This window comes from Notechis scutatus, chromosome 9 (genome assembly GCF_049901735.1).
Source record: "Notechis scutatus isolate UNSWTSFEM ecotype Mainland chromosome 9, rNotScu1.2, whole genome shotgun sequence".
NCBI classification, from domain to species: domain Eukaryota; kingdom Metazoa; phylum Chordata; class Lepidosauria; order Squamata; family Elapidae; genus Notechis; species Notechis scutatus.
In genome coordinates, this window is record NC_142017.1 from 4,848,058 (window position 1) to 4,992,236 (window position 144,179).

At 40.2% G+C, this 144,179-nt stretch overlaps 3 protein-coding genes and 1 long non-coding RNA gene across 18 annotated transcripts in view; 1 reads left to right on the forward strand and 3 right to left on the reverse strand.

The window, feature by feature from the left end:
- Positions 1-2,583, forward strand: part of AKTIP (AKT interacting protein) — a 16,172-nt gene extending 13,589 nt beyond the window's left edge. For 3 of the 8 annotated variants that reach the window (XM_087971462.1, XM_087971464.1, XM_087971465.1), the window contains exons 9-10: positions 505-565; positions 1,455-2,583. In XM_087971462.1, the coding sequence (XP_087827588.1) occupies positions 505-565; positions 1,455-1,562 (169 nt within the window). In that variant the 3' untranslated portion in view covers positions 1,563-2,583. Of the gene's footprint in view, positions 1-504; positions 566-1,314 lie in introns of all 8 variants that reach the window. The other 5 variants (XM_087971460.1, XM_087971459.1, XM_087971461.1 and 2 more) reach the window with 2 other exon arrangements.
- A 2,650-nt stretch (positions 2,584-5,233) lies between these two features.
- On the reverse strand, positions 5,234-23,786 carry RBL2 (RB transcriptional corepressor like 2). 3 transcript variants are annotated; one of them, XM_087971458.1, is made up of 22 exons: positions 23,335-23,786; positions 20,624-20,754; positions 19,735-19,935; positions 19,021-19,085; positions 17,272-17,400; positions 16,701-16,861; positions 16,538-16,602; positions 16,171-16,357; positions 15,167-15,333; positions 14,663-14,772; positions 13,718-13,821; positions 12,662-12,799; positions 11,979-12,143; positions 11,720-11,831; positions 10,188-10,463; positions 9,575-9,834; positions 8,360-8,536; positions 8,186-8,257; positions 7,617-7,719; positions 6,873-7,078; positions 6,202-6,366; positions 5,234-5,434 (listed from the first exon to the last, which is right to left on the reverse strand). In XM_087971458.1, the coding sequence occupies exons 3-22, from the start codon at positions 19,911-19,913 to the stop codon at positions 5,267-5,269; spliced, it is 3,009 nt and encodes a 1,002-aa protein (XP_087827584.1). In that variant the 5' UTR covers positions 19,914-19,935; positions 20,624-20,754; positions 23,335-23,786; the 3' UTR covers positions 5,234-5,266. The 3 variants fall into 3 exon arrangements, with proteins under 3 accessions (XP_087827584.1, XP_087827583.1, XP_026539478.2); XM_087971457.1 differs by having other exon boundaries at positions 23,309-23,773; XM_026683693.2 differs by lacking the exons at positions 20,624-20,754; positions 23,335-23,786 and adding an exon at positions 20,786-20,985.
- Positions 23,787-28,386: 4,600 nt separating this feature from the next.
- CHD9 (chromodomain helicase DNA binding protein 9) lies at positions 28,387-76,673 on the reverse strand. Of its 6 annotated transcripts, XM_026683702.2 has the most exons (42): positions 76,510-76,673; positions 70,449-70,547; positions 68,779-68,867; positions 65,832-67,401; positions 58,054-58,388; positions 55,169-55,280; positions 54,884-55,030; positions 54,189-54,257; positions 54,034-54,089; positions 53,473-53,590; positions 52,870-52,956; positions 52,414-52,551; positions 51,823-51,944; positions 50,843-51,086; positions 50,268-50,444; positions 49,317-49,460; positions 47,930-48,185; positions 47,297-47,507; positions 46,803-46,998; positions 46,551-46,718; positions 44,596-44,775; positions 43,996-44,106; positions 43,432-43,628; positions 42,744-42,943; positions 42,440-42,599; positions 41,579-41,668; positions 41,266-41,369; positions 41,052-41,169; positions 40,610-40,667; positions 39,520-39,562; positions 39,174-39,393; positions 38,865-39,067; positions 37,580-38,488; positions 35,241-35,404; positions 34,246-34,518; positions 33,006-33,174; positions 31,678-31,817; positions 31,161-31,382; positions 30,696-30,824; positions 30,125-30,229; positions 29,243-29,476; positions 28,387-29,151 (listed from the first exon to the last, which is right to left on the reverse strand). In XM_026683702.2, exons 4-42 carry the CDS (start codon positions 67,242-67,244, stop codon positions 29,107-29,109), a joined length of 8,067 nt encoding a protein of 2,688 aa, XP_026539487.2. In that variant the 5' UTR covers positions 67,245-67,401; positions 68,779-68,867; positions 70,449-70,547; positions 76,510-76,673; the 3' UTR covers positions 28,387-29,106. The 6 variants fall into 6 exon arrangements, with proteins under 6 accessions (XP_026539487.2, XP_026539486.2, XP_026539483.2 ...); XM_026683701.2 differs by having other exon boundaries at positions 28,387-29,476; positions 34,294-34,518; XM_026683698.2 differs by having other exon boundaries at positions 28,387-29,476.
- Positions 76,674-79,048: 2,375 nt separating this feature from the next.
- Positions 79,049-89,617, reverse strand: LOC148129809 (uncharacterized). Its single transcript, XR_015750572.1, has 3 exons — positions 89,528-89,617; positions 86,970-87,268; positions 79,049-79,168 (listed from the first exon to the last, which is right to left on the reverse strand). It is a non-coding gene; the product is annotated as an uncharacterized LOC148129809 (long non-coding RNA).
- Between the last annotated feature and the right edge of the window lie 54,562 nt (positions 89,618-144,179).

The window sequence follows — 144,179 nt, forward strand, 5'->3', positions numbered from 1 at the left end:
TTAGCAATAGCCCCAAGTGACTGTTCAGCTATGATGGTGATGAAAAAAGCAATCTAGTGATCTATCTTTGCATTTACGTCCTCCACAGATCTGTAAAGCAATGGAAACTGAACTATGGTTGTAAGCACAGTTAAGGTTTCACATAGAGACATCTTCACTCCATGGCCAAGTCACTAGTTCCATTTTGCCGCTAAATGAGAACGACCTGTATTTCTTTGAATTATATGTAGATTTAGGCTCTCTCTAAAGTGTTTACAAGTCCATGCAAACTGGAGGCTTTTACAATCGACTACACTGATGTCCCACGTGGCCAAAAAAATTATAATTTTTCATTGCAAGTTTTTGACATCCTTAAAAGACATTGTAAACATCCAGTAGACGTGCGTAGGATAGTGGGTTATTAATTTTCATATTTTACTTCTGCTGGGCTACTGTAGTTCCATTAAGTAGACCTTCTGCCTTTAGCTTTGGAAACTTTGGTGACATTTTGCTTGCGCCTTGCAGCTTCTCTCCATGGAATCCAGCTATACACAACGAAGTGAGAGAGAAGATGTTGACCCAGAAGGTACGGAGGGAGCATCTATCTTATTTTATAGCAATTGTAAAAAAAATGAACGGGGAGAAATCAGCCTTATTGCATTGAAAGAAACTGAGGCAAGCTCCTTATGCCAGAAGGAATCAAGCAGAAAGTCCCTTATGTAACCTTGTTGTGAGATAAGAGAGATTATTCTGTGTGTGTGTGTGTGTGTGTGTGTGTGTGTGTTTACAGTGGCTAGAAGGAAACAGTGGTTAGAAAAGCACATGGTTGCACATCGCTTAAACCAGGGTTGTCCAATTTTGGGAACTTTTAAGGCTTGTAGACTTCCAACTCTCAGAATTCCAGAGCCAACTTTAAGATCTGTGGACTTCAATTCCCAGAACTGCATGCTGGCTGAGGGAATTCTGGGAAGTCCACGGATTGTAGCTTCAGTGTGAAAATATAGTTCAAACCAGAGGTGTCCAGTCCTGGCAACTTTTAAGATTTGGGGACTTCCAACTCACAGGGCTGGCTGAGGAATTTTGGAAATCGAAGTCCACAAGTCTTAAAAAAGGTGCCAAGGTCGGACACCCCTGGTTTGAACTACATTTTGACCACTGGAGCTGCAGAGAAGTTGTAGAGCAGAGGTCTCCAACCTTGGCAACTTTAAAACTTGTGGACTTCGACTCCCAGAATTCTCCAGCCAGCTGGCTGGAGAATTCTGGGAGTCAAAGTCCACAAGTTTTAAAGTTGCCAAGGTTGGAGACCTCTGTTGTAGAGTATTTAATTCCTTTTAGAACCCGCTGCATTGTGGATTACTCAGCTGAGTAAGGAGGGAGTACATTAAAAGAACAACGAAAGGCTTGCCGAAGACAACAAAATGGCTAAGTTTGCAACCAAAGATGCATTTTTCCCCGCCTTTGTTTCTTCCTAGAAGAAAGGAGATGACCAGCAATGCAAGAACACGCAAGTCTCGGGCCTGTCGTGGGTCAAACCGGGCTCCATTCAACCTTTCAGCAAAGAAGACAAGACCCTCCCCACCTAACTGCCGGGAAAGGACGATACATACTCCAGCCCTTTTGACCGGAAGGAGGAACGTAAACAGAGCCCAACAGCGACAACTGTGGTTTCTCCTCCTCGACTTTTGGATTAGTAAAGAGTAAAATGCTAGCAAACGACTTAAAAGCAATCCTGTTTTCACCGGGGTGGCTTGGACTCTTCCTTGATGTTTTCACGTTGAGTTTTTTAATTGCAGCTTGAAAGTAGGTCTGATGAAAAAAGGCCGGGCTTCTGTACGGAAGTCCGTCCTGTGGCGTCGGGTAAGGAATGGCTCAGGAGCCAAAGGTAGCTCGTGGTTCTCGGTTGGGTTCCTTTTTAAAGCTTTTCTTTTCCTTTTTTTTTTTTTTAAATGTAAAGAGCGGGCCGGAAAAAACTCATTCCAGAGGTAATCTGTGTTTGTGTAAACTAATATAGCAGAGTAAAATACTATATTTAAAAACTTTTAAATGCATTGGTTTCTATTGTAAATATATTAGGATATGGAATTTGTAAATACTTGGTTCCAATCCCTTTCAGCCCTTCTAGGGGCAGGAAGGCCGAGACTGATTTATGTATGACATGTACCTTTTTTTTTTTTCCTTCCCTTTTCTCCTTTACAGATGTTGCCACTACTGGCTGCTTCTAACATAACTTGCCCCATTAGTCTTTCAGGCTACAACCGAATTGCCTGCAAGGATCATATAGGAGGAAAGATTTTACTGCAGAAGGGAGCTTGGGTAGAGAACTCTTCCGTTGTGATAGTTGCATGCATCTTAACTCAAATAACCTTTAAGATGTGTTAAAGTAATATTAGAGGCAGCCTTAAATTGTACATTAGTCAGGAAAGGTTGTTGGGGGCGTTTTTTTTAAATGAAAAAAAAATCAAAATCCTTTAGAGGTCTTGGTTTTAATAAAATCTTAAAGAGAACCTAGGGTAGGTTGACTTAGGAATCATGCTTGAGATGGCTTGACCAATGTGTTACTAGTGACATCTTAAAAAAAAAAATAAAGACCAATCATGGCCGAAAGTCCACGTTGTGGTTGTTTTCTTGGGATAAAATATTTGCAAATTTAATATGAATATCATCTTGGAAGTCAATAAAGGTAAAAGTTCCCCTCGCATATATGTGCTAGTCGTTTCCGGCTCTAGGGGGCGGTGCTCATCTCCATTACAAAGCCGAAGAAGAGCCAGCGCTGTCCAAAGACGTCTCCGTGGTCATGTGGCCGCCAGGACTAAAATGCCGAAGGCGCACGGAATGCTATTACCTTCCCACCAAAGGGGTCCCTATTTTTCTACTTGCATTTTTACATGCTTTCGAACTGCTAGGTTGGCAGAAGCTGAGACAAGGAATGGGAGCTCACTCGGGTATACGGCGCTAGGGATTCGAACTGCCAAACTGCCAACCTTTCTGATCGACAAAGCTCAGCGTCTTAGCTACTGAGCCACTGCGTCCCCCGGAAGCCAATATGACATCTCTAATAAAATGGATCTTTGAGAAGATGAGAGTCTTGGGGGTCTTTTAATTTGGAGGTAGTTACTTGGAACGCTGACGAGAAGTCCTTAGTTATTCGGATTTTCCAAGTATAGTAAAACCTCAAGTTAACAGGACATTTAATGGAAAAGGGCTTCTATTATGCCCCAAAGTTTGTTAAATCAGGAAATACGCCGTTTGTATAATGGTATCATTAGGTAAATTTAAGTACATTTTCACCACTCTGGATGCAAGAGACCCATCTCAGAAGATGACTGGGTGGAAATTTTGAATCCAAAGTCTACTAAATGAGGGAAGGGTTTTACACTATTTAACTATGGCTTAATCCAGAGGCCTCCAAACTTGGCAACTTTAAGACTTGTGGACTTCAACTACATAACTGGCTGGGGAATTCTGGCGGTTGAAGTCTACAAGCCTTAAAATTGCCGAGTTTGGGGACCCCTGGCTTAATCTATGGGACACAAAATCCCCCCTCCCCCTTTGAGACGCTATGACGACAAAAAGCAGAGCCGCTGAGAGTGCCTGATGGAAGCCTGAATTAGCAGGTGTTTTTTTTTTAAATTATACCTTTTTGGTTTTGTTCCTTTATAAAACTTATTGATCACACAAACGGGCTAAACGTACATGCACCAAATCTTGTCCCATTTCGTGGCCACTTCCCTGCATTCGGTTTATGTCCAGTTGATCATTTCCTAAAGCTGAAATCCCTCCTCCAATGTCGACATTTAGATCCCCTTGGAGCAATTTTAAGAGCAGCACAGATCTTGTTGCAAATGCAATCCAGGGCAAAACATTGGCAATACTAAACGGGATCGTATTAGTCTTCCAAGTGACCAATCCAATTGCCCAAATACCATTTTTAACTTCTCTACAGACTCAATTTGTTCCCCTTCATGGGGGGAAAAGTTGAATTTTTCAGCATGTATTAGGAACCACATGAAAACCGCAGTCCAAATTATGCATAGAGTCCTAGGCTTAATTCATGGCAACCCCAAGAAAGCGAGGAAATGGTCTTATTGCATGCTAGTGAGCCATTGTGATCAAAAGTACACTAGATGGTGGGCCTGTTCTTCAGTAAGAGCAGATCTTTCTTCTACATCATTCTTCCTGACCTCCATTTTAAGCAGTTAAAGATTCCCATGGACCAAACAGCTGCAATGATAATCCAGGATAATCCAAAATGTTTTCCTCATTTTGAAAAAGACCAGTGGCAAGACAAAACCAACTGCTACGATAAAGCTAACAAACAGGGAAGGCTAAGAGTCCGACCTTAAAATATTAATATCTGGGAGTTCAGTACGACTTCTGTGCGCTTCCAGAATAAATAAATTCAAGCAGTTTAACACAGCTTTTCATCTTAGGGTTTGCTATTTAAAATATATATATATATATATATTTTTTCAAAAGTGCCATTGTCAAGGTTGCAAAACTAATTTGCATCTGAGAACTAGTGAAGTGCTACCTGCTGATAGGCGCTGACTTGAAACATTGCACAGCTAAAATACAATAAAAGTGTGGTATAAATACACAATATTCCCATATCACCCAAAGGGCAAAGAAGGAGAAGAGGAGGAGAGAAGAGAAAGAAGAGAAGAGAAGAAGGGAAGGTTTAAGTCCTCTAATCCCCTCCATTTCAATTTCTGGTCTGTCTCCAGTGTGCTTTAACTACTGCCTGACAAACATTCCAGAATCTTCACTCCTAATTTAAAAGAAAGGTTCACAGCAGTTCTGAACTGGGTCAGATAATTAGTCACAGAGCTGATTCCATCACTGCTGACTGCCACATTTCCAAATGCGATTAAAATACTGCAGATTCTAAACATGACACCGGATCAGATCGCTTAAAAAAAAAAGAAAAGAAAGGTTAATGGGCTAATGTAAAAATACTTCGTCTTCCAGTTCTGAGATTAAAACCAATCCCTTCTACCGAATAAATTATAAAAAAAAAAAAAAAGAGGAGGTAAACCAGATCCACCGGTGCTTTATGAGGGCGGAAGTGATGCTTCTGCTCAAACTTCCCGATTGCCTTTGAGCAGAAGGCAGTCCGTGGTTCCGTAAGTAGAGGACTCCTCTTTGGATGTCAGGAGTGCCCCCCCCCCAAGTGCCTTGGGAGATGTGGAAGTCGCAGGTTCTATTATTACTGGTCAAATGTTAAAAGACAGCCCAGATGGCAATTAAAAAAAAATAATAATAATCAATCCTCGGTTAGTCTTTGACGTCAGTGAGAGCCCCGGTCGTTGGCTACATCTTGCAACCTTCTTAGAAGGGCCGTGTGGTTTTCTGGACACATGCGCTTGGCTGGCGATTCGGCCCCCTCTTCTAAGACGATGCTTCTCTTTTTCGAGGTCTCCCCCGTTCTGATCATGCTGTTGATCTCTTCAAGTCTCTGAAACGTGCAATGAGCAAGAAAAACTGGTCATTTTTTTTTAATCCCCCTGAATATCCAGCTGCAAAGATTAATCTCTTCGCTGCTCATTTAAACGACTGACATCGTGTTGAACTTCTTGTAATCCCCTTAAGCAACATGGCTGAGGTTGCTTCAGTTCCCTCCTCTCTAAATTAATATTTCAAGATTACATCTCAAATCCTCACGGTTCAAATAATAGCTTTTTTTTTTTAAAAAAAATCATTGGTTTCATTTTTAAAGAGGCTCCAGTCAACATTCATCCTAACAAAAACCGCTTTGGAAAAACATTAAACTCTTGAATAATATGACTGAGAAACAAAGCTTTACATTTTATCTTCCAAGTATTTTTTTCCTCTCTCTCTCTCCCTCTGCCATATAAATAATGATATTCACTAACAGATCTAGTCAGCCACAAATATAAATATAAATATAAATAATAATTATATATATATATATATATATATATATATATATATATATATATGTATATGTGTATATGTATATGTATATGTATATGTATATGTATATGTATATGTATATGTATATGTATATGTATATCTATCTATCATATATGTATCTATCTATCTATCTATCTATCTATCTATCTATCTATCTATCTATCTATCTATCTGTCTATCTATCTAAAAGATACACAGCTTGCTAAATCATGTAGTTACCGATTTATTAAAATGACATATAAGATTTCAAAATACTTAATGGGTAGCAGCACCCCTGAGCAATCTTACCTTTGATGGACTGCTGCTGAAATAGTAGAATATTTTCTCACGCCGAGAGACTGCGCACTCATTTTTGTGGGGGGAAATGTAAATTGGGTGGTTTTGAGACAGTTGGATTCGGCGTGGAGAGCCACTTCTCACAAACGGAAATGGAGACAAGGGAGGAACATCAGTCTGATGCAGGAGAGGGATAAAATATAGGTACAGTTAACAAAGGAAGCACAAAAAAAGAAAGAAAGTGGAACACATTTGGCAACTTGAAGCACCACAACACATCCACTTAGTTGTTGTTTTTTACATTAATGGTCCTAAGCAATTTGTGGAAATTATGAGAATTGTGACAAGTTTTCAGAGTTATCAGCTTCTAAAATTTAGCCTACAGGACACAAGAATTCCTGGGGACAAATATAAGATGGTTCCATTTTGTTGTAAGGTAGAGATGACTTTATTCGTCTTAAGAGATTTAGGTTTAAAAGAGTTTTTCTTATTATTTCCAGTTTCTGCCCAAATTACAAGTCAATATCCACGCACGCCCCCAAAAATAGATTATTGTTTTTATTTTTAAAAAACCCAAATATTGTAATGGCAGGACAACCTGAGTAACTCCAGTTGATAACCAGACAGATAGTAGCTTAGCTATTCTGAAGAAGGAAGGGCAGGGGGGGAAAGGCGTTACTTACTCCTTTGGCCGAGGAGTACTTCAGGGCGAAGTCTTTAATCCGGTCTGTGTAGACATTATTATAAAACTGAATCAGGTCTCCATGCTCCTCTTCCTCAGTGTCGCTGCTGGCTCCCGTCAGCCGCGTTGGTGTCGGAGGAGCGCTACTAGGCTGCGGGACAGGCAGGGTGCTACTCGATCTCATGACTGGGCTGGAATCTCGGCTGGCTGCAAAGACAGGTTGTGATTCACTGGATCAGACAGTTTTATGAAACCACTGGCTAAGTCTAGTGGTCAGGGTTCCAAGTAATACACTCATAGCAAACAGAACTCTTGAAGCAGGTAGGTTCCTCAAAGAACAGCTTTGATTGGATATATCATATTGGCACAGGCTGGTGAAAACCGACTCTGAATGTTCCCGCGGTTTTCTCCTAATTTGTGAAAGTTTTCCCCCTTTCCCAAACAAACAGTCATATGGTCCAATCAAGGTTCTGTTCAGTTGCTTGGTAACATCACTCCTCCTCCTCTCTTCAGCCACCTGTTGGAATGTCCTTGGCTCCCAGGGGAAAGCATCTTGTTTGGGCTACAAACCCCCAGCTATCTCCAATTCCCCCTCCCTAACCCTCATCTCCGCTGTGGCAACACTGAAGCCTCAAAGATGGCCTCAGTCAGGCCGGCTTCAGAGTTGACCCTAGTAGTTAAGGCACCAGGCTAGAAAGCGGGAGACCTTTCCAGTTCTAGTCTTCGACTTACTACATTCACTTACTTTGGTCCTTATTTTTCTCCGCTGGGGAATTCTGCGGATTGTTTGTGTCGTTGGTGCCAGAATTCCTCCGTCTTCTGCCTTTAATCAATACACTGCGGTACACCTTAAAAAAAGGCAAAATTATTTCAGGAGAGAAAATGATAAATCGTTTTATACCAGGCCCTTTTTTTTAACTAGGTAGGACTGGACAGATATGACTTTCTTGAATAAAATTGGGTGCTAATCTTGAAGACTACATCACCATCTGGAATTTTCCCCTTAAGGATGAACTAAAACAGCTGAGTGAAGAAAACAAACTCAATTAAAAAAAACCACAATTGAATGTAGAGTGGGAGCTCTTGCCTCACAATCAGGAGGCTGTGAGTTCGATCCTTAGGTAGAGGCAGATATTTCTGTCTCTGGGCACATTGAGAATGTATCTGCTGAACAAAACTCCACACTGGGAACAGGAAGGGCATCCGGCCAGTAAGCGCTCAGCTCCATTCAGTTGCCCAGACTCCACCCTACAAGGGATTATGGGGTCATTAAAAGAAAATGATTGAATACAGGAACAAAGGAAATGTTCTCACGTGGCTTTTGGCCTGGGGCTGCATTCGATAGCAGCGCATGATGTTCTGAAACGAGGTGTCTTCTTTGGTAACCTGGAACAGAAGGCATCCGTCAGCTGACAAATATTAGTACTTTAATTAACGCTAGTTATTTTTTTTTATCTTCCAAGTTAAATGAAATTGGTGAAACTTTACCTTTGCAATTACATAAATAGCACACATTAACAGCTGGTCTAGATGTCGGTCCATCATGAGCTCCGAGCATTGTACCAGTGAAAATTCAAAACAGGTCCAGATTTTCTTCCTCAGCTCGTCAGAAATATCCAGCCTGATACAGAGATCCCGCAGACGAACGCTTGCTAAATAAAATACCTGTTGGAAGCCAGAGACCACCATCAGAGCTAGAAGAAATACGATACCATCACTCTGCTAAACAAATAATTCTCTCAACACTGTCCAACTATTTACAAAGTCTGCACTACTATTACTATTAATCTTCTCATCACTCCTTATCACCCATCTCCTCCCACTTGTGACTGTATGACTGTAACTTTGTCGCTTGTATACTTACGATTTATATTGACTGCTTCCTAGTATGATTTGATGGCTTATTGTACCCTATGACTATTATTAAGTGTTGCACCTTATGATTCTTGACTCTTGATGAATGTATCCTATCCTATCCTATCCTATCCTATCCTACTCTACTCTACTCTACTCTTAGAATGACATTTTTCGCATCCGGATGAAAAAGCAAATTATGAAAATGCTTCACAAGAGTGCAGCATTCGGGAAAAAACAGGGAAAGGAGTTTTCCTTGCAAAACATGTCACATTCTTTGATTTATTTCTATCACTAGAAGAGAATATTTTTGGCTCAGGATTCAGCTGTGGGATCCTGGGTGCTCTCTGAGCTTGACATTTTTCTTGCAGATGTTTCATTACCAAGCTAGGTAACACCATCAATGATAGTAAGGAATGAGGTTTGCTCCCATTTTAGGTGCTAGTGGCTTGCTCTGTCAATGTTGGTGGGAATGGACTTGATAGTTTCTTGATTGGGTTCATGATATTTATTTTAATTTATTACTTTACTACCTCACCTTTATTTATATATATAACTCAAGGAAGCAAACATACCTAATACTCTTTCCTCCTCCTCCTCCTCCTCCTTTCCCTACAACCACCACCCTGTGAGGTGGGTTGGAACGAGAGAGAATGACTAGGTCAATGTCATCCAGCTGGCTTTCATGCCTATGGCAGGACTACAACTCACAGTCTCCTGGTGATTGGACCAAACTCGCCTAGCTGGCTTGCCAGCCTAAGATGGAGTTAGAACCCCCCGTGTCTCCTGGTTTCTAAGCCGATAACTGAACCACGACAGCAAACTTTTTCTTTGCCAGGGTCAATGTACCTTTCTAAAGAAGAGACAGAGTGAGCCAGCTTTTTGGGATCTGTTGCCACCACTGCTGATCAGCTGCTGCTTCTGCCGCCGTTCTCCAGGATGGGCCACCGGCTGGAGCTGGCCTTGCAACTGAAGGGTTGGGCCAGTCATCGGCTGAGAACTCAGCGTGCCAGCCAGAGTCTGTGCACTGAGAGGTGGGATGGAATTAGCCTGTCCGCCAACAACCTGGACCGGAATGAATGTTATGCCCCCATTTTCATTGGCAATGCCTGTCAAAGGAAGTGGGAAAATATATATATTAGACCCGGGAAGGAGGGAAGGCTGAGTCAACCTTGAGCCTGGTGAGATTTGAACTGCCAAATTGCAGGCAGCCAGCAAGCAGCAGAAGTAGCCTGCAGTACTGCACTCTAATCACTGCGCCATGGTGGCTTTTATATCACTTTATTGTTTGTATGCACACTGAGAGCTTATGCACCGGAGACAAATTCCTTGCGTGCCCAATCACGCTTGGCCAACAAAGAACAGTCTGCCTTCTTGATGTTAACACGGTGCTTCCTTAGCCACTGGCCGTACCACCGTTTAAGGAAGCACTATTTCTCACCTGTGTGTTGATCCACCTTACCTTGCACAGGTATGGTAACTGTCTGTCCGTTATTGGCAGTCACGGTGGCGGTTGCCACGGTGACCAAAGTCTGCCCAGGCACCGGAGTGACAGGGATGGTATCGGAGGAGACGTTCTGTACAGGCACGGTGCTGATCATGGGCGGCTGGGCGACCCTCACAGGCGTCCGAGGGGCCTCCCCGGAGATGTCGCTATCAACGAACAGCCTTCTTCTGGTAGGGTTGCTGGTTGGAGAGCTGTATCGTTCGTAGAGGGTGGTCGGGGAGAATGAAATGCCTGCAGAGATCCAATAAAGACGGGGTCACAGAAGGGAGACAGTAAGTGGAAGTAGCTTCCTGAGACTTATGGCCACTTTCTAACTTAGCTCAGATGCCACAGCATCAAAAAGATGTGGGGTTTTTTTTTATATATATACAGGGAGACCTCACAGTAATAGCCATTCGTTTTACAGCTCTTCAAATGTACAATGACCACAGAATAGCTACTTTATGGCTCATAAAACACCCCCAGACGTTATAAATGTCTCTCTCCCCCCAACTCATCCCTCTGTGGTCCTATGGCTGCATGTCCAGCAGGTCAGTTTATAATCTACTGTGGCATTCTGCAGTCATATGACTGCAAATGTTTTTCTATTGGTTTCTGGCAAAAAAAAACATCCATTCAAATGAATGAGTTAGCTTAACAACCACCGTGAAAAAAGACAAAGAATTACTTCTGGTCATGTGGGTGTCTCAACTTACAACGGTAATGACTCACAAAAGTAATCCTGGGCTCAATTATGGTCATAAGTCAAGGACGACCTGCATTAATAATGCCTATTTTCTCAAAACTGAAGGAATTTTAAATATAAGCTTGTTATGTGTTTAAACACTGGAATGCAGCCTGTGATGACCCGAGGTGGGGCACAAAAACAAAAAAGTCACAAAAGTAGGTGAAATCCCTTTAATTCCTCCAGCTTGTCCCCCAATGTCCAGTTATCATCGGCTGGAGAAAAAACTCTCCCAAGAACAGTTTGTAAAGGGAAGAAATTCAGTCCAAACCCAAAGTACATATAAATTATAAATAAAAAACAACACAAACCACGCTGCAGCAATTAACGAGACAGGGCAGGATAAGGAATTGCAGACTTCAAAAGATAACGAAACACACACAGTTGGGAGGATGTCAGAACCCAGATAAGACGTGACAAACAAAGATAATGCACGCTTTGCTTCCAGCAAGGTTCTGTGCGCAAACACCCTTTATATCCTGTTTTCCCAGCTGCAGCTAATGAAGGGAATCAGGGCCCTTTTCTCCCCCGTAACCCACGTTGCTCCCTTATCCAAGTGGGTGGGCCTGGGTCTTCCTCTGAAAGCTCAGCTGGACTGTGCCCTTCCCCAGTTTCCTCCACAGCCACTGGAGCCACACTCCCCCTCCCTTGCAGCTGCTCGACCTCCCCCTTGGAATCAGATTCCAACAGGGGCATGACACAGCCTTCAGAATCTGCCATTTCTGCTCCACCACTCATCTTTTCTAGATTTGGAAAGGCTTACCCTTCCCCTGTGTTCCAGTTTCCGCACGGACTTCATTTAATCTCCTCGGAGTTAAAGGGGAACCAGCCACGCTGTTGCCATTTGATCTTTCAAAATATTGAGGTGGCATCACCTAAAAGCACAACATATTTCATCACAGTATGTAGGTGTTTAGGCTGCCTAAGAATCCCCATTGTTCCAAGCCTCTTGGACATTTCTAGTAAAAGTCTTTGTACAAGTCCCAAAGGAAAAAAAAAAAGGAAAGAACTTTGTCTTTTACCTCTTTGCAGGTAGGAACCTTATTTTCATTTTCTTTTATTTTATCCCAGAGGGGAGATTCCGTTTTCCATGCCAGGCTCTCTAAAATCTGCTCTTCAATGTGATTGAGATGCTTCACCACCTCCCTGCAGAGGCCATCCTCTGCTCTGATCAGGATCTCGATTACCTGCAATATATCAAATCAAATCTTTATTAGGTACAAGGATCAGCAATAAAGATGAGTGGTCCGGTGGCCTAGAGGTGGAGCTCTCGCCTCACAGTCAGGAGGCTGTGAGTTCAATCCTAGGTAGAGGCAGGTATTTCTCTCTCTGGGCACGATGAGGATGTATCTGCTGAATATAACTCGACATTGACAACAGGAAGGGCATCCGGCCAGTAAACACTCAGCTCCATTCAGTCGCTCAGTTGTTTGAGGGCGGGGTCAAACACATCATCATCTATGCCCCGTAAGAGCCCTAAGTCCAGCCTCCCTTGAAGACAGTTGACTCTTATCTGATGCCAATTTTCCTTGACTGTTAGTAGATCAGGTAGCATGGAATAAACTTGTAGTAGTTTTCAATGCCACCCTGGCTCCTGATTTCTCATGCCCGACACATGCCATCCTACGACTGTTTCCCCATTGTCTGTGCCTTTAACAGCAATCACGTTAATTTGTTGCAGCACTCCACGTGAAAAAGGGCTTACCTTATAAAAGTGGAAGGCAGGAACATCAAAAACATCCGTGATGAACGGGAAACCATCCGCTGTCTTGTAGGAGTAAATAATTATTTCAAGGCAGCAGGCCATGAGGGACCTATGAAAGACATCGTGCTCCACGATGGCCTAGATTAGATAATAGTTTTTAAAAAGAGTTCAGTACGAAAATCAGATTATTTGTTGCTTGCTAACATTAAAAGGTAAAGGTTCCCCTTGCACATACGTGCTAGTAGTTTCTGGCTCCAGGGGGTGGTGCTCATCTCCGCTACAAAGCTGAAGAGCCAGCGCTATCCGAAGACATATCTGTGGTCCTGTGGCCGGCATGGCTAAACGCCAAAGGTGCACGGAACGCTGTTCCCTTCCCACCAAAGGGGTCCCTATTTTTCTACTTGCATTTTTTCCCTGCTTTCGAACTGCTAGGTTGGAAGAAGCCGGGACAAGTAACGGGAGCTCACTCTGTTACGTGGCGCTAGGGATTCAAACCGCTGAACTGCGACGTTTCTGATCGACAAGCTCAAGCATCTTAGCCACTGCATCCCTTCTTGCTAACATTATCATGTGCCTAAATCGCCAAGCAGATAGGTTGTTTTAAAATGCACTTGCGGTGCTACCCGTCCGTTAAGAAACGTATACAAAGCGGACTTAAGTGGGTGGGGAAACACAGAAGAAGCTTAGCAAAACGCCCTGTTTACATATTGGGGCATCCTAAGCCTTGTGAGGATCAGGGTGTATCTTTTCTAAGTTTCTTTCTCTGCACGTTTTTCAGCTGTGGGCTCCTGGACTTTTATCTGATTGCTCACTAAGCAGAATCTCTCATTCTCATCTCCATCACGGTTAAATCACGGTGGCCCACTTGATATTATATCCCTTTGTCAAATTATCGTGTTAGTTGAAAGCTTTGAAGGCTGAATGTGTGGTTAGGTATCAGATTCTGATCAGTTTTGCGTCTTAACTCAGGGTTCCATGTTGCATTTTCCTGTAAATTCCATCAGTTTCTTTTTTTTTTAAAGAGAACATTTATGCCAATCACTGAACTATACTTACAGATAAGTCAGCGTCTTCCAGTCGTTTTTTTTCTTGCTTTAGGACAGATTCCAAAACTTTATAATACAGGACCTCAGCGAGACGGAAGTGTTTACCCACAAGATCTGAAATAATCGTGTAATATAAAATAAGCACTGTTTACTCATAATAAAATTAAAAAAACCCAAACAAAATGGAAACTTTCAGGGGTTATTAACTACCAGTAAAATAATCATTAAACACACCCACACCCACACATGGATCCCTTCTCCCTCAGAACTGGTTTCTTGATTTTAAATATGGATTTTAAGGTCCCTTGAAATGAACATTAGTTGATTTAGAATGAGCTTGTAAAAAACAGAATTCCTATTATTCATCATACCTCATATACACTAAGAAAGAAATAATATTGTAAGCTGCCCAGAGTTACCCTGTGCTAAGTTGTGCAGCCAATTCATTGAATAAATCATAATAGATGATCATTCTTACACTGCGCTTAGATGGAAGAATATACCAAGTAAAAATGTTGAATTAAATACTTAGTTTAATGTTAAAACTAGAGTCTTTTGGGAACACTAAACAGAGCAAATATGCTTTGTCAGAGAGTTTGCAGCGTGACTAGTATTGTGAGACAATCCAGGAGCAAAACACAGCACACAGAGGCTTTGTCTTTAACAGTGGTTTATATACAAGACTGCTATCTTCATACATGTACATGGTAGGCACATACCAGGCAAGCAATCAGTCTTCGTTACTCTGCATGGAGACAGAACACGAGGAGAGAGAGAGACGCCCTCTCATGGCCACCCTTATATAGACAGCTTCTTAAAGTGGCAATGCCCTGCTGACTCAACCTCAGTCTTAAAGCGGCAATACCCTGCTGACTCATTCTCACTGCATCAGCCCTTACAACAGCTGGTCAGCTATTAAATCTCCAATACCTTGACATGCTTTTAACACACTCACCTGTGGGAAAATTCCCAGATTCTCCAGAAGATGGTGCCTTTTGCGAATAAATTTCATACATTTCTTTCACTCTATTGGCAATAGACTGAGAAGGATCCCTGGAACACCCCCTGCCAATGAACAAGTGAATAATGTAGATTTGCCATTTTTGAAAGAAAACATCTTTGTGTGTATGTAGTTTTATACAGGAGGCTTTTAAAAAGAGTGCAATTGTTTTATCTAACCATTTATCACTAAAAAAATTGAAACCTGTGCTTAGTCTCAAAAGTTTAACTTCATATGATGGTGCAAGGTTCACAAATGGATTTATTGCACACTGAATATATCACTAAAGAACACAGTCCATTTTTGGGTTGCTGTTGTTTTAAAGCATATAAAATCACATGGAATTCTTAAAAAGAGTGCCACTTCACCAACTAAATCCTGTTTAAATTTCATCTGCCTGCCTAAATTTGACCATGTAGCCACCAATTTGAGAAGTGCAAGGAGCGGGATTGTACTGACCTCAGAATTTGCTCCAGATTCTCACTAGGGGCATTCTTCAGCCCTGCCAACATTGTGTGAAGCCGTGTCAAGCAGTGGGTTGCGATGGAAATGGGGCTCAAGTAAGGATCGCTATCCTTGATGTATTTCCGGCCAGTGAGAGGTGTAGATATTCTGAAAGATTTTGTCTAATCAAAAGATACAAAGATGAAAGACATTTCAAGAAAGTTCCTGTACTTTCAACTAAAATTTGGATTCAGAAAATCACCTTCATCAACTCCAACAAGGTTTATCCCTGGTTTATGCCTTCTCTGGACTGAACTCTGCCTCTTCTTCTAACCCATAGTCTCCCCATTAAGATATCTATACAGAACAATGCCCCTATAAAATGCATAAGAAAAAGAACAAGTGCAGGGTCAGAGATAAACTGTTGGCATTTTCTTATAATCTGGGGTGAAATGGGGCACTACAATTGCTTTAAAGGGACACAGCAATTAATCGACAGACCAGTAGCTCTTAATCAGGATGTGAGACTGAGAAGTGATATGTATGGTAAGTTAAGCTAATCAAACTTGGAGGGATCCTTGGTGCTATTTTCTAGCGGACATTCCTGGGTAATGGCAACAGGAAAATACCTAGTTTGGGTAATGAAACCTCTGTGAGAAAACAAGCAAGCTCAGAGAGCAACCAGGATGCCTCATATCAACCCTGAGCTACAGAGATTCTCATTTAGTAGCAAATAAATTTATTAGTAAACCACCAAGCTCAGAGAGCACCAAGGACTTCTCATTTCAACCCTGAGCTACCAAGGTTTCCCTTTATTGGTAATTAAACTTTAAATTTTAATAACCTATGTTAAATGAAATAATGGAACGTTTGTCCACAGGTAAACATCCTCCTTAGAATAAGAGAGGTTTTTTTTCATTCTGTCCCCTTGGATAGGACCTAGACTCTACATTTGATGGAACTTGAAATAAGGCTGAGCATCACGGAGCTAACTTCAGACCATTTCTCACCCGACTCACCCGTTCAAAGTGCTCCTGCAGATTGTATTTCATTTGTACCCTTTCGGCTGTTTCCATCTCTGAAGCTGTGCTTAAACATCTTCGCAGGGTTCCGATTTCCTCGTCCGCATCTTCCCCAAGAAAGATCCTCTCGTCTAGATTTCCAACTGACAATATGTATTCCTCGTAGGCCTTGTTGATGGCCTTACTGGAATGAAGCATGGAAGAGAGGCAAGGGCTGATCGAAGTATAAAGACTTGCAAACGATCGCTAAACATTTTTATAAGCTTTCGTAAAGTTATGAGGCCCAACTGAATGGCAGACTAGTGGATCCTTTAGTACCCAGTAAACCCTGAAATTACTAGTACCATTGTTTTAGGGTACTTACAAGCTTTCTGCAAAGTTTCCAGGGTCCAAAAAACCTGTCAGGTTCTCCTCTTTTCCTTTTAAAATCTACAGAAAAAAAAAAGGGAATTGAAGTTACAGTAACTGTCAATAATGGAGCAGTAGCAATTCTGAAGACCGGTTAGAATCGTTATCCAATGACATACCTTTTTCTCAAAGAGTTTTTTCACATAGGGTTTCCAAAAATGCTCTTTTATTCCCTTGGCTTCCAAAACCAAGCCATAGTGCAAGGAGCAGAGTTTCTCAATGATGCAAGGGGTTTCAGGCAAGAGCTTAAAGTCCTTACTGTAAAAATCTTCAGGCAGCCCTTTGTAACGGTTAAGTGGGAAGGGGGTGAGAGAAAGAGAAATAAAGAACATTTTTTCTACTTTCCTAAATGGACAGATGGGAAAGAAAAAAAACCCCAACCCTCACATAATCAATTTCCTGTTGTATGTAAGGTCTGTTATTCGTATAAAAGTATGAAACGATCTTCTTGCTCTTCAATTATCACCAAGTCAATTCCCCCCCTCCCCTCTTAGTTAGGTATGAATAGGAATAATTTTCCTTTATGGCATACTATGATTTTCTATGGTAAACTTTTAATAAATGACCAGATATCACAAGAAAGCAAATGGGGGAACTGTTTAACACAATATTTATACAGCATTTTGCTAGCCTTGTTTTAAGGTTTAAATTAATTAAAAATAAATAATAATAAAAACGTATTACATTTACCCTTAAAACTTGGATTCAGAATCTCCTTACGATTTGGGCACTGCAAAGAATTCCCATAAACTAGATCAAGGACACACAGTAACAGATGGTATGAATTTACCAAATCATCACTGATCATAGGGAAATTGCCTGTGAGAGTCAATATAGAAACAGATAATAGAATTCAGCAGAAATTTATTTATTTTTAACCTAAATTAATAAATTTATATACCACATTCTGTAACAAAAACCAGATGCAATCTTGAGAACATATGCCTACATATCAATTAAATCAATTCTTTAGTTTGTGGTTTGTTTCAGACTTGCTGTAAAAAATTATTAAAATGCTAGGATGATTATGATGAAATGCACAAATATTAAGTTATGCACGGGTTTTGATATATGTGGGAAGAGCATTAATACAATACATTTGAACAAAGCCATATTCTGTAAGAATTATTTTCTTTCAACAAAGGTTAAACATCAGAGAGTAATGTTTCAAAGCTTCAAATGAAGTCTTTAACTTCTTGTGAGTTTATTTCCATTTAAAATAAATAGGCAAATTAAAATATCGTATCTATTTAACAGTGGTTTCAAATAGCATGTGCTATACATTTAGACAAGCGGAAGATATTGTATTTTTTAAAAGGGGAAAACTAAGAATACAAAATGAATAGTCATTGTTGCTTAAAAACCAGTTTATGGGATGTTAGCCTTTGTCCTACCGTGTGCCTTCGTGGGGAAAGCAGCCTGAATTACAAGCAGGCAAGGCACCTGCAGATTTTCCACGCAGGAAAAAGAAACCTATGATGCCATTCTTTAAGCTAATAAAGCCGATCACTCAAACAAGCCCAAACTTGCCCTTTGAAATGTGGGTTGTTATGATAAAGAGAGCAGAAACCACTTCCTCCAGCAAAGAGAAACAGAAACAAGTTGTGCCTGTGTGCATTTTGAGTTCCTGGGCTTACAAGTAACATAAATCACTTCTCTCAATTTTTTTTTAATGAACTGCATATTTATAAGGTGGGGTTGTGTTGTATATTGTATTGTATTGTATGTTGTATTGTTGCATTGTATTGTAAACAGACAAAAAGTTAGTTCCATACTTCTCACTGACAGAAACCTCTATCATAATTTTTTTGCGTGGGTCAATGCTGACTTCTGGCAATTCTCTTAATATTGTTTAGCAGATGGAATTTCTTTCTTAACTGAAGGAAAGAATTTTTTCTAATTGTGCATTGAGATGTTGTGTTCAACACAATTGGAACATCGTATTTCACTTGTAGGAACTTTAACAAAACCTTATTGGACTGGTTTTTTTTTTTTTTGTTTCAAAGATATTTAAATAAAAGACTTGAAATGCTTAAAACTTCTAGGGAACTGCTTTGCAACATTATGTGATGTGTTTGTTTTCTAATACTTACCATTAAAAACTTGGAAAAAAGTCCACAGAATATTTACTCTGCATACACAAGGATATAAAGTGCAATTTTGTCAGCATAACAATTTGTAACTGGTGTAAGCATGTTCTATGAAATCATAGAAACATTTTAAACTGAAGAAACCTGTGCTCATAATAAAAATAAAATTGAGATGCTTATTTAACACTAAAAGGATCTTCTACTAATTTATCAAATCTATGTATCTATCCTATTCCAAAATATGCCCTGTCCCGATCTTTCTGAAAGCAAGACAGAAATATAATGGGCTGGTTGTTACCCAGCATCATTAGTCTTCTTAAATGAAAAAACAAACAAACCACATTCTTACCTTTTGCATAAACAAAGAGGACCCAGCAAAACTGGAAAACTTCAGAGACAGTGCAAGGTTGCCTCCTTTTTAGAAATGTAGCCATGAAAAAAGAAACAAATGCATTATGTTTCAATTATCTAATAAGATGTCACAAAATGTACACCCCAGAAGATGTTTATTTATATACATTTAGGCTGGACCACAGAAGTGGCATACATGCATATTTCCTCTTTAATTTGACAGCCCGGAATCTTTAGGCTAAGAAAAAAAATGAACTATTTCTGCAGATATTATGCATTTATTAAATAAAGCAACGATAATAGGCTCTTAGTGAGCATATGATACCTTATCAGTTACAAGCCTAGTAAGCAGAGTGACCAGTAGAAATACGAATTAGTATAGATGAACTCAGCAAAGACATTTCCTAAGAAAACAGTTGTAAAGGAGACACAGACTATGAATTGCTAACATAATATAAATATTCCAAATCAGAAAGAACCAGTTTGAAGCTGAAACAAAATCCTAAAACTGTAACTTTTGGAATATGTCAAGGAAACACGGGTGGTCCTCCATTTATGACCACGATTGAACTTGGGTTGCTGAATGAATGGTCATAAGTCAAGGACTACCTGCACTTTAATCAGCCTCAAATAGTTCATAAAGACTCACACTTGAAGAACAAGGCATGAACTCTCCTTGGGAGAATTCTGAGTTAACAACATGAATACCTACCTTTGTTTTCTCCCTCTGGGCTGTCGTGGTTGGTCATCTTGTGGGTACTTGAAAATATCCTGAAAAATGGGTTCATACTTCTTAAAAATTACAGCAGAAACTGTAAAGTTTCTTTCTAATCTTGTGGTACGTTCTCTGAACTGGGAGGGTAGGTCTGCCATATCTTCCCATTTCTTCATCTTGTCAAAAAACTCTATCAAACTGAAGACATTTGCGAGGGTCAGAAATTTAAATTTAAGCAACGTTTACATTCCAAAACATTTTGTTGAACACCGATTTTAATTTACGTAACTCCACACGTCTTATTACTTCTGGTGAACACGAATAAGGGTACAGGCAGCCCTCCTCGACTCCCAACAGTTCATTTAGTGACTGTTCAAAGTTACAACAGCACTGAAAAAAAAGTGAAGTTATGTCCATTTTTCACACTTACAACCATTGCAGCATCCTAAGGTCACGTGATCAAAAGTCACTCTTGGCAACTGACTCATTGCAGTGTCCTGGGACCATGTGATCCCGTTTTGTGACCTTCTGAGAAGACAAGTCAATGGGGAAGCCAGATTCACTTAACGACCGTATTACTAACTCAAGAACTGCAGGGATTCACTTAACTGTTGCAAGAAGGGTTGTAAAATGGGCCAAGATTCATTTAACAACTGTCTCACTCAGCAACAGGAATACTGGACTCAATTGCGGTTGTAAGTCGAGGACTACCTGCATGCGATCAAGGTGCTCTCTAACCACCAGGAAGTGTGTGTTAAGGTATGACAAGGTTTCACTACTTAACTATAGCAATTGATGCATTAAAATAAAAATATAATGATCTACAGCAGACTTTCTAAGCTTGACAATCTCAGCACACTTCATAACATTTTAGAAGAGAAGTTACCTTTGTCCCGAACAGCGCAGTATTCTGATTAAAGACACATAATTTCCTTCAACAGTCCCTCTGCTAACTGTTGGGACGGCTTTCCTGCAAGCCACATATAACGAACATGCTAACCAGTGCAGATCATTCCCCTGTTAATTGAAAACAGTAAAATAAATTCACCTGTCTCTGAAGTCATACAACGGCATGAAATTTGTTCTTGACTGAGAATTAGCTTCGTTAGTTAATTAACTATTAGCTTATTAGAAACATCTTTTAAAAGTTTGCTCAGTTCAAAATAAACGATTATCATATTCTATTGGAAGAGGAAAGCTGATCCAAGGAAATGTCTATGGAGACTCTAAGAAACGTCTTCAAAGAAAAACCAGAAAGTCCAGTTGCCTCTTGAAAAAGCACCTCTGATCCAGGGAAACAGAAAGTAACTACCGTATATACTCGAGTATAAGTCGACCCGAATATAAGCCGAGGCACCTAATTTTACACAAAAAAAACTGGGAAAACTTATTGACTCGAGTATAAGCCGAGGGTGGGAAATGCAGCAGCTACTGGTAAATTTCAAAAATAAAAATAATTAATTTGGGAAACGATCTCACTATCATGAAAGGTTTAATTGATTCACTAACCCAAAAGAAGAAGATGATGATGACAGCGGGAGGCAGGAGTCACTCTCTTCCCCTCCCTCGGAGGCCCCCTGAGTCAGGAGTCACTACCGCCGGCGCGGCCCCAGTCCCGCCGCCTCGGGAAGGGAAAGGCAAAGCGCTTTTTGCCTTTCCCTTCCCGGCTGGGGCTGTTGGGAGTCGCTGCCGCCGAGGCCGCGACTCCACACCATTTTTTTCAGAGGGAATCTGACTCAGTATAAGCCGAGGGGGATTTTTTCAGCACAAAAAATGGGCTGAAAAACTAGGCTTATACTCGAGTATATACAGTAACTCATTGGCTATATAGAAACCGTGGCAGCTCCAGTTTACACAATCAGAAAGGATTTACAAGGCTCACATTCACATATGTGTATATTACTTTTGCGATAAGCAATCTGGTTTAAATCTATTCCAGCAGAACTGATGTAATAGCCACTGAATGTCTCTAAATTCTACAATTATATTTCAAAGGAAGTAAATATTTGAAATTTATGGTTGCTTAAAGCATAGTTTTCTTTGTTTAATCTATGCTTTTCCACCCTGTGGTGTGTTATTACTCTCTTACTACTGAAAATTTACGTGCTATATCAAAGTAACTTCAGGTTCAGAATAAAAGTCTGGATTAATTAACATTGTTCTAAGCTAAAAACAGTATATGACCTCTGAGAGACAGGTGGAGATTTCAGGAAGGTTACAGAATGACAGGCCATGCCTTCAGGCAGCCATTCCTACTGGTAAATTGCAGTGGCAATGCAGCCAACTCAAAAAACAAAAACAAAATATTCATAGTGGTCTACCAAGAAATGTACTAGTTTTAGTTTCTTTACTCATCAAGCGGCCAAATATTGAGTGCCCTTTACCAAACAGTATTAATAATTTAATTCTGATATGTAGTCTGTCAACTTAACCCACCAAGCAGTGAGGAAACTCTTGCCTTTCATATAAATCCAGTGTTAAATTAGGCAAATAACAGGCAAACAGCTTATTTCTGACCAGGCGCCACCTTTTGAAAGATTGTATATAAAATTACAGCTTTCTGAATACATAACTGCAGACCATGTGCTTCCACAACTGGGTGCATGAACAGTGTATCACTGATTCGTACCTCCGTCAAAGTTATTATTTAAGCTTTAAACCAGGGGTGTCCAACCTTGGCAACTTTAAGACTTGTGGACTTCAACTCCCAGAATTCCTCAACCAGCAAAACCCAGTTGTGGAAGCACATGGTCTGCAGTTATGTATTCAGAAAGCTGTAATTTTATCAGAAATAAGCTGTTTGCCTGTTATTTGCCTAATTTAATACTGGATTTATATGAAAGGCAAGAGTTTCCTCACTGCTTGGTGGGTTAAGTTGACAGACTACATATCACAATTAAATTATTAATACTGTTTGGTAAAGGGCACTCAATATTTGGCCGCTTGATGAGTAAAGAAACTAAAACTAGTGCATTTCTTGGTAGACCACTATGAATATTTTGTTTTTGTTTTTTGAGTTGGCTGCATTGCCACTGCAATTTACCAGTAGGAATGGCTGCCTGAAGGCATGGCCTGTCATTCTGTAACCTTCCTGAAATCTCCACCTGTCTCTCAGAGGTCGTATACGGTTCTTAGCTTAGAACAAGCTTTCTGAATACATAACTGCAGACCATGTGCTTCCACAACTGGGTGCATGAACAGTGTATCACTGATTCGTACCTCCGTCAAAGTTATTATTTAAGCTTTAAAGCAGGGGGTGTCCAACCTTGGCAACTTTAAGACTTGTGGACTTCAACTCCCAGAATTCCTCAGCCAGCAAAGCTGGCTGAGGAATTCTGGGAGTTGAAGTCCACAAGTCTTAAAGTTGCCAAGGTTGGACACCCTGGTTTAAACCCACAGGCTAAAATCCATCCCTGCTCACTGATTTTACATGCTTCTTTATACGTCCTTCCTCTTTCCAACAACACAAGGGCGCTGCGAGGCTTTGGTGCCCCCTGGCGGTGGCCGCATGGACGGCCCGCTTGCCTTCTCCAGGCCCCGCCCCCTCCGCAGGCCCCGCCCCCAGCCCCACCTCCAGGGTGTAGTTCCTCCTCATACTCTGGTAGCTGAGCCAGGCCTCGGCTCGGGCTCGCTCGTCCATGTTCAGGCTGCTGCACAGCTCCTCGTAGCGCTGCCGGGTGGCTCGCTCCGCCTCGGCCGCTGCCGCCGCCGCCGCCTCTTCCTCTTCTTCTTCTTCCTCTTCCTCCTCGTCCTTTTTTCCCTCAGCGTCGCGGGCGGCCGAGGCCGGTGGCGCCTCGGCCTCAGCTGCGGGAGAGGCCGCGGAGACGGCGACGCCCCCTCCGGCCGCAGCCTGGCCGCTCTCCTCGCCGCCCAGCATCGCTTCTCTGAGGGGGAAGAAAAAAAAAAAAAAAGAGGAGGAGGCAGACGGGAGGATGAAGGGGAAGGGCTGGCGTCTCGCGCGCCTGCGCCGCGGCTTGTTTGTGTGCGTGCGGGGGAAGGGGGGGACAGCGCGGTTCCCGCCTCCTTCGTCGGTGCCGGCTCCGCCTCTCGCGGCCTCTCCCATTGGGTGGGAGGAGAGACGTTCCAGCCAATCAAAGGGGGTCCTGTTCAGTGGCGTTAGATGTTCAGAGGCGGGGCGTGGGAGGGCTTTGGTTCTCCCGGGGAATTCTGGGAGTTGAAGTCCACGCTTCCTTCAAAGGAGTCCTTCAAAGGTGCTTTGGAATGAACGCCTCGTTACAAAACTTAATCGTGATTGGATGTTAGCCTGCAAGGGTTGGCCCCTCCCACACCTGCATCAGAAGCTGCTGGCATCTCTCGGAAGCCAATGCAGAACAATCATCCAGGTGAGGCTAAATCCACTTCCCCACCAAAGGAGGCTATTACAGGTGATGCTTCATTTACAACAATTCATTTAGTGGCGTTCGAAGTTACGATGACACTAAAAAAAAAAGTGAGATGGCCACTTTTCGCACTTATGACCGTTGCAGCACCCCCAATGATTAACATTCCAATGCTTGACAACAGGTTCATATTTATGACCAAGTCCCGGGATCCTCTTTTGTGACCTGATAAAAGGCAATGGGAAAGCCAGATTCACTTAACAACGGTGTTACTAAGTTAAACAATTGCAATGATCTCCTTAACAAATGAGGCAAGAAAAGTTGTAAAAGGGGGCAAAACTCAACTAATGTCTCACTTAGCAACTTAAATTTTGAGCTCAATTGTGGTAATTGAGAGCTACCTGTATATTTAGACGCATTGAAAATACCTGCTAATGTCCTCTACCTGGTGTACCACAAAAGTGAGAACAAGGTGCTTTATTTAATACAGAGATGGGAATATTTTGCCCCTCTGGGATGCAGTTCTGTAACAGATGATGCAAATATCTACAGTAGGCTTACATATTACATCTGTCTCGCCCTTGTCCTGAAATTATGCTCCAGGGAAGAAAACTGTGAATGAAGGAATCCTTGAGCAGCATCATGATGTCCATTATAATCTAGTTTTAATACAAGAAGTAAAGCTGCTTTTCCTAACATACAATATTCAGTAAATGTTCAGTCTCCCAGATATCCCTAACTTGGGAATTTTTCAGCCCCAGCGGATGTGGCCAGTGCCCATCTGGTTTTCATGATTGCTTAATTCTTTTCAACTTATTTCTGGACATTTTTTTTAGGCAAGCGTTCCCTCTAGCTAAATCTCAAGCATGTAACTGGAAACTCACAGAACATACACCTTTTGAAGAGACCTGTCATGTATTTTGCAACCCTGGTTTGTCAAAAACTTCCTCCAATAATTCATGGGTTGAAGGGATTTAATTCCTTCAAAATGAATGCAGAATTAATTACCGCATTGTCAATTTTTGTTGGGTTGTGACAACTAAGGTGCATCACAAAAAGGTATTTTCTGTGATGATCCAAAGGGACGTGGCACAAAAACACAGTCAAATAATCAGTAGGAGTCCCTTTATTAGCTCCAACTTTGCCCCCAATGTCCTGGTTACCTTCTGGGTGGAGAAAAATTCTCCCAGGAACAGCCTTTGGCTGAAGAGAATCAAATCCAAAACGTGGTCAACAAAAACTAAGTCCAATCAAGGCAAAATGAGGTAATTAGTTCGGCAGGGCAGGAAAAATAATTCCAGATGTGAAGGCATGGTAATAACATGGTTGGGAAGATGCCAGGAACACAGATAAGCAAAGTCAACACAAAATAAACTCACATTTGCTCCCAGCAGCTGCCGCACTCAGCATGCATTTCTTTTAAACTCTTCCCAGGTGTGGCTAATGAAGGGAATCAGGGCCCTTTCCTCCCCCGTAAGCCATGCAACCCACCCACGTTGCTCTCTTCTCCATTCCTCCCTGTGTGCCCTAGGATGAAGAGGGGGTGGGCCTGGTTCTTCCTCTGAACTCCCTTGTTCTACTTCTTCCCTGCTCTGCCCAGCCGGACTTTGCCGTTCCCCAGTTTCCTCCACAGCCAACTGAGCCATACTCCCACTCCCTGTCAGCTGTTTGTCTTTCTCCTAGGATTCAGACTGCAACAGGGGCATGACATTTTCAATGTCGTGAGACCAACATCATGGGTTGTCAAAGAATATGTTTAATAAAAAATAATTAAACTTCCATTTGCTCTATAGAACATCATAGAAAGTAATTCAATAAATTACAAATAACTTTTAAGACGCTTGTTCAACTACAAGAAAGCAAATTCAGACTACACAGAACACAACTGGCAAATATTGCAAAATGTTCAAGGAAAAAAAAAACAGGACGAAGACGGATCATGAAGCCCAAAACAAAGAATAGGAATACAAGGCAATAACAACTAAAGTTATTTTAGTCACTACCAACATACACTTCTTCATCATCCTGGATATTTGTACTGAAATTTCAGTATTAATGTAATTCTAATGAAGATTCTTAACGATTCGTTATGCAGCCACACTTGCATATTGTTTTAGCTGACAAGAGTGCGTACTTCTCTTCTTGCCACTGATACTGATTTAAAAACAATCTTTACTTCGTATTCATACTGCTGAAACTTTAAAATTGCCTTATTGTAGACAAAGATCACTAGAATGGTAAGCAAATTCACCATAATTAGGAAAATACTTTATTTCATAAATTTATTAAAAATTATGCTTAGGGTTTTCTTTCATGGGCAGGTATGTTGAGGGGTGGGATGGTACAAAGTGGTATTGTTTAAATACTCATTGACTAAGTCAACAATTGTGTTTGGAAAACTTTGGCTATATTGTGGATAACATACAAGAAACAAAAGTGCTATATTACAAAGGGCGAAATATTAAATATGTAGTAATCATGATGAAAAATTGCTACCTCTTTCCTCGTGACATGTTTTGACTATTGCTAAGACACTGTATGAAGGACCAAACAAGTCATACTATTCTGAGAGGGAAATACAATAACCAGCACAATTCAAATGATACTTTTATAACTGTAAATTTACATGTAATACTGCCTTCTACCCAAGGGAGTTACGGTTTTGCATGTACAAATTTTGTTTTTATTGATAAAAGATTTGGTAAAAAAAATCCCAACACAGTCTTGTTTACTGTACAAGCAAGCAAACAGAACCATATCAAAATACAGCTTTTGTTAAATTATTCCCTTTTGAAGAGGTTTGTCATTGACTATACTGCCAGTATGTTTTATCCATTCCATCAACCTTTTTTTTTTTTTTTGCCTATTTTGGACCTCAAATGAGATTAACACAATCTCACACTTCATCTCAGTCAGTTCCACCATGTGGTGTGAATCTATGATTCTACCATGTCAGAGTAATAGCAGCTTCAGCAAAATAATAATAATAATAATAATAATAATAATAATAAATCCTACCACACTTCAAATGTTAAGATTAATTCTACATAGTAAGGTTCTAAGGATTTATCTTCAAACAGACGCTTTTAAGCACTGTTTATATCATGGTTTCATGGTATACTTTTCTCACATTATCATTAAAAGTGCTTTAAAAGTTACAGGGCAACTCAGCATTATTATAATTATCCAATATACCCTAAACCTTGATTTGGGGGAGGGGGAGAGATGTGTGTGTGTATACATATATATATATACATGAACACATACATATACATATATATACACATATACATTATATATGTATATGTGTGTGTATATATACACACACACACACATATATGTATACACACATATACATACACACACACGCATATGTGCATATACATATAGACATACATATATACGCACATATGCATGCACATATATTTCTCAAGCCTGTAAAAATGTGAGATTTTAAAATGTCTACATTTCCCCTTACCATTATGAACTGGTAACTACAAGAGGTTACACGACAAAGACGAAATAGAAACTTGGACAAACAAAGCGAACAGTATTAACTTGGCAAGGATCTGAGTAGATCCTTGAAGTATGCAGTGTTTAGAGTGGCACTTCTGAGTTATTTCCACATGTGGATATGGCGCCTCAACAACACGAAGGCTGCAGATGGAGCGAAACTTAAAATCAGTACCCATGGTGCTGAAGACAGGAAAGGGATAATTTAAATAAAAGCTTTCCCTTTGCTAGAAGTAAAAAGAGTGCAACTGGTAATAATAAACTTCCCGTGCCAAATTTTAACACACGCAGGAGGCTTTTGAAAAAGCGAAGCATATAGGAAAACAAGCAGAGAAACCAATGTAAACTTTCTAAACTAACTCAGCTGAGGTAACAAGTAGCCAATTTCATTGGCTGAATGGGAAACTTTTTTTTTTTTATTATTTCACACACAGTTGTACCTGAACTGGGAACATCAACAGTGCATTATAACACCAGATCATTTCCATAGAATTAAAGCAATGGATGGTGATGTAGATTCTACAGCTTTCATGACATTCATTAGCTGCCCAAATTATTGCTGAGTTTTGATCTGTAAATTATAAGTGTCAAGGAGGCTGTAAAACTATATTCAGATTAAATCAATAATGCGCATAAAGAACTGTGTTCACCGCAAATATATTAAATATACAGCTCTTACTTAGCTTTCTTTTAAAAAAATTACTCCTCCCACAACCCAAAATTATAATGCCTTTTTCCTGTAATTTTTCTTCTTCTTATTTTTACACCATTGTGTATATTTTGATAGTACACAGAATTTCAGGAACTAAAGGAACCTCGAGAAATATTACATGCAAAATGTTTTGTTTTTTTTTGAAAGCAGTTTGCACTTCTAAACAATACTGAAATGTTCCGGTCAGTAAATTACTGATGCACTCACGCAACACTGTGTTATTTACAACAAAATAATGAAAGAACAACTTGAAAACCAGTTTATAATTTAAGTGCAGAGCCTGGGGATGGTGTGGGGTGATGGGGGAGAATCAGTCTTCATCGCTGGAGTCTGAATCGTCCGAGGAGGAGGACGTACTGTCACAGCCAGAAGACGCGTCTGCCTTCTCCGAAGCTTCGTCTGTGCTGTTTCCGGTGCGAGAGCTCGGCTCGGTTTCCCCCTTGCCGCCTTCTTCATCTGGAACCCTGGAATTTTCTTCCCTCTCTCCCAGAGGCTTGGTGAAGCCTGTGCCATGATTTTCACTGTTCTGTACATCAAAAATATTCGACTGGGACAAAGCTGGGATATGGAGATTAAGGCCTGGCGTGAGAAGCATTCCTGGGTAAAGTATATTGGACAAGAGTAAAGGGTTAAGAGCCAAGGAGCTGGCCGTGGTGCTGGCTGCCGAGGAGGTCGAAGGAGAACCCGAGACGGAGTTTTCTCCACCATTATGTGCACGGGAGCTTTCTGTCCTCTCTTGCTTTCCGTCCAGCTCTCTAGAGTCCTGCCCTTTCTTCTCCTCGCAAGCAGGTTCAGTAGACTTGGTTAGGAGTCCTCGCATGCCGAGCAAATTTGGTAAACCAGCCATTCCTGAAAGTAACATGGGAAAGACGGCGGCCATGTTTTTTGCGTCGCCCGCCGTGTTCAGACCGGCAGATATTCCCATTAAACCCGTGGTCACCTGTAACGACTGAAAGTTTTGCAGGTTTTGCTGTAAGGCCTGCAAGGCTGAGAGATCCACCCCTGGGAGTAGCCCGTTGGTCAGCAAAGGGGTGACTGGAACATTGGCTGCTGACGTTGCCGAAGCCGTGGCCTTGGCAATCTCACTTTTAGGCCGTCTTCCTCTCCTGCTGACTTCTTCTCGAACGACAGGTCCTGTGAGAATGCGGTCGAACATGCTTTCTGGAAGAAACCCCTGGTGGGGAGTGGGAAAAAGAATTGAACAATTTTATTCCGTGCCATTGTCTGCTCTGCATCACGATTTGGTGCAACACCCTAATAAGTAAAATAAGCAACACTAAGCTAATACAAAGTTACATTCATTATCTCGGGAATCTTCAAGGAAAGTCAATGTCATTTCCAAGTCCGACAATTTAAGACCTAATCTTTGCCCGCCTTCCCCCAAACACCCCCCCACCCAAACCAAACCCCCCATCCCCTCCTCTCTTCCTTCCAATTTCCCCCTTTTTTTTTTTTTTTTTTTTTATGGCTGTTGGTTGCTTTTGTCAGCAGAGCAAGGCTCAAGATTTTTGGCTTTTCCCAACCAGCTTTAAAAAAAAGGCTTTAAAAAATATATATGTAAATATACCATGGAGAAGATTGATATGTAAGGATAAAAGATATTATCTATAGCAAGAGTAAGATGTAATGGTAAAGGAATAAGTAAATACATATACTGAAAAATGTGAGGAGATGCAAAAGATGTCTTGATGTTGATAACAATGTATAAAGTTTTATTTTATGTTTTAAAAATTTGAAAACTTAATAAAATTTATTTAAAAAAAGGCTTTTCAATGATTCAGTTAATTTAGCTGCGGGAACATCTATTCATTATTATACTCACCGACTGCTTAACAACATCTGCCCATTCAGGAGCTACACCATATTCGGAATTTTCCTTTAGGAATCTGCAGAGGTCTTTCAGAGGAGGAGCGAAGGCACCACCTACCTGTAACAGGAACAAGAAGGATATTTCTCAGTTCAGGTAGTCCTTGACTTAACAATAATTCATTTAGTGAGCGTTCGCGAAGTTACATCAGCCCCGGAAAAAAGCAACTTCTCTCTGCTTTTCACACTTATGATCACTGCAACATCCAGTGGATCACATGGTCAGAATTCAGACACTTGGCAACTGGCATGTACCTATGACAGTTGCAATGTCCCATGTGATCCCCTTTTGTGACCTTCTGACAAAGTCAATGGAAGAGACAGATTCACTGAACAATGAACAACTGCAGTGATTCGCTTAACCATGGCAAGAAAAGTTGTAAAACGGAGCAAAACTCACTTAACAAATGTCTCACTTAGCTAACAGAAATTTGGGGCTCAATTTTGATAGTAAGTCGAGGACTACCTGTATTGAAAGAGCCTAGCAACTATTTGTGCTGATATGATCACTGAAGCAAAGCAATTACCTTTCTAGCATTTCTTCTATTTATCAGCTGAACACGTTCTTCCCCAGTAAGGCTATTGATGTCCAGCTTATTAGGGTTGCGGCAACGGTGCCTTTTTTGTTTTGGTCTTCCTTCGTGAAGCTGCATTTTCTGTTATTCAAGAATTAAAAATAATAATAATGGGTCACTAAGTGCTCTCAAATCTGTTTCCAAGTATTACCAGGCGGCAGGATGGAACTAAATTCCATGGATTCCACCGAGACTTAAATGCAGAGTATTTATGCAGCATAACGCAGTTGATATTGAATTTCGTAAGTTAAATAGTTCCAAACAGGCAAAACCCAATTACGTCTATATTTGCTCACAATTAAAAATCTACATTGAAAGATGTGAATCACACAGAAGGCAGGATAAATTCAAAGACCGCACCAGACGTGCAAAAGAAAAAAAGACACTCCTTTCCATCACACCAATAAAACTACTTACGGGGATAAAGGCTCCTAAATCTTCGACATAGTCAGGATGTTCATTGAGCCATTTTTCCAAATCTTTTCTCTTAGGGGCATCGTCGCCCGCCAGCCTTGTGCCATCTTTTAAATTAATAACTGGAACAGGGCTTTCCACATCACACAGGCCTTGCGATGGTGCAAACGGAAGAGGGGGCATTATGCCTAGACCAACCTGAGGGGTATTAACACTGTGACAAACCTGAAAGAAAATAAATAGGTTATAAACACGAGGAAAGGCACTTTGCAATTACACGCTCGTTTTTTTTAGTTCTGCAAATGTAAAAATCTCCTTCACAAGCACACCCACACAAACAAGACAAATCCAAAGTTGAGGATGAGGCATGTTGTTTGTTTCTAAGGGCTAATGCCAAAATTAATATGACATGTTAGTTATGCGGCATATTCCCAAATTCCTTCTGGTCAGTCTTAGGATGCCAAAGCCCTCAAATTTAACATTTCCAATTGGCTTCAAATACCAGTCTGGATTTACTCACGTGGTTAGGTGTTTTGTTTCTATTTAAAAATAAGATATCAACTCCTTCCACATTTTTTCTTCTTCCTCTCCTCTTTTTCACGGCTGGCTGATCGCTGTTAATTACTCCATTTGCACAAGCGTTCGACTGCTTAGAGGTTCCTAATGAAATGGAACATACAATTATCAGCTGAAAGAAAAACAAAACTGATCAAACTTCCAGACAGAATCTATGATGGCAAGAAAAATCGGGCTGTGCAATTGATTTGGCAAGCAGTTGTCTAAAACATAGAAATGCAAGGGTAGCATTTTTTCCTGGAAATTATTGTTATCATCCCAGCCTTTTTCCAGAATTATGTGACTGCTGCAGGGTTACTAAGGAAGCAAGAATATAAATCTGAATTTAAAATTAACATTTTCAAAAATTACTTGCAGAATCAGCTTTCATTTTTCCAGTTACTTTCTGGGGTGCCAGGCTTGGCAGAACACACACACACACACACACACACACACACACACAATGAATAGCTGTTATGGGGTAGAGTGATTTGGTGCCTCTTATCACTGTTTTTTTTGTTGTTGCAAGGATTGGGGCGTGGAAGGAGGGGATACATGTCAACAGGTTTAGCCACACCAAGGATCTTTTCAACACTGACAATACTCTGGCTGTCTCGGTGATGTGGTTTCCACCTGTTTTTCTGTGTCAGTTATTTTACAAGTATGCTGACTCATATAGCGCTACGTACACTGGTAGTTACATAAAAAGAGAGAGAGAGAGAGAGAAAGTAACTTTGCTGTCACCCATTTTTTTTAAAAATCATAAGGAAGTACAAGGCAGGTTGGTGGCTGGCCACATGAAAGAAGCTGAGAAAGTTCAAAGGAAGATTAGCCTTGACACCAAAGTAGCACTGATAGCCACAGAGATAATAAATCTATTAGTTGGCTATTCGTAATAACACTGAAGTTCTATCACACCAGTCACCCCCATTTTGGTATTCTGTGTGTGTGTGTGTGTGTGCGTGTGAGAGAGAGACAGACAGACAGAAAGAGAGAGAGAAAGAGAGAGAGAGAGAAAGAGAGGGAAAGGAAGAAAGAGAGAGAAGGAAAGGAGAGAGAGAGAGGGAGGGAGGGAGAACATGCAGCACTTTATATTGCCTGAAACTTTCTATGAAAAACCAGTGAATCTTTGTGGGACTTTTCAAAATGCTACGAAGTACTTTAAAGCTACAAGAGCTTATGACTCAGCTGAGCTTTCCGAAGTTTCTCATATCCTATGAAACTACTGTAAAATACAGCAATAAAAAGTTACAACCACCATTTCATCACTTTCTTGATAGCTTTGGACCTTACCCGACTCTGGCAAAGACTTTGGGAAATTGGCAAGGCTGGTCTCCGAAGCATTCTGGAGCTCATGTAGCCTGGCGAGGTACTGTTGCTGCCCTAACAGGCCATCTTCGCTTTCAAATGGCCTTTTTTGGCAAAGGCCCTGCTTCTGAAAAATCAATTTCAAACCACCTTCCTGTTGAGGAAATATTAAAGAGTTAGCCGATTTCGTTGGGAAGAAGGAAGGATTTTTTTTTGCTCCTTAGGATTTACATGCAGAATTTTATATCCAGGCCCCCTCACCCCATTCCCACATGACAATACAGGTAGTCCTCGGCTTAAAACCATTAATTTAGTGACCGTTCAAAGTTACAATGGCATTGAAAAAAGTGACTTAGGACCTTTTTTCCACGCTAATGACCCTTGCAGCGTCCCATCACAGGATCAAAATTCAGGCGCTTGGCAACTGGCGTGTATTTACGATACTTCCAGTGTATCGGGAGTCACGTGGTCCCCCCTTCTGTGACCTCCTGAGAAGCGAAGCCAACAGGGAAGCCCAATTCACGTAACAACCGCGTTTGCTAACTTAACGCCTGCAGTGGTTGACTTAAGAACTCCCTCGCTTAGGAACAGAAATGTTGAGCTCAGCTTGTGGCTGTAAGTCAAGGACTGCCTGTCTGAACAATTGCATTGAGCCAAGTTTTTGATATCAAATGCATTAGATAACTTCTATGAACGTGCATCAAAAGTGGAAATCCATAGATATCACAGAGACCAAGCTGGAAAGAGGTTGAATTAATTCATCATGTGTGTTACCTGCTAACTCCAGTGTGTAGAAACCTAAGGAGCTATGGAAATGATTCTGATGGTTTGAGAATTCGAAATCGTAATTAATCAAAAACTCCCCCCCCCTGTTTTTTTAAATAAAAAAGATAATTCTAAGATAAAAAATGCCATACTTTGGAAAGTAATTACAGGCGCCAGAAAAAAAGCACTGAGAAAGGCCATTCAAGGAAGCAAGTCATCAGCAAAGACTGCAAAAGAGCAAGAAATGATGCCATGGGGTTGCCAGGTCTTTGAAAACGAGATTCTCAAAAGAGAGAGATAGAGGGGAAGGAAAAAAAAAATGCTTCAAAATTGCTGCTCCAAAATACCCGCAAGTATTTATGCCGAGGAAGTAAGATTGAGAGCAGGCAGCCACTTGTAGGTAAAGCATGCTGCACACCGCAATCGCAATCAGGTCCTAGGGCAATAAAAATAAACATACGTCATTGATTTTCACTGTAAACTCCTTTTCCTGCACATGCTTCTTCACCTTTGACATCTGTGCTGACTGGTCGCTTTCTTCTTTAACGTCTGCGCTCGGGGGAGTCGGGAGGCCGGGCTCGCTGTAATCTGCAGCGGCACCTGGGCTGTCCAGAAGCTTGGTGGTGTAGAAGGAAGCCACGGGATTGCTCTCGTAATTCCTCCTTGCCAAAGGCCATTTGCCTTTCAGGACCGTTTGGCAAATGCTATCCAGGCGGTTAATCATTACCCGATCCTAAAAACAAACAGGAGGCGGCTTAGAAATTTTAGAAATCCTCTCTCTCAGGATTAACGCGACTTGCAAACAATCGGTGTGTAACGGTCAAGAGAAAGAAGGGCTCTGATCAATTTAGGGGAATTTCTTTCCTGTTGTACCACAAAACTACCCTAAAGAGAGATTACAGAGTGTACCCAGTCAAAGGGACGAAAGCACACAAATGTTGCTAATAACCACTTGTCTGAAATGCGATAGGTTTTCCTGCTTGGACTAGATAGATTAGATACAGATTAACAGAATTGGAAGGGACCTTGTAGATCATCTAGTCCAACCCACTGCCCAATCAGGAGACCCTGCACCATTTCTGATAGATGGCACTCCAATCTCTTCTTGAAGGCTTCCAAGGATGAAGCTCCCACAACTTCTGTTCCATTGGTTTCATCTGAAAATTCCTCTTTATATCTAGATTGAATCTCTCCTTGATCAGTTTCCATCCATTGTTCCTTGTCTGGCCTTCAGGAGCTTTGGAAAATAGCTTGACCCCTTCCTCTTCTCTGTGGCAGCCCCTCAAATATTGGAGCACTGCTATCCTGTTCCCCCTGGTCTAGAAGACCTCCAAGGTCCTGTCCAACTCTCTTATTTTCTTTTTTCAAACTACAAAAAGTCACATGATTTTTAACTTGAAGTGAAAATGTTTTAATCTCCATTTCATGACAGTAAGCAGTTGGTTACAACTTTACCTTGGGCCAGTAGGAAGCAGCTAACATATATCCACCGTGTAAGATACAATTAGAATTTGGTGTTCCATTATTCATTTGGAAACTGTCCTGGGTTTCATCTTGCATGGTGCTTATAGAAGCCACACTTTCTTCATCGTATGCTTTCAAGTGAGGCGTTCCTTCCCCTGGAGGAAATGTTGGATAATCAGTAACAATACATGCCCTTCTGGCTATGCAGAGGCTTGACGGGCACATTTACACAACAAAGCTTCCTAGCACTTCCTGCCACCGAATTGTGAAGGACATACAAATAGTCCTCAATGTCTAGGGCAGCGGCGGCTAACCTTTTTGGGCTCCTGTGCTGAAAATTGCGCGTGCGCTTGTGGGCACGCGCTTGCATGCCAGCACCCAGAAGGCAGTGCGTGTGGCCCTCCCACACCCCCTGTGCATGCGCACGTGAGATGCCCCCCCGCCACCCCTTTACCTGCACTGCACATGCATGCGCCTCCCAGCTGATTTTTGGTCCGTTTGAGGCATTTTTCTGGAAATACCGGAAGTGATGAAACGGGCCTGTTTTTCGGCCTCCAAAGGCTGCAGAGGCTTCCCTCGAGCCTCTGGGAGGCCGAAAAAGGTCTCGTATTGGCTGAAAATCAGCTGGGAGGTGCATGCATGCGCAGTGCAGGTAAGTTTGGCTGGGGCTCGCGTGCCCGCACAAATGGCTCTGCTATAGGTTTGCCATTACGGGTCTATGGAGATTCGCTATCACCCAGGTCAGGGGTGGGATTCTACCGGTTCGCACCTATTTGCTAGAACCAGTTGTTAACATTCTAAGCAGTTCGGAGAACCGGTTGTTGGAAGAAATTACTGGCCTAATCCTGTAAGGAAGGCAGGAAGGAAACATTCTGGTGTTGCTTACAGAAATTGCCTCTCCGATAACCCTTATTACATTCTTGGCAGGACTAGACTTCCTGTCTCTGGAACGTCTCTGGAGTTTTTCCCCCCTACTTTGCTGGTACTTTGCTTGTGTGGAGTGACCATTCAAAGTTACAGTGGCACTGAAAAAGTGACTTATGACCCTTTTTAACACTTACGACTGTTGTAGCATCCCCAGAGTCATGAGAGGCCAGGCAAGGAGATGCGTGCCTCGATGTGAGTGATATTGAGTTGGTCACATCCAGCCAGTCACATGACCACCAAGCCATGCCCACCACCTAACACTGAATGAATGGCATTTCTCAGTGGTAGCACCAGGGCCAGGCCTTACAGGAGAGGCACCCCTCATGCTCCTTATCTGACACTCCATCTGCTTAACAACCTGTGAGATTGCTTAATAACCAGGACATGAAGCGAGGTGACAATGACCACCTTGCTCAGTGACTGAGCTTCTGGTGCCAATTGAGGTGATAAGTCAAGGACTATTTTGTAAATGAATATTGCATGACAGATGACGGAAATTAAGTTAGGAAGAATTGACTTGAGATGTAGGACAATAATAATAGTAGCACCATTTTTTAAAATCAAAGGACAAATGATGCCTGTCCTGCTATACACAAACAATATCACAATTATAAGAAAAATTTGAGAATTTGATCATCACATAAAAATGGGCATGGGAACATTCAAGAAAGGAGATTAAATTGCACTGATGAATGTTTCCTTCTAGCTACAAAACATTCTACCAATTTCTTTTGCAAGTCATCTAGGAAAGTAGAATGTGGCTTAACGGCTTAAGTTGCTGGTGATTATATCAGAAAATCTTAGCTCCATACTTAATTTTTTCTTACTGGATAGAACCATAAAAAATTATTAACTAGCTACTAATATATTGTCTTTGTAAATACATAATTACCTAATCTTTTTTGCTCTATAAAAGTTATTTTTAAAGAGTAAAAATCATTCTACTGGAAGAAAGATGACTTCATAAGAGGATTCTTTGTTTTGCAAAGAGATTATATACACCGTGAGCATAAGGATTTTGTTTGGACTGATCTGGAACTTATTTTCTCTTTCACAAACACTATGAAGTTAGAATGCAGATATTCTTCTGATTGTGAAGCTTTCTGGATCTCACGTTGCAATTTCTAAAGGTGCATTTCTATATCCATATATAGAAAATGTACAAATTTTCATGTGAATTAAAGGAACTACCTTATATCAAAAGAGAATTCTCATTCTGTTCTAGAAATAGGGTTACAGACTATGTCAAATGTTTTCCTTATTCTTAAGCAAGATTAATTCCACCACCCCCGCCGTTTGATTAGTCTTTGTTTTTCTAAAAGACACTATCTGAAAATCTGTGACAAGTAGTTTATGTCTTTCTCTGAATCAGCTTCCGAGTTTAAAAAAAAAAAGGCACTTACGTCTCTTTTGTGCCTCTTCTTCATCACTGTCACTCTCTTCCGACGAAGAGGAAGAAGAGGAAGAGGAAGACGAGGAAGAAGAGGAAGAGGAGGACGACGATGCTGAAGAACAAGATGAAGAAGATGAAGAGCTGGACCCTGATCTGGAACGAGAGCAAGAGGAAGAAGACGACGATGAAGATGAAGATGATCTGGAAGAACAGGACGATCTCTCTGAATCGGAGTCTGAATCAGAGCTAGAGTCTGATCCTCTCTTTTCAGATCTCGGCTTTTTGGAGGCAGCATTTAGCGTTAAGGGTTCGGTCCTCGCTGCCACCATGCGCCTGTCGTGCTCTGCCTTCGGAACAGGCTTGGGGTCTGCAGCATGTGAGGGTGAGCCACTCTTCGGGCTCGACGGCTCTGCCTTCACTCCCAACTGCACGTTTTCAGTAGACATGGGCTCTTCGTCTGAAGAATGAGGTTCCTTGTGGTTTTCGTCCTTAGGTTTTGTGTCCTCAAGCACGTTCCCCTTGGCGTCTGGCAGCCTGGCTTGAGGCATGAGAGGAGAGGCTGACAGAGCCATCTGGTACTGTTGCAAGAGAGGAGTAGAAGTCCTTGGAAGGGCCGCTTTGCTGTGACTGTAGTTCCTCTGAGCTGACATAAAGGAGAGTTCAGGATCGCGGAGGATGTGGTAATCTGTCCTGCTAACTCCGTGTTTCGCGGCACCAACCAACAAATCCCAATCATGGGTCCCACATTCCCACCAAACGGGCAAGTCTGGATTTGGCTGACAAAGTTTTAATCGCTCACAGAGCTGAGGATGACGGACAGCTTGCTCTCGTACCTTTCTGAGGAGCTCGATACGATATAAGGTTCGAGATGCACGCTCTTCTGTGATTGGCTGGATGAAAAGGTTTGAATCCACAAAGTCTGCACAGGAAACACACAAAAACAATTATGACTTGTCACCAGGTCTTCTAAGTTCAGTTGGAATCTGGGACATTAAATGTGCTTTATTTTTTAAGAAAGTGTTGTTTATCTATGCCCCCCCCCCCAAATCTCTTTTTCTTTCAGGGAAGACTTAATGCTATCTACTAAGGTACAACAAATCTAGGAGCTACCACTTTCCTTGGGGGAAGAATTTCTAAACATTACAATATATCAAAACATGTATTTCCTGATGTAGGATTTCTGTCCTCGGGCAACTTTTCAGGTAAGTGTTATACGGTTGTATTGCTCCTAAATCAGTTTTTCTTTCTTTTTGGGGGGGAGGCGGGGGAGAAGGAAAGTATTATAAGCAACCCACCATCTTTTGAAGGTAGGCGACAGACTCTCCTGCACATGGCCATGAACGCATACAGATATTTCTCTAAACTTTCGTCCGTTTTTTTATGCAGCCTCGCCATCGCTCGGAATTTTGTCCAGTCAAACTGGGCTCTGCCTGGATCAAATACTACGCCAAAAGTAGACACCACTCTGTAGAAATCAGCTTCTTCTCTTCTTGTCCACCTAGATGGAAGGGCAAAGGGGAACACTGATTGCAAACGAACCATTTTCCCAGAATACCATGGAGACATCAGAAGACTTTTTGAGATCTGCAATAATCGCAGCCTACCTTTGCTGCCTTTCAATTTTGGCAGCCACTTTTGGATTTAAAACAGTTTCTTCAAAGGCAGATGGCATCACGCAAGCCTGGACAGAAAATGGTGCTTGAATTGGCTGGCATTGCCTGCTCTTACTGGTACGCTGATATGCTGTTATGAGACGACGCAACCGTGTTGTTAAGGCAGACTGCGTTGGCCAGTAAAGCTTGTCTCCCTCAATCATCTGACCATCTATAATTGAGAAAGATGACTGTAATAATTGGTGTCGGTTTACCACATTAAGTATCAAACAAAATGGAAGGTTGCATTTCAGAAGCACAATTGTTGAAGTAGAAAGTTAAAACTGTGAGATTTTACCTCCATCTCCTATTACAAGATCCCCAGGCGATGAGGCATCATCCTAAGAAATAACATTCAGAATGCAAAATGAACAGAAGCACAATTCAGTTGCAATATATGCCATATTTTGAAGTTGACTCAACACACCAAAAGCAGCAGCAACTTAAAAGTTAACTATGGATGACTGATGAGTCTCATTTACACATAAACTTGTGATCTCTCTGTACAAAATTCATGATTTCTCTATACAAAAGAAAAATTGCATCACATGAAATGAATGCAATTGTAATTAATACAGTTCACCAAATATAACCAAATACAACAATGAATGTAATTGTAAATAATACAGTTAACCAAGACAAATATGTAGCCTAGAGTAAGCATGAGAACCCTATAAAATGTATTTACTGTACTCATTTACAGGGTTTATAGGCGACTCCAGTCAGAACTGAGAGGAACATTGGGGAAAATATTGTCCCAGAGGAGGGGAAAAATCAGCCCTTTTTATCTGATTCATTTGGCTGGCAAATGTTATTGGGAGAAGGCACTCCCCACAGATGTTCAGGCCTTGAACTATGAAGAACTTTAAATGTGCAACCAGCGTCTTGATTTGCACCTGAAAGACGGCAAGTAACCAGTGAGGCTTCCACACCATTGGTGTTGTATGGTAGTAATAAGAAGAGTCCATAGCTACTTGGACTGCTGTATTCTGGACCAATTGTAATTGTGCATACTCTTCAATGGCAGCACCAAGGGGATCACACTGAAGTAGTCCAACCGAGAGCGACTGTGAGCAAAGACTCCCGTTCTAGGACAGGTCACAACTGTCACATCAGATGAAGCAATGAAAAGGGCCTCCTAGCTGTAATAGCCACTCAGGTAGGAGTTGTGAATCCAGTAGGAGTTATAAGCCAGTTCAGTACTGGGGAGGGGGCATAACCCCATCCAGAATTAAATTTGGAGTCTTTTTGGAGTTGGACAGCTTGCAAACCCAGAGCCATTCTGTCTTGCTTGGATTAAGCTTTAACCTGCTCCTCCCCGTCCAGATTCAAACATATTTACCCAAACTGTAAAGAAACGAATGAATGATGAAGTGAAAATGTGTTACCTCCATATCATCTTTAAACAAGGCTGGGGCTGGTTTGTATTCTGGGTCTTCTACGTCCCTAAGAAACACATTCAACACACATGTGTAAATGATATGAAATTGAATAACTATCATTTAATTACTAAAAATAATGAGAATGATGAAATGAGCTTATTTGTAAGAAAAAGCAAGTACTACCAAAGAACTTGAGTCTAATCGTCCAATATCTCTGTTCTTGAAACTGTGTTCATTGAGAAAGACCACTTGCTGAAGTTACACTTAAATCTCGAATTATCATAACCTTGTGGGGAACAGATTATGGTCCTGAAACCTTCTGCTTTCCAAAGTATATCATAAATCAATGAGACAATATTCTCAATGAATCAAATTACTAACTGGGGTAGCATTTGCATGGGTGCTAAAAATGGCAACTGGCTTCCAAAAGAAGTTTATAAATTCATACCCGTCCATATAATCATTTGCTCTCTGCTCTGCAGCCACGGCCTTATCATCTGGTTTCCCCACTCTTTCCAAAAAGCAAAGGGCAGCATCAGCTCTAATTGTGTTGTATTTTTCATAACCTGGAAAGAAATGTATTCTGAATATAGCCTTCAAGACAAAGTTCACCAAAAAGCGAACAAGCAAGCAAGCAAGCAGATAATGTCCTTACGGCTTACCATGTTTAAAAACACCTATCAACAGAGATTTATCTGCTTCTGTATCCCACCATTCAGCTGGCACTTCAGAGTGGTCTGGTTCCGGGACCCAAATATCAATTTCACTGAAAGGTTTAGCCAGAAAGCAGGTGTTAAGTCTTCCCATCATGAGATATAAACTTTCATGCAACAAAGAAAGGTGTAATATATATAAGTAATTAAATTTTAAATTAAAAGCATCAAAAAGTCTGTTAAAACTCATCTTAATTCAAAAGCTACTAACGTTACTTAATTTTGACCAAGGAATAAAAGAAACAAACTTAATATCATTTACCTGGAATCAACTCCTTCAAAAACTTTCTGGAATTCATTACCAATGACTTCTTGCTTCAAGTAATATAGCATTCTAACTCGAAGTAAAACCCTGAATATGCACGTAAAGATAAATATAAAGCTGTTTGAAACATTCAGATAGTTTTTATTTGAAAGAGTTCTTAATTTAAAATATGTATGAAAATATGACCAAGCAATGACCATAAAATATGACCAACAACATCCTATGATGATTTATCCTCTAACACCACACAATTTTGGTTCATTTTTCCTGGCAAGATTCTAGATTGCCTTTTTTTAAAAAAAAAATCCTTAAAATATAATTTGATCTTTGTGTGTTTCATTTAAACTTAAACAGTTGAACATAAAGTCAAGATGTTTTGAGACATACCCCAAAAGCCTGAAGGGAGAAGTTAAACCAATTGTGCTTCACTAAATCCAGAAAATGAATGGACCACTTTTGAAAATATAAAAATGCAAGAGCTTCTGCCTATATAATGCTCTCTGCTAATGTTTTAAGACAATATATGGCAGTATGAAATTTTGTCAACTGCCTCCAAACTGGGAATTGAAAACAAGCCTTGAATGAGTAGAATATTTCTCCCAAAAGATACAGGTGTATCCTAAATCTCTCTCTCCTTCTCTTAGGCATTTAGCGCCATTTCAAGATATACTTGCACATGGAGAAGGCTGGTAATGGTAACAAAATCATTACCATTAACACTTACCTGTTTCATTAAAAAAAGTCAACATTAACTCATTAGGTTTAGCAAAATGATTTGTTTATATTTCTAGAAGATATATTTTAAATCTCATTCACAATTACTTTTTATAATATTCCAAGGTTTACAGTGCCACTTACTTATTACAGTGGTGTTTTATGTGCTTTTTATACCCATCATCTTGCAACAAATGTTCCGGATTGTACTTGCGAAGCCACTCGGCTTTATGTATATCAAATGTGCTTGTTTGGGTCTTAACTTTCTTTCCTTTTCTGCCCCTGGGGACGGGGGCTGACAAACCTAGGCCAAAGAAGAATAGAAGGCAGGAACTTACATTTTTAATTACAGTTTATTAGAATCACGTTTGAGTAATAAATTCTTGTTTTAAAAAGAGCTTTTTGTTTGCTTGCTTGCTAACAGTAATATCCTACAAAAGAGGCTTACCTAAGTGATTCTGTAATTCTCGAGTCTGCCCATTCTCAGTCGGTGTAATAAGATCCCAGATAAAACTTTTAATCTTTTCATCTCCTCTATAATGGACAAGGCAATAGGCTAGGAGGGCTCGGCAAATTATCTCCACATCTTGTTCGTTTAGCTGCCTCTTGAAGCGCCCATGCGATAAAATTTCTCTCCAACGACCCCACCTATTTTATTTTAATTTTGAACATTTGAAACAAAAGCGACATACTTCAGATGACTTTTTATGCGTTAACTCCCAGTTTTCTTAATTAAATGCATATTCTGGATTCCTTCATTACTATAAATAGATGACAGGATTGGCAATTCAGGTTGTCAATCACTCATCAGAATGCCATTAAGGATGCAAAGATCTGAATAACTGTTATATGGAACATTTTAAACTATTTTAATTCTATGCGTTCTACCTTACAATATGAACTGGATTTTTTTTTGGTCTATGACCAAGGACCATATAGCTTGATTTCAGTATTTGCTGAATGATAAAAGTTTTGTGATCAGTACAATCTACTCTTACAAAACACTATGTTATTTTGTTAAATTACATTATCGGAACCACAAACATCAGAAGAAATAGGGTAAAGTGAGACAATATTCTTTTTAAAAGGCACATTTTTCTTATACTATTCCAGAGCAAAAGAAAAAAAAATCTTACCCATAAACTAGCAGGTTTTTTTCAACCCTAAAGCATTCTGTTCTCCCATATCCACTGGAGCGATCACAAGGTCTTCTGAGTTTTGGTTTATCCTCTCCTTCACTTTCAATGTCAGACAACTCAGCGAGTTCATCTTTCGTAGCATTAAAAGGTCTTGTTTGCTTCCTAATTCTTGGGGTGTCAATAACCAAGCTATTCTGCATAATATAAATAAATGTGCATTTGAAAAATCTCTGCAGATTAAGGCAGACAGGTTCCTAAAGCTCAAATTTCCAAAGCTTGATGGTTATATAAAGAGTACTGCAAGAGCTTATATAAACCAGGATAATTAATCCATGCCTTTCCCTTAAACCTGTCTGGCTCTTCAAAAGATCCATAAAGTCCAGTGTCTTTCAGATGGTTTTATAAACAAAATATGCATATAATTGTAGTATTTCACCATATTCCACACAGAATACTATTATCCATAAAAAAATGCTCAAAGCTATTATAATTTATTTTATAAAAAGTTAGCCATGGTCACCCAGAAAATACACTCGTAAATTTAATTGAACATATACTTACTCTACCACTGATGGCATCTATGTCTATTTCAGCTTTTTTGGCCCATTTCTGCCAGAAGTTGGGGTCATCTAATGAAATATCTGTTCTGTTTCCAGATGCAACAAAACTAGCCTGAAATAATAAACAATAAAGCACTATAATATACTAATTCTTTTTAAGGTAGGGCGAATTAGGCAAGATTGTATCTTAATGCTAGGAATGAATTCCATTTGCAGGATCAGATACTTTATCAACTGTTACACATGATACAAATGTAAATAAGTATTCTTTAGTGGATTCAAATTAGCCACACAGAATTATTTAGAGGTAACATCTCTTTTTTTTTAAGCATAAAGTTTTTCCCATTCTGAGTGAAGCTCTAAGGGTTTAAAAACAAAACAGACAGTTCCAAACATTTGGGAAATTTTAAGCTCAACAGAGTGTTCTTGAGCTTAAATACTACCAAAATATTCAAAACAACCCATTCTGTGCTCAAAGCAATTCAAAACAAAACATTTTGTACATCTTTTAAGAACGTCAGGGCAGTTCTGAGCTCCCAGAATTTCCTTAGTGCCCTGTGAAAAAGGCACATTTTATACTTGCTGAACAGTTTGTAACTACCTTAGCGAAAGTAGAGCCTCTCCCTTCAGATTCAATTGTGATTGTTTTTGTGCGGCGTTGCAAGATTTGATCGATATCTTCTTCACAGAACTTAGAGCCTTCATCCTCTTCATCCATAATGGCGCCATACGCACCTCTTCGAAGCAAGTCTTCAATTTCCTTTTTGGAAAGTTGCTGGATCTGAAGAAATAGGATTTGGGTACATTTAAAAGAGCAAGAAAAATAATTTTGTTTACGCATGCATAACAAAAAATGCTTCTTCTTTAATCATACATGTCATTTAATAAAAACAATTTCTTTCTACCTTTATCGTAAATATTCCAAAACATTATGTTATTCTGGTATATTTTAATATAGATAGTCTTTGACATACGACCACAACTGAGCCCGAAATTTATGTTGCTAAGTGAGAAAGTTGTTAAGTGAATTTTGCACTGTTTTACAAGCTTTCTTGTAATGGTTGTTAAGTGAATCAATGCAGTTGTTACTAACAGGGTTGTTAAATGAATCTGGCTTGTCAAAAGGTTGCAAAAGGGGATCACATGATCTCAGATATTGAAACTGTCAATAAATATGAGTCAGTTTCCAACCGTCTCAATTTGGATCGCATGACCATGGGGATGCTGCAACAGTTGTAAGCATGAAAATGGTCATAAGTTACTTTTTTTCAGTGCCGTTGTAACTTTGATTGGTCACTAAATGAATGGTTGTAAGTCGAGGAATACCAATATAGGGCTTTTTAGCTGTGCCACTAGAAATAAAATCCACCCATGGTTTCTTATTTAAATAGATGCACAGTTTTAAGAAATTCCAGGCTGTACTTTGCAAGCTCTCCTTTAAGTCAGACATCTAAGGACGGAATGCAACATCGCCACAAAAATGTTCTCTCTTTAAGATAGTCAACTTTCTAACTCAAGTTTGTTGCAAAATGAATGAATGGTAATGAAAATAAAGAGAACAAAGAAATGGTGCAAAGTTTTATGAGAGGCTTCGTGATTAAAGATTTCCTCTGGAAATTGGTTGGGGGGGAAAAGCACTTTTTCTTCCTTTCCGTTTTTTAAAAATATTATTTTTTAATTATACATTTTCCTTTACATCATGTTTCCATTTCTGCAATGACAGTGTACTGTCTGTATCAAATCTCTTTTGAATACACCTAATATCATACACCAGTTATAGCCATTATTTCATAATATATACAATACAATCTTCACTTCTAGCTGCTCTATACAATTTAATCTGTAATCAAATGTACTCCTATGATAATATTACTTGTAGTGTTTGATCCCCTTACCTATATATATATATATATATATATATATATATATATATATATATATATACTGTATATATATATATGCGAATAACTTGTACATATATATATATAATATATATATATATATATATATATATATATATATATATATATATATATATATATATATATATATATATATATATATATATATATATATATATATATATATATATAATATATAATATAATTGTATTCTATTTTATTAATCATCCTTAATTATGAATTTACTAACTTTTGCTTCTGTTTTCTAACCATTTATAAAATAAGTCCCATGTTAAATAATACTGTTTCCTCTTTATCCTTAATTTTCATCGTTAACTTGTCTAGTTCAGCAGAGTCTAGTATTTTTTAATTACATTTTCATCTAAATACTTTTGATACTTTTATATCATGTATACTTTTGTTTTTCCAGTTTTGTGTGTACATAATTCTCGCTGCCGTTATTACATGTAACATTAAATATACAATTCTTTTGTTGCGTTTCCCCGGTAGTATGCCTAGTAAGAACTATTCTGGTTTTAAATCTGTTTGTTGTGCTATCATTTCTTCTAACCATCTTTTTATCTTTAACCAATACTTCTCCTTCCTTTCCGTTTTGTGCTTCTAGTTTTTGTAAGGGAACAAAAGGGGTACCTACACCGCCAACGCTGTTTTCTCGGCCGCTCATGCTCTGCAAGACAGCTTTATCTAAGCCGAGCTTTAGGCTGGCTCTGTCAAACATCTCTCTCTCGTAGGAGTTTCTTGTGATCAGTCTGTAGACTTTCACTGCCTTGTTTTGGCCAATCCTATGACAACGAGCTTGAGCCTAAGGAGACAGGACATCCAAATCCATCAAAAAGATCCAATTCAGTAAATTTCCTATAGCACCATTAAAACTGACATGTTATACCTGCAAATCATTCTGAGGATTCCAGTCTGAATCGAAAATTATACAAGTGTCAGCTGCTGTTAAATTTATGCCTAATCCGCCAGCTCTGGTACAGAGAAGGAAAACAAACCGGTCAGAATCCGGTTTGCTGAATCGATCGATGGCAGCCTGACGTAAGTTTCCTCTCACTCGCCCATCGATTCGCTCATACAGATACCTTTGAAGTGTAAAAAAAAAAAAAAAGGAAGCAATACAAAGAAAGCCCTGTTAGTATTAGAGTTAAGACTTCAACAGATCAAATATCTAAGATTTGATATCTAAGAATCAGTAGGTTTGTCAGCTCAAGCTACGGGTGCTGAAATCCATACACCTTCAAGCTGTCAAGGTTGAAAAACACTAACATTGAGAGGAAATCAACAGCTGAATATTCATGCACAGCTCAGCACATTAACCAAGTGCATGGAAAAGCACTTATGGTGAGCTCTACATGGGTGTTTGCAATGTGGAAAGCTCACCTTTTATGTATTAAGTAATCTTCCAGGATATCAAGGCAGCGGACCATCTGAGAAAAGATAAGCACCTTGTGGCCTCCCGCTTTCATTTTTGGAAGAAGTTTATCAATGAGGACTAGTTTCCCAGCAGACTGGATCATTGCTTGTAGGTGAAAATCAGGAGCACTCGGACTATAGGTTTCCCTAAATTCTCCTAAGATTTTTTCCTCAGCTCCTGTGTTCAGGAGAAGCAGAAAAAAACAATTTGCGTTCTTCTTTTGTTTCCAAGCACAGAAATATTATACGATTTTGGTCTGGATTGCATAAGAAGCACATATCATAAACAGAGCAATAAATCCTCCACGATTAGCACAAGGAAATATTTACTGCTGTTCACCATCCCCTGATGCTTTTATGAATGCTTTGCATGCACCTGCAAATTGTCAGGTGAATCGCTGCTGCTATGTTTTCAACTTAAAAACATATAATAATGTTATACAAAGCCTAAGTTTTAAGTGGGTTGGAAACAACTGGATACTCAGGGAGTCTTTCTTTAAGGAATTGATCCTAATTCTAAAGTCAACGGTGACAACCTCACTATGAACAAGGCCTAAAGTAAATTAAAAAAGAGTTTTGTTTGTTTCAAAATATACCTACCTTTGATAAGATATGGGTGATTGCAGCATTTCCTGAGTTCCATCATGGTATTAACTAAGTTGGGCACGTTAGCTTGCCCTGCCCCTTTGGACAAAAATGCAAAGTTTTTCTCTAAAATAGCTCGATAGTATTTCTTCTGGATATTTGTTAACTCCACTTCAATAATGGTTTCCTGCTTGGGAGCCAATTTCTTCTCTACATCTTCTTTCAGTCTTCTTAGCATCATCGGTTTCAGAATAGCTTGCAACTTTTGCACCTACATAAAACATAAACAACTAACTGAAAGCCAAAGAACTAGAATTAACAAACCGTTCAGTTACTACGCAAGGCTGCTTCGAGGTTCAAAGCTAAAAAGGCTGCTTGATGTAACTTTTTGGTAAGAATCACAGAATCATCTTTTATTATTATTATTTTTAAAAAACTATTAGATATAGAAAATAGGATTTTGAAGGGCAAGTTCCATTGACTGCCATCTATGGATAACACAGCACAGGAAAAAGAGAGCTAAACATTCGGGCAATTGGTTCCACATACAGGTAGTCCTCGACTTACAACAGTTCATTTAGTGATCATTCAAAGTTACAGCAGCCCTGAAAAAAGTGATTTTATGACCGATTTTCAGACTTACGACCATTGCAGCCTCCCCATGGTCATGTGATCAAAATTCAGATGCTTGGCAACTGGCTCATATTCATGATGGCTGCAGGGTCCCGGGATCATGTGATCCCCTTTTGTGACCTCTTGACAAGCAAAGTCCATGAGGAAGTCAGATTCACTTAACGACCGTGTCACCAGCTTAACAACTGCAGTGATTCGCTTATGAAATGTGTCAAGAAAGATCATAAAATGGGACAAAATTCATTTAACAAATATCTCACTTGGCAACAGACATTTTGGGCTCGATTGTAGTTACAGGTTGAGGATTACCTGTATTGCAAGAGCCTGCAAAATTCTTGGCAAATCATTTACTGAAACTGAAAGGAAATCTGGATATTGTCGGTTGCAAAATTTTGCTATTTAAAGGGACACAGTGAAAGCCAACTCTTCTACATTTGTTCTCCCTACAGGTGGGGCTGATGTAGCTTTTTGAACCCAAGGCAATATATTCATTTGCCACAAACTATGTAAGAAAGTAGGATTCTGCACATATAAAACTCACATTTTCTACCCATGATTTTTATATTTATACAACTGAAATTAAACAACCACCACAAGAAATTAAAAGTAGTAGCATTCCTGAATAACTGTGACATTCTATAAAGTGTGCTGGGGAGGCCATGAAATAAATTAATATACTGCCCTGTACTGGAATGGGTAACTGGTTATATTCTAGTTTCTGAATGTGCCTGAATGTGAATCTTAAAGGTGTAACACAAAAGATTCCTACCTGTTCCTCCGTTTTAAGGTCTCCAAATTCCTGCATGAATGTAGATTCAGCTGGGAATCGCAGAGGTTCAAGGAAGTGAAGAAGGCTGAATAATTCTTCTACAGTGTTTTGCAGTGGTGTGCCAGTCAATAGCACCTTATGCTCCTAAAAACGTATGCAAAGTACATTGACAGGAAGTTATAAATCGTATTTCAGTGTAACAGGAATGATAAGATAAAAATATAGAATAAGAGAATAACAGAGTTGGAATAACATTGCTTCTTGTCCTGCCTTCAGTTGCTTTGGAGCATAGCTTTACTCCCTCTTCTTTGTGGCAGCCCTCAAATATTGGAAGACTGCTATCATGTCTCCCCTAGTCCTTCTTTTCATTAAACTAGACATATCCGATTCCTGCAACCATTCTTCATGTTTTATCCTCACAAGCCAATTTATACATATATACACATATAGGTTTACACATATGCCAATTTATAAATAGTTATTTTAGTAACCTTTTGATTTTAAGTAATTTCATTTTACGCCAATGACCACAAAACACCTTTTGAGCAACAAAACAAATGGCATGTAATAGAAAACAAAGATGTTTTAATGAGTTTAAAGGTCAAGAGAATCTTGGATATATTGCAAACATAGAGATTCATGCACGGTATTATTATAGTTACATAGAGGCAACGTTATAAAATAAAGTTAAGCAGGTAGAAACACACATCCCTTCTTGATTTATAAGCTGCAAAATAACAATAAATATTTTGAGGATGTGTAAAAATTCAACTCATGAGCATTCCTGCTCCCAAAGGACCTGATGTGAGGAAGTGAGCAACAATAAAACAACCAACTCAAGCTAAGAATCCAATGTATCCCTTGATTTGGAGTTTAGCATTCTACTTTCTGTGTGTATTCATCTTTCTTGATATGAGTCATATCTCATTACATTGCAAAATAAATACTCACAAGATTCATGAGTTTGAGTCCCTCCAGAAGTTTGCAGTTTCTATTCTTCAATCGGTGTGCTTCATCAATGATAACACAACGCCATTCAATTGCATTGAGTTCGGGACAGCCCCCAAGAATCATTTCGAAAGTGGTGATAATGGCCTGAAACTTGTAGGTATCCCTAATGATGCGGCCCTGGGAGAATATAAATGAAAGCAAAACACAGTTTGCAACCTTATTGCAAACTTCTCATTTTTCACTGCATCTGCTAGTGAAGTTAATGGCTGGATGAGTGGGGAAGCTTTTTAAATGAGGTTGCCCTCTGATGAAGAACTGTATCAAAATTTACATGCCAAAACCGGTCTCTTTTGCAGCACATATGTGGATAATAAACTGATATGCAAGAGAAAGAAACCAGTTTGTAGACTGTAAGACTTGTGGGCTTCAGCTCCTAGAATTCCTCAGCCAGCCATGCTGGGAGTTGAAGTCTACAAATCTTAAAGGTTGCCAGGTTTGGAGACCCCACACTATGCAATACATACACACCCACCTGCCATGTTTATTACGACGTAGAATTCCGTGCAGAAAATTACCTGCGAATCCCTGAAATACATCTCATAGCGCTGTATCATTTGCCTACTAATCATGCTTCCGTGATAGACGACAACATTCAGATCGGCCCAGGTGCGGAACTCCCTCTCCCAGTTGGTGATGGTTGAAAGGGGAGCAATGATCAAGAAGGGTCCTCTTATACCATTCAGAAGGATTTCATAGAGGAATGTTATCGACTGGATGGTTTTGCCAAGGCCCATTTCATCTGCTAAAATGCAGTTTTGTCTGAAAACACAAGTGCACTTGTTGGTAGGGCCATCAAGTGGAATATATACAGAATACAGAATAACAGGTGGAAGGGAGCTTGGAGGTCCTTCTAATGCAACTCCCTGCTCAAGGAGGAAACTCTATACAATTCCAGATAAAAGGCTGACCAATCTCTTCTTAAAGACCTCCAGGGATGGAGCACCCACAAGTTCTTGAGCCAAGCACTCCAAGAGTTAATTGTTCTCATTATTAGCGCCAGGTTGGATCTCTCTTCAATGATGACACCCATGATTTCTTGCCCTTACCTTCTGCTGCTTTGGAGAACAGGTTGACCCCTCTTCTCTCTGACAGCCCTTCAAATATTGGAAGACTGCTGTCAGGTCACCCTTAATCCTTTTCTTCATTAGACTGGACTAGAGTAGATTTGTTAGAATAAAATATCTATGCTAGATTTTGAAGGGTACTTATTAACTGTAATTAAAAAGTAGGGATAAATTTGTGCTGCAAAAATGGCTGGAAAGACTTCAGAGATAGTAAGACCTGACTAAAAGAACATTTTTGTGGGCTTCCCTTGATTGCTTCCTATGCCTCACAATAAGATTCCCCTCAATCTGATCCTGTGTGTACTAATTTTAATCATATTCCATCTTATTATTTTTGGTGCATCTGACCGTATTACAAACCAGGAATACTTCAACTTACTTTAGAAGCAGCTATAAGATCAACATTACTTTGACTGGTATAGAGAACATACCTGTTGTACCAATTGAAAAGAAGCCAGTTGAGACCTTCTAATTGGTATTCCCTGAGTTGGTTGCCATTTTTATATTCCCTGGACTGTTCTATTTTCTTCCATGAATTAGGTGGAGGGCGATCCTTGGAAATAAAATATAAAATGAAACGTCTTTGAAATTATCCACTTAAATAAAAAAAAAGGAAAGAATGTATGGGGGAGGCGAACGGCTATGGAGAATATATCCCTGTAAATCTGGGACACTGTAGACTAGCTTCTGAAATACAGCTGCTGAAATATGCACATTTGTACGAAATAACTTGTAAGAAATTAGTCTGAGTTTTTGTTTTCATCATGGAGAGAGAGAGAGAGAGAGAGGGAGGGAGAGAGAGAGAGAGACTGACTGACTTCCAGGGTCTTACAATCCAATCTAATCCAATTCAAGCCAACCCATTCCTTGTCTTATCCTCAACATCAGAGACCAGACAAGAGCTTTTATGTTTTATTTATCTGAAGGAGCTGAGATGGCTTTTTGCAACTCAAAAGAACCTCACGATACTATTTCTAGTAGTATTTCTCAGTAGAAAGGTTAGTTATCTCTAGTTATCTTACCAATCGTCTTGAATCAAGTTTTAAAGCTTGCAGCTGTTCAAATTCTTCTATTTTTCCTTGGTCTACATCTTCTTTCAATTCCCAAGTGCTGTCTTCATATGGCAAGGAGCACCACTTTACTAAATAGTAAGTAACATGCTGCAGTGGGGAGGGAAATTACATGGGTTATAACCATCAGGGCTCTCACGTATAATTTCTGAGTATAAATCTTCATTTAGATGCATTGAGCTTCCTTTCCCCTTCCTTTTTTTCTTTTTTCTTTCCTACTGCTCAGTTCTTCATGTTCTGAATATTAAATTTGTTATTCACCTATTTATTCTGTCCTACATTTTATTTCTATAGCTCAGAGCTAATTATTTGAAAATAAATATATATGTGGGTCATGTACATATCAGTGTATATAAATGTTAGTTTCCCAGCCCTTGATTTATATGTTTTTTTTTATATAAATTATACCTCTCCAGTGTCTTTATCTTCACAAAAGGAGACTTCTAAAACCCGGTCTACTTCAATATAATCAGGATTAAAAGGTTCTTCCTCCATCTAAAAATTAAAATAGGGTTATAAATATGTATATTTTATTTACCTGAACAAAATAACACAGTGACAAACTTGAGACACAGACTGCTATGCACTGTGATGAATTCATATTACTGGCTGTACCCAAATTATTAGCAGCATGCCTTGAAAAAACTGTTCTCTTCCCTTTTTAAAAAGAAAAATTTATTTATAACATTTGACTACTGAAAATGAACAGTGCAAATATGTTCTTTGCTTAATCAACACCCAGACTATAACACAGGGGTCCACAACTCCCGGTCCGTGGAGGCCACAGCATGCCAAAAAACTGGTTGACACAAACAAATGAAGCCCCATCCGTGGGATGCAAAACCAAGCCCCCTCCAGTCCCCAGAAAAACCTCTTTCCACGAAACTGGTCCCCGGTGCCCAAAAGGTTGCACTGCTGTGACACGTCAAAGAGCAAATTGTATAAAGCCATAGCAGTCAATACATTGATTAGTTTAGCAAGATTTCTGGGTGGAATTTTATAGATACTCACATCTGCAAAAAAATGGGCTCTCTGTGCTTGCCTCAGCTTGAAACGCTTGATTTTCTGCTGGATTCTTTTGTCCTTTAAAAGCTGCTGCTCTGTGGCCCATTCACAGTGGAGGTAGGAGCTAGCATTACAAAAGGACATGGAACTGTATTACTGCCAGCACAGGTTTTTATGCAAGCTTTTACGACATTAAGACAACTTGTGCAACGAAAAGTGAAATTCTGTTTTTTTGCTAGAATTACATTTACATTTATATTTTAACATCAGATCTCTACTACAACATGCACAGGATAGGAAATTCCAAGCGATGGATCTGACTCATAAGCAGGAATAAAATGTTTTCCTTCGATATTGACAGAGTTCTACATAGCCAAAGGAATTTCAGAACCAAGGACAATTCTGTTCTATGGTTGCCTGACTTTAAAAAAAAAATTACAAACTCAAAGATATGCTATTAATTTGAATAAACACTCCAAAATGTAGAACTCCTTCATACAGCCTTATCATTTTAATTAGATGTGATGAAGTAGTCAACCAAAACAACAATTTAACTACAATACTTACTAGTTTTTGTATTTAACAAAAAATTCTTCTGCTTCTACTGACACGGTCCCAGGAATCTGAAAAGGTACATCATATACCCTGTTTAATATGCATTTACACATTTTATTTCAATTCTGAATTTAAAAACTCATGAATACCTCCATTATTTTACTCACTTCTTTTTTTCTAATTCTGGAGGATAAAATTTTATCTACAATTGCTGCATCTTCTTCACTTGGATTCTCCTGTTTAGATGAAAATATGAACAATATTTTAATTATACAAGAATTATTTCCATCGGGGATGCCGAAGAAGGAATTACTTAGCAACTAAAACGCTGTGAGTGTGTATTAGGACTGACTCACATTTTCCACCTGATTATTCAATAAGTGTGGCAAATAAAATCCTTGACACAAAGTTCTGTTTGTATTCTTCCTTCCCGTGAACTAGGCTCTATTTTGTTTTGACAATACAAGGATATTCTGACAACAGTGAACTCCCACAGCAGTGGAATAGCTAAGTGTATGCATTGTGTATCCAGCCCACAAGAGGTCCTTTGAGTAAAAGGATTTGGAGAGTACCCAGAGCACAACGCACCATGTATTGTTTTCATACACCTAGTGCTCACCAAAGTGGGATTATAGCTAACTCATTGTAACCAGCTGCTTCTCAGGGTTGTTCCTGAAATCATACTGGGGCTCCCTGGTGCAACGCAAGAGGTGTTGACTATAGTGTCCCACTACAAAGAATTTTTGACAAAATGTATCCGTAGCCGTTGTTGCCTAGATAGAGAAACCCCCAAACCTGTCCCTGAAACTTATGTATAAGGAGAACTGCAAAACGTAACCTGCCCAGTTAAGATTTTACTTACTACAAATAATTGTAAAGGTTGCTCAGCCGGCAAAGGAGTAGAATTTTTTTTTATTTTTACAGAAACTTTGGTTTCTTCCTCAGATTGCTTTCCTTCGCCTTCTTCGGCATATTTCTTCCTTTTAACTTGTCGATTCGATCTTCTCTTCTACAATAGGTAGAAGGACATGACCTTAACCCATCATTTGCAATCGTTTTCTTTCTCTCTCTCTCTCTTTTTTAGGGTATGGGGGTAAGATAGGTTGACCGAGTTAATTAAAAAAAAGACTGCTTTTTAAAAAAATACCTGTGAATTTTCATTTTTGAAGGGTTGCCGAGTTGTCTGTTTAGCATCTGACATTTCATCTGAGGAATCATTTTTTCTCTTCTGTTTTTTACCCAGTGTGATGATAAGCTTGCTGTTTTGAGACAAAAGACATGGTTACCAGTGCACAAAACTCAAGCCAGGATGGGAATATGAAACATCAAGTCACACACAAACTTTTCTTACTATTATTAAAAATGTTTTCCCTACTATTATTAAAATTAAGAGTGTTTGGTGAGTTTAATCTCTGAAAGTAGAAGTATTATTTTGTGGAGAACAAATTGAAGAAGGAAATCATTGTTTGATCCTAGAAGCACTAAATATTTTACATATAAAAGCCACTGAAATGAAAATAAATGTAATGGACGTACATGTTATGTGATTATTATTACCTCACAATCTAGAGTAAGCACAGCACAATATTTCAGGTTGACAGTTTGAATTTCAGATAACCAAGTAACATAGAAAGGATTTCATTACTAACAACCGACGACTTCATAAATGCAGGGGGAAATTATATTCTAATGCAACAGCATTAATTATATTTCTGCGTTTATACTCAAAAGGTTACAGAAAAGAGAGCAATATTAATCTCATCTCATCTCGTTTTTAATCAGGGCTGCAGAGACATATAATTTCCCATATTTAAAATCTGACAAGTGCTGCTTTTCATTGCATTTTTAAAATATTCACAATGTGATTACAATCCAACCCCAATTTAGATAAAGAGATGCCCTTAGATGCATACTTTACATATTGTGGATTGGATAATTACATACCACGTAGAACTGAAAACTGCTTTAGAACAGGCCTTTCTGTCGCTTCAAAGCCCTGATGCCCGCATAATTTGGCCTTATTTTATACACTGTAAATATATATTCATTTGTTGCAACTAATACTGCAGTTGCAGCAAATGAATATCATATATAATGTATGTTTACTTTATGTCTGTCTGTCTGTCTGCCTACCTATGTATCACATATAAACACGGCTAGCTACTGGAAGATAATTTTTAAAAAAATCATGACATGTAACTGGCTCAATTTCAGCTGCACTACATTAAAAGAAAGAAATGCTGTTTTAAATGACAACCTTGTATGTGTGAGTTAATGAAGTGCCAGGTAATATTAGAGTTAAGCCATAATTCATCAAGCTTACAAATTTTGCCACTTTTAACATTCAATTATTTCTAGACAGAGTACCTAAAACCAAACAAGCAAGCAAAGAAACAAAAGACACAACCCAATTCCACTTTCTAACTTTACAAGCATAAAAGATTAAGGGGCAGAATCTTATACAAAAGATCTTGAGCCTGGACTGCACTTTTGAGTTCTTTAAAAAGAGTCCCCAATGTGCATCTCCTATGGGAGGGAGTAAATCATGTGGCCCAAGAATCACGTATCTCTCCAACTTTTAATTTGCAATACAGAATGCTCTCATTATACCATAATTGGATGTTGAATCAAATAACATGCATGTGACATTTATGTAAGGTTACAAGGTTACATACTAATTTAAAATATATCAATAATCAGCATTTATAACATCAAAAATCAAGGTGATGTTTTTAAGCAAGTGAGACCCGTAAAGATTTTGAATGCTGTAGTGTCAAAGAACAAATTACTAAATAAGATTTAAACAGATTGCACAAATAATTGTCTGTTATTGCAGGGGATATGGCCCTTTTACAATCTATGAACTGAGGAATTCTGGGAGTTCACAGATCGTAAAAGGGCCATAGTTCCCCACCCCTGCCTGGATCAGTTTCAGCCTGCTTCAGCAGTGAGCATGAGATGGAGGTAACGGGGAACTGGGTTTTGTGCTACTTGTAAGCAGGCTGCGTGGATGTGCCCTTAAGTAGTTCACAAAATCCATTTACTGACAAAGCAAACAACCAGCAGACAAATCCATACCTGAAAACATGCTTTAAGCACATCCTTTGTCCTACCCTTTCTTATTTTAATAAAACAAGCGTCCCTTAATCATCAAACTACAGCTGCCGCAGTCAGACCATGCTGGCAAGCTTCCACATCACACATGATTCATCCTGCCAACTTCATGACTCATAATTCTGAAATCCACCTAAGATTACATAGATCAAATCCATGTCTGTGGGCCTCAAACAATCATGGACGTGCCTACCCAAAGCACAGTCTACCTTGGGCTACCTTGCAAAAATGGACTAAGGTTGGTTCAAATCCACTTTTAGCCATGGAGCTTCCTGGGTGTTTTTGCATCAATCATTTTTTTCTCAGCTCAATTTGCCTTTGTAACCTGATTGCATTGGGGATAAAATTGATGGTGCTTTGGGGATAAAATTGATGGTGCTTTGGGTGGCACCTCCCCGATGTAATGTAGGCTTTTAGCTCCAGAAATAACATGCAATATAAACCCATAAAAATAAAAAATAGCATAAGCTGGGTTTAAAAAAAAGTTTAATAATTAATCCCTAATTGACCAACTCTCTCTCTTATTAGATTGAGGAATAGACCAAACTAAATTTGAGTGGCAAATATGTCAGTTATATTAGTAGTTCCGACACATTCTGTGGTGATTTATTTGACCTTGGGAGACTAGGTAGATAGACAGATAGCATACAACACCAAAGAAAACATTTATTTATTACTAGATTTATATGCTCCTCCAATTTCCAGGCGCTAGATAGTTCAAAACTGGGCTACAGGCTTAGTCAACATAAAGTTTCTAGAATATATCTACTTATTAAACCGCTGATATAATTTTTCACTATTATTTCAAATTCTCAACATTGTTTCGGTTGTATCGTCACCCTCATCGCCTGAATTAAAGTCCTACTGAAAGCAAAAATCGATGGGTAGGGCATAAAGGAGAACGTGAGCCGACTTTACCTGATTTTTGCCCTCTCTTTAGTTTTGGAAGAGCCAGTTTTGGCCTTCCTGCTTTCTTTGTCTTTTGGTTTGGATTTAGCTTTTCTCCCTTTTTTTTCTTCTCTCCCCTCTGCCGAAACACTTGGGAAGTTTTCTGGACTCATGACTCTCGGGATGTTTCTCTCCCCTCTCTCTTTTGCTTTGGCTATCGCCTCGGATATGATGCGATTGGCTTTCTCCTGCTTGCTTTCGGATTCCACTTTTTTCTTCTGTTTCTTCTCGAGCATTGATTTCACCTGGGTATTCTGCAGCTTAGTGTGTACCCCGGAACCATCTGCTTTCTTGGCAGAGGGGGGCTGCAAGGGGAAAAAAATATATAGGTTACTCATCTTAGATGATGGATGTAGCCCAACTCTCAGGTCAACAAGAATTGCTCCCAAAGACAGGTAGACCACAATTGAGCCCAACATTTCTTCTGTTGTTAAGTGAGTTTTGTCCCATTTTACAACCTTTCCTGCCACGGCTGTTAACTGAATCACTGCAGTTGTTAAGTTAGTAACCCGGTTGTTGATTGAATCTGGCATCCCCCATGGACTCTGCCTGTCAAAAGGTTGCAAAAGGGACCTTGGGACCATTGCGTGACCTTGGGACACGGCAACGGTCATAAGTACGAGTCAGTTGCCAAGCGTCTGAATTTTGATCCCAGGAGAATAGGGATGCTACCAAGGGCGTAAGGGTGAAAAAGTCGCTTTTTTTCAGTGACATTGTAACTTTGAACGGTCACTAAATGGACTGTTGTAAGTTGAGGACTGCTGCAAGTGATTCCAGCACTGAATTAAAAATTCTAGGCACATTTACACAGAATAAATGTGTTCTAAAGGACTTGCTTGCTTGCTTCCAAGTTTAGAAGCGCAGTTCAACAACGCTATTTGTAGTGGGGGTGAGGCAAAGCAGTGGATTGTTTGACACCTCCAAAGCTTTCTATACCTGAATCAGCCAAGAAGGGCAGGGTGGTTAGCAATATCTCATCTCTTTTTTTTTTTGGCGGCTCTTTTTAAAACTTCCTCTCTCATTCACTGCATCAAGATAGCAGAAAGGCCTTTTAAAGGAAGGTAGGATTTTCAGCAGTGAAAGGATATTTTGTTCCCATCTTATTTTTCCTCCATGCAGTGGATCAGGAGGCCAGAACTGTTTCTAGATGGTAGACACCTCGAACTACATCCGATACTTACATGCTGATTCAATAAAAAGGAAGTGTTTGAATCATATCACAGATTTGCTAAAGTCATTTTTAATCGATCATTTAATTATGATCAAAAAAATCATAAAAACAGGATTGGTGGAAATCATATTTCTGAAGAGAAAAAAAAATCCAATACTCTGACTTCTCTGCAACATTTAGGAAAAAAAAAAAGATGCCTAACTTCAGTTGCAGGAAAATGACTTCATATGAGGCCCGATTTATTTTGTGCAATAAAAACAAAAACAAGCATCGACACTTTAAAAGGCAGATAACATTTGTAAACAGGCAGATAACCTTTTCCTCCATTGCAAATGGTAGTCAGACTTAAATATAAAAGGTAGCAGAGTTGCACATGGTTACATCAAAACAATGAAGCTGAAATATATTTTAGGTTTTACAATTTTTGACTTTGGAATCTGAAAATTCTGTTGCATAAAAATGTGCGGGCTTTGAAATCTTCAGAGTCTGGAGGATTAGTGAGCATGCCACAGATTCAGAGCACAACACAAGGGTCTAGTTTCCAGTCTTCAATCACAATTGTGGGTGGGCCAGTATAGCATTCCTGCTGCAACTGCATTTATCCATATTCTCCATTTTAATTTTTGCTTCCTTCTTTTCTGCTCTATTTCACCTGAGTCATAAATTTACCTCTGCAGGCCCACTCATGTTTTCATCGCTGTGCATACAAAAATACAAAGGTATTTTTAAATATATATTTTTGTACAACTGCTTCTTAGTCATTCTCATTACATTCTCCCTTTGCATTTTTAAACGGAATAACAAAATTTCTTAACCGCACTTTTTCCTATCTGAACAAGCAGAATACGGTAGTATAAAGAACTCCAAGGAAAGGAGCACTAATACATCATCCCCTGCTCTAGGGAAGTTAAAGATGTCAAACGATGTACCGATGAAGCATCAAGAAAAACCACACACTTACATAACACACAAGTTAACGTCATAACATAATCTGTACGTAAAGCATTGTTTTACATTCAGACACAAGGCATTTGGGCCGAATAGACTTTCCCTGCAACGCTACGCCTTTTAGATGATCCCAATCAATAAGTTATGAAAATACCCTTTGTTTAAAATTTCATGTATTGCTGATTCACAGGAAGCAGTTCAACAGTCCCTTTTGTCTGACCGTTGTTTCTAAATGTACCCAGATTGAAATGCCTGATTGCAGCATAAACAATTACAGCAGCTTTTCGGAGACTGCATGGAAGACAGTTTTAAAAAAAGCACAATGCAAGGAATGGAAAGAATTTCCTATCCAAACAGGGGGAGAGGAGAGAGAGAGAGAGAGAAAAAAGAAAGAGACAGATAAAGAGATAATAATTATGTTATGTTCTCACCCATAAATGTGCCTCTCACTACAGCAAAGGGGAAAGTCAGGGATTTCCAAGTACATTTTCAGGATAATTTCCATTCGCTTCATTGGATACATATTTGGTTCTATAAGAGCCTCATCCAAGCCCTAACCCACAGCGCTGCGGCACCAGGGAGAACGCAGGGCTTATGATAGCTCAGTAAAATGCCATCTCAAGGCCAGCGACTTACAACAAAAATCACCCAGATTCGAGAAAACAGCAACAAGCTCAAGATGGCGATACAGGCACGACTCCCGTAGCAGCAGCAGCCAGTAATAAGGAAGGTTATTCAATCCCATTAGCCTTTTAGCCCAAAGAACCCCTCCTCCTCCCACTCATTCAAGCTTTCACTTACCCTTCCTCTTGGCCTCTTCACTGAAGACATTTTTGGCATGAGACAAAGGTTGCCCTCGGGTTTTCCACCACCCGAGGAGGTAGGTTGCGTTCAAGGGAACGACATTGAAAGAAGATTGCTGAATGGCCTATTTAAGCCAGCCAAGAGCCAAGGCAGACACAGCCTTCCGCAAACACACATTGTGATTTTTCAACATAATTTTCTTCCTGGACTGGCATTTAAGTCTCCTTCCTCTGCTAGACAAGTAGATCCTTGGCCATCCCCCCAGGGCGACAGGCTCTCAAAAACAGCTCCTGAGCAGAGAGCCAGCTTCCCACGAAACACCAAAAGAAACGAATGCACAAAGCATCAAAATGCATCGGCGGCGTGAATATTAGAGATGTCGTTAAAAAATACTGACTCCTTTTGCAGAAGTAGGCCAGCAGATGGTGCTACCAGTTATTAATCCATTAGACTCTGCAATTTAACCCTCCGTGGCCGGTTCTTCCCTACATGGGCCAGAAGAGTTAACTCTTCATTCTTCCACCTTCTGCAGGAGCTGAAATAGGTACTTTTATGGGTGATGTATATAAGGAGTGTTTAAAACTGACTATTTCGGTGGAATCCTGTCATTGTTTTGCCAGATGAGTTATTTTTGTAACTATTATTGCACAATATTCTAGTATCAGATTTTAACTTGATGGTTTCAGAAAGAGTTTATTGCAGTATTACTTTGAACTGGTGTTTAAACTCAGTTTCTTACACCTTGTCTAATCCAGAAGTAATCTATCTTTTTTTTCATTCTGTGATATTTGGGGACCAATGAGGTAGTCAAGAATATTTCCTAAAGTACCATCCTCACATTTTTGGTCAAGGAAGGAAATAAAATATTTATAATTACCATAGTGGCAAAAGAGTCTGAAGCCATGGATTTATTTTAATACTCGAAGCAAAAGGTTTTAAAAATCATTTTTGGGTTGATCAGTATTATGTCTTCCTAATATGGAATTGAATGAAGACATCATTAGCATCTACAAGTGACTTGCTGCTGAAGCCATTGTTTTATTTATATAATAACTCTAATCTAGAATTTAAGAATTTTTGGTTTAGAGTGAATAAATCAACTTCCTTCCTCTACAAACAAACCAAGAAAACTCCAGGGCAGGTTTAGTCAACGTAATTTGTTACATCCTAACTACCTAAACATCAAAACCAATGAACAAACCATGGGATTCCAACTTGCTGGAATAAGCACAAGCAAGAGATTTCAATTTAGATAACACTAAATCAGTTGGTTTTACACCACTGGAATACTGTGAACAAGGACAAGAATCATATAACATTTCTGATGAATATAAAAGTCTTTTCTTGTTTAGCTCAAAGTAATAATATGAAGGCAATCATAATCTTGCTTATAGTCCAGGAAATCTTCCACAAAGCATGGTTATTGTCTACTTTGAAGAAATATTTCTTTCAGATCTCTATCATCATAATACTTACAACAGCAAACCCACATTTAAATATGAAATCTCAAAGATGAAAAGAGTGGAAAATAAATTGCAAGATCATACTACAGAAAGAGAAGATCACAAAGCCCAATGCAGAAGGAATGCTGTAAATGGTATTTAAAGAGTTACACACACTATTTATGAAACCAGTGGAACTATTGAAGTTAACATATTTTCCTTAAATGGTTGCAGTGACAAAGAATAAAGCTGATGGAATTGATCAAATTACATAGAAATGCATAAAAAAGTAAACTTTTCAAATTCCCAATCGTGGATGTTGAATTTAAAAAAGTACAACGATCTTAACAAATTCATTCTTTTGTAAAATAGGACACTTCTGTTCATTGTTTTATTAAATACTTCTAGGGAATAATGAAATGTATTCAGATCCAGATTATTTTCAAGCAAAAGTTTAATGAATTTAACAGTATTTGCTTTCAAGTAATTGTTTCAGGATTGTGGTAGAAAACAGGTTCAAGGGATAAAAGAGACAAGACAAATTCAGAAAAAAAGGGGAAACCAGAAATAATTAGATGGTCAATTCTGATGCTTATTTCAGCTGAACCCATAATTGGCATACAGTCTCAAGAGGTTGCCTATCCTGGTCTATTGATTGTCATGAACTAATTTTGAAAGAAATGTCATGTGCAGATTAAAACATAGTGCAATATATAGACTTTATATGACCTCAGTCATTTCATTTAGCGGGAGCTTTAACAAACAAAGATAACAGACAGCACTATTTCATTTAATGACTGACTGACTTTGACAAATGACTGACTTTGTCGACTCATGATAAACAATATTAAATAAATATACTGCAATAAATATCAGGCTCATATACACTCCCTTTCTCTTCTCCACTGAACACAAGTTCTTCCTTCTATACATGGCAAACTATATTCCATTTTAAAGATGGTTTCAGACGTGCCAGTTATATACGATGATTTCTACAGCTGGCTTGTTCCAATATATCATAATTAAGATTCAATACAGTTCAAAGTTCTGTTGTAGTTCAAAACTACGATGAATAAAAATTAGTAATACCTCACATTAGAGAAAGAAGAGGAGGAGGGGGAGGAGGAGGAAAAGGAGAAGAGAGAAAGAAAGAATCCAAGGTTTGTTAGAGATTGCTCTCATCACTTCCTGGACATTTTTTAGGAACGTGAACTTCAACTAACAAAATTCACAACAATTATCATGTTGGATGGGATACATCTTAAATATGCTTTTATAATCACTGTATAAAATGTGTTTTTATATCACTATACCTCTGTTTCAGAAAATTTTTCATCAACATAATTATGTTAAATCTCAATTCAGAGGTGACTTTGACTTGTGCTCAGTCTGACTTTCATCCCACAGCAATACTCTTTAAATATACAGCCATGAACCACGAATTCCAACTTATTACGCTCCCTTTTCCCACTGCTTCCTGGAATCCACTTCCTGTTTATACTTTGCTTTAAGGAGGAACAGAGGACGCCAAGAGCATGAAAACTACTGTTAATGACTCTGCTTTCAGTTACTGAGTTTCCTGGCAGTTGCAAAGCAGCTTCTGCAGCACAGGACAAGTAATAGCTAGGCTCATATTTCAATTCTGGCTGCCAGTTCAGGACAAGAAAACTTTCTCCTAACGCATAACTGGCGACAGAGAGAAGCACTGTCTTGAGAATTCCAAAAACAATATATTCATAAAAATCCATGTCAATGATTTTGCAATATATTTACACTGCAATGGCTAACTTGTACATATCAAGAGACTTTGGAAATTGCCATCACTTTTGAGCAAAATAGTATTATGCAAATTATGCAAATTTATTTCTCTCTCCCCTAGATATTCTAGACCATAGTCTTCACAATTGTTCAACTCTTAACATACAAAGACTTAAATTACTAATGGATACCTTAAGTCCCATTAATTTCAATAGTCCTACTCTAAGTTTGACCTAATCTGGATCCTATATATTCTTAGTTATTTATAGGCCATCTTATGCATCCTTTTTTGCAAAAAGTTTTATTTAAGTATTCTTACTACATTCATATATGATTTTATCTAGCGGCATTGTTTATTAAAGTCTTTAAAAAGTAAATGCATTAAGACAATAGCACTGACTAAATCATTAGCTTTGCGTATTTGATATTCAGAAATAATCAATACAGATGCTAATGCCTGCTCAACGGTTATTAAACAATTAGAAAACTTGTGATTTGTAGTGGCCATCCAAAGAAGAGAGAAGCTATATAGTTTAAGACTTCTAAAAAAACCATACCCCTGATTTTTAGTGACAAAGCATTGCCTCTAGGACATGACTTCAGAGTCATGTCCTCAAGATATCCTATGGCATATTTCAAAATAAAAATGTGCATACAATATTCTATCTCCATAGTACTATACTACCCAGGACTATATTCTGTCTAAAAATGAACTATTGATACTAAAGGGAGTATTTATTTATTAATTAAATAGCACTAGTAACTGGCTGAAAATCAATATATAAAGTAGGCTAAAAATTCCAAGGTCAAGGCATTTCAGTCAATTCATACATATGTACAACCTATTTATGTGTTAGTTGATATTACAGTTAAAAAGCTGTATGCACAAGATCAAAAAAGCATGTACCTGAACAAAAATATTTTTAAAAGAGATTTGCCTGGGAAGCATCTCAAAACTTTTAATGCATTTGATTATAGTATCAATTTGTTGTTTTATTTCTTCCAGTTTACATCACAAAGCTCAACAGTTGGCAAAACTGAAAGTACAAATAGTAATTACAATCTGTCAAGTCACATAGATCAAATTTTAAAATGTGTGTTCGGTGTCTTTTGCAAAATATGGCAGAAAGCTAGTTTCTGAAATGGACATTCATTTTAATTCCTTATGCTGTTTTGTGTTTATTCCACCACATATAATAAAAATCTTGTTTAACAAATCTCTAGATTTACGCAGGCATAAATATCTTTCATGACAGTTACTAGTTCTAATCTTGCCAGCTTGTTGGCCAATAGCACAGTAAAGAATAAACTTTATGTCACGGCACCATACTGCTCTACAGCAGCCCCAAAGGTATTTTTTCCGAAGGCAACTGGACTTTCTTTGTTGCCCTTGAAGACGTTTCGCTCCTTATCCAAGAAGCTTCTTCAGTTCTGACTTTCAGCTCAGCCACCCTAGGGTCTTTCAATCGGAACTGAAGAAGCTTCTTGGGTGAGAAGTGAAACGTCTTCAAGGACAAGAAAGGAAGTCCATTTGCCTTTTGGGGGGAAAAAAGCACCTTTGAGACAACCATGACCTGGATGACTGAGAACCTCCATAGACACTCTGCAACAATACTGTTACTTACCTGGGCTTCAGCACTGACGTTCTTCTGCTCTGGCTGATGTAGATTAGAACCAGGAGGATACCAAGGATGGTTGCAGTTTTGAGGTGGAGTCTGAAGAAGGTTGGTTTGTGGGACAAGGCGCTGTTCCAGGTGATGTTCTAAATCATTACTCGGGGCGTCCTGAACAAAGGCAGTTTCATCAAACTGGGGAAGGAGATCTTCCTGGAGAAGGGCTTCTGGGTCGAGTTCTGAAAATGATGCACTCTGAGACTCCACCTGACGGAGCAAATTCTCATCCAGAGACGGAAAACCATTGCCCTCTATGGGATCGCTAAAGTGGCTTAGCTGGGGACCAGAACCAGGAGGGGTAGAAAAATTCATGTTCACCGTGGATAGTTTTGAACTACTGAAGGTGCCCTGAGGTTGTGCTGAATGCAACACGTGGAAATTATTTGAAGCCAGAGACGTACTTGAATTGAGGAGGCTGTCTGAATCTTCTTGTTTGGTCCCTCTTCGAGTTGCAAAGGCATCGCTTCCGGAAAAGTCAGGCAGAGGGTGAGCTTGCTGGCTGACAGAAAGAGCTGCGGTAGATTGAAGAAGACTGGAAGGAGAGATCTGGTTGCTATTGTAGGGAAAAGGAGGAGAAAACTGTGTGTTAATAGAGCATGACGTGATCGCAGGAGAGGGCCCGTCGTAGCTTCCTTCTTGATTTCCACAAAAGTGGGGCGAGTTATTCCTACTCTGGGAAAAGGATGGCATAGAGATAGACTGCTGCGATTTGGATACGTCAACAGCTTGGGAGGGATGGGGAATGTTAGTTCTATGTGAAACAGGCGCATTCACCTCCATGAAACCATCAGGCTGATTCCGCGTGTTCTCTCCTGCATTCATGCTTTGCGGTAACTGCAATGAGGCACACGGATGATGCGGTTCGCTGGCCTGAAATAAGGCAAAACTGTGGTGTGCTACAAAGCTTTTATTTTGCTGCATAGACGGCGTGGGTCCTTGATGGAACGGAGATCCGTTCTGGTTAGAAACGCTGCTCGAGGTTTGGTGGCCCCACATCGGACTCCCATCTGCTACATCGTCAGGAAACAATCCATTCGTTTGAGTTTGTGGATGGACAGGAGAGCAACTGAAGTCAGAAGGCGGGGATAAAACGTTTTCGACCGGGCTACTGAACGACTGGCTGACTTGCAGTTTCAGGGAGTCATACTGGTTGAGATGTTCGTAATCGTTCATCTTTTGCTGAGTTTGTGTCTCCTGCACGTGGTTCAAAGCATCGATCTGCAAAGGCTCAAACTCTGCGCCCAAGTTCAACTCATCAACCAGAGAAACAGGCCCAGTTTGTACAAAGGCATCATCAGATAAGCCTTCCAAAGTATCGCTAAAAAGATTGGCATCATCAAAAAAATCCATCATAGGGTCTGTCATCTTGATAGTTGTGTTACTTTGCCACTGCCACAAATGGAGTTAGTGAGTCTTACGGCAGCACACGAAATATCTTTCCAGAGGGAAGTACTTTATCTAAGCCATGTTGACATCCACCAGCATTTTTGTAGAAATAAGATCTTGAAGTATTTTAAATATCCTGGGTAAGAAGGGGGGGAAAAATAGTTAAACAGTTTGGAATATCTTTCAATTACTATGTATTACATTTTTAATCATTATATCTATTAGGTGATATTTAAATACCAAAAGGACCTTGACTTCCAACTCTTCCTAGCACATTACAAGATAAACACATTCCCTTTCCCTCCCTTAATTTCCTATTTTCTTTTCTTTGTATTTTATATAATAAAAATAAAATGATAAAGTAAAACAGGACCTTATACAGTAAACATATTTTAAACCCATTACTTAAATTTGTTCTAGTCAGGCTTTTGATAAATTTCCCAAACAATGCATACTAATAGCTTTTTGTACTAAATTTTGTTGTGAACTACCCAAAATTGTTGAGAGTTGGGTAGCATAGAAGTTTTACACAAGTAAACATAATCGAAAATGTCTGATTCCACAAAACAATTTTTTTTTGGTCTGGCAAAGCAATTGTGAACTTTTAAGGCTTATGTCTTTTTATTGGTATCAAAGTAAAGTAGGCAAGCTCAGTTAAATTCCCTCAAATTCTTAGAAAACGTAGCTGCAGATGGGATAAAATTTATTCCTGAAGGAATGTATTCAACTGAATAACATATTGCTTTAGCTTTACTTATCATGCTTGATTTTAATATTTTGCCCCAGTTCCTTCTTTTCCACGGTGATGTTACATTTTAATGAAATACGTTCACTAGAAAATATATGTTCAGTTTAAGGAGAGTAAGTTCATACATGATACTAAGGTGTAATACAGGTACTTGGTTTTGGATTTATATTTTATATGAATTCATTCAGAGTCCAAACACATTACTACTTTGATTGAAATTCCATCATAAACACTTTCTGATATCTTCTTACTGGTATGTTTCTAAATATACTTTTATATACAGATATTTGTATTTATCTTCTTTACTTTCTCTTTTTCCACTTTGAGTGTCGAGGGAGATACAACATTTTGGTTCTTGCTCTTCTGGCGGCCTCAACCATTTTTATTTGACGTTGTTGCACTGTGTTTTTATGTTGTCTCTCTGTCTTCTTCTGGATCTGCCTCGTGTTCTTGAACCTTCTCCTCTTTTTATATATACCTCCTACTGTATGGAATCCCACATCTTCTCCAGGTGAGCAAACCACTCAATTTGCTGTTTTTGTATATAATTTAAGATTGATTCGATTGCCAGTTCTTTCTCTGATGGTCTCATTTTTTATTTCATCCCTTCTGGTCACACCAGCAGCTTTCCTCAAATATGTATTTATAAATATAAAAATTACATAAAATATAACATTGCATAGCTTCAAACGTGGCTTGAAATTTTAATAAACGAAGAATTTAATTATGAATTTAATAGATAATAAGAAAAAAAAACATCCTTACCCATTAATACATAGCACATTTTGTTACAAAAATTTTACTTAGTCCTGGGAAATATTTGGTCCCTGATGTAATTGGGTAGCATTACAGATCTGAAAGATAAATAATAGTTTTAAACAATTCAGTTCGAGTATAATACCTTCTTAGAGTCCTGCAATTTTGCTGTATGAATAATGTTAGGATGAAAATACAAAATCTGGACATGAGAGGAAGGCATTGAGGCACTGCACAGTTCTGCAAATATAAACAATTCTGGAACATTAGTCCTAGTATCATGTTTTATCTTATAGCACTGGTGGAAAAGCTATTACGGTACTTTAATCTCATTAATGCATGTCCCAGTACTACCAATTTTAAGTAGTTCTTAATTAAAGCACATTTTAATTAAACAAAGCAAACATTGCTTCCAGCAAAACTATCTAACACCATGGCCCAATAACCGATTTAAGACACAATTTAACTTATTATACAGAAACATCAAAATCAAGATTTTTTGGAGATTTAGAGTTCCCATTAGAGTTGTTTGATTAAACTATCACTCTAGCTTTAAGGCCAGGTTATGGAGCTACTACAGTCTGTAAATTCTAGTCAAAAATCATTCACTGATTAATGCTAAACTCAGTATGATTGAATACTATACCACAAGCCAGTGTTAAAACTGGGCGGAATGGGAAAGAATCTCAAAGCAATAGCACAGGCAGTGCTGGTATCTACTCAAGATGTATCCATTAAATCAGTATTTCTGAACCTCGGTCGCTTTATGATGCAAGGGCTTCAACTCCCACAATGCACCAGCAAGCTTGAATGGCTAGGGCATTCTGGGAATTGAAGTCCACACATCTTAAAGTGGCTGAGGTTGAGAAACACTGCATTACATAACTCTTTTCAGCAAAACTTTTCATGGCTTAACTGTGCACCCAACAGCTTAAATCAGGAAGTGTTTGGGCTCATGAAGGTACCTCCCACCCAAAATTCTGCAGATTTTTACTTCCTTGCTTCACGCCTCTGCTATTCCAAATCATTTTCCTAGTCCCAAGAGTAGATTCTCAGGGTCTACAAGAATTATGGAGAAGGAACTTTGGAAAAAACCATGCTGTTCCCCATTTTATGACATCCAGTAACACATGTCATGCTTTGATCTTAACCTTAATAAACCTTAATAATATTTTTGTCAGGTAATTGAATAAACTATTAGATAATGAATATATTATCTGGATCTTAATAAATATACTCAGGAGATAAATCTGTTTTGGTGCAGTAGGGATTTGTTTTTTTCTGGTCCCCTCGGAGACAATTTTCAGAACTGTCCCAGAATAAGGCCTCTATCAAAACTAGGTTTTGCAGCCGGAGGGATCATAAATAGAATTTGTGTACCACGGTTTGAGATATCTCATGTGCATAGTGCTTTCTTTGTCAAAGGTGAACATTGATAAACATCTTACTGATCTCTATAAGCTCTGTCCCTCTGAGGAGGCAGTATTTGGCTAACTGCTTGAAGACAAAGAGCAAACCTATTTCATTTTGTGACAAACAAAATCGGAACATATGATGGTTATTGACATAGCCAAAGTATCTCAATGTTCTAAGTCCTCTCAGTAGGATTTAGGTGAATTATCCAAGGAGAACAGACATTTCTTATATACTGCAGGTTCTGGAGCAGAACAACAACTTACCATTTGGTACACAAACTGATTCTCTTTTGCAGGTTGCACTGACGCACCACTGTTGATTGAAAAAACCTTTCTTCTAGCAACTTTACCAGGACAGCAGAACTGAGAAGATGAGGAAAAAATACAAAGCATTAGTAAGTCAGAACTGCCACAGAGCCAAGCTTTAAATAAGTTAAACAACACCGATAAACCAAGGAGTACTTATTGAATCTGCAGTATGTGAATGCTGTAAGTAAATGTTCTATTGATTTGTTTGCATTAACTTTTATACTTGCAATAGTTTTATACTTCTGATACAGTCAAATGACTAAATCAGTAAAGTTTCTACTAGTAGTAGTGTAGTAAATAAATAAATAGTCACACCTGTAAGATATTACAAGGTGTGCAAAAAACTTATCCTTGATATATCATTTACTATTAAGTTCCAAAGAAGTTAAGATCATAACATTTTTCATTGTTCAGACTCCATTATGGAACAGATTTCAATGGGAGATTTGAGACAGGAAAAAAACCAACAACTAAGTCTTCATTCGATATGTTTACAAGATAAAAATTATTCATTCAAGATATAGAGATGACAATCTGACAGGACTGAAGATAAATTAACACTAACTTATAGAGGATAAGAATACAAATGGGTACCAGGATCTATATACTACTCAAATTCTCCTACTTGTCTGTTTGCAACCTTCATGTGGGAAAACAGGCCATTTATAGGTCAACAATTTTTCAATCAACCTGCCTCAAATGGGTTAACACGAAGAATGTGCACAGAATCCAGGATTCCCATGGGATTAAATTTTGGCAAAGCTGGGGTCTATTTACCATGTGCTCATCCATGGTCAGGAGATTCAGAACAGGTAATTCTGTTCTGCTTGAAATATTTCTGAAATGATCACCCAATGGGTTGTCTAATGCAAGGGTCTTCAACCCTGGCAACTTTACGACATTGATGTCAACTCCCAGAATTCCTCAGCCAGCCATGCTGTCTGAGTAATTCTGGGAGTTGAAGTTGAGTTGAAGATCCCTGGTCTAGTATCTCACATTCATACTGGAGGTAGGAGAAAAATCAGCAATGCTTAGGAAAATGTGGTTAGATTACAGTGAAAGTACCCTGATGAAGAAATATTGATAAGAAGGATGAAAGTGAGGCATACAGGGAATAGATGGCAAGGGTTATTTCTGAAAATTAATTACTAGTACGAGAGAAGATTACAGATCAAGGATGATCCTAGACAATTATTGTGTGGGCAGTTTAGACTCTCCATATCATCTGTATTGTATGTTTTTATTCTAAACTTCCCCAATTTGTGTTTGTTATAAAGGATCTGAAAACTTCTGTTACTTGCATTTCTGACCTAAACATTTTTCATTATAGTAATGAAAGATCACAATAAGGTACATATTACGTATGATAAAACATCACAAACTAAATAGGGCAGTCACACTGCTGATAGTACAAGTATTATATTTTATAATATACCCAGAGGCTGGAAGTGGAGAAAATAAGTTATTCCAATGAGCAAACTTAGCAGGGACATGCAAGGTATCTCAACTTCAAAACAGGTTGTCCTGATCTTATTGGAAGTGTTTCAATCATTCCAGAAGAATTATAAAACAACAGTTTTGAAATGGAAACACAACCATTTCAAGTTTGAAACATGTCCAGTAGGGACAGGACAGAGTAGGAACACTTGGCAAGAATGGAACAGCTGTTTCAAACTTTTTGAACTTGGAACAGATTGCTTCGAACTCAAAATGGATTAATTTTGAGCTTGAATGTATTATATTATTTAATGACATGGTGACTATGCTAGCTACTTCACAACACGCTGGTCAATCAAAATGAGAATTCACTAAGGCAAGCTGCAATGGATTTTAAGAGGACTTGTTTGTCCTTTTTTACCTACTGCAAACTAATTTGTGTCTGTTAATGAAATAGCCACAGTCCTGTATTAATAGGAACTAAACCAAATCAATGCAACTTTGACTTTAAAAGAGTGGTTCTGCCTATACTGGATTACTAAGTGTTGATAAAATTTTAAAATGAAAAACCAGAAGAGATGTTAAACTATATATTTGACTTACAAAGTTAGCGGGCCCTGATAGACTGAATAATCTGTTGAAACGTAACAGACATTTTATCTGCTAATAGAGTGATTGACTCTAACCAGTCAAGAAGCAACCAGAGACAGAAATAAAGCGATTCTTGGAGAAGTTTTTTTTACAGAAACGTATGAATAAAGTATGAAAAAAATCACTCCTACTCTATTTCCACGTGATCTTTTAACTTTTACAACTTACAGAACACTAACTGTGGTTTAGAAAAGGACCAACCTTTTCACTGAATATATGACAACTTGTAAGGAAGAAGTAATTTAATATGAAACAGATATGTACACACATAAACCAGCAGCCCCCAGTAATTTAGTGAAGCACAAGACTAGATAAGTTTTTTCTTGCTGTAGTGTAATAGTGCTGCAGCCTTCCAGAGCAACCTTTGGTTTACAGCCATTCCTTTGGCTCTGCAGTCTCTGGTCTACTGATGGTGTGGCCACAGCCATCATTAGATAGCTTTAAAAGGTATAGTAGTTAGAAGTGATTATTGTTCAGATTTGAAATAATCATATTTAAAGGATTCATCTCCCACTTAAAGTAAGCAGATATGTAGCAAAGTATCCAACTCTTCCATGTAAACTAAAATTATAAAGCATAAAAGGTTTCATCAGACAAAATATTAAGGCCACAATATGAGCAGCCTTAGAAAACATATAAATATAATTATCAGATCTGTAAAAACAATATTACAAAACAACTGTAGATTAATTTACTTATTTAAGACCTGAACAGTGCACAGGTGACCATACGCAAAAAGCTGTGAAATGGGGATATACATGAAGTCACTTTCAGTAAATAGACATTGAAAATATGAATTATATGAAATCTATTTCCATATAATGTTCTTGAACAACTTTCAGATTTTATATTTTTTAATATATTATTAGCCACCGTTATCATTACCACTATGTTACAAAAAATTACACATTGAGGGATGACAGCATGAAATCCTACATTAGTCCAACTGGTTCACTTTGATACATCTTCTACAAGCTTTTTTGTGTGTGTACCACCCAACCTTTATGAAACTATATCCAACTGTTCATTTCTTCGATGCTTCCCTAACAAACTGGACCAGAATAAACCTCTTCAGTCTCTTATTTTTGCTTAACTATATTAAACTCTTATTATGGAAAAAAAAACTTAATTTCCCCCTTGATTTCGGAAAAGCACCAACTTGCGTTATGTATGCCATGACTTTTGTTTTTTCATTCAACATTTGCCTTTGGCCTCTGTTTAGATAATTCACTGAATCAATTTGTTGCACCCACATCTGGATTCCATTAACTGGGCTTTTTCTATCTATACCAACAACAACAGAGAAATGGGGAACAAGTCACAATGAAGAAAAAAAGCTTATCCTACTGTAGTGATTAAGGTGCTGGACTTAAGACTGGGGAAACCCAGGATCAAGTCCTCCTTGAACCACAGAGTTCACTGGTGATTTGGGGCCAGTTCAGAGGTGGTATTCAGCTGGTTCTGACCAGTTCTGGAGAACCGGTAGCGGGAATTTTGAGTAGTTTGGAGAACCGGCAAATACCACCTCTGACTGGAGATTTTACAGTATCCTTCCCCTGCCACGCCCACCAAGCTACGCCCACAGAACCGGTAGTAAAAAAATTTGAATCCCACCACTGGGCCAGTCATAATCTCTCATCCAACATCCCTCATGGGGAAGTTGCTTCTGCGGGGATAAAAATGAAGATCTACATATAAGACACCTTGACCTATCTGAGAAAAAGCAGGGTGTCAGTGCAACAGAGGAAGAAGAAAAATACAACAGTATGATTTGATTTAAAAATAAATAAACTTGAGCAAACTATTATGGTGTCAAATATTCTACCATTTCCAGACCGATCCCCCCACCCCAAGATCATATTCTCACTTTCAAAGACTGCAGACCACATATATATGCTGCCTTCCATTCTGCTGAGGAATAATCTCTGATTTGATCTGAGTTCAAATATGGTTTGGTGATCATTCGGACTCTCCTTGGCATTCAACCCAGCACTAAGACTCTTCACAAACTTCCTAGAGAGCCGGCAACAGAACCTTTTCTCCTTTCAGCCATCAGGGTAACTCCACCCATTGCAGTGCAACTATCTCTGCTATTTCATGTAGAGACCTTCTCGGCTTCCACCTTAAAAATTGAGCACATATTGAGGGGTCAGCCGTTTCTCCTCTTCCTATTGGCCTGGGTGGAAAAGAGCTGCTGGGCCTACCAGTGCATCTTCAGAAGAGGCACTGCTTTAAATGAAGCTCCACATGCCAGCTTGGCACAACCGTGGCACAACCTACCATAACTTCTTTCTTAGACCAACACAAGTCTTCACCGTAGAGCAGGATGCAATATTCTGCACTGGCTGGAGTGCCCCCCACTCCCAAACATCATTTCAAGAATCTACAGTATTTGGCTGCATGGCTACAAGTCATGATATGAGGAATACAGAAGTGGCGCTGACTGCAAACTACAAGTGAAGTGATGCTCATTCCAAACTCAAGCACCTGCTGGATCAAGTCCTCTTCTGTGCACATGACCCTGGATCTAAGGTGAAGAAGTCACCATCACCGAGTAGCATGAAGCCGCTGTGCAACATACCTGCCTCGTACAGTGTCTTCCCACGGGAGCCGAATATGCTTCTTTCCCTTGAAACCATTGCCTTTACGCCTTCTGCCCTACTCCACTTTTTTTTTTTTTTTTTTGCAGCTGTGGGTTAGTTACAGCTAAGCCTCCCGCCCACTTTTGGGAGGAAAACCCTCCCAACTCCCCAGCTATGGTGCTGCAGAGAAAAACCCACCCTCGGGGAGCAAGAAGAACAAACTGGGCTTGAGACAAGGAAGCCAACTTCCATCATCCCCGCCCCAATGCCCAACATGGATTTCCTCTGACCCTGTTTGGTGGCATCCCATCCAAACCCCCTCCCCCCTCCTCCTTGACCGCCAGCAACCTAACAAAGGGCAGGAAGAACCCCTTCCTTTTAGGGAAACCCCAGATCTGGGAAGTTGGGGAGGGGTGTGTGTGCATGGGGGTGGTAGGGATAGAAGAGGAGCCTTTTCTGCCGGGTGGCATCGCTTGTGTCGGCCACCTGGACAAGAAGTCAGAGCCTCTTCCAAGATCCGAAGGTGGGGGGAAGAGGGGGCGAAAAGAGAGAGAGAGAGAGGAGGGAGGGAGGGAGAGAGAGAAGGGGAGAGTGAGAGGGGAGAAAAGAGAGAGAAGGAGGCAGGGACGGGAAGAGAGAGAGAGAGAGAAAGAGGGGAAAAGAGGGGGGAGTGAGAGGGAGCAAAGAGAGAAGGAGAGAAAGAGAGAGAGAAAGGAAGGGAAGGAAAGAGAGAGGGGGAGAGAGAGAGAGAAGGAAAGAGAGAAAGGGAGGGAGGGGGAGAGGGAGGGAGAGGAGCCGCCGCCCCCACCCTCGCCAGGGGAAGCGCGCGTGCGCGTGCGCGTGTGTCAGGCGCGCGGGCGGGCGGCCGCCCTGCCGCTCTCCCACGTGGGCGCGGTGTGGGGGAGGGGAGGGCAGCGGCGGAGGGCGACCACCTCCCTCAGACGGGAGAGGAGGAGGAGAAGGAGGAGGAGGAAGGCTTCCCCGAGGTGCGAAGGCCCACCCACCTGCCCGCTTTTTCGCCCGAAGGGGAAAGCCCGGCAGGGGCATCCCGGGCTGAGGAGGGGCGGCGGAGGCGTGACAGGCCAGGCCCTCGGGGGCGGGCGGGACGCCACCCCGCCGGCGGCGACGGCGGCGGCTGCTCCTCCTGAGGGCGAAGCGAGGTGTGTGTGTGAGGGGGGCCGTTGGGCGGAAAGACCCCCCCGCCTCAGGGCGCCTTGACAGCTCGTGAGGTAGAAGCGCGCGGCGGCGGCGGCCACTCCCCTTTCGCCTCAGGGAAGCCCGGCCGCCCGGTTTTCGTCTCCCTTCTTCCCTCGGTCTCCCGCCCACCCGGCTCTCCCCTGGCTTACCGGCGGGCGAGGGCAACGCGGCGGCTGGCGAAGGCCCTGCCCGAGGCAGGAGGTGGCGCGACGGTGGCGGCGGTGGCGGCTGAGGGAAAGGGGCGGAGCCTCCGGGGTGGGCGCGGCGTGGCCCCGGCCCGGCCCCGCCCACCCGTCCTGCCGCGGCCTGCTCTGGCAGCTGCCAGCGGGGCCTTCTCCCCACCCCTCCCCTCCCCTCGTTTCCCTGACGCCCCTCTCTCGGGCTGCGCCTGCGCGGCCCGCTCCCCGACACGAGGGCCGCGGGTAAGACGGGAGAAGAAGAGGAGGAGGAGGAGGATCCAACGGCCGCGCCAGCCAATCCACGCAGGGCACACATCACGCTTTTCTTCGGCAGGCGAAGGGGGCGGGACCGTCTCGAGGCTTTCTGCCCGGCTCTGTGAAGACGGGAAGGGGTGTGTGTGTGCGCGTGTGTGTGTACATTTGCATGTTTGTTAGCCGCTCGAGGATTGGTCGGAAAGGGGAGGTCTGCGCCGACAGGGATGGAGGAGGAGGAGGGGCGGGAAGCTACAGCGTCGCTGGGCGAGGAGGCTGCGGAGGGCGGGGTTGGACTTCAACTCCCAGGACTCGCAGCGAGGCGCGCTATAGAGTCTGGGAGTTGGAGTCCAGAGTGGTGGGGGGCGTGGCAGGTAGAAGAGGCAAAGCGAAAGGAGGTGGGGCTGCGTGGTTTTTTTTTTTTTTTTTGCACTTTTGGCCAACCTCCCCCTTCCGTTTTTATGATCTTGAACTTATATTCCTGCTTCAATTCTTCATTTGGGTAAATTCGGCTTCCTGTTCCAACTTGCTTATAGCTTATATAAGCCATGATGGACAAACCAGGATGGCTAGGCTTTGCAGGGTCTGCTAATGCAAAGCAAACTGCTAAATGTGGTGGCAGCGCTGGGCAAAATGTAGCTGGCTTGGGTGTGGCGAGGTTATTGTGGCTAATAAATATGTCCTTTCTTGGAAAATAAATAAATAAAGGGCAAACCTGAAAAAGGGTCGAATCCAAAAGAGTTTCTTAAAGGATAATACATTTAAATGGTTTATATGCTTACAAGACCCCCAAGGCCTCTTCCAATTCTTGTTATTCTGTATTCTGGCTAGTGAACCTTGCAATTGAAATAGAATAGAATATTGGAATGAAGAAAAGAATGGAATGGGATAGAATAAGGAATAGAATAGAATAAGGAATAGAATAGAATAGAATAGAATAGAATAGAATAGAATAGAATAGAATAGAATAGAATAGAAAACAACAGAACAGAACAGAACAGAACAGAATTCTTTATAGGCCAAGTGTTCTTTATAGGCCAATTCTTTATAGGCCAAGACACACAAGGAATTTGTCTTGGTGCAAATACTCTCAGTGTACATAAAAGAAAAGATACATTCATCAAGAGTCAAGAATCATCAGGTACAACACTTAATAATAGCCATAGGGTACAATAAGCAATCAAATCATAATAGGAAACAGTCAATATAAACAATAGGAAACAGTCAAAATAAACCGTAAGGATACAAGCAACAAAGTTACAGTCCATACAGTCACAAGTGGGAGGGGATGGGTGAGAAGGAGTGGTGAGAAGATCAACAGTAATAGTAGTGTACACTTTGTAAATAGTTGGACAGTGTTGAGGGAATTATTTGTTTAGCAGAGTGATGGTGTTTGGGAAAAAACTGTCCTTGTGTCTAGTTGTTCTGGTGTGCAGGGCTCTGTAGCATTGAGGGAAGGAGTTGAAACAGTTTGTATCCGGGATGTGAGGGGTCTGTAAATATTTTCACAGCCCTCTTTTTGACTCCTGCAGGATACAGGTCCTCGATGGAAGGCAGGTTGGTAACAATTGTTTTTTCTGCAGTCCTAATTACTCTCTGAAGTCTGTGTCTCCTGTTGGGTTGCAGAACCAAATCAGGCAGTTATAGAGGTGCAGATGACAGACTCAATAATTCCTCTGTAGAACTGGATCAGCAGCTCTAATAATCTTGACAAGATAACCAAAGATCTCACAAGACCCAGTCTGCCATTCGGTTATTAGCAATATGGCTTTCAGGTACCAGCAGGGCTACAGAGCCCTACACAGGCTGAAGTCATCTAGGACAGGCTGGCTGAGGAATTCTGGGAGTTGAAGTCCACAAGTCTTTAAAGTTGCCAAAGTTAGAGACCCCAATCCAAGACATCCCTGTGGATCACATATGGTGATTACATGATGCATGATGCAGCCATTGCAAATGCGTGCTGGTTTTCAAATATCCGAAGTTTGGTCATAAATGTGAGGACCAGTAGAAAGCTTTCATCACTGTCCTAATTTCAAAGGGTCATTAAACAAATGGACATAAGTTGGGGACTACCTGTATTGTGTGAGGTGAGAGTTGCACTCTTTCTTGGAAATGGGGTCCTCCAAAATTTTTCTCCAGAAACAATATTTTATTGCCTAGTTTAATTTTAATTTTGCCTAGTTTAACTTATTGTAATAAATATAATTTACCACAGTGTAATTCCCCATCCTTTGAAAAATAAAACGAAAAGCTTTGCCTGAGAGTTTAATGATTTTATTTTCGAATTGCTTCGTTTATCTCGGAGTCTTACATTTTGCATTAGGGATCCGAAAACAAACACAGATGCACCCTGGCTAGCCGGCTGAAAAGGTCAGCCCTGAAGAGAAAAACAAAACAAAACAAAATAAAGCTTGGAAATAAATAGAGCTTTCAGCAGTAAGGTCAGACTATTAGACCTGTTCAGTTCCCTGTATCAAAGGCTGTATTTCTGTGGGGGGAAACATTGGACATCGTAGTTAGATGAGAAGGAGAGAGCATCGGAAAGACAAGGGTTTCTTGGGGAAGATCGTTTGTCTGTCACATTTATAGAAGAGATCCACCCTTTCTACCTGATATAAAAGAGCTGTCCTTGAATTGTTTTTGGTGGAATTTGCTGGGATTCACATCTTTTTGTAGGAAGATTGTTTTAGAATAGCTGTGTGAATGCCAGGAAGTAAATCCGGACTACCTTTCCTTAAGTAACCTGTGAATCTTTTGAAACTCAGCGCTGCGGGTTTTTACACACCTGAATGAAATTATAGGCAATTAATTCAGACAACAATAACCAGGCCTACAGCATCGTACATATTTACCTGGGAACTCAACTTTCAAGTAGACGTGGTAATTAAGCCATTCACTTTTCCATTCTAACATCCCAATTACCCGAAAATAAATTCTAATTAAATTAAGCTTTGTTTTCACAGAAATTAATTTAGAATTTAGAAGCACTAATGATTTTTTCTCTCTCTCTCTGCTAGGATTCTTACGTTTTGTCCAAGAGATATTTTTTTTCTGCTCCAGTGGTGCTGAGCGAGGATGAAATATCACTGCGGAAATGTAGGAAAAAGTGTGTTGCGTTAGATAAAACGCTATAAAATATGCAGGTCTGATGCTCTCATGATTGAAGAGCTGAATACAGGCAGTCCTCAACTTACAACCATTTTGCCATGCCCTTGGTAGAGTCAGACTCTGAGGGAGAGGAGGAACAGCTGACAGGGAGTAGAGGTATGGCTCCGGAGGTTGTGGAGGAGGCTGGGGAAGGTCTGAGGCCAGCTGGGCAGTCAAAGGAAGAACCAGGCCCATCCCCTCTTCATCCTAGGACACACAGGGAGGAACGGAGAAGGAAACAACTTGGCTTACAAGAGAGGAAGTGGCCATGATCCCCCTCATTGGTTGCAGCTGGGGAGATTAGTGTATAAGAGAGACAGTTAAAACACAGCATTGCCAGAAGCAAAGTGTGTTTTGGGGGGGGCTGAAGTTATCTTGGTTGGCGTCCTTCCAACAGACTATGCCTTGTTATCTCCTTGAAGTTGGTAATTACTTATCCTGGACCATTGTGGAATTTCCTTCATTGTAGTTTGTTCTGTTTTTTGTTTTTTTTATTTCACCTCTATCTGCTCATAAAGTTCGGACTGTATTGCTTTCTTTTAAAGACTATTTTTGAGTACGTTTTATCTCCAGCTGAGAATTATTGAACAGTGGGGCAAAGTTGGAGGCATTAAAGGACATTTATTTACGTTTTGGATTTTGTTACGTTTGTGTTACACTCCGGGTCATCACACATTTATTTAGTGACCGAAGTTCCAATGGCATTGGAAAAAAGTGATAATTGGTACTTGCATGTACAACCATGAGAGTTCCCCCATGGTCATGGGATCAAAACCTAAGCATTGGCAGCTGGTACAGGTACTCCTTGACTTACAACCACAATTGAGCCCAAAATTTATGTCGTCAAGTGTTAACAAATGTTAACAAACATTTGTTAAGTGAGTTTTGCCCCGTTTTATAACCTTTCTAACCATAGTTGCTATGTGAGTTGCTGCAGTTCTTAAGTTAGTCACACCGTTGTTAAGTAAATCCGGCTTCCCCATCAACTTTGCTTGTCAGAAGGTTGCAAAACGTGACCTTGGGACACAGCAACGGCCATAAGTATGAACCAGTTGCCAAGGGTCTGAATTTTGATCCCGTGACCCTAGGGATGCCACGACGATCATACGTGTGAAAAATGGTCCTAGGTCCCTTTTTTTAAAGTGCCGTATCTTTGAATGGTCACTAAATGAACTGTTGTAAGTCAAGGACGATCTGTATTTATGGCGGTTGGAGCATCCTGGAGTCACATAATCGCCCATCGCCATCTTCCCAGGAGTCAACGGAAGTGGGATTTGCTTAACAACTTTGATTGGAATGATTCACTTTAACAACCGTGGCCAAAAAGGTAAGATGAAGTGCGATTCAACAATTTGCATCATTCAGCGACAGAAGTTCCGGTCCCAACTTTGGTCGCAAGTCTGGAATGGAATGGAATGGAATGGAATGGAATAGAATAGAATAGAATAGAATAGAATAGAATAGAATAGAATAGAATAGAATAGAAATATGGAATGGAACAGAACAGAACACAATAGAAAATAGAATAGAATAGAGGAACGGAACGGAACAGAATAGAATAGAATAGAACAGAATATGGGATGGAATGGAACAGAACACAATAGAAAATAGAATAGAATAGAGGAATGGAATGGAATGGAACAGAATAGAATTATTTTATTGGCCAAGTGTGACTGGACACAGAAGGAATTTGTCTTGGTGCAAATGCTCTCAGTGTACATAAAAGAAAAGAAACATTCATCAAGAGTCAAGAATCATCAGGTACAACACTTAATAATAGTCATAGGGTACAATAAGCAATCAAATCATACTAGGAAAAAGTCAGTATAGATCGTAAGGATAAAGAACCACCTGTCTAAAGTCAGCTGCTGTGATTTACTCACCTAGCTATGGTTAAAACAAAACAGGGGATTGGCATGATATGTGAATCCAGCCAAGGAAACCTTTTTCTTCCATCCTTCAGCTATCAAAGAGTGCAGAGAAGAGGAACAAAGATGATTAGGGGACTGGAGGCTAAAACACACAAAGATTGCAAGAATTGGGTAGGTCTAGTTGAATGAATGAAAAGAAGGACTTGGGGTGACATGATAGCAGTGTTCCAATATTTGAGGGGCTGCCACAAAGAAGAGAGGGTCATACTGTTTTTGAAAGCACCTGAAGTCAGGACAAGGAGCAACAGATGGAAACTAATCAAGGAGAGAAGCAACATAGAACTAAGGAGAAATTTCCTAACAGCGAGAAGTGAGAATCAACCAGTGGAATGAATCGCCTCTCGAAGTTGGGTAGGTGCCCCAACACGAGGATTTAAAAAAGAGATTGGACAAGGACAACCATTTGTCTGAAGTGGTATAGGATCTTCTGCGTGAGCAGGGGTTGAACTAGAAGACCTCCAAGATCCCTTCCAACTCCATTATTCCATTAAGAATCCAGGATTGATTTATTTTTTGGGCCTCAGAAGGCAGGCATACAACCCAAGGTTCCATTTACTAAAAAAAAAAGGGGGGGGGGGGGCGGGGCTGAGTTTAATGGAATTTACCACCAGGTAGCTATGCATATAGAAGTGTGATCTTTGCAGCACTGTATTCCCAACGCAATTCACAGCCTGCTCTGCCAATAAATGAGAAAAGGCTGTTAGGTCTAGGAGGCTGTGGAATTTATTACTAGCCTTGTTTTATTCTGCACTAGTTCAATGGCGGCTTGATCTCCTTTTGCAGAATAAAGAGATCCCTTTGGGACAGTTTTTAAAGGGCTTGGCTCCTGTCAGAAGTGATGAGGGGGGTTAGCTTAACTTGTTGACTGCTTTTTCTTCATTTATATATATAAAATATAAAAAAGAAAAAGGTGTGTGTGTGTGCGTGTGTAAAAGGGGAGGAGAATTTACTGCTTTTTCTTTTTCAGCGCCCAGCCACAATGAATCTGCATGTTAAGTGTTAAATTTATTTGATCACTTTTCTCTCTCTTTTTTTATACACTATTCCCCCCCCTTTTTTGTGGTTGTTAGTGTTGAATTTATTGAATCACTGTTTAAATCTCTTTTTTTTGTACACTGTTTTTTCTTTGTTGAATGTATGCTTTTGTTTCGTTTTGTTTTTCTGTTCTGTATTTTACTTTTCATGATAAAACAATATATATAAACACACACACACACACACACACACACACACACACACACTCACACGTGTGATGAGGGGTGAGGCAGCAGGGTCTGTCCATAGGTAAATCCTTGACTTAAGACTGCAACTGGGACAGAATTCCCATTGCTGAGTGAGGTGGTTTTAAAATAAGTCACACCTGGTTTTACAACCTTTCTTGCAATGTTTGCTAAGTAAATCACTCCAGTTGTTAAATGAATCATGCAGTCCTTAAGCAAACCTGGCTCCCCTCCCCCATTGTTGGCTGGGAAGGCGGTCAGTGTTGGTCACGTGACTCTAAGAGGCTGCAGCCCACATAAAACGCTTTTAAGATTTTAATTGCAATATATTCTATGAAGTGTGGGCCACCCAGAGTCCTTTGCTGAGTTGGGCAGCTATAGAAATCAAACACACACACATATCCATGCCAGTTTCCCTATTTTGACCATGTGACAGTTGTAAGTGCGAGGACCGGTCAGAATTCACTTTTTTTGTCAGTGCCGTCGTAACCTCAAACGGTCGCCAAATGAGGCCCATTTGATGCTGAAGCCTTGCTTAAAAATTTAGCCTCGGCTCCCTGATTTTGTAATTTTAGAAGATTAAACGCAAAACAGTTTGGGGTTTTTTTTTTCCCACCCCCAGGAGAGTTTCAAGGAAGGGAAGTGAGAGCTGCAGCCTGCTGTAGAGTCATCATCGCCAAGCGAACCTGCGTAGGAAGGGAGGCTTAAAATAAAAATGGTTGGAAACACTGAAGTGTAAAACCTGGCTTGCTGTCCCCTGTGATGGCAGCAGGAGTGAGCGCCGTATATTAAGAGAGAGACCGTATGCTATAAACTGGCCGGGAGGCAAAACTGAAGTGGGAATTTTCCCAGAAAGAAAGAAAAAACAACAACACAGGCTGTAGTAACGAAACTGGAATAGAAATAGATGTTTGTTTCTTTGCCTTTGAAAAAGAAATCCTCAAAAGAGTTGCCAGGGCATGAAGCGGAGGGGGTATCCAGCAGGTTCTGCCCAGTTCTGGAGAACCGATAGCGGAAATTTTGAGTAGTTCGGAGAACTGGCCAATCCCACCTCTGAGTGGCCCCTCCAACCCCATCTATTCTCCTCCTCCCATTGATTCCCTCCCCACCCCACTAACCTGCTTTCCAGCTCCGTTCTCCTGTGCAGGGCAACCAAAGAAGACCCAGCCAATCAGCTGGGACTCACTGGGAGGCGGAGAAGAGATGGGGTTGGCGGGGCCAGTCAGAGGTGGGATTTGCCGGTTCTCCGAACTATTCAAAATTTCCGCTACCGGTTCTCCAGAACTGGTCAGAACCGGCTGAATCCCACCTGTAGCTCAAAGGCTCTGACTTATGATCCAGTCCTTATACTGTCCCCCATTGCTGCCTCCCTACAGCCCCATGATCAAAATTCGGGTGCCTGGCAACTGGCATGATGGGTGCAGCATCCTGGGGTCATGTGCTTACCATTTGTGAACCTCCCAGCCGGCTTCTGACAACCAAAGTCAATGGGAGTCTCCAGATTCGCTTTCACGACTGCCTGATTCACTTAACAGCTGCTGTGAATCGCTTAACCACTCTGGCCAGAAACGGCGTAAAATTGAGAATGTCTCTCTTGTCAAGGTTGCCTTGCTTAGCTTAGATGGAAATTCTGATCCCAATTATAGTCGTAAACCGAGGAAGGCCTACACAGGGACTGATGTGATGCAACACATAATGTCCTAAAATAAAAAGTTTGTCTGATAGTGAGATGGGTGGTGTATGTGTGTGTATCTCTATATACCTATATAATCTATCTACCATCTATATCATCTATCATCTATTTATCATCTATCATCTGTCTACCATCTATCTTCTATCTATATCTATCATCTATCTAACTTTTATCTATCTATTGATACCTATCATCTACCTATTATCATCTATCTACCATCTATCTTCTATCTATATCTATCATCTATCTAACTTTTATCTATCTATTGATACCTATCATCTATCTATCATCTACCTATTATCATCTATCATCTATCTTCTATCTATCTATATCATCTATCTAATCTATCATCTATTTTCTATCTATCTATATCATCTATCTAATCTATCATCTATCATCTATCATCTATCTATCATCAATCTTCTATCCATCTATCATCTATCTTCTATCTATCTATATCTATCATCTATCTATCATCTATCTATCTATCTATCTATCTATCTATCTATCTATCTAATGAATAAACATGGAATAGAAAACCCTATAATTGTTGGGTTCACATAACTAAACAATAGGCAAAATGTTAAAAACACAGTTGCTGGGTTCCTTGTTTTCCAAACTACAAATAAACCATACCTTGGCAAGATTTAGCTTGTCATGTGGAACTTTGTTTCCGTTAGGAATTTAATAACAGCGACAACCACCTGCTTTTATAACAATAAGCAAACCGCAATCCTGAATCTCATTCTGGTGTTTTGTTTTTGTTTTTTGTTTTCATTTGGCAGCAATGAAAATAATGTAGCATAGAGCCATTTTGGGATTTCTAATGTAATTTGGTTTATTTTTGTTGCCGTTGTTTCCTGAGACATAAATACAGAGGAACAGATTATGGGGTAAATTCAATTGTCTGGGCCCAAATTAGATAATTTTCAAGCATTACGGCTTTAATGCCTGGCTTACGGGAAACAGCATATGCCAGTCGGGTGAACGATGAGGACATCCAGGTAAATGTTTTTTTTTTTTTAATTTCTTTTGAATGAAGAGAACCACTTTCAATGGATGAAAATACAATTTTTTCTTTGGAAAACCTTTTGACTTTTTCTCCTCCCCTCCACTCCAAATGTACATTACAAGAACTTATCTTATGATTATTTATGGAGATTCTCAATCATCCAGGTCAGGGTTGGACTTTCTTGGTTTTTTTTTTCCTTTGAAAACATTTCAAAGCTGAAGTGCTAAAGAAGCTTCTTGGATGAGAAGTGAAACATTTCCAAAGAAACCCCCCCAGGAAAATCCAGTTGCCTCTTGAAAAGCACCTTTGGGTTTATTATTTGAAGCCCCAAACTCACTGTATCAACCATAGGTAGGTATATTGTGCCCGGCCACAGTTAACCACAATGGCTTGCAAACGACGGCGGCTGGATTCACACAACGTACTTAACCCAACCAATATCTATTCATGGCTTACCCCAGTGATCCCCAACCTTTTTTATGCCATGGCCCGGTACCGGCATCAGCTGGGCGCCGCCCGGTACGGCATCAGCTGGGCGCCGCCATCTTTTGATGAAAAAGTGCTTCCGTGACCTCACCGGAAGCACTTTTTCATCAAAAAGATGGCGGCGCCCAGCAAGCCAGCGGCCCGGTAGGACTTGTTCCGCGGACGGTACCGGTCCGTGGACCGGTGGTTGGGGACCCCTGGCTTACCCTAAGGCAGTGTGTTTCCCAAACTAGGCAATTTTAAGAAGTATGGATTTCAACTCCCAGAATTCCCAGCTTCCCTTTTTTGGGGTTCACTTTTTAACCTTTTCCCCTTTGGAACTTCCTCTCCCTCCATTTTGTAAGTTATTTTGTATTTTAATTTTCCTTGAAAGTGTATTTAAAAATAAACAAAGGGGAACTAAATCCAACTGGCTGCAAAACTGCTCGGTCCTGGGATCCTGGCGCCCCCTTGTGGTGCAATGGCACATTTTTACAGCCCTGGTTTGCATGGCCCCACCCCCTGCTGCCCTTCCCCCACATCACCTGATATCTCCCTTCCCACAAAGCAGGTTTGTCCATGGCTCTAATCCTATGGAGGTTGTTGAATACGCTCTAATCGACTGAGCTCACGGCATGCTGCTATAAACCATTTTTTTTTTTTTTGCATAAAAACATAGCAGGCTGAGCTAAAGTCCAACCTGAGATTACCTTGTTGTGCTGATGAAATGCCATTTATTAAGGTGGCAATTGTGCATGTTGACAGTTGAAAGCTGCTTATTGTTCAAAACTTGCTGATGTGGTTCCTCTCTGCGATCAGCATATGATTGCATAATTCTCCGTCTCCACGCATCAGGATCAAAAGGTGGAGCTGCCTTTTGCAAACACAATTTCTGCACGATAAAAGATGGTACTTTCAGAATGTTTCCAGAGTCCACTTAATGTCTCTTCGAAAAAATAGGATGTTTTCTTTGGGCTAAGCAACCGTTCATGTAGGCCGAGGCTGCTGTCTGTAAAATGGAAAAAAAAATTGGGGTTCAAACTATGGCAGCGCTATTCACCAGCATTTCCTAGTGTGGAAAATGACACAGTGTGAGGACTGAATTCTATTCTAAGTCACAGATGGAATCTATATGCTGCTGATGTTAGCCAACCAACCATGATTAAAACCTGTCCTGGTTGAACCAGAATGGTCCTTCCACAATGGAATCAGAAGAACATACCTCTTCTGAAGATTTTTAAAAATATAAAAATATATGTGAACAAATATAAAAAAGCAAATGCTGCAAATGCTCCGCACAGTGCAGCAGCTATTTCGATGTTCACCACCAGAGGGCGAGCTTACATTGCTTCCCTAAAGTACTTTCTCCTGGTTAGAAACTCAAGTCATAGTTTATATTATAATCTGAGTTCCTATGGAAAACAAATTGTGGGAAGGGAGGAAGGCAATGTCTGCTTAAAGTAAATTAGAAGTTAAAGGAGCCCTAAAAGATGCTGAGATGTTGCTGAGTGAAGTGGCCAGAAAATAAAGCGGAAGGAAAGACGGATTAAAGAGGATGTGGAACCAGCAAAGTGAAATAGGATATTAAGGAACTTTTAAAAGTATAATGAGCAAAAGACATCATATGGGAGATGAGTAAAACTAGCCAGAGTTGGAATCAATGAATGGAATCAAAGTGGATGCAAACAGATGTCTACAGGAAAACAAATTCTTCTTTAGAATGTAGGATTTATTTGGAAATTTATTTTTCTTATTTAACAGATGCAGTAAAATAAAAAGAGAGAACTACACAGAAATGTGTACATTTATATAAGACGTATCTATTTTACATATTATATGGATTTTCAGATATACCAGCTCCTTTTAAAATCATCATCATTTTTTAATGACCCCATAATCCCTTGTGGGGTGGAGTCAGGGCAACTGAATGGAGCTGAGTGTTTACTGGCCGGATGCCCTTCCTGTCGCCGATGCGGAGTTATATTCAACAATATATTCTCATTGTGCGCAGAGAGAGAAATAACTGCCTCTACCTAGGATCGAACTGAGAGGCTCCTGATTGTGAGGCGAGAACCAGCTCCTCTTAAAACGCTGTGTTAAAAAGAGCAGCTTCCTCCCAGCCTGGTCTCTTCTAAAGGCGCTAGACTGCTTGACCCATTATCCACAGCCAGCATCAAAAGAAAGTTTGCATGGCAGCCGTAAGCCCGAAGTGGGTCCTCACACAAGTAGATAAAATCGTTGCTTGATAGTTTCGACCCAACTTTGCATTAGGAGAAACCTAAAACACCAAGGCTCTGCTTTTCTCCTTCCTGTTCAATCCACCTGGCAACAGGTGTATTCACAACAGCAGCCCTGGATCACCTGACAATTTCTGGTAAAGGAAACAGTGTCAGCAAGTGATCTTTTAATTTCATGCTCCCAACTGGGTTGGTTCGGATTCACACATTAATCTAACCCATCATTGGCTGAAGCTTTACGCAGGCCTCCAATTTGGTACACCGCAGAGGTGGTATTCAGCCGGTTCTGACCAGTTCTGGGGAACCGATTGTGGAAATTTTGGATAGTTCAGAGAACCGGCAAACCCCACCTCTGACTGGCCCTGTCCCCATCTACTCTCTGCCTCCCATTGAGTCCCAGCTGATCGGCTGGGTCTTCCTTTGTTGCCCTGCACAGGAGAACAGAGCTGGAAAGCAGGTTAGTGGGGTGGGGAGGGAAGGGGGATTTTGCAGTATCCTTCCCCTGCCACACCCACACACCCACAAGCCATGCCCACCAAGCCAAGCCACACCCACCAAGCCACGACCACAGAACCGGTAGTAAAAAAATTTGAATCCCACCACTGGGACACCGGTAGTCCTCAACTTACAGCAGTTCATTTTGTGACCATCCAAAGTAATGATGGGACTGGAAAATGTGACTTACAACCATTTTTCACACAACCTTTGCAACATCTTCGTGGTCACATGATGAACATTCAGAGAGGCTTGGCAACTGACTCCTTTTTATGACCGTTGCAGCGTTCCTGGAGTCACGTGATCCCCCTTTTGTGACCTTCTGACAAGCAAAATCAATGGAGAACCCAGGTTCACTTAACGACCGTGTGACTGATTCAACAACCGCAGGGTTTCACTTTAACAAACGCGGCAAGAAAAGCCGTACAGTGGGGCAAGACTTACTTAACCAATGTCTCAATAATACAAATGTTGGGCTGAATTGTGGTCATAAGTTGAGGACTACCTGTAATTCAGGAAAGCTGGAATTTGCTCACCTCGTCCCAAACCTGGTTGCTGAGGCCATTTTGCTCCTGTTCCCCTTTTGCAATGACACCTCTTGTCAAGATGACGGATTGGAACAATTGGCAACCAATATCTGAAATGTATTTCCCTGATTAGCCGCATGCAAATAGCAGCAAAGAAATTGTTGCTCATTCCTCTCTCTCTCTCTCTCTCTCTCTCTCTCTCTCTCTCTCTCTCTCTCTCTCCCTCCCTCCCTCCCTCCCTCCCTCCCTCCCTCCCTGCCCAACTTCTAAAGCTGACCACTGAAAATGCATTTTATTCTCCCGGATTTTATAGGTCTCTCCTCTGAGACTTGGAAATGCAGAACAGAGGAGGAGGAGGGGGGAAAAGTGAGTTGTGTTGCTAAGGAAACTGAGGCTGGCCCCAGCCGACTGGAGCTGGCTGTTGCTATGAGAAAGGTTTGCAAATGCACTGCTATCCCAAAGCCTGTTTCCTAGGTATAACCATAAATAATATTCTGCCAAAGGAGCCCTAGAACGGGGAGGAGAGAAAGGAGAAGTTGGAGACGTGTGACTCTAAGCTGTTGCTTTCTAGGGAGGTTGGGAACTGCCTGGGGGAATCCTGAAAGGCGTGACTCTCGCCAACTTTAGGTGAAGACCAGGTGGCAGAAGTCAACATAAAGACACACAGATTGATTGGGTGGGCATCATGTTGGGAAAGGTAATGAAGGTCATTGCTAACAATGGGTTAGAACAGCTTTCATCAACCTTGGCAACTTTTAAGCTGGGTGGAGATGCTGGCTAGGGAAGTCTGGGAGTTGATGTCCACCAATCTTAAGGTTACCAAGGTTGAGAAACTCTGGGTTAAGGCATGGAGATAGTAACCAGGTGTCTTCCTCCAGTAAGTTTTATTAGTGTTTAAAATATAAATCTGGCATGCTATAAAGAACCTACAACAATGTTTATAGGAATAATTCTATCTTCCCCCTTCTGCATTTCCATCCGTCTCCATATCTATCCATCTATTTTTTTTTCTTCTTCTTCTTCTTCTTCTTCTTCTTCTTCTTCTTCTTCTTCTTCTTCTTCTTCTTCTTCTTCTTCTTCTTCTTCTTCTTCTTCTTCTTCTTCTTCTTCTTCTTCTTCTTCTTCTTCTTCTTCTTCTTCTTCTTCTTCTTCTTCCTCCTCCTCCTCCTCCTCCTCCTCCTCCTCCTCCTCCTCCTCCTCCTCCTCCTCCTCCTCCTCCTCCTCCTCCTCCTCCTATCATCCACTCACCCACCAATCAATTTATCCATCCATCCATCCATCCACCCATCCTGTCATCTCCTTTCCATAATGGACACAGCCTTGACATTTTCTAAATCTCTTTAATGCTTGTTTAGTTTTGACTGGATTGGATTTTAGATTGTTGAGCGTGTTTGTTTGGGAATGGAGTAAAATAGCCTCCCCTAAGAAACTCCACACAAGAAGAATATGGGAATAATATCCTGTTCCATAGCTCTAGTGATATCAAGAATATAACTAGTCACCAAACAGTGTCCAAGAAACAAGGTGTTAAAATCTGCTGTTTTATACAATTTGAATTCATTTTAGGATATATCCGGTGGTCTTTCAACAATACAAATAATGACATTCAGAATCCTAAACTGAAGTGAATTGGCCTCAAGAATGGGATGCTCCTCACCAATTTGCATGACCCACCTTAGGATAAAAACGAAAGAAGGAGAAAGGTTTATACACATATTGTAACTCCAAGTAGGACAATCAGTTCTTTCTTTCTTTCTTTCTTTCTTTCTTTCTTCTTACCACCTGCAAGGAATTAATTCAGCTAAACAGACAAGCCCTTCCCGGTTATGATAAATATGCTTTTATAACCGAAAGGTTATAACCAAGGATTGCCTGCAAAGAAATCATAGCAAATATTGACAAGGCTGGCCAAATGTGTTTCTATGGCAATAAGGATTCCTTCGCTGGATCCACCCAGGCCAATCTCAAAGTGCCTTGGAAAATTAAGAGTCAACATCATTCTTCTTTGTGAACCAGTGGTCCAGAACGTATGTTGTCAGCAAGAATACTTCTTTGCTTTGTCAGAGAGGCTGCAGGCTGAAGAAGGATTGACTGGCAGCATCTAAAGGTTGTCAAAGAAACCCAAACACCCTTCAGCTCGGTGGTTCCCAGCTGGAAAGGCTATTTAGCTCTGGACAAGAAGCTCTACAGATGCCTTCAACTTCCAGATTCTGCCATTTCTGGACTTCACCGATCTGAAGAAGGAAACTTGGCGTTACCCGATTGAGACCCTAGGATGGGTTGCACCGTGGGCAAGAGCATCGATGTTGTGGATGCAGCTGATAAACCTGGAGAGCAGCCCAATGATGAAGAGAACAAGCAAGCTGTGAATTCGGAAGGAAAGTCAGATTCCAGCCAATGTTCCTCCACTAACGATGTCACCAATGAAAGCTGAAGCATGGAAGCTGTCCCCTCCAAAACGAGGCGATGAAGCAGATACATTTGTCAATTTGCACACGAGAGGACAAAAATAATGTCTTGCCAACTTGAGTCAACAAAGACGCAATTCGTGAGGAATTTTTGAGGAATCTTTCTGGTTGAAATCCACTTTATACTTCCATGTGCGTGCCTGTTACTGTGACTCAGGTTTAAGTAGTCAAAGGATATTTGGTTACTCTCAAAATAAATTCATTTCGGGGCCAGATTTGCCTTAAAAATGAAATTTAAAAACATGCCTGAAGTTTCTGGACGGAGAGAAGATATGAAGAAATTCCAAACAAATGTTGACATTCCTCCTTGAGCAGAAGATACAAGGTCTTCCAAGGGATTTCCCAAAATGACTAGAGTCCTATATATGAAGATGGTTTCATGTATCCCACAATTGTTCCAATTAAGGTTTTTACTTAAAACATAATTTAAAATAGAATATTTGTTTTCAGGGAAACTGATTAAGGGACTTTCAGAGAAGTTAAAGGACTGTTCGTTATATTAAGGCAAATAGCTCAACTAATGCAATCTTCTGACCAGGTCTGACAACTGACCTGAAAGGATATGTATGAAATATAAATTACTATCTTTGATCAAGGATGGAAAATACCATGTTATTCTTTCTTGAGTGCCATGTGCCAGTTGTAAAATTGGAGTTATATTTGTTCAAAAAAAATATTAGATTTTGTTTTCTGTTTTTCTAAGTGGTACAATGTTATGATTCAATTATGTCTTTAATGAAACGTATATGTGAATGAGAATGTTGCTAATCTTTAATATTATCCTTAAATAGTTTGGGTAAACTTCTACCCCTGCGTTGCATTTAATTGCTCCAAACTGTGGAACTAAATCATGTTCAATAGCTACTCAACTGTCTGTCTGCCTTTTTTTCTAATTTGTGCACATCAACCATCCCTTGTTAACTGAAAACAGTTGCAAATATTAATTATCAGGACTTTTTTTTTTCCTAGTTCAGGAAGAACTAGATAGGATTTGGCAAGTCTAAAGCCAGGCTTCTCAACCCTTCGCAATTTTAAGATGTGTGGACTTCAACTCCCAGAATTCCCCAGCCACCCTTGCTGGTTGAAGTCCACACATCTTAAAGTTACCAAGGGTTGAGAAACATAGATCTAGAACAGGGGTGTCAAACCCAGTTTCATTGAGGGCCACATCAGGGTTGTGTTTGACCTCGGGGGGGATGGGCGTGGCCAGGGAGGACAAGGCCAGCTCAATGTCACTCATGTCAGGGGCTCCTATGGTGGCCCAATCTCTCTTCCAGTGAAAATGGGCTCCCGAGCTCCATTTTCGCTGGCAGAGGCACCGTGGGCCAGTCCTTCACTGTTCCCAGGGTGGCCCCGCAGGCCAGATCTAAGCACCTTGCAGGCCAGATCTGGGCCCCAGATTTGACACCCTTGCTGTGTTGGCTGAGGAACTCTAGGAGTTGAAGTCCACAAGTCTTAAAGTTGCCAAGGTTGGAGACCCCCTGCTCTAGAATATATTGAGAACACTTGAGTTAGCTGTCACTCAAGGCATCAGTGCATGCATCCATCATGACCCCTGAATGAGGCAGGACTCAGTCTGAAGGGACTCCATAGCTATTGTGTAGCCCTTTTAACTTTCCAGGGAGGATGTGCCTGGAGGGTACTTTGGTATTTAAAAGAAAAGTCCAGCATTTATTGCTGAGCAGTTTCTTCAGTGCATACACGGTATAACTGGGCTGTAGAGATTTAGAGCCTCATGAGCAACTCATAGTCTATGATTTCAAGTCAATAGGGTCAACCCATTCTCCAAAGCTCCTGAAGGCAGGACAGGAAACAACGGATGGAAACTAATGAAGGTGAGAACCAACCTAGAACTAAGGAGAAATTTCCCTATGGTTAGAACAATTAATCGGTAGAACGTCCTGAGTTCAGAACTTGTGGGTGCTCCAACACTGGAGGTCTTAAAGAAGAGATTGGACAATCATTTGTCTAAAACAAGGGTCTTCAAACTTGGCAAGTCTAAGAGTTGTGGACTTCAACTCCCAGAATTCCTGAGCTAACATGGCTGGAGGAGGAATTCTGGGAGTTGGAGTCCACAAGTCTTAAAGCTGTCAAGTTTGAAGACCCCTGATCTACAGTATCTATATCTATCTATCTATCTATCTATCTATCTATCTATCTATCTATCTATCTATCTATCTATCTATCTATCTATCCAATCTGTCTATCTATATCTATCTATCTCTATCTATCTATTCCAACGATCTTCAAACTTGGCAAGTCTAAGAGTTGTGGACTTCAACGCCCAGAATTCCTGAGCTAACATGACTGGAGGAGGAATTCTGGGAGTCAAAGTCCACAAGTCTTAAAGTTGTCAAGTTTGAAGACCCCTGTAATCTAAAACAATGCAGGATTTCCTGGCTGAGGAGGTGATTGGACTAGAAGACCTCCAAGGTCCCTTCCATCTCTGTTATTGCATTAAGTCCTCTGAATAATGTAACGTTTGGAATAATGTAACTGCTAGGAAGTTGCAGGGGTGTCCGTTAAATTAACAGAGAAAAAATGAAACGTCTGGCGTTCTTTGGGTCAACTGGACAAGTTTCGACAAGTCTCCCCTGTCAGCTTTGCGTGGCATCCAGCCACTGTCCTGTGAGTAACACATGGAATGGTAACCCGTGCATGACCAAGAGGGAATTATTAACTCTAATAGCAATAGCAATAGCACTTAGCAATAGACTCTAATAGCAATAGACTTATATATTGCTTTATAGTGCTTTACAACCCTCCCTAAGCAGTTTACAGAGTCAGCTTATTGCCCCCAGCAATCTGGGTCCTCATTTTACCCGCCTCAGAAGGACGGAAGGCTGAGTCAACCTTGAGCCTGTTGGGATTTGAACTGCCAAATTGTAGGCAGCTGGCTGCAGAAGTAGCTTGCAGTACTGCACTCTAACCACCGTGCCACAGAGGCTCATGTTAAGCATAATCACTGTTGATTGCGAGAGTTAAATTTACCAATGGCACAATCTTTACCGTGCACCGAAGAACTGGAGATATGTATTTGCTCATTAACCACCCTGAGACATGTTTCTAGAGTATTAGATGTCACATTTAACCATTTTAGATGGAGAGAACCTGGAGAACCCTCTGGGGGAGGGTGTCATAGAACCTTAAATTTGAAAAGAATCATTGCGTTCCTCAAGCCCAACTCTCTGCCCTTATGTGGGAATCCAGATTAAGACACACCAGACAAATAGTTGTATAACTTCCACTTAACCACGTCTAATGAAAGAGAGAATATTGCCTCTCTGGGTAAATGATTCTTCTTCCATAAACGTAATTTGGTTCAAGATGACCAACCCCATGTTTCCAGAAAGACAAGCAAGAGAAGGCTTGAGTAACAGGTGCAAGATCACTAAAGAGAGATCCAACTAGAACTAAGGAGAAATTTCTTGACAGTGAGAACAATTAATCTGTGGAACAACTTGCCTCTGGAAGTTGTGGCTGCTCCATCACTGGAGGCTATTTTTATTTTTAGAAGAGACCGGACAGCCATTTGTTAGGGCTTCCTGCTTGAGCAGGGCATTGGACGAGGGTAGCCCTAACCCTTCCAACTGTGTTCTTCTGTCTTCTGAAGCCAAGCAACAAACCTTCTGTTCAAAAATGCAGGTTTTGATCATTTTGGACAGGGACACTAGATGGCAGTGATGTAAAAGAAATCAAGACTCCACCAGCAAGACTTCCAAGAATTGTAAAGCTTGTCTCTAGAAGCTTTCCAAAGTGCTTTCAGAACTTAGATCCATCACTTTTTAAAAATTGATTCTGTAAGGTAAGTTTCAATATCTCCCAGTCTGTTTTCTCAACAAACTCAGGGTTCCCACCAAGGATAAAAAATACCATATGTGTGTCAATATTCTTCCAAGAAATCCGTGTGTGTGAGAGAGGGGGGGGGGGTGTAGGTAGGTAGGTAGGTAGGTCCAAATTCCATTGTACTCAACAATACAATTTCCCCTGTCTTAACTCTATATGTTAGCAAATAGATGTTTTTTATATCCTTTCTTTAAAACATTACATTAATTATAGTATGTGTGTGCATGTGAATAAAATCAAACTAATAAAACATTACTCTCCCATGTATAACTAATTGGTGGATCTTTTATGAGGTATTCATCTATGCATTTGATAATAGTTTCTTGATTAAAAAATGACTTTTAACAGTGCTAACCGTTAGTTGTATTTGAGTATATTTATAATAAGAGGGTCACAAGTGGCTCAATTTAAAAACATCCAATTAATACAATTAACTCAGTAATTTAGTTGTTCTTCGCATTTTAGTCCATTATAAACCATTTTCCCTGTTTTAAAAATGATAACTCCCTCTCCCCTTCAGCCTGTGAAAAAAGCCAAGTCCCCTTCCCACCACTGGCCACTTGGAGTAAATTAAAAAAGTGTAAATCAATTTTAATTTGAACACATTACTTTCCCTTATTGCAGTTGGAAAACAAATTACTTCTAATGTGCAATAATATGGTATGGCTAGACTGTGTCATTAAGGAGCTAAAAAATTTCTTGTATGAAACAGATTTATGCTGCCGAGGATAGGGGGAAAAATTGTGATGACTTATTCATGAGTATTTTTAAAATATAGCTTTCTCTCTCCAAATCTCTAAACCTGTAAGAGTAGAAGCATATTTTGGCCGGAAGGTAAGAAGCTTAAAATAGCCTTTAGTATCAGAGCTAGTTCTTGATTTAAGACTCTTGGTTTAGCAACTGTTTCAAGTTATGACGGTTGCAGAAGCAAACACTCTAAAGCAACATTCAGCTGTATTTAGCATGCATGCGCATTGATTAAATGTGTCATCAAGTCAACGTTTTCGGCAACTGGTGACCTTATAGATTTTCTCCATGATGTATGCAGAGAAGAGTTTTATAGCACTTGGATTTAGATTTAGACTTACATATCGCTTCATAATGTTTACAGCCCCCCTCTAAGCAGTTTACAGGTCACTATATTGCCCACAACCATCTGGGTCCTCATTTTACAGACCTTGGACGGATGGAAGATTGAGCCAACCTTGAGCTGGTCAGGATCAAACTGCTGGTAGTGGGCAGCGAGTTAGCCTGCAGTACTGCATTCTAACCGCTGCGCCACCAACGTTCTTATATTATCCATATATAACATGGAGTGCCTATCATTGGTCCTCATGAACCTACCCCAAAAGCCCTTTGTGTCTCTTTGAGCCCAGTTGTATCTACTCACGAGATGCACTTACCCTGGATTGGACCTCATGGCTGTTGAGGAAAAAAAAAATCAGCTTTGAACTCTGGAAAAGACGCTTTTATTTAACCACGGTTCCTTCCACCATTTATCATCTACTTCTGTCTGTGGCCTTTCCACCTCTCTCGTTGGAAAAACATCCTTTATTTGTAACTCTGAACGCCAGAGATGAATGGAAGCTGCTTAATTTAGCAGTGCTTCGGATCAGGAGAAGTGGCTGTGTAACAGTCTGCATAATGATTTATTAGGCTTTGTGACAATTGAAGTGAAATACATACATACATACATACATACATATCTATCTATCTATCTATCTATCTATCTATCTATCTATCTATCTATCTACCTCTACCTCTACCTCTACCTCTACCTCTACCTCTACCTCTCTACCTCTCTACCTCTCTCTTCTCTCTATCTATCTATCTATCTATCTATCTATCTATCTCTATCTCTATCTATCTATCTATCTATCTATCTATCATCTATCTATCTATCTATCTATCTATCTATCTATCTATCTATCATCATCTATCTATCTATTTCTTTTCTATCTAATATTCTATATGTGTCTGTCTGTCTCTCCTCTCTGTCTCTCTGTCTCTATATCTATCTATCTATCTATCTATCTATCTATCTATCTATCTATCTATCTATCTATCTATCTCTATCTCTATCTATCTATCTATCTATCTATCTATCTATCATCTATCTATCTATCTATCTATCTATCTATCTATCTATCTATCTATCAGGGCTGTCAGTTTAAAAGAAAACACACACACAGGTTGAATAAGGAATCCCCCTAATGCAACTATATTATGTTGCCATGCGCATTTTCTGTGGGTCTTTGCAAAGCATTCTTTGCCACGCAAGTTGTTCCAAAATGGCTAGAACTTTTCTGTAACATTACTGCTCAAAGTTCTACTCTCTTGCTCCAAAGATTTTAGTGTTTTTATCAAGAATCCGTTGTCTCCTGCCTGAGCAGGGGGTTGGATTAGAAGACCTCTAAGGTCCCTTCCAATTCTGTTGTTCTCTATTCTGTACATCCAGTCAGCAGTCAAACTCTTGATAGCACCAGGCACGGTCCAGTTAATGCTGATTTATTCATTTATTAGATTTCGGTTTTCCCTTTTGTGTAGGAACTCAATATGGCATAAAGGTAAAGGTTCCCCTCGCACATACATGCTAGTCGTTCCCGCCTCTAGGGGGCACTGCTCCTCTCCATTACAAAGCTGAAGAGCCAGCACTGTCCAATGATGTCTCCGTGATCCTGTGGCCGGCATGACTAAACCCCAGAAGGTGCATGGAACGCTGTTCCTTTCTCACCAAAGGGGTCCCTATTTTTCTTCTTGCATTTTTACCTGCTTTCAAACTGCTAGGTTGGCAGAAGCTGGGACAAGGAACGGGAGCTCACTCTGTTACGCTGCGCTAGGGATTCGAACCGCCAAACTGCCGGCCTTTAGCCACTGAGCCACTACGTCCCCTTTTCCTACAGTATATCCCTTCAATTATTTTAAAAATATGATGGTGCCCCCAGTTGTCATTTTCTCAAGATCCAACTTACACAAGTCTCTTAGTTTCCGATCCCCAACCATCCTGGTGTCCCTCCACTCCAGTTTCTCCGAATCTTCCAGGCTCATGCTCAAACTGGACCCAGTATTCAAGGTGAGATATATTCAGGGTGGGATATTCACTCTATTGTGGGATAAAATGAAGCTATTGTCTATGGAGATTCTCAATTATCCAGGTCATGGATGTCCCAAAAGTGCTTTTGTCCAAAAAAGGCAAAACTGGATATTCTTGGTTTTTTTAATCTTTAAAATGTTTCACTTCTCATCCCAGAAGCTTCTTCAGTTCTGAAGAAGTTCTGAACAAAACCGAAGAAGCTCCTTGGATGAGAAGTGAAATGATTTCAAAGGAACAAATCAAAAGAAAGTCCAGTTTTGCCTTTTGGGAAGAAAAAAACCACCTTTGGGATGAGGGATGCTATTATTGCCTCTGTTTGAAGAATCTAGAGAAACTCCATTTTGATAACCCCATATCATTCCACAAAATTCCATCATACCTTCTGGTCTACATCCAGAACAGAAAATTAAGTATGATCAGGGAAAGTGTCAGAAAAAGAGGAAGAAAAAAAAAAGTCCCTTAGAATTTGTTGAATGGAGACTTATTACGTTTTGAAAAGGGAAAGAAGCTTCGTAGATGAATTATTCACTTCTTAGATGAATTATTCTGATGAAACAGGTGGCTCTCCTTTCAAACACGTGGAAACAAAGCTAATAATTCATTTTAGCAGATAAGGAACAAAAGGAATGTTACAGCTTGAGAATGTGCGTAATATGGCACCTCAAAGCAATAACCATGTTTATCTCAAATATGCATATGGGTGACATCTGCTCAAGTGTTTGTTCTCATGTTCTGCTGAAGAGATTTTATTTGATTTAAGGAACCTGCATAAGGGTCAGATCTAATCGTTGCTTTATGGTTAACAGATTTCAGATGGTATCTTCTAGGTGTGAAGTGCCGCATTTTGTTGACAAATATATTAAATAATTAGGGAAATTGCAGCAGTCCAGGGAACAAGATGTAGTTTTTGCACACAGACTATAATTTCTTCCATCTTCAGTTTGGACTGGGGAAAAATTCTACTGCAGCCGCAATGAGGCATTTTTCTAAAAAACAAACAAACCCAAAGAGAATTATTGGATTCCTTAATAATTAATGTATAATGTATGACATGCAATACATTGCACCCAGTGTCCAAAATATTATCTTATGTTATAAGCATTTCAGAGGTCGAGACAAAACGGAAACTATGGCTAGCTTCCCACGTCACATCAAACGCAGCCATGATTTGTTTTAATCCTGGCATTTATATATTATTTAGAAATGTAAAGGCCACCCAAGTCTACTAGCTACATTGGTGCTGTAAAAGCGATCATTCTGAGGCAGGAAACATACACTTCCCATAGCATAAGCTCTGAAGCAGTCTTAAACATAGAGAAACATTTCAAAATTTCCCCTTTCACAACACCAAAGAAATGAAACAAAAGGAAAAAAAATCCTCTCCTGTTCCTTATTCATTGAAGTAAAGATCGTTTATTTTGAATTACACCATGCCCAGAATGCAGAGATCTAGATATCCAGTAGATGGCAGCGCAGAGTAGACATCTTTTTTTAAGTCTTAAATTCTCCATTCTCTTTCCCCCCTTTCCTTTTTCTTCCCCATAAAGATGGCTTCTTCTTTGTCCCAGTCTTCTTGTTTTGCAGACGTTTCTTGTTGTTTCTCATAGTTCCAAATCTCTATTTCTAAGAATTGAAAAACGAAGCCAAAAGAACCCTTCCCTTCTTGTGCATCTTCTTTGTACTTTTTAAGTTCCATTTTCAATTCATCCAGAAGTAGTGCCATTGTATAAATTTTTAAACAACTACCCGATTAATTTTAATTCAAATTAATTAATTCAAATGCAATAACCAAGAATCCAAAGATCACCAAGTAATCCAAATACACGCAAGCTGTTTCTTTTTGCTTTTTTTTCACTTTCTCTTCCTGGGGTTCTATTATTGAGTTGCCAAGTTTCAGTTAAAATGTATCTTTTAGAAGTCTTGTTGAAGTTTTATTGTAGATTCCTTTTAATTCCAGGCAGTCTCCTCCCTTTTTTCCAGATCCTGCCCTTTTATTCTTTTTCTCTCCTTTCCTGCTTATAAAATTTTTTTAGTGTCCAGAAATCTTTATTATCCCTTTGACATTTTGTTTTATTTTCAGCTTAATTGCCTGTTGATGTCAAAGCGGATTTTTTTCTCTGATTTCTTATTTAAGTCTCTTAGTTGTCAGTACAGGGAAAGGGAGAGAAGAAAAAAACCCCAAACCTTTCCCTTTTCACTTTCCTTCGCTGCTTCAGACTCTTCTTTGGGAACGATGTTATTTTTTTTTAGTTTAAATTCCAGGGTACCTTAGTTGTTGCTTTTGCAATTCAACCCGGTCAGTCAAAACTTTCACTTCTTATCTTCCTCCTGCACATTCTTTTCCGGTTGAGTTCTTCTTTGTGGTGGCCATTTCTGACCACCGCTGCAACCGCCATCGGGAAAGGGAGTAATGGCCAGCTGAGGAGGAGAGATGCGGCTCTCCTCAACCCTGCTGGCAGTCTCCCCCCTCTTCACCACCTCTACAGGGTGGCTTAGCCCCGAAACCAGCTGGCTCGGGGCGCTCTAGCGGCGAGCCCAGACAGAAACCGCACACGATCGTGGATTTCTGTCTGTTGCCGAAGAAGCTCAAACCGGAAGCCCAGAACTAATTTATTTTTGAAAAAGCCCCTCTGTACCTGTTATAATATCGATTAGATGCATTAGTATCCCCTGCTGTTAAAAAGATCAGTGTCAATATCTGCCTAGTTTATTTAAACTGTTTTTTATTTTATTTTTATTTGATGAAATGAAGAGTAATGCATGAATTGATTGGAATCACAGGAAGCTGGATACATGACAATGCTGGGAATAAATCTGGATGTAGCTTATTGAACAATTTAATAAATTGTTTCCACTCCACCATTCCATTCACATTTTTTTTAAATGTGTCTGAAAGGGTCAAAATCAATTTAGTTAGATTAAAAATTTAACCTAGAGTTTGCTAATTTAATTTAGATTTAGTTAGATTAAAATTTTAATCAAGCTTTCCATAGGTTTTGTAATAATGCAGTTGTTTCAATTCAGTACATATCTTTTCAGAAATAACCTTTACCTTTGGAACTTACTCACATGTAACTAAGTGGAGAATTGCAAACTTTGCAAGAAAAGGCGCCTTTATGTTCAGTTGGAAGTTCAAGCACCTACCCTTGATCAGATGATGCTATGAAATTCTCCTTCTTATCAGCCCTGTTATTTTTGATATAATGCAAAATACCAAAAAGAGACCTTTGGAATGAATTCTGCTCCTAATTCCTTCTGGAAATTCAACCCTACCATTTGAATACTGTACGCCAAATAGAGTCATGAAACGGGTGGCTATATAAATTTGATCAATCAATCAAATCCTAGATAGGTTCTACTGCACTACACTCACACACATACCCATAACCTTGGCCACCTTATTAAATAACTAAAACAACTTTGCTCCTGTCCCAAAGGTGTTTTTTCAAGAAGCAACTGGACTTTCTGGTTTTTCTTTGAAGATGTCTCACTTCTCATCCAAGAAGCTGAAGAAGCTTCTTGGATGAGAAGTGAAATGTCTTCAAAGAAAAGCCAGAAAGTCCAGTTGCCTCTTGAAAAAGCACCTTTGGGACAACCATGACCTGGATGACTGAGAATCTCCCTAGTCACTTTGTTCCGGAGTGTTGAAAATTCTCTCTCCGTTTACGTACAGATGCCCCAAATGAATTCTGTTCAAACAAACTGAGCCAGAAGCAGAGCAAGGAAAGAGAACTGTAGCTCCTGAACCCAACACAACTTCCTTCTCCATGAGTTTTAGCTGTTTTTCTAGGTGTATTTCCCTGCCCTTCTTTTCTAGGTTCTTCTTTTCTAGGTAACAACTCAAAGTTGTCATCTCTGTAGAAATACAGCAGGAGAAGAGAGAGAGAGAGAGGAAAAAAAAAAACTGAGCATGGAATTATGGAGAAGATAATACAATCCAATTATTTTGCATTTAAGGATCCAGGATCACAATGCCAAAACAATTTCCTCTAAATAGTGGGCCGAGTGGAATCCATTGACATATCCTTTGGAAGCTGTTAGAGCCTGAATTAGCAAACGCCAAACTGATTTTAATGTTCATTTATGATCCCCTCATTAGAATGCTATTAACTTATCATTACAGTTGGAGGCTGCAATGACCCCCTTGTTTTAATTCAGCTCTTTAGGATACATTATTCTCAAACAGGTTGAAGGCATTTTCCCCCCTGGTAGCTCCACACTTTCCAGGAGATAAGAGACGAGCCATCTGAATGTACTTGTGATATCCATATGAATAACCATCAATCTCTCCATTGGTTTGATTTCATAGCTGGAAAGAGTTCTGTCTTTTTTTTTCCCCCCTGGTTAATACTAGACTTCTCTCATTTTGGCTGAGAGACAACTTATGCCAGCCACCTCTTTGGCTTTCCTTCCTTAAGTCACGTCCCTGGCCAATTTATCATGTCATTCTCAGCAAAGACAAAATGATGCATCATTTAATGAGATTCTTATTGATAATACTAATACGGACATGAATCCAAATCAAAATTCTGGGGCATTTCCCCCCTCCCCTCCTCAATTTGACTAATAGATAAGACAGGTCAGATTATTGTTTCCAGAAAACAAAGCAAAACCTGTAATTGAATCAGTTCTTAACACAGATAGAAGCAGGTGTTGGCTCAAATGTTGCAACCTGGACTTGCAAGTTGCTTGCTCCCTGTGTCTGGGTATTCAGGAGTTCCAGATTTCATAATTGTTCACAACATGGCGGAGTTCCTGTACTAAATGGCTGGGTAGGTGTGTGTGTGTGTGTGTGTGTGTGTGTGTGTGTGTGTGTGTGTGTGTGTGTATGTGTTAGGAGAGTGGGGTGATAGACTATCAGAAGCTGGACTCCATTAAACATGAAAGATACAGGTTTTTAACTAGTAAACAGAAGAAGGTAACATACTGTTTGTATATTAAATACACAAGTTTTAGCTGATCAATGGATTAAGGAGGAGGGGAAAAAAAATCTCAAATGGAAACAAAAAGCATGGTCTGTTTTTGGAAGCACCAATAATTGTTTCAGAAAAAGAATGCTCCCTCCCATTTTTCAGCAAAGAGCACGCCTCTTTTAAGATGCAGCTTCAAATTGGATTTATTTTAAAAAGGAAATTCATATTGACTGAATAGTTTATGATATTTTAAAAAAACCCATCACATTAACATGTTCTTAATGAATCAGATTAACCATTCATTAAGAGGAAATTGGACATTAATCGTTCATTAAGAAAAGATTGGGCAGCCATTTTTGTCTGACATGGTTCTCCTGCTTGAGCCGGGGTTGGGCTAGAAGACCTCCAAGGTCCCCCTGTTGATTTGTTATTCTGATGTTAATATTATTTATTAATAATTACTATATAAATCATTCTATGAATAATAATAAATAAATGAAAAAGGCATTAAAGAGAGATTTAGAGGAATGAGGGAGAAGCAGCCAGAAAGAGGGATTAAAATAGAGTTTTCTCTGACTTTTAGCCAACCTGAGCCAGCCTGCTAAGCAATAAAAGCCGTGTGACTTTTGCAAAGAATTCTGTTTAGGCATTCTTTTTTAATAAGAATGGTTCCTTCCTGAGCAATGCACAGAGAGAGATTGGGGAGGGAGGGAGTCAACTGATGGATTTATTAGCAATCAAAATGCTTTTCATCACCAATTCATCTAATGAATGAATGAGCTAACGGTTACAGCTTTTCTCCCCTCCAGGTCGAAAACAGGATTCCACCACTCCCGCTATTCAAAGCATTGTGCAATTTAATTATTTTTGTTTCACTGTGTCTTTTGCACAGCTGGTTTTTTGAAAAGTAGCGCACATATTGGCTAAACAAATAAGTACCCGCTTTTTAAAAAAAAAAGAAAAGAAAAGAAAAACCCTTAACAAAACTAAAATCCCATCAATGTAGTGTAAGTTGCAAGAAAAAGGTCTCTTCCCATTTTAGGAATTTCCATGCCATTTATTCCAGGCAGAGAAAATGTTGCTGTTTTTTTTTATCTATTGCAATTTCTTTATTTGGAAGATAAAACAAGGAAGACTGTTGGAAAACATCACTTCCTTTTATTTTTCCCAATGTGCTGTGGTGTATATCAGACCCTGAGGAATCCAAGGCCTTTCATTCACCTTTAAGTTACAGATAAAAATTGCATTTGGGTGTTTTGTTTTGTTTTAAAAAAAGCTTTATATCTGAGTTCCACCCTGTTGCAGAACAGTGCAACGAAGTAATTTTCTACCCTTTAATCTATGCCTGTGATTTAGCATTTTGAGGTGGCCGGAGATGTGGCTGAAATTAAATTATACCAACATGAAAATTTACGCACAAGCACGCTGTAACTGCTTCCCTTCTGTGGATAGACCCCCTGAACGTCTTGAAGCTGTCAGCATATTTTGGCCATTAAAATAAATCACCTCACATCAAAAAGCGGAGAATCATAATGCAAACCTAGATCAAATCAGACAAGGACTTTAGAAAAGAGAGCGGGCTTAAAGCAACCACACAACCACCACAACGTTACGTCGAAAACCAGGCTGGGTTTTGAAATGAGACGGGGGTTGTATTTGACTGTTCCCCCCTTCCCAAACATCCTTTCAAATCAGTACAAATGAGTGTTTGGGACATAGGTTTTCTTGATCTTCAGCTGCCATGACAACAGCATACAGAGAAATGGATTTCCATAACAATTGCGGACAATGTTTAGCATCACTGTGTATCCATGCCTGCGTGTGAGTGTGCGCCCACAAAGCTGGCAGAAGAAAATGGATCGTTTTCTATAGCTTGAAAGGTGCCTTTGTTGAAATAATTGGAGAGAAAGATGGTTCCCCCCACCAGGTCCCAAATAATAATAGCAGCCCTCAGCAACTTTCTTGCAAATTTTATTTTACCGGTGAAATGAACAGAAATCGGTAAAGCAGTTGTCAGGGCAAGAATTTGGATTATGCAAAGTTGGTGGGTGTTGTGGTTCGCTGGCAGCTGGTGAAGCCAGCAGCGGAATCGGACAGTGGGGAAGAACGGGGACCAGTCAGGGAGTCTGGGGAGGACTCGGACGAGGGTCCTGCGTCGGATGCAGAGACGGGGCCAGGACCATCTGGGAGTGGGGTGCTGCCTTTGGAGCCTTCAGAGTCTGGAAGGAGCGAGGAAGAGGACCCAGGGGAGCCTGTCCCCAGTGCGCATGTGCGCAGAGCTGCTAGAAGGCGAGAGCAGCTGAAACAAAAGGGGCGACTGGGGAGTAAGGCTGGGAGGTGATTGCCCCTCCCATAAGGGATAAAAGTCAGACCTCAATGACGAAACCTTTGCAGGAAGCAAAGCTCAATAGATTCAATAGATTCCAAGTCCTTCTTGAAGCTCTGTGTATTCTGGTTGTTGTTTTTTCTGGTACTTTGGGTGGGTTCTGTTATAATGAATTTGGATACCTCTGTTTTTGGCAGCATTCCAAAGCACTGACAGGTGTGTGCTTATCTTGGGGAACTGTTTAGAATTAGTTTTGGCTGGGAATGCAAGTAATTCCCAGTGTTGCAATAAAATAGGTTTTGCTTTTAAAATAAGTTTGTGTTTAAGTATGTTTGATGAAGCCTGGGTCAGAACAGTGGGTTTGTTTTTTTAAAATGCTTTAGTGTACGGGCGTGCATCTAAGTGAAGATTTAATAACAATAGTTTTTTTTTATAAAATATCCTTGGTTTAGGTGTACATTGATGTCAAGACGAAATAGTAGTATCAGCTTTATTAGTTTCAAGAGAGATTTGGACCATCTGGAAGAGTTAAGATCTGACCATCTAAAGCTTTCTGATATCAACTGACTTGATGGGTAGACAATCTAGAAGGGGCCAGATAGTTTGAATGACAGGATCCCTGAGCTTTCAATGTAATGTCCAGGATTCCAGGAATTGTAATCAAAACCAACCATCCAGAGTACAGCTAGTCCTTGACTTACAACATTTGGTTGCAAGGGAGGGAGGGTCATTTAATGACCATTCAAAGCTACACCACTGAAAAAAGTGACATGACCATTTTTTCATGCTTATGACCATTGTAGCATCCCCAAGGCCACATGATTTACATTCAGATGCTGAGAATAACTTTTAGAATAACTTCATGTGTCACTTTAAATGTACACCAATCGGCATACATTCGAATGAAATTTCGTTTCATGCAGCTCTCAAAGAGTCACCACCTCCAATATACACTGCATAAACATGACAAAATAAATAGATACATAGATTTATAGATGGATAGATACAAAATTATGCATGTATGGTATTCAGCTTTGTTCGGGTATTTTCCCACGTCATTATAGTTGTGCTTTTAAAGTTGTAGCAACTTTTCGGCAGAATCTCATCTGCCATCATCAGGCTTGTGCATTGTGTTCGTCTGTGAGTCAGACTTTCACAGCCATTTCTGTTTTAAATTTGGTGCTAGCCTACTGCTGTGTCAGAATGGTTTTTTCTTCATCCTGATTGGTTGGGAGTTTTGGTCTGTGTTTAGTGGTCTTGGAGTTTGCTGTGTTCTGCTTGATCGGTGTTTCTAATATCTTCTGTCTGTTTTGTGGCTTTTTTTGTCTTGATTGGCTGGCAACATTGTGTTCCTGTATTGGAGGCTTTTAGTGCAGCTTGGCTCCGAGTAAATGGACGGCTATCATTTATTAGGAAGCTAGGTTTCATCTGGGTGCCTGGTTGGGGTGTGTTTGAGCTGGAGGTATCGAGTCTGTTTGTGCCCAGGTGTTTGCCTGGCTTGTGGTATGGAGATTTTTTTGTTTGTGAGTGCAGGCTTCCAAATAATTGACAGTCTGATGGAATCATCTCTTCTATTCATGCTTTTGTTTTTAAGAAAACAAAATTATGCATATATCCACATGCCCACATTTATTCTGTGACATGGAGAAACAACACAGTCTATATAACATGTACATGGTAAGAAAAAACAAATCCTGTGTGTTTACCAGATGGATGGCACAGGGAACAGAGCTGTTACAGAATCAGGTAGTCCTGCTAGAAATATTTGCTTGACAACTGACTCCCATTTATGATGAGCAAAGTCCAAGGGGAAGCCAGGTTTACCCAACAACCATTGTATTAATTTAACAACTGTGGTGATTTCCTTGACCAAGAAAAGTCATAACATGGGGCAAAACTCACTTAACAAAATTTCTCACTTAACAACATATATCCCGGGCTCGATTCTCATTCAGTTGAGGACCACCTGTATAGACGAGCATGGAGATAAATTAGCCAAGGGATGCAGGTACCGTTCAGTAAGCAACCACACAGCCCTGGGAGGGAAGAAGGGATGAGAAAGAGAAGGAGGAAGGACCCTGCCTTTATTTGGTTTAGTATGAAAGGGGCAGAAGGATGATTTGTCCGGCTTTCAAAATTCTACTATTATATCCTACGTGAGTCAGCTCCTGCTTCCTGGCTTGGACAGTTTGAAGAGCTGACATACAGTTGTTGAGTTGTCTGCTTTTGGCTACTGTTATTTTTAAATGCTTTGGAAATACCTTGGGATACTTTTCACGGTGGCTCTTTTGGGGTGCTCTGTGAAGAATTACTCAATGCTCTCTAGAGTGCATGCTGGCTGAGGAATTCTGGGATTTGAAGTCCACAAGTCGTAAAGTTGCCACGGTGGGAGACCCCTGCTCTAGAGCACAGAAAGCAACTCCTCCCTCTCTCCCTCCCTCCCTCTTTAATTTTCCAAATGGAAACTAAAGTCTAAAGTCTTCTGTGAGAATAAAAACTGAGAAGAGCGGAGACAATCAATGCTATTTTACAGATAGCTGTGTTTTGGATGCGTTTTCTAGAACAGAATGAGAAGCAGCTGGATGCATCGTTACTCTTCAAAACTGAAGAAACAGCAGAAAGTTAAAATAGTCTTCCAAGAGGAATTGTCAGCAGTAATGAAGGGACCTGAATTTTTAGCATTCTTGGCTGGAGTGTCTTTAGGCTGTCAATATTTAAAGACAGAAATTGCAGACAATAGATCGTATCAGAGAAGGATGCTAGGAACAAGAGACCATGAGATTAATCCTAAATTGAAGGTATTTAACTGTGACCCAAAAATCGGTTCTTTTCCATTTAAATGATTAAATATCATGTATATCAGTTCTACTGCACCACTGGAAGGTACTACCATGAATTGTACTGCGTGATATAAAATGCAGGAAATGAAGCCCAGAAATTAAAACTTGTCCATCTGGAATGGCAGCTGCTACGTTACATCATAAGAGTAGTCAACACTATTTCTCTGTTGCCACTTATTTGCTGAATCCTTCTTGTTTTTATTTCGTGTTTAATATTTGATGCTCTTTTGCGGTGTTTTGCAATTCTACCATAGGTGTGATTGGTCAAAGTCCACAAATGAAATTTATTTATTTAGTTTGGAGTTCTAAGAGGTGAGACAAAAACCATGTCTGATTTTAGGATCATTTTAAGTTGAACTTATAGTCCATATATGACAGTTATCACCTACTACAAAATCATATGTATTATTCAAAAACTCTGATCGGTAGACACAGGAGAAAATTCCTGATTGGAAAGCTGGGAAAAGGATGGGAATTCTAATCTTTTTCTCTCCCCCACCCCCATCATCCCCTTCAATCAAAAGGGTCTTTTCAAGTTTTTATTTGCACAAAGAATTAAGCTGCATTGTCAAGCCAGGATTATTTTAGGCTTCCTCTCCTGTCCAGTTACTCATTTCCATTCTACATCTACCAGGCACTTAATCTTAGTCCATCTTTTTTTAAAAACAACATCAACAACTGCACATCTATGCTCCTCCTGGTAACAGGGATGAAATATTTGTATTATCAGTCATCATGTTCCACAACGTCTGGTTGATTTCCAGTCTTCTGTTCTATCTTGTCAAATCAGCATGAGAATGAAATCTTTTGAGCAAACTCCTGTTGCAGAGTTATATCTCCTGATCTGACTATCTATGATATGATATATATTTTTTTGCACTGTACGTAGTGAGTACTTTCTCCTGCTATATATTTAGACCATCAATATCCAAAACTTTGATCTTGAATGTCCATGGTGACTCTTTTTTCCCCCCAGGAAGATACCTGCAGGAAAGGCTACAGCGGCTTCATTTCTGAAGAGGGAACTAGCTTTTAAAGTCTCACAACCTCTTAACAGAATAAGGGAGTTGGACGGGACTTTTGAGGCCTTCTTGTCCAACCCCCCCAGGACACCCTATATAATTTCAGGCAAATGGTCGTCCAATCTCTTCTTAAAAACCTCCAGTGTTGGGTTATGGGACTTCTGGAAAATTCTCCTTAGTTCCAGGTTGGATTTCTCATTATTTCTAAAACAAGAAAGGCCTCTTTGCAGATAGGACATTCTGCATTTAGATTTCTTTCTTTCTTTCTTTCTTTCTTTCTTTCTTTCTTTCTTTCTTTCTTTCTTTCTTTCTTTCTTTCTTTCTTTCTTTCTTTCTTCCTTCCTTCCTTCCTTCCTTCCTTCCTTCCTTCCTTCCCCTTTCTTTCTGTCTGTCTGCTGTCTTTCTTTCTCCTTCCCCTCCCCTCTTTCTTCCTTCCTTCCTTCCTTCCTTCCTTCCTTCCTTCCTTCCTTCCTTCCTTCCTTCCTTCCTTCCTTCCTTCCTTCCTTCCTTCCTTCCTTCCTTTCTTTCTTTCTTTCTTTCTTTCTTTCTTTCTTTCTTTCTTTCTTTCTTTCTTTCTTTCTTTCTTTCTTTCTTCTCTTTTCATTTTTCAGTGGCATTGTAATTTCAAACAGTCACTAAATGAACTGTTGTAAGTCAAGGATTAATTGTAGTTGTCCAATTTGTAGCTTCGCCCATCTCAGATAAAGTCACTCTGGGTGGCATACAACACAATAAAACCTCCTATTAAAGCAAAAGGAAACAACAAACATAGATTAAAAAACAAAGCCACAAGTGGGAGAATATTAAACATAGTGCAGTCAGCGCCTATTTTTTTATAGTCAGTGAATCTGGTCAAAGGATTTTCTACGACATCGAAATCTCCACGGCTTGCCAGAGTTTAAGTTAAGCAAAGGAGTTTACGGAGATCTTCAACCATTCCAGGTTGTCCCAAAGGTGCTTTTTCAAAAGGCAATTGGACTTCCTTTGTTTTCCTCAAAGAGGTTTAGCTTCTTATCCGAGAAGCTTCAGTCAGAACTGGAGAAGCTTCTTGGATGAGAAGCGAAGTGTCTTTCCAAGAACAAAGCCCTGTTGCCTTTTGAAAAAGCACCTTTGGGACAACCTGGAATGGTTGAAGATCTCCATAAACATCTGTGATGGGTCTTTCCATAGCATCTTCATAATGGACATCTTGATTCCCAACTTTCTGGCATACAGTACCTATCACAGAGAAAAAGAAAGCTACCAGATCTTTGTAACAAGAAGATAGGAAAAGCTTCAGAGAAATGCCTGTCCATCTCAGGTACATTACTGAGACAACAGCAAAGGAGCTTTAGGTATTCCATCATCAGATTTTCTAGGAGGGTGTTGACTTTTAGAGAGAATTGTAGCAGTTATCTGAGACACCTTCTATAGTCCAAGATAATCTAAGATGGTTTCTAACATTTATTTATAGGGTGGTGGTTGTTTTTTTCCCTTCTATGAATTTGTCTTGTGGAGTCATCAGCTATAATGTGCCAATAAGACACCTGGGAATGCCACAATAATGAATACAATTGAGGCTTTTGGTTGACTCAGTGAGAAGGTCCTATAGATTTCTTCTCCTTAGCTAAATTTGACTTGCCTTTTGCTTGCTTTCTTATTTTTCCTTCTTCATAAAATGCCTGGCCTGACCAGAAGATGGCAGCTTAATCAAATTTGTGTTGCCTTCTTTGCCTTCCACCCTTCTCCTAAAAGTTTTAAATATTTATATAATTCCATCAAGCTCTGTTCATTGGGTCCTCGTTGTTCTTCAATCTGCAGCATATGTGAATGTAATATTAGCTAGCAACTTTTATTTCTGTCACTACCAAGAAGAGACTATTTAGGTAATTTAGCAGCAGATATAAATTTAGCAGCAGGTATAAAAATTTTCATAAAGGATAATGAAAACTCCATCAAATGTTCTCTATGTAACAAATATGCTCATCATGACTGCTTGGGATTATCCGAGCAAATGATTCAATACCTAGAATCATCCAATGAGTTTCCATATCTCTGCAAATCATGCAGAACCAAACTGGATCTGTTGGAAAGAGTTGATACCATTGAAACACGAATAACATCCCTTGACACCATAGTAGCATCCCTGGATGCCTTAAAAGAAAGATTATCCAACCTTGAAAAAAAAAGACACAACACAAAAACCTGAACATCCAATAGCTACAAACCACATCTCTACCCAATAACCACAACCCAATCCACAACCCAATCCACAAAAAACCATAAGCCAGACAAATAATGATATCCCAATCCTCATAGAGAAGCTGTTGAGCGTGAACGGAAATGTCCAAACACCATCTTATTTGGTCTAGAGGACATCAATGATAATGATGACATCACAACTGTCCGAAACATCATCAGTGATTATCAAGCATCAACCATCTCCCCTGATGAAATACTTGACATTTCCCGCATTGGCCGAGAACTCAAAAACAGAGATGGCTCTGTGGCCCCATGCTTCTGCAGGGTCATTTGCAAAAATGAATCAAGCAAACGTAAATTCATTTACATTATAAATTCACTCGCCAAAACCAACACCAACCATAAGAACCTCCGTTGTTGCCCTGACCTAACCATACAGCAACGTGCCCGCTCCCGTGTACTCCGCACTGAACTCAAAAAACATCTAGACAATGGAGAGAAGGACCTGTACATTGACTACCATGCTGACTGTATCAAAAGTAAGTCACATAACCCGCAACTCAGCTTTAACCTTCAACCACAACCCTACCTCAACCAATCCACCATCACCCAAGACTAGGCACGCACGCCCCTAACTACCTCAATTCCAACTACTGCTGGCCTTAAATGCAAGCTGCTCAATGCAAGAAGCCTTGCAAATAAATTAGCTGAATTTTTCCTCTTACTAAATATGGCTAAATTCGACATCATATTTGTCTGTGAAACATGGCTCAACGCATCTCTCCCTGACTCCATTACCACAGTAAGAGACTATCATGTTTACCGATCAGATCGTGAAATTCGTAGAGGAGGTGGTGTTGCTATCTTCTATAAAAAGTCCTTACATCTAAAAAACATCCAAGTTACCCAGGAGCTTGCTCTTCCTGAGACCATCATCTGTGAACTATCCTTAAATATCACATTTCGATTCTTACTATGTTACAGAGCACCTGATTAAGACTTCGAACATGTAAACAAGCTAAATAAACTACTAACATGGGCAGCATCCTGCCCACACACTTTTATCTTTCTTGGTGATTTCAATCTACCTCATATTGACTGGACCCTAAATGAATGTACAACTGAACCCATACACGCAACCTTCTACAATGCTGTTACAAATCTGGGACTGGAACAACTAGTAACCAACAACACTAGACTAAACAACTGCCTCGATCTCATCTTCTGCAATAGTTTGAATTTAATTTACGGAATACAAACTAAAGAATCCTTTTCCAGCAGTGACCACAATATGATTGACTTTTGTCTCAACATACGCCCACACAAAAATCACCACAATGACATAATCCCCAATTATAACTTTAAAAAAGGCAACTATGATCTTATAGACAACGATCTCTCATCCCTTGATTGGCAATCTCTATTCACTGGATGCAATACTGTTGAAGACCATTGCAACATATTTTTACTTGAAGTCAAGAGAGTCATCAAACTATATGTACCAACAACAACTCCCAAAACAAAACAAAAAAACAGATTACCCATAACAATAAGGAAACTTCAATCCAAAAAGAGATCACTCTGGCAGAAAAACAAATCTGGTCATGTTGCCAATTTCAAAAGCCGATACAAAAATTTATGCCACCAGATAAAGACTGAATGCACCAATTATCACATTAAACAAGAGGAAAACCTTCTACGCACCAATTCTACCCGCGCTTTTTACAATTTTGTAAACAACAAACTAAAAGACTCAAGGTCCATCCCACCCCGATAGGACCTAATGGTAAAGACTGCAACGACAACACCATTAAAGCCAACATCTTTAACACATTCGGCTCAGTATTTGTAAATAGCAATGGATCATGCCCAGTATTTCCTAGTCGAACCACAGACAACTACAATGATCTAATACATATCGATTTTACAGAAAACAATGTTGAAAAAGCACTACGTAATCTAAAACCATCTCTATCTATTGGACCGGATGGAAGATGTGCCTACTTAAAAAACGCTATCCATTGCCATAGCCGAACCTCTAAGCATAATCTTTGAAAAATCTTTCAGGACGCCCTGACCTAACCTTGCCTAACCTATGGTCACAAGCCACGGTCATCCCCAGCTTCAAAAAGGGAGACCCTAGCCTAGTTGAAAATTACAGACCAATCTCCTTATGCTGCATCACCTGTAAAGTCATGGAATCAATTATTAACCAATCCATTATCCTCCACTTAGAGACAAACAACCTACTCTCCAATAAACAATTTGGTTTCAGGAAAAAACTATCCTGTAATCTGCAACTCTTACACTGCAAAAACATATGGACTACACAACTCAATCAGGGCAAAGCAATAGATGCAATCTACATAGACTTCTGTAAAGCCTTTGATTCAGTGGTACATGACAAACTACTCCTAAAACTAAAATCTTATGGTATTTCTGGACGATTGCATAACTGGATAGAAGCATTCCTGTCAAACAGACAACAAATGGTCAAAATTGGGAGCGTCCTATCAAATTCTGTACCTGTCAATAGTGGTGTCCCCCAAGGCAGTGTTCTAGGACCAACTCTCTTCATACTCTAGATAAATGACCTCTGTGATCATATTAAGAGCAACTGCGTTCTTTTCGCCGATGATGTAAAGCTGTTCAATACCATAGACAATACTGCTACCCTTCAAAAAGATCTTGACTATGTATCAGAATGGTCAAACAAATGGCAACTTCAAATCTCAACAAATAAATGCTCTGTCTTACATATTGGCAAAAAAAATCAGAAAATAATATACAAGCTGAATAGTCAAGATCTTGTTGATGATCCAAGCTCTGTAAAGGACCTTGGAATACTCATCTCTAATGATTTAAGTGTTAGAGCCCACTGTAACTACATAGCCAAAAAGGCATTAATAGTTGTTAACCTAATCCTACGTAGCTTTTTCTCTGATAATATCACACTACTAACTAGAGCATATAAAACATTTGCTAGACCAATACTCGAATACAGCTCATCAGTCTGGAACCCACATTACGTATCTGATATTAGCACAGTTGAGAAAGTCCAGAAATATTTCACAAGAAGAGTTCTCCACTCCTCTACTCATTGTAGAATACCTTATGCCACCAGACTTGAAATTCTAGACCTAGAAAACCTTGAATTACGCCGTCTTTGGTCTGATCTAAGTATGGTATATAAAATCATACATTGCAATGTCCTACCTGTCAATGAATACTTCAGCTTCAACCATAACAACACAAGAGCACACAATAGATACAAACTCAAGGTTAACCGCACCAAACTTGATTGCAGGAAATACGACTTCAGCAACAGAGTCATCAATGTCTGGAATACTCTACCCAACTCTGTAGTTTCTTCCCCAAACCCCAAAAACTTTAACCTTAGACTGTCTACTATTGACCTCACTGCTTTCCTAAGAGGTCTGTAGGGGGCATGCATAAGCGTACCAACGTGCCTACCATCCCTGTCCTATTGTTTCTTTTATTTTTCTTATATATACCCATTTCATGTATTCATAACTATGTATATACTTATACTTATTATCATGTAAGCAATTGACAAATCAAATAAATAAAGAAATAAATAAATGTTTAATTGTTGTTCCTAAAGGCCAGAGGCTGTGTCATTGCTATAAAGTTCTGAAGAATTGTTCTAAGGGTTTAAATTGATCAATGTTTGATAGATGCAGAATTATCATGATCAGATGAGTTGCATTTAATTCTCTTGTTTATCTTTTCTCAATGTTATTTATTTATTATTGTGTGTATGAAAAGACAACTCTTTATTTGAAAAGAGACAGTTTGGACTTGTGGTTAAGCACCCAACTAGAAACCAGGATGCCACAAGTTCTAGTCCCACCTTGGCCATGAAAGCTGGCTGGGTGATGGTGATTTCTAGTCCTGCCTTAGGCATGAAAGCTGGCTGGGTGACTTTACGTCAATCACAGGGTTGTTGTTGTGAGGAAAATAGGAGGAGGAAGGTGTATTAGCTATATTTGTTGCCTTGAATTGTTTATAAAAATAAGCAAGATGGGATATAAATAAATAGAGTTCACTTGACCATGTTTGAAATTTTGAGAGCACGTCACGCTGCTGTCACAAAATGGCTGCTGCACTGTTCAGTTTTATTTCCATGTTGACTGTGGGTCATGACAGTATTACAGAACTATCAGAAACAAAATGATTGAAAGAAGAAGAAAAAAGTTCTTCCTAGCAAACGATAGTGAGAAAGTGATGGTTAAAAATTGGATTTACCAGAATGGGCTGTCAGTCTGATCACAATAACAGTTCACAACCTATGATTCAATCAAAGCAGTGTGAGACAAAGATAACACCGCCAGCCTCTACATGCTGACTCAAATAATATTTCTTCAAGTCTCTTAGCTAACAGAAAATCAATCCGTCACTCAAGGTGGATAACAAGCCAGTAAGTGCAAAATGGTAGCAACCATTATCTGTTGGTCCTTATGAATACAAAAGTGTATAAAAAAAAAATTCAATAGCAATCTCACCCACTTGGCCATTTCATCCTAGAAGTATAATAAGTGGACAAGTTCTGCTGGATCTGGACCTTCTCCATGGCCAACTGGAAAGCAGAGAAGGACCTCAGACCAATCTCTTTTGGGAGGCTCTTATAATCATTATCAATGAACCCCAACTCCTAAGGGTTGAACAATTGTGCTTGGGGGAAATGAGATTTGGAAGGTGTGAATAATGATAAGCAATCAAAGATAAACAATGCAGTAATCCTACTTACCTTTAAAAAGTGCACCAAGAATGTCAAACTTCTTCTACCTACTTTGTAAGGCATGAAAGATCATGTCCAATTAAACTGATTTATCAATAACCATGCCTATGCACAGCTATATTCTCAACTAATAGTTAGCACTTGCTTAGAGTTAGATAAAGGTCAATGAAATTTGTGGATGGTTGGACTTGCTTGTGACTACATAGGGATTCTAGGCTGATTTCTCTTTTGATGCCACCCCAGGCTCTGCCATCCTTCTCCTGAAACCTGACAGCCCTATCAGGTAAAATACAGGGAACATACACAGCTCAGAATAAATTATTCTAGAAAAATCACTAAATCATGGTTGCCATCAGCTACTCAGTTGTGTCCAACCCTTGGCCACTATATGGACCAGCACTCTCCATGCCTCAACATCTCTACATCAACCTTCACCAATTAGCCATCTTCAGATACATTGGGTTAATTCCTAACTTTAAGTTGAGAATTTCAACAGTTGAAGATTGAGATGTTGGAATGCATCATTTTTGGTTGTCAAAGATCTGCTTGAACAGATACCTTTTAGTTCCAATGGTTCTCGCTGAAGAAATAAAACATGGGGTGCTATTGGTATCCTCTATTCTGTTGTAAAAATGGCTGTTATTTGTGTGCAGGATTGCATTCTATCTTGGCTTCAAAAAAAGGAAGCCTTTGCACTGAAGAATTCATAGTTTTGATTTGTAGTCTTAAAAAAAACCACTTATTTCCAATTAGCAGATTGACTGGGGAGATTAACTCTCTTGATGAATCTTTATGGCCTATCATGGTGCCATCTCTTTCTCGATTGCCAGCTTCACTCCCAAATATGCACTGCCAAATAATATGCTCAGGTACAAGCTTGGCATGTTAAGTAATCTGTAATATGCTAACATTTCAGTATCATGTTAGTCTTGAATTAGGCTAATATGACACTAACAGACAACGACAGGGGGAAAAAGATGAACACAATCAAACTTTCCCTGTAAGCCATGATGGTTTCCAGAGGTGTCCATTTCAATTCACCTGAAGCCTTGTTGTCAGAGGCATTCCATTAATCTGAAACAGAGGCTGTGCACCTTTGCAAAACTACCAGAAAATAAGAGTGTAAGGATCATTTGGTCAGAAGCATTAGGTTTCCTGAAAATATATATGATACCAATAGAAAAGAAAACTTAGAGCTCAAGGTTATGTGGAGTCCTTGGTGCTCTTTGAACTTGGTTGCTTTCTTCTAGATGTTTCAGTACCCAGCCAGCACTGAAGATATTGCCTAGTTGGGTCATGAAATGTCTGCAAGAAAATCACCAAGCTCAGAATGCACAAAGAACCCACAAATATACATGAATGCATACTGCATTGGGCTAAAAAGGACTAGTTTCTTGTCTGTGGGAAATAAACTGTCTTATCCAAGGATGGTTTAATCTGGCTAATAAAATATATATGAATCTCTTAACTGCTAACAGAGCTAGGATGTTCATATTAATGCTCAAACTTAATCTTACTTGCAAATATCCTGTTTATATTGTTTAGAGACTGCAAAATTTGGGATTATATCCACTCTTTCTTAGATGGAAATATATATTGGGTTTCTTACTGATCACCAGCTACATCTTTTAAACCTCTTGATGAAAGTCATACCATTTCTGCAGAGGACATCCGCCAAAAATCACCGAATGCTTATGAAACGCATCTTTTATGTGGAGATTAGTCTACCAAATGAAAGGAAATGCTCTGGTGACGAGAGAAACCTTTGTTACATTGGCCAAAAGAACAGAAGACAAGCAAAAGAGCAGATGCTATGAAGATGGAAAATAGCAGCCTCCAAGTATAGTAAGTCTTAATTCTATCTTTGGTGACTTGGACTTTCATATTCTTCATAAAGCAGCTTCAAGGCCTAAGGCCTAAGGAATAGTGTGGCTTCAACCAAGGTTTTATTTATTTATTTATTTATTTATTTATTTTATTTATTTATTTGATTTGCCAATTGTTTACAAGATAATAAGTATAAGTGTATACATAGTTGTGAATACATGAAATGAGTACATATAAGAAAAATAAAAGAAGAATAAGAGAAACAATAGGACAGGGACGGTAGACACGTTGGTGCGCTTATGCACGCCCCCTACAGACCTCTTAGGAAAGGGGTGAGGTCAATAGTAGACAGTCTAAGGTTAAAGTTTTTGGGGTTTGGGGAAGAAACTACAGAGTCGGGTAGAGTATTCCAGACATTGACCACTCTATTGCTGAAGTCGTATTTCCTGCAATCAAGTTTGGTGCGGTTAACTTTGAGTTTATATCTATTGTGTGCTCTTGTGTTGTTATGGTTGAAGCTGAAGTATTCATTGACAGGTAGGACATTGCAATGTATGATTTTATATACCATGCTTAAATCAGACCGAAGACAGCGTAATTCAAGGTTTTCTAGTTCTAGAATTTCAAGTCTGGTGGCATAAGGTATTCTACAACGAGTAGAGGAGTGGAGAACTCTTCTTGTGAAATATTTCTGGACTTTCTCAACTGTGCTAATATCAGATACGTAATGTGGGTTCCAGACTGATGAACTGTATTCGAGTATTGGTCTAGCAAATGTTTTGTATGCTCTGGTTAGTAGTGTGAGGTTGTTGAATTGCAAGCTTAGTGGATTATTTAACCTACATTGGAAGAACACATTCAACCACGTTCCTCAACCCAGTCAGTCCCAGATTGAAGTTCCATGGTGAATTCTGATGAGATGAAGATTATTTTCCTAGTCCTGGAAAGTTTATAGATAGGCAGAAATGACACAGTAAGAACAATTGACTAATGTTAGAGCCTCTATGAGGATTTGAAGCCAATTTTTTAACATTAAGATTCAAAGGGCCTTTGTTCATTTCCATCTCATTTCATCGTCTTGGTTGAGAGATATGCTGTGCTGCACACTGGATCTAATCGACTCCCAGAAGAATTAATCTTGTATTTCTATTTAAGTAATATGATGTATACTTTGTACCTGATTGCAATTTAGAGAATTAAACACCCGTGGCAATGGAATTGCTTTACTAAGTTTTAATCAATCAAATATTTTTGAAAAAAGAAGAAGCATACTTAATATTCCTTTGGGACGGGGAGTGAAAGAAAAACAAGGATTTCGAAATTTCATCTCCCTTTTTAAAGCAAATCTTAATGTGGCTTGAATTATGTCGCATGTGTATGTAATACAAGAGTTTGTAAGCTTCTTGTAAGTCTGTCATGCTTAATGTGCCAGATGGCTCAAAGTCTACTTACCTCACCATGTCTAGGATGAATACTAGTGGCTTCCTGGTGTGAAATTGTAGTATCTCCAGAAGCTGCAATGCTGCTACATAGTTCTGAGACCACTAGAGCTTCCTTTGAATCAGAAAGATGAAATATATATATTCAGTTCCCTGCTTCAAAACTAGCATGTGTGAATAGATTGTCACAGATGTGATGTCACAGGGAGAACTGCTGTGTTTTCTCAAACTTTACAGCTGGCTAATAGACTTCCTGGTTTTGACAACCACACTTCCTTTAGTCGTTGAATTAAACATAGCGAACCATAAATAACCCAAACGTGTCAAGCCAGAGAAAGAAATGAACCAAGGTGAATCCTAACTAAGCTTCATCGGTTGTACAATGGCATTGGCCACCCATCTGTCTCCATGAGCTAAGCATATTATATGAATATGCTTGTATTCTCCCTTCTTTTCTTCTTTGGGAAGGAACTACAAAGCCCATAACTCCATTGGTGAATGCACATGTGGTTGCAGAAGATCTTCAGAATCTTCAGTTTCGTATCTGATTTCTTGGTGTCCAGAACCAATTTAGAAGTGATAACAACAGAATAAATAGTAATCCAACCTCAGCCCTTGACAGTTTGAGTGTGGTTGGATAGTAAGCCTAATTTAAAGCTTACACCATAATTTTAAGTCTGTTTGGAGGCTTATGATATGAAACGTATTATTGGTCTTACAACATAGTTATTTTTTCCTGCTGTGGAATTTAATCCATTTAGATGATGCCTTTCCATTAGCATATGCATTTTAGTGTCCAAATTGGGCTGAATTCAATTAAAACATTGATCTGTTTTTTTCTCTCCCTAGAGTGATTTGAACATTCAAATAAACATTGAATCCCACAGCTCAGTGGAATCTAAGGGATGTCGGTGTTCTTTTGCTTATAAAGGCTTCATGTGATCAGTTGGTCTTGAGATGTTGAGATCATGTCAGGTGTGGGTTGTGTCAAGTGAAGGTCTTGTGATGGGTCTTCTGATAGGGAGGTCACATCAGGTGAAGGTCATTGGGAGAATAAGTGTTGGTTGGGATGAGGTTGTGTGGGTTGGTTGAAGGTCAGTGCCATCTCTGGTTAGAATAGAATATAATTCTTTATTGGCCAAGTGTGACTGGACACACAAGGAATTTGTCTTGGTGCAAATGCTCTCAGTGTACATAAAAGAAAAGTTACATTCATCAAGAGTCAAGAATCATCAGGTACAACACTTAATAATAGTCATAGGGTACAATAAGCAACCAAATCATACTAGAAAGTCCATATAAATCATAAGGATACAAGCGACAAAGTTACAGTCATGCAGTCACAAGTGGGAGGGTATGGGTGATAAGAAGTGATGAGAAGGTTAATAGTAATAGAAATGCGGACTTTGTAAATAGTTGGATAGTGTTGAGGGAATTATTTGTTTAGCAGAGTGATGGTGTTCGGGAAAAAACTGTCCTTGTGCCTAGTTGTTCTGGTGTGCAGGGCTCTATAGTGTCTTTTTGAGTGTATGAGTTGAAACAGTTTATGTCCAGAATGTGAGGGGTCTGTAAATATTTTCACAGCCCTCTTTTAGACTCGTGCAGTATATAGGTTGGCTCTGCGGTTGATTTGAATTCTGAAGGGTTGTAGGCTGGTTGTAGGTCGATGTGTCCGTTGATGGAATTGCCACTATCATTTAGAAGTAAGTTAGGGAAATGGAGGTAGCAACGATGGTGGAAAGGAATCCATCAGGTAAGGTGCCTCTCCTGCCATTTCAGAAAAAAAAAACACCAAACAAAAGACCCTTGTCCACTCCCAAATCGTTATGCTGGGTAGACTCTGTGCTCAATCTCACCGTCAGCACCGGCATGAATATTAAACACATAAATTGTGTTTATTAATTATAGCATTCTTGAAAGGATGGTGTGTGTGTGGGGTGGAAATCAATAGATATAACTTGTCCTACTGCATCATTCCGCGGCCATAATCATTTTCATCAGAGCCCTTCAGGAATTACAGTAACCCATGATTCATTCATAATTCACCGTTTCCATTATTTTCCTTTCCACATTTAGTATGTGGCAAAATTTATAGCTTCATTTACATTGTGCTCTATGAATAATAGAAGGACTCTACTGAAGATCCAGGGAAAGGATTGGGGTTCTGCGGTTGGATTCTGAAGGTTGGGAAAAGCGCAGGGAGGTTTTGTTTGCCTGTTTTAATATCCACACAGGCTGCAGCTGCAGAGAGAAAGAGAGAGAGAGAGAGAGAGAGAGAGAGAGGATTATTTCAAATAATCTGCATGAAATGCAACATTGTTCTTGAGACTTTAAGGTGGAACAAGGAAGGAATAAACTTAGAAAACAAAAGCAAGGTTTGGAGTATGGCTATGGACATTGAGGTCCATCCATCTCTCCTCCAGATATGTTGTTCTGTTCCATCAAATCACAAAGACAACATCTTTTAAAAATGTCCTTCCCCAACGGTTCTCAGGGAGATGTTGAGAAATCTCTTCTCAAAGTGTCCATAATAGGTTCCGCATAGGCTTTTTTTTTTACTCCCTGCTGCTGAATATGTATTTTCACTCTTTTTGCAGAAACGGTACTGTAAATAGATAAATGAAATAAAATATATCACACCTTCCTTGCATTATGGTGAGACAGCAGTTCCTAACAATGATTCTGTGTGTTCTTTCGGGCTGGATTTGTTCTGAATGGGGAAGGAAGGAAGGATGAAAGGAAGGAAAGAAGGAAGGAGGGAAAAAGGGAGGGAGGGAGGGAGGAGGGAAGGAAGATGGGGAAGAAAGGGAAGGAAGAAAGGGAGGGAGGGAAGGAAGGAAGATAGAGAGAAGGGAAAGGAGGGAGGGAGAGGGAAGAGGAGGGAGGGAAAGAAGGAAGGAAGAAAGGAAGGAAAGAAGGAAGGAGGGAAAAAGGGAGGGAGGGAGGAGGGAAGGAAGATGGGGGAAGAAAGGGAAGGAAGAAAGGGAGGGAGGGAAGGAAGGAAGATAGAGAGAAGGGAAAGGAGGGAGGGAGAGGGAAGAGGAGGGAGGGAAAGAAGGAAGGATGAAAGGAAGGAAAGAAGGAAGGAGGAAAAAGGGAGGGAGGGAGGGAGGGAGGAGGGAAGGAAGATGGGGAAGAAAGGGAAGGAAGAAAGGGAGGGAGGGAAGGAAGGAAGATAGAGAGAAGGGAAAGGAGGGAGGGAGAGGGAAGAGGAGGGAGGGAAAGAAGGAAGGAAGAAAGGAAGGAAAGAAGGAAGGAGGGAAAAAGGGAGGGAGGGAGGAGGGAAGGAAGATGGGGAAGAAAGGGAAGGAAGAAAGGGAGGGAGGGAAGGAAGGAAGATAGAGAGAAGGGAAAGGAGGGAGGGAGAGGGAAGAGGAGGGAGGGAAAGAAGGAAGGAAGAAAGGAAGGAAAGAAGGAAGGAGGGAAAAGGGGAGGGAGGGAGGAGGGAAGGAAGATGGGGGAAGAAAGGGAAGGAAGAAAGGGAGGGAGGGAAGGAAGGAAGATAGAGAGAAGGGAAAGGAGGGAGCGAGAGGGAAGAGGAGGGAGGAAAGAAGGAAGGATGAAAGGAAGGAAAGAAGGAAGGAGGGAAAAAGGGAGGGAGGGAGGGAGGGAGGAGGGAAGGAAGATGGGGAAGAAAGGGAAGGAAGAAAGGGAGGGAGGGAAGGAAGGAAGATAGAGAGAAGGGAAAGGAGGGAGGGAGAGGGAAGAGGAGGGAGGAAAGAAGGAAGGAAGAAAGGAAGGAAAGAAGGAAGGAGGGAAAAAGGGAGGGAGGGAGGAGGGAAGGAAGATGGGGGAAGAAAGGGAAGGAAGAAAGGGAGGGAGGGAAGGAAGGAAGATAGAGAGAAGGGAAAGGAGGGAGGGAGAGGGAAGAGGAGGGAGGGAAAGAAGGAAGGAAGAAAGGAAGGAAAGAAGGAAGGAGGGAAAGGGGAGGGAGGGAGGAGGGAAGGAAGATGGGGGAAGAAAGGGAAGGAAGAAAGGGAGGGAGGGAAGGAAGGAAGATAGAGAGAAGGGAAAGGAGGGAGGGAGAGGGAAGAGGAGGGAGGGAAAGAAGGAAGGATGAAAGGAAGGAAAGAAGGAAGGAGGGAAAAAGGGAGGGAGGGAGGGAGGGAGGAGGGAAGGAAGATGGGGAAGAAAGGGAAGGAAGAAAGGGAGGGAGGGAAGGAAGGAAGATAGAGAGAAGGGAAAGGAGGGAGGGAGAGGGAAGAGGAGGGAGGGAAAGAAGGAAGGAAGAAAGGAAGGAAAGAAGGAAGGAGGGAAAAAGGGAGGGAGGGAGGAGGGAAGGAAGATGGGGGAAGAAAGGGAAGGAAGAAAGGGAGGGAGGGAAGGAAGGAAGATAGAGAGAAGGGAAAGGAGGGAGGGAGAGGGAAGAGGAGGGAGGGAAAGAAGGAAGGATGAAAGGAAGGAAAGAAGGAAGGAGGGAAAAAGGGAGGGAGGGAGGAGGGAAGGAAGATGGGGGAAGAAAGGGAAGGAAGAAAGGGAGGGAGGGAAGGAAGGAAGATAGAGAGAAGGGAAAGGAGGGAGGGAGAGGGAAGAGGAGGGAGGGAAAGAAGGAAGGAAGAAAGGAAGGAAAGAAGGAAGGAGGGAAAAGGGAGGGAGGGAGGAGGGAAGGAAGATGGGGAAGAAAGGGAAGGAAGAAAGGGAGGGAGGGAAGGAAGGAAGATAGAGAGAAGGGAAAGGAGGGAGGGAGAGGGAAGAGGAGGGAGGGAAAGAAGGAAGGATGAAAGGAAGGAAAGAAGGAAGGAGGGAAAAAGGGAGGGAGGGAGGGAGGGAGGAGGGAAGGAAGATGGGGGAAGAAAGGGAAGGAAGAAAGGGAGGGAGGGAAGGAAGGAAGATAGAGAGAAGGGAAAGGAGGGAGGGAGAGGGAAGAGGAGGGAGGGAAAGAAGGAAGGAAGAAAGGAAGGAAAGAAGGAAGGAGGGAAAAAGGGAGGGAGGGAGGAGGGAAGGAAGATGGGGGAAGAAAGGGAAGGAAGAAAGGGAGGGAGGGAAGGAAGGAAGATAGAGAGAAGGGAAAGGAGGGAGGGAGAGGGAAGAGGAGGGAGGGAAAGAAGGAAGGAAGAAAGGAAGGAAAGAAGGAAGGAGGGAAAAAGGGAGGGAGGGAGGAGGGAAGGAAGATGGGGGAAGAAAGGGAAGGAAGAAAGGGAGGGAGGGAAGGAAGGAAGATAGAGAGAAGGGAAAGGAGGGAGGGAGAGGGAAGAGGAGGGAGGGAAAGAAGGAAGGATGAAAGGAAGGAAAGAAGGAAGGAGGGAAAAAGGGGGAGGGAGGAGGAAGGAAGATGGGGAAGAAAGGGAAGGAAGAAAGGGAGGGAGGGAAGGAAGGAAGATAGAGAGAAGGGAAAGGAGGGAGGGAGAGGGAAGAGGAGGGAGGAAAGAAGGAAGGATGAAAGGAAGGAAAGAAGGAAGGAGGGAAAAAGGGAGGGAGGGAGGAGGGAAGGAAGATGGGGGAAGAAAGGGAAGGAAGAAAGGGAGGGAGGGAAGGAAGGAAGATAGAGAGAAGGGAAAGGAGGGAGGGAGAGGGAAGAGGAGGGAGGGAAAGAAGGAAGGAAGAAAGGAGAAAAAAAGGGAGGGAGATAGGGAGGAGGAGGGAGGGAGGGAAGGAAGGACGAAATGAAGGAGAGAAGAAGGAAGGAAAGAATAAAGATTGCCTCTTGTTCTGCAGGTGAAACTTCCAAAGCTAAACACGTGGGGAGCAGCTTTTACAGAAATTGTATTGACATATAAAACACACACTTTCTTAAGAATATCACATAACGTTTAAAAAGGAATCTTGTGCCTCTGTGTGAGGTGCTCATCCTTTTTTTTGTTCCATTTCCATAGGCCTCTTCTGCCTGCTTTCTAATAAATCAAGATCTGAAGCCTGTTAGATGCTTCCATTAGATTTTACTTTTATACATCTCTCTATAAAGATAAAAATAAAGGTATCGAGAGCGTCTTGAAAGAAGGTTTGGTGAGCCACAGTAAGTTTCTGTCATTTTTCAAACTTCATTGTGGCATGGCCACGCCACCAACTGTTCTTTCCGATTTCATGTGGCTGAGATCAAACTGATCCAAATTGAGCCATTCCTCTTTTTTTCCCCCAGGTTTGTTCAACTCTGATCTCTTTGTTGTTTAAAATAGGGCACCTGAGAACTTTGAATCTCCTTCATTTGTCTTTCTAGGTGATTCCATTTATTCTTTCATTCTAAGTTACAGAGACTCAGTTTGTTTATTCCATTTAATTATAAATGAATGCAATATTCCAGAGTACCAGATGCACATAGCCAAGAAATGAAAAGCAGAGAACCTCTCAAAAAACAAGGTAGAAGCATGAACAATGAAGATGATACTGTCCCCCCCACCCCCAAAAAAGGCAACTGGACTTTGTTTTTCCTTGAATATGTTTTGCTTCTCATCTAAGAAGCTTCTTCAGTTCTGATGTTCTGAAGAAGCTTTTTGGTTGAGAAGCAAAATGTTTTCAAGGGGAAACACACACCCCCCCCGAAAAAGTCCAGTTTCCTTTTGGAAATGCATCTTTGGGGCAACCATGACCTGGATGGCTGAAAATCTCATGGTGGTGATGGCTGAAGCAGAATTGGATTTAGAGTTGGCAACATGTTTGCCACAGCTAGGCACATTTGAGATCTTAGGAAAACTTGGGAAGAAAGTTGTCCACCGTGGCTGTCAATTTCCAAAGAGGAAGTACAATATAGAGATTATTGCTTATCTTCCTTTGCTGTACATCCCAAGGAAAGAGTGAAGCAATACTTTAAAAAAAAAAATTAGCCAAACACATTGATGCTTTTCGTTTGATGTTTCCTCCTCGTTAGCAGTTCCAAGTTGTGACAGCTAAGCCAGAAGATATGAAAAAGTTTCTTTGACCAGTCCATGTATTTACATCCCTTCTTTCTGTTCACATGGAGCTTATTCACAAGCTTAACAAGCTCAGGAATCTTGGATTCCTTAAGAATCTTGAATCCCTCGGGGATCAAACTGATTGAATTTTCACCCCACCCATGTTTTAGTCTGATAACACTAGGAGGACCCTGAGAGGGATTTTTCCATCCACTGAAGTGCAGAAGTGGAATCTATATCAGATAGCTCTTCTACCGTTTCTCCATTATGGATGGTTGATGGATATCTAAAAGGTGTTGCCGTCCTCTTCATTCTTCCACCTTGCAGGTTACAACAGGGTTAGGAAATTCATAAGACCTACAGAGAAAAGGGCTTTTTCTGCAGAGGTGGGTATTCAGCAGCTTCTGACCAGTTCTGGAGAACCGGTAGTGGAAATTTTGAGTAGTTTGGAGAACCGGCAAATACCACCTCTGATTGGATATTTTACAGTATCCTTCCCCTGCCACGCCCACCAAGCCACGCCCACAGAACCTGTAGCAAAAAAAATTGAATCCCACCACTGATCCTTCCCCTGCCATGCCCACCAAGCCACGCCCATTGAACCGGTAGTAAATTTTTAAAATCCCACCACTGTTTTTCTGGCACCAAAGTTACAATAATCTTGATCACATGAACGTCAGAGCTGGGACATGGCCAAAGAGAAGGACAGCCCATTCCTACCTCCACCAATTGGGCAGTGCCTGGAGAAGGTGGAGACCAGCGATCCATTATGTACCTTCTCCTCCAGAAAGGTTTTTAATTGAATGGTGTCTAGCAAAGGGCGCATCTTAGAGCTTTGTGAGTTCAACCTACTTGCCCTCCCCCTGGATAAGAGAAACCACAAAAAGTTTCAGAAATCAACGCAGCCCCCTTTTCAAGAAAAGCTGCCTCCAGAATATTAAACTGCAAAGCTCTAATTAAAATGCTTCTGGCTGACAAAGATAATCAAACACAATGCTGACTCCATTACCCATTTGTAAGTTGCTTTGCAGATGTTCCATCGCTACACTTTGGAACGCTTCCAGAATGAAGTGATCTTATATACCGGTAGCAAACCCATTCTCCAAATGGGAATGCTAATGTCATTAGAAATGGTCCCAGGCTCCAAAATGTAATTGCTGATGTAACCAAACCAGCAGCAGCAGCAGAAAAGCAGCAGCCCCATTTTATGGAGAACAAGAAAATATTTCAGAGTGATGTGGGGGTGGAGCGAGGTGAAAATAGGAGTACGAGAATTGAATTTTGTGATTTTTGACTTGAGTTGCAAGGGCAGCTCAGGACAGTGGTTAGTCTAGTTGTTAAGGCAGCAAGCTAGAAAGCTGGATATCATGAGTTCAAGTCCTGCCTCAGCTATGAAAGCCATTTGGGTGACTTTGGGACAATCACCAGGAGATGGTGAGTTCTAGTGTTGCCTTAGGCTCCAAAACCTGTTGGTGACTTTGGGCCAATCACTAGGAGATGGGGAATTCTAGTCCTGCCTTAAACATGAAAGCCAGATGGATGATTTTGGACCAATCACCAGGAGATGGTGAGTTCTAGACCTGTCTTAGCCATGAAAGCCAGTTGAGTGATTTTGGGCCACTACAACTACACTACAACTTCACATTTGATCCCATCTCTCTTCTCCTTAGACTTTCATGATGGTTGATTCTTTCTAGACTATTGGAGATATTATTAATGGATTTGATTCCAAAGTAACCATGTCATACACAGCCCCATCCATTAAATGATAGTGCTGGTTTTATAATATTGATTTATTCCATTTAAGAACACAAGTTGATGGTAAAAGTAGATGAAATAAATATTTGGTATCAAAAGGGAGCAAAGCACCTTTTTTATGCTAAAATTCCTTCTTTTCGTCTCTTCTAACTTCTACCCCAGAAATTCTTTCTAAATTCTCTCCTTCTAAACTCAACAAATCCTTGAATTCTAAAAAGATAGATGTCCCATTGTTTGGGTCTCCTAATAGTTACTTTTGATCACTCCTGCAACTTGAAGTAACACCTCATCAAAATGACAGCATGGTACTGATTTAATGCCCAGACAGATCATTAGAGTATTTCCAGTGTAAAGATATATTAGTGTAACACATCATCAGCATGTTAGCACATGGGTGATGTATTTCTCATTCATGACATTGGTAGAAGAAGGTGGCTAGTAGATACAGGAACTTCCCGAGTTAATATTGAAAGACCATTGAAAGAATAAACATGAACACCGTTCTTTCATGAACCTAGAAGAGAGACCAATTAATCAATCATTATGTCAATAAGGCATTTTCATCAATAATTTCAAAATTGGGAGCTCAGTTGGATAAAGCAAAGTCAGCTTTTGGATTGCATAGACAAGTTTCAGGACATGAGATTTAATTGATGAAGGCTACATATTTTGGGGATGTGATCTCTCTCTCTCTCTTGATCTAACGTATCTACCTACCTATCTCATGAGCCATAGTGGTGCAGTGGTTAGAGTGCAGTAGTGTAGGCTACTTCTGCTTACTGCAAGTTGCCTGCAATTTGGCAGTTTGAATCTCACCAGGCTCAAGGCTGACTCAGCCTTCCATCCTTCTGAGGTTGGTGAAATGAGGACCCAGATTGTTGGGGGCAACAGGCTGACTCTGTTAACTGCTTAGAGTGGGCTGTAAAAGTACTGTAAAGTGGTATATAAGTCTAAGTGCTATTGCTAAGTGCTATTGCTATCTACCTATTGCCATTTCTAGCCCTGTTTGCATCTGGCCAACCCACGAACCACACTGAGAGGATGAAAAAGGACACCGGAGGTGTGGAATAGATCTGTGTAGCCAAATTGGCTTTTCTTAACCTTTATCTCCCAGCAATCAATGTTGCTTTGTCAGACAGAGAAAGCCTGGGTGTTTTCAGATGCCTACAACTGATCAAAAGTGGCCGGAAAGGCACAATTCATTTGGACGGTGATGAGTGCTCAGTTTTTACTCAGAGAGGCAGGTGCAGATTGAACCGCAGCCTGGGAAATCTCACTGCTTCCTAATATGTTTTGATAAATTATGCTGGGCTCTGTTTTTCTCATAGCAAGTATGGGGGAAAACAACCACCACTACTTGCTGCCTTTCTTTAAACCAGACTGGCAGGGAAGTTAAATGTCTGAAGATGCATGCCTTTTTGCATTTGGATAAGCAAGAATAATTTGGCTTTTTTTGTGCTCCAGGTGATCCTTGACCGTAATCCATTACGGTTGTATCTCGTAACAATGTTATCATGTTTTTTGAGATGGTTGGTAAGTGAATGCTCCAGATGTAGAGTGAATGGCACCATCGTTAAATGAACCAATGGTTTGTTATGGGCCCCGTTTTGCAGGGAAACCAGAATTAAGTGGGTGAAGATGTTGAGCTTGTCATCTGGAAAGCTGTTCACCTGGGTTTGAGACCCCAGTGCTGTCTGACAGAGTGAGCTCCCATTCTTGCTCAGCTCCTGCCCACCTAGTAATTTGAAAGCATGCACACAGATAACAGATAACAGATAATCAGAGTTGGAAGGGACCTTATAGGTCATCTAGTTCAACCCCCCCGCCCAAGCGGGAGACCATACACCATTTCTGACAAATGGCAGTCCAATCTCTACTTGAAGATCTCAAGTGATGGCGCTCCCACAACTTCCAAGGGCAAGCTGTTCCATTGGTTGATTGTTCTCACTGTCAGAAAGTTTCTCCTTATTTCCAGGTTGAATCTTTCCTTGTTCAGTTTCCATCCATCATTCCTTGTCTGGCCTTCAAGTGCTTTAGAAAATAGCTTGACCCCTTCCTCCTCTCTGTGGCAGTCCCTTAAATATTGAAACAATGCAATCCTGTCTCCCCTGGTCCTTCTCTTCCCTAAACTAGCCAAGCCCAGTTCCTGCCATCATTCTTCATGTGTTTTAGTCTCCAGTCCCCTAATCATCCTGGTTGCTCTTCTCTGCACTTTTTCTAGAGTCTCAACATCTTTTTTATAATGTGGTGACCAAAAGTGGATGCAATACTCTACATGTAACGAGAGTAGATAAATAGGTATCAATTTGGTGGGAAGGTAACAGCCTTCTGTGCAGTTTTGATGTATGGCCATGCTGACCACATGACCACAGAAATTGTCTCCGCTGGCTCCTTTGACTAAGAAACAGAGACGAGCACCAAACCCTACAGTTGGACACATCTGGACAGGGAAAATCTACTTTCATAGTTCATGTCTAGACATCTACTTCCAACAATAGTTGTAGATTCCAAAGGCAACAACTGGGAGCTTGACACCCACCACATCTTCTACTGAAATAGCTCTTTCATTCCACACAATGATAAAACTTGAAATCTAAAAGAAAATAGATCTTCACGGGCTGCTACCACCTCTTAAACACCTTCAAAAAACCCCCACACCATCAGTCAGTTGCAAAAGGCAGCTTTACTCCAAGTGGCTTACATCCTGTGACAAGATCTTTCACACCATCAAACAATAACATCTGTTGCCCAGAGTCTCTCGAAATGAGATAGGTGGCCAGTACATTTAATAAATAAAAATAATAAATAATAAACACCTGTCTATCCCAGATCCTTGGGAAGGACTCGATAGGTAGATAAAAATTCTGAATCCAATCTAAACATCTGGCTGGCTAGGCAACCAACCAAAATAATAATACAGATTATAGAACTACAGAGCACAAAAATAGATTCTCCCAAGTTTCTAAACTAATTCTGTTAGGAATTAGAGTATATATATGCTTAGCTATAGAAATTTCTCTGTCTCTCCTTTTCCCTCCCTCCCTCCCTCCCTCCCCTCCTCTCTCTCTTTCTCTCTCTTTTTCTCTCCCTCTCTCCCTAATTTATTTACAGTGTGATAAACCTATTTTGAATCTTTTGTGGCACTGTGCTGTGTTAAATGCCCTTTCGTGAATCCTCTCAAGCACCACTGATTTTTCAAGTGCATCCCTGATTATTCATTCAGAATTATCTCCATCCATATTTTTTTTCCCATCGGTGGTTTGTCTCATTAAAACTGGGCACTTCAGAAACGATATATAAAAGTTTGAAACATATTCAGAAGAGTCCTCAAATAAACCACGTTCTGAGCTTTTTATTCTTTATATTTCAAAAGGGTACCTCTAATTGTGTTCTTTTGTCCCTGGGAAAAAAAAGTTCGTGCAGTTTTTACCTTTTAAAAACCCTGAGCAATGCCCTCCTATTGCTATTATGAAGATTGTCTGTCCTGCTGGTGTTATGTATAATCTCACGCTGGAAGCAAATCTGTGCAATGATCAAGTATAAAATCATTCCGTTTTTGTATTATTTAAAGTCCTGTCGTTAGTTATTTTTTTTTCATTCCTTCCCTCTTTCAACATAACTTTGCAAAGAGGTTAGAAGTCTGGAGTGAAAAAATAATAGATATCTATTGTTTTATGGAATTGGGGAAGTTTTCCTTAAAAAAAATTATTTAAATATATTCTTATATATTCTCAGCAGTATCCCCCACCAACTTAGAACTCTAAATGTGGATCCAATATTTTTAAAAATAATTGTGGAACTATAAATGGTCTCTTGATAACTTGACCAGTGTGAAAGATGGAGCTCACGAATCTGTTCTAGCAAGAAGCAGACATCTGAACATCACTATCAGAGTGTAATTTGATAGGGCTCTTCTGAAAACATTATTCAAGATCAGAAATATACAGTTACATCTAGATGTGTTGTATACATAGAATTGTTGATGAAATCTGAATAAAGAAAGGAAAACTGTATTAATGTCCCATTTCTTTCTGCATTTTTTCTTACAGAAGAGAAGAGAAGAGAAGAGAAGAGAAGAGAAGAATTGGGAGGGACCTTGGAGGTCTTCTAGCCAATCCCCTGCTCAGGAAAGAAACCCTATGCCATTTCAGGCAAATGGTTGTCCCATCTCTTTTTGTTCTTGTTGTTGAGGTGTTTGGAGGCAAACATTCTCCCATGTTCACCCTTAAAAAGTCCAACACATCCTTAGATGGGCCAAACACATGTTTACAAAATTTGGGAGAAGAAAGGATAGATGTTGATAATAGGTCTTCAGGGAGTTTGGGGTTTACTGGCAGTTTTAAGCCACCTGTCTCCCAGATACTCCTATCTTTATTGTTAAACAAACTCACATTGTACAACAGAAATAGGCCCTTTGGCTACCAAATTAAAGCACCACTATCTTGGGAAACTGGAGGTTCCATCTCACCCATTCGTTGCCAATTGTCTTCTCCTAATTTACAACCAACCGTGCTTAATTACATCCAATCTAGTTATGTATGAATGAGGAACCAAGGGTTTGATGGAAAGAAATGTTGAGAATCCATCGAATCTCACCACTCAACTAGATTTCCTGCAAATATATACGAACGTAGAAAAATATCCAGAGAATTTGACTGTCTACGATTATGATTACAGCAAGCAAGCGGATCGATCTGAACAAACAGCTTTGTGTGCAGTTCTGCCTAAAGCTGTTATTGTTCTGTTTGTAGCTTGTTCTTGTACTTGGATAATTATTTTGGCCTACTTATGGAAACTTCCTCTTGTGTGATGTGTTCTCAACTCCATTTGCAGAATTGTTGGATGGAGCTGTTTGTTTGCAAAGCTAATCTTGGATCTCCTCCATGTTAGCTGTTCTATTATAAAATATTGACTACTTTGAGTTGGTCTTGACACTCTATCTATATCTAATCTATATCTATATGTCTATATATCTATATCTATATATCTATACCTATATCTCTATATCTATATTATATCTATCTATCTATCTATCTATCTATCTATCTATCTATCTATCTATCTATCTATCTATCTATCTATCTATCAATCTATCATAGAAACATAGAGATGGAAGGGACCTTTGAAGTCTTGTAGCCAACCTCCTTCCCCAGTCAGGAGTCCTTATATCATCCCAATTAAATGGTTGTCCAGTCTCTTCTTGAAAACCTCCAGTGATGGAGTACCTGCAATTCCGGGAGGGAAGCTAATCCATTGATCAATTGAAAATTTCTCCTTAATTCTGGGTTGAATCTGTCTTTAACAGGTTTCCACCCATTACTTCTTGTCCTTCCCTCTGGTGCTTTAGAGGTTAGGTTAATCCCTTTTACTCTGTGACAGCCCCTCAAATATTGGAAGACTGTTATCCCGTCACTCCAACCCTCTTCTTTGATAGGCTAGAGATATCTATCTCCCTCAAACATTTATCATCTTGATTTAGCTTCCAGATCCTTTCATCATCTTTGTTGCTTTCCCCTGCAAACTTTCTAGGGTCTCAACATCTTTGTTTGTATTGTGGTGACCAGCACTGGACACAGTATTCCACTCATGGTCCCATAAGTGCTGTATAAAGCGGTATTATCACTTGTTATGATCTTGATGCTTTCCCTCTATTGATGCAGCCCAGATTTTTTAATAGTAACTGTTGCTACTATCCAGTGGTGGGATTCAAATTTGTTTACTATCGGTTCTGTGAGCATGGCTTGGTGGGCATGGCAGGGGAAGATTACTACAAAATCCCATTCTCTTCCCACCCCACTAACCTGCTTTCCAGCTCCATTCCCCTGTGCAGGGCAACCAAAGAAGACCCAGTCAATTAACTGGGACTCAATGGGAGGCAGAGAATAGATGGAGGAAGGGCCAGTCAGAGATGGGATTTGTTGGTTCTCTGAACTACTCAAAATTTCTGCTACCACTTCTCCAGAACTGGTCAGAACTTGCTGAAGACCACGTCCGCTACTAACTACGTATGGTATATAGGGTCCCCCCCGCAATTTTGTAGGCTAATCCACATCTCTGGATTTCTTGACTGTCTCCCATCCAAGGCCTAACCAGGTCTGACTCTGCTGGGCAGTTTTCAAGGTCAGCCAAGGTCAACTCAGAGCTGCCATCCGAACTGGGTCTGAATTGCAAAGAATTAAGTGCGCAAATGGGAGCTCTCATGTTTCCCACTATTGTTCACCTTTGAGTTTTGGCAGCAGTCTACAAAGGATAAATTGTAGCGGTGATGAATGGAAGGCAGGAGACAATCAGGAATTGACTAGAGACAGTCCAGTGAGCAGACAGTCATTGTGCCTTTTGAAAAGCACTAGCTCTGTAAATTAGGAATGAAATTGAAGGCCGGGGTGATAAATATAAGACAAAAAGCCAACAACAGCATGATGAAAACATCACTTTTGAGTTCATAAAAGATTTGAGATAGAACTTCAATTCTCTAAACTAGAATAAACTGGAAATCTTGGCCAAATCTATCGTGCCAAGTTGTTCTAGCTGGAAAAAAAATTTTTTGGTAGCGTGTCCATATGCTGCATCACAACACATATGAATTTGTGCAACGAGCTTCTTCTGAGGTTTGGATTGCTTCCAGCGATATGCTGATAAAGAACTTGCTGATGAAAGAAAATAATGGATTTTGCACTACTTTACTCTGTGGGCCCCCCAAAAAACAAAAACCACCATTGGTTATTTGGTTGTCCAGGTGGATGCAAAAGACCTTTGTTTTACTTTATTCCTAGATCCCTTTGCATTAGTTTGGAAAATCCAATATCCAATAGCATCAAAGCATGCACCAAAGATATCAAGCATGCATCAAAGATATAATAAGAAATATATTTTCTTAGAATATAGAATCAGCAGGCTGGAAGGGACATTAAAGGTCTTCTAGTCCAACTTCTTGCTCAAAGAAGGAGAATGTATATCATCCCAGACAAATGATGGTCCAATCTATGTTTGAAAATCACCAGTGATGGAGCAGCCACAACTTCAAAAGGCAAGCTATTCTCACTTTAGGAAGTTTCTCCTTAATTCTAGGTTAGATCTTTCTTTAACTAGCTTCCACTTCATGTCCAAAGCACCCTCAGGTTGATTCCCTCAATCAATTGACTCCCTCTTTTCTGACAGCCCCTCAAGTACTATAAGATATCTATCGTGTCACCCTGATCCTTGTCTTTGTTAGACTAGACATGCATACTTCCCACAATTGTTCATTGTATGGTTTAGACCCCTTGGTCTAAAATGGAAGCGCCAACTCAGAAAGCTCAAACTGCCCGAGGAGCTGCTGATCCAGTTCTACAGAGGAATGATTGAGTCTGTCATCTGCACCTCTATAACTGTTTGGTTTGGCTGTGCAACCCAACAAGAGAGACACAGACTTCAGAGGATAATTAGGACTTCAGAAAAAACAATTACTACCAACCTGCCTTCCATGGAGGACCTGTATACTGCATGAGTCAAAAAGAGGGCTGTGAAAATATCTACAGACCCCTCACATCCCGGACATAAACTTTTTCAACTCCTACACTCAAAACGATGCTTGTATCTAGTTATTCTGCACACCAGAACAATGAGACACAAGGATATTTTTTCCCCGAATGCCATCACTCTGCTAAACAAATAATTCCCTCAATACTGTCCAACTATTTACTAAGTCTGCACTGCTATTACTATTAATCTTCTCATCACTCCTTAACACCCATCCCCTCCCACTTGTGACTGTATGACTGTAACCTTGTCGCTTGTATCCTTACAATTTATAATGACTGTTTCCTAGTATGATTTGATTGCTTATTTGTACCCTATGACTATTATTAAGTGTTGTAGCTGATGATTCTTGTCTCTTGACGAATGTATCTTTTCTTTTATGTACACTGAGAGCATTTGCACCAAGACAAATTCCTTGTGTGCCCCAATCACACTTGGCCAATAAAGAATTATATATTCTATTCTAAAACACAACACAAAGTCCTTTCATTTCAGATATTTAATTTTTATAAAAACAATTGACCCATCTCCAATTGATCTGTGTTGTTTGAAAGAGGCATGGAAAGTTCTGGAATTCTCTGAAATGTTTTTTTTTGAATATTCCTGACATTGGATAACTCCATCTGAAACTCTGTTTCAAACCTTAATTGCTCTTCTATAGACCCTAGTTCACTGAGAAAGAAAGAAGAACAATTCTAAATGTGATTTTGATTAAATATTGTGAAACTAAGCTATGGACAAAACCTGGCTGGTATATAAATGTTACTTTGACAAACCAAATCCCTGGTAGTTTCTTAAAATGTGCGCAATTATTTTTAAATGATCTATTCTAAAGTCCTTTAAATAGATATAGCTATGGTTGAGTGGAGTAAATAATATCAAGAATATTCTCAAAGAGAATAATAAGGTTATTTCAGTCTTATGTCTAAAGAAAGTTCCTTTGAATCCAAATTCATTTTCTTTATGTTCCCACCAAAATGGAGGCTTTAGAACAACACACACTTATCGGATAAATGTTTATTGAGCAATGGTGCTTATTTATTTGTTTGTTTTGTCAAACATGTGCAAGATAAGTATAAGTAGGAACATAAACAGGAACAAACGAAGTAGATACAGATAAAAGGACATACTCTTCCGATGTTTTGTGTCAAATTATGAGTCAGGTTCTTTGCTCATACATTTGCAAATCTGAAAGAAATTGCATCTTTTCTTCAAGGGTTGGCTTATGCCTTGACTTCCCTCTACATGATATTCTGAAAACACTCCTCATTGGGTGTTTTTTTTTCCAGCCTAGTGTTGCGCGGGTGTGTTTGTGCATGCCTCTTTGATCAGCAGAAAGTACTTTCAAATAGTCAGCTGTAGCTTTATGAAAAGTCTGAAGAACCAGTGTTTCTCTCCCTTCCCCCCCAGTCCTCCCAGTATTCCCTTTTGTAGTTGGCATGCTCATTAGAGCCCCACATTTAAACTGAACACTTAAGAATGCAAATTTGGTTCCAATGTGCCACTTGAAAGTCTAATGCTGACCCAGCATGCAATCTGCCATCAAGGCAGGGTATTAGATGGATGCATGCTAAGCAAAGCCTTTGGCTTTCTTTTCTTTTTTTTTTTAAATCCTAGCTTTGTGCATTGTGAGAGAGTAACCCAGATCCGAAGGCCGTTGTGAACAGAAAGAAATCTGTGCACACCCAGGTGGTGGGCAGAGCAAAAAGGGAAAGCAAAGTGGGGAGATTACATGGGTACACATCACCCTCCACAGATCAAGTAAAAAAACACAAAAAACCTAGGCGATGTATTTTCATGACATGTTCAGCTCGATTAGTATGAAATTTAGGCTTTTGGAACAGAACCCAACTAATTTATTTAGTTTAGGGTTCAGTGCATTGTGATCATCCAGAAAATGGATTATTTCAGGAACCAGAGGGAAATGTCTATCGTTGTATGGGGCACCCTGCACAGCTGCTCAGCATCTATGGAACCTGAGAGTAAAGGTATCTTAGTTCTCTGACAAATAAACACAGAGGAGAAAACTAGCACGGAGAATCCTCCAATCTTCATCCTTCATGTCATCATATTTTAACGACCCCATAATCGCCAAGATACTCTTAGTCTTACACGGGAAAAGACCCAAACACACCTAGACCTACATATATGTATGTATGTATGTATGTATGTATGTATGTATGTATGTATGTATGTATGGTATTCAGCTTTGTTCGGGTATTTTCCCACGTCATTATAGTTGTGCTTTTAAAGTTGTAGCAATGTTTCGGCAGAATCTCATCTGCCATCATCAGGCTTCTGTATTGTGTTCGTATAATGACGTAGGAAAATACCTGAACAAAGCTGAATACCATACGTGTAAGTACCCATGAAAACTTAAGCATATATATATATATATACATACACATACACAAAAATATATGTAATGTGTATATGTGTGTGTATATATAAATATAAATATATATATAAAATATATGTAATGTCTATGTGTGTGTGTGTGTATATACACACACATACATACATACATACATACATACATACATACATACATACAACCAGGCAAATCTAGGCCAAATGGATTCTGTTTTGGCGATGCAGCCAAAATCCAAAGCTCATGTCGACAGCGAAATGATTTCGCTGCATTTGTCATAGGCAGATGTTATGCTAATCTCATTTACGGTGTTGTCGGTGATGAGCCAGCTTTGGGAGGGAAAGGGAGCTCCCCCCACCCAGAATCATGATTAGATCCCCATTGTGATAACTGTTATTTATTACTGTCAAATGGTATTAATGTTTGATTCCAAGATGAGGAGAGAGACAGAGAGAGCACAACGGACAGGGCTGGGTTCTCTATTCACGGACAGTGGTAACAAAAGATGGCTGATGAATCCCAGACAAACGAACCTCGCTCCTGCCGTAAGAAAGAATAATGAATTTAATTTGCATATGTTTTAAAAGGGTAATGAAGTAATATGATGTTTATCTTGCTGGAAGAGGGGTAATTTTGGCTGATAGGACTCCAGTGATATCCAAACCGTCATGGAATGTTTACTGTTCACTTGCTGTGGTAAGGGAGCTATATTTCCCCCCCCCTCCCCATAATGGCAGGTAATATAAAAGGAGTCCAGATAATTTATTCATGGAAGGGGCAGGAGAGAAGCCAAACCATCTAAGTATCTCCATCTCTTCTTCCTTCTCCAAGTTCCTCTTTACCCCCTTTGTTTTTCCTCTTCAAAATATCTTCTCTATCTTGCTCTTCGTGACAGTGTGTCCTGATTTCCTTTGGTCAACTTGACAATTGAATGACACACAATGGACCATCCGTGTTCTGGAAGAAACTTCTTCTTTAAACCATCCGTATATCCAGAACTTTGAGCTCCGTATCTCTTCTTCTTCCAAACGGATTAATGTACCTAATGAAATTGCTTAAGAGCTTGATTTCTCTGGCTTGCACTAAAAATCCTATGTTGCTTAGAGGCCAAATGGTCATGACTTGGAGGTGATTTCCAGAAATATTTTGGCTTGGTTCTGCAACCCAACCAGACAGACACAGACTTCAGAGACTAATTAGGACTGCAGAAAAAACAATGGCTACCAACCTGCCTTCCATCGAGGACCTGTATACTGAAGGAGTCAAACCGAGGGCTGTGAAAATATCTACAGACCCCTCACATCCTGGACATAAACTGTTTCAACTCCTATCCTCAAAATGACGCTATAGAGCACTGCACACCAGAACAACTAGACACAAGGACAGTTTTTCCCTGAACACCGTCACTCTGCTAAACAAATAATTCCATCAACACTGTCAAACTGTTTACTAAGTCTGCCTTACTATTACTATTAATCTTCTCATTACTCCTTATCACCCATCCCTTCCCACTTATGACTGTATGACTGTAACCTTGTTGCTTGTATCCTAACGATTTTTATTGACTGTTTCCTAGTATGATTTGATTGCTTATTGTACCCTATGACTATTAAGTGCTGTACCTGATGATTCTTGATTCTAGATGAATGTATCTTTTCTTCTATGTACACTGAGAGCATATGCACCAAGACAAATTCTATCTATCTATCTATCTATCTATCTATCTATCTATCTATCTATCTATCTATCTATCTATCTATCTACTCTACCTATCCATCCATCCATCTATCTATCTATCTATCTATCTATCTATCTATCTATCTATCTATCTATCTATCTATCTATCATCTATCTATACACCGGGTATATTTGCAGTGCAGTCTATCTGTAACTTGACTTACCTATTTCTGCTTTCTTCTCGAAATACTCTCTTTGGCAGAAGTCAGGCCTGTTGTGAGTTTGTTGTCTAAGCTAAAAATATACAATACTAATTAGGTGTAAAAAGTTGATTAGCAATCAAGTACTGGAGCCCATAACACCAGACATGTCACTAGAAGGCAAAATCACGAAACTATATCTCATTTACTTTGGCCATGTCACGCGGGGCAGTTCAGTGGACAAAGCAATTATGTTTGGAAGAGTTAGAGGTAAAAGGAAACCAGGCCATCAAAGAACAAGGTGGCTGGACTCCATCAAAGTTGATATCAGCCAATAGCATAGAACAACTCAAAGAAGTAGGGCAAAATCAGAAGAAGCAGAGAGACTTGGCCCATAGAATCACCAAGAGTTGGACACAACTGAATGGATAACACCACCAACACCAACACCACCACCACCATCATCATCATCAATCATCATCATCATCACCACACATAATTAAGGATATTCTGTGTATCAAAAGAGCCATGGTGGCAGAGTGGTTAGTGTTAAATATTCAACAGTTAGAATGCAGCATTGCAGGCTAACTCACTGCTCACTCTCAGGAGTTCTATCCTGACCAGCTCATGGTTGACTCAGCCTTCCATCTTTCCAAGGTGGATGATATAGGTTCTCCTGCTTTAGCAGGGGGCTGGACTAGAAGACCACCAAGGTCCCTTCCAGCTCTTATTCTATTCTATTCTATTCTATTCTATTCTATTCTATTCTATTCTATTCTATTCTATTCTATTCTACTCTACTCTATTCTACTCTACTCTACTCTACTCTACTCCACTCCACTCCACTCCACTCCACTCCACTCCACTCCACTCCACTCCATTCCATTCCATTCTTAAAAGAACCCTAGAAACGACCGTCTTTCTGAACATTTAATTCCTGCCTGTTGCTTGCTAAGAACAGAGAGGCAAAAGATGACTCATCAAGGATTTGGGGGGAAATATACTTTCTTTCAACAGAAAGGAAAACAACAACAACAGCCATTCCCAATACATTCCATTAATTGCCCCTCTCCAGATGTTGAGCTATCTTCTCCTTCACTGAGACGGTCTCAATTTCTGTTTTCAGAGCTGTTTCTATTTGTTCTGATGGAAATCTCTTTGGTGAGTTACATTAGAGCGGCTATTTGAATCCGAGACTTGCTTGTCAAACAGCATAATGTATTCTGTGACTCTACTGTCTTTTGCCAAGAGTGGGATTGTTGTGACATCTAGAATATAACAGAGCTGCTGCTTTCAAGCCTCTGCAATGTATCATTCACAGATGTTGATGTACTGATTCACCGGCTTAACTCAGACGCCAAGGAAAGCTGAAATGGTTTGTAGCTCATCCATCACGAGGTGACTAGTAAAATTTTAATATAGGGATTATATCTTGAAATGAAGCCAACAAGTCAATCTAGACTTGTTATAGGTCAGTTCATCCTCCTTTGCTGCAGAAATATGGGTCCCATGTTAAGTAGAGTAGAGTAGAGTAGAGTAGAGTAGAGTAGAGTAGAGTAGAGTAGACTAGACTAGACTAGAATAGAATAGAATAGAATAGAATAGAATAGAATAGAATAACAGAATTGGAAGGGACCTTGGAGGGTCTTCTAGTCCAACCCTATAGGAATCCCTATACCGTTTCAGTCAATTGAGGATTACTTGTACTGGGGAATGTTAATAAAACTGCTAAGCCACTGTGACATTTGTGTGTAAGTTAGCGGTACAGCGGACTTTGGATGAACTTCCACCAAATTAGTAGGGCTGTTATATTCATTAAGAAATTCAGCAAATATCAGGTCGACAAAATATCCTGCCTGTATTTTGTGATTGCTTCTCCAGCATGAAAAGTTTGGATGCCAACACTGCGATTTCAGCTGTGCTGTTAAGTGAATTATATTATCATCAGAATTTTCTCTCCCTTTGTCATTACGACACTGTCAATGTCTTGTTCTCCTCACACCCCTGCAAAATCTACGGCGAGATGACCCTGTTTTGATAAAACAGGCAAGTGCCTGAGTAGAGCTTACAAATTTCCAAATGTTTCATTCCAAGCCAGCCTGCCATGTTGGCTCTAACATGTCTAAACATTTGTGGCTTTCCCCCATTTTTCTGTCTGTTCTGTTAAGAGTTCCAGCATGTGGCATCTAATAAAAAGTAGTATCAAAAAATAAAATAAAAATAAAAAATGGTGTTACGTTACATCCGACACTTCCAGGATTAATTTTTATGATTTGCGATTGTACATTTAGAGGAAATGCTTAAAAATATTTGTTTTAACTCTTGTCAGCACCTTACATTAAACAGAATGAGACACAAACGATGTTCTAACCATTTGGAGCAGGGATTGAAGTATGACCAGATTGCTTTGTTTTCTAGACATGGTATCCACAAGCCTTGGGAAAGGAGCCATGGATTTTGTTACCAATCCCTCATGTTCCTCATGTCACCGAACAATTACAAAAAAAAAATTAAGAGGTTCTTCTGCTTTTCCAACTCTGAAAGGATGCTCCAATTTAGCAGTATGGGACTTTTTAATTGTGCCACCTTATTTATGGAATCCCAGCTGCATCCCAAAATCACGTGATCCCCTTTTGCAACCTTTGGACAAGCAAAGTGTCATACCCCTGTTGAAATCTGATTTGGAGGAGGACGACGAACAGCTGACAGGGAGTGGGAGTGTGGCTCTGTTGGCTGTGGAGGAAACTGGGGAAGGGCAAAGTCTGGCTGGGCAGAGCTGGGAAGAGGTAGAGCAAGGGAGAGAGAATTTAGAGGAAGACCCAGGCCCACCTCCTCTTCATCCTAGGGCACGCAGAAAGGAATGGAGAAGGGAGCAACATGAGTTGCATGGCTTACGGAGGAGGAAAGGGCCCTGATTCCCTTCTTTAGCTGCAGCTGGGAACACATTGTTTTAAAAGGGAAACTGCGCGCAGCAAGCTGTTGGGAGCAAATTGTGAATTTATCTGGTATCGTCGTGGCTTATCTGTGTTCCCGGCGTCTTCCCAACTGTGTGAGTTTTGCCATGCTTTCAAGTCTGAGATTCTTTCTCCCAGCCTGTCAAGTTAATTACTTCAGCTTGGTTTGTTTGGATTTTTAGTTACAGTTTGTATGTACCTGGTTTTGGACTGAATTTTCTTCACTCAAAGGCTGTTTCTGGGAGAGTTTTCCTCCAGCTGAAGGTAACCTGGACATTGGGGGCAAAATTGGAGATAATAAAGGGACTCTTCTTGCTTATTTGACTGTGTTGCCTTTGTGCCACGCCCCTTTGGGTCATCACACAAAGCCAGTGGGGAAGTTAGATTCACTGAACACCTATGTTACTAACTTAATGACTGCAGGGATTTGCTTAACAACGGGTGGCAAGAAAGGTCATAAAATGGGGGCAACTCACTTACCAACGGTCTCACTTAGCCACAGAAATGTTGGGCTCAATTGCAGTCATAAGTCAAGGACTGTAGAGTCAGGAAAAGGTTAAAACAACTGAGTTGTTAATTTGCTATGATTGTATCCGTATTATCGGAGAATTCTTCCCAGAATCGTCTCTTAAAGGTTT

Bases quoted from the DNA above. Each gene is read 5' to 3' on its own strand.
- RBL2 (XM_087971457.1), bottom strand. From the start codon at position 23,614: ATGCTGGGCGGCGAGGAGAGCGGCCAGGCTGCGGCCGGAGGGGGCGTC. The intron at 13,822-14,662 runs GTGAGTGTGTTA...CGATTATTTCAG, and splicing joins ATCTGGGAATTTTCCCACAG to ATCTTGTGGGTAAACACTTC. The intron at 6,367-6,872 runs GTAAGTAACGCC...CTCCTGCATCAG, and splicing joins AGTACTCCTCGGCCAAAGGA to ACTGATGTTCCTCCCTTGTC.
- CHD9 (XM_026683698.2), bottom strand. From the start codon at position 67,244: ATGACAGACCCTATGATGGATTTTTTTGATGATGCCAATCTTTTTAGC. The intron at 55,281-58,053 runs GTAAAGTCGGCT...GTCTCAAAACAG, and splicing joins AAAGAGAGGGCAAAAATCAG to CAAGCTTATCATCACACTGG. The intron at 31,818-33,005 runs GTAAGGTCCAAA...CCATTTCATTAG, and splicing joins AAAGTCTTTGCCAGAGTCGG to GAACCTCTAAGCAGTCGAAC.